General features: G+C 41.3%; 2 protein-coding genes across 3 annotated transcripts; one reads left to right on the top strand and one right to left on the bottom strand.

The window, feature by feature from the left end:
- The first annotated feature begins 463 nt into the window (after nt 1-463).
- On the top strand, nt 464-78682 carry syt6a (synaptotagmin VIa). Of its 2 annotated transcripts, XM_078254049.1 has the most exons (9): nt 464-585; nt 14227-14257; nt 53358-53361; nt 57063-57453; nt 58908-59469; nt 72758-72878; nt 73920-74091; nt 76998-77148; nt 78588-78682. In XM_078254049.1, exons 1-9 carry the CDS (start codon nt 464-466, stop codon nt 78657-78659), a joined length of 1626 nt encoding a protein of 541 aa, XP_078110175.1. In that variant the 3' UTR covers nt 78660-78682. The 2 variants fall into 2 exon arrangements, with proteins under 2 accessions (XP_078110175.1, XP_078110174.1); XM_078254048.1 differs by lacking the exons at nt 14227-14257; nt 53358-53361 and having other exon boundaries at nt 464-620.
- Nucleotides 78683-82127: 3445 nt separating this feature from the next.
- Nucleotides 82128-90944, bottom strand: olfml3a (olfactomedin-like 3a). Its single transcript, XM_078254047.1, has 3 exons — nt 90641-90944; nt 87225-87534; nt 82128-83404 (listed from the first exon to the last, which is right to left on the bottom strand). Exons 1-3 carry the CDS (start codon nt 90749-90751, stop codon nt 82620-82622), a joined length of 1206 nt encoding a protein of 401 aa, XP_078110173.1. The 5' UTR covers nt 90752-90944; the 3' UTR covers nt 82128-82619.
- Nucleotides 90945-118219: the final 27275 nt, after the last annotated feature.

The raw sequence follows: 118219 nt of genomic DNA, 5'->3' as shown, positions 1-118219 counted from the left end.
GGAGGCTTTGTAAGGCTCCGGTTAGTTGCCGTGTTTCTTTGCAACTTGCTTTTTAAGCATATATGTGATGCAATAATTCTGTCATATCACCTGGGCACAAATGTGATTCATTAAGTCCTCACACATTATTGCACACACACACACACACACACACACACACACACACACACTAGTACACATCTAACACGTTCATGCACTTCAGCGATCGTGGCCCAGCATACACAAAAAAACTGACATACACACACACACACACACACACACACACACACACACACACACAGTGTAAAAACACTTGAGAGAGGAGGATAGGAGGAGAAGAATCAGCCGAGGACGGGGACAAGTTGCATTCATCTTCTGCATGCTAGGCTGCTGCTACTGCTGCTGCTGCTGCTGCTGCTGCGTGTATGTGTGTGTTAATCCCCCTTGGATGAGCGCACACACGGCCGAGGATGCAGCTGGGAGCATGAGTTCTGACCGAGAGGAGTATGACATGGTCTGTCAGAAAGCTGTGACCCTAATTGTTGACCTTTGCCTGCACAACAGCTCCCTGTTGGATCAGGACACCTGTCAGGATTACCTCTTCCTGTTGTCCAGCGACAGCTCGGACCGCAAACAACTGAGTAAGGATTACAATTAACTCCTGATCTATACTGGCTGAAAGGCAGCAGCTTTGCTGATGTGCTTCGTGAGTGTCCATGCTTATCTTTTCCTCAGAAGAAAGCCAATTTTAAAGAATTTTGTGCCGCTTTACTTGTGCATGAATGCCAACGCTGCAATTGTTTTGCCATTGAACATATGGTTTTATCTCGGTTTCTTTTTGTTTACCACATGTGCAGTCACAGATGGTTCCTCAGACAGAGCTTCGACTGAGCCATTAAAACGTCCTTAATGAGGTTTAGTGACCCCAGGGCAACAGGGAGCAATAGGTGTACAAAACTAACTCACATTGACTCCACAGTTTGCTCCAGAGAGCAGAGCTCCTATACCGTTAATAGATCAGCCTAAGGCTGACTAATGCCAGCTGATGCTGTCCTGACCACTCAGGCTAACAAAGCAAAGAGATGAGAAACAAACAAAACCTTTTTCCGAACTGTATGCCGATATGCCTGGGTTAACAACATCAAGCTGCAACGTTGTGCGTTTAATCTGCTCTGCAAAATTTTGTTTGAAATATTCATGAGGGATGATTTACACATCTGTTGCAGCCTCGTGCATCTGTTGCTTTGGCGATTGTAAAGGGCTTCACTCTCTTTAAAGGAATAATCCCTCTCTTCAAATGCATTGTTAATGGAGCAACTCTACTACAGGCTTTGTGTGTGAATCCTAGTTGTGAGAATGTGCCGGTAAATCTGGTGAAATATGGTCCGAATTGTCTTGACGCCGAGGGAACTGCTGAATTTAGTGTTACACTGCAGAAAACACGATACAAGATTAGAGCTGCACGATACAATACATATGCGATAACGTTGTTGAATATCACGGTAACAATTTTTCTTGCGATAAATAAACAAATATTAAAGTGTACTCGGTTCTACACTTCTGCTGCTTTCAGTATTCTGCTAAAATACAACATATTGCTGAACATTGAAATGGAAAAAAAAAGAATGACAGCTACATTTTAAAGTGCAGTTTTCTACTGATTTTCTCTTTCAACTAACAAAAAAATGGGTCTTTCACGATGTGTCGCAGCCTTTCGCCGTGTGTTTATAGTGCCAGTTGATATCGCAATGACGATAAAAAAAAAAGATAGTTTGAGCCTATACAAGATATGAACAAATGGTTTGTGAAGAATTGTAGTTTTATAGATTTAGAAAAGCAGAGAAAATGTTTTTGTGTACAGTTTGAAAAACAGCGCTTTATTTTCCTCGGGAAAACTAAAATTTAGAATAACAATGCAGTAAATATATCAGGACATATGATTATTTACTAAGTATGTGATCTGTTGCATATTAGATATCCATAACTGTCATCTATAATCTTTTGCTAATCCATCTAATTTTTTTAAATTACTTCTTCCAACCAATACATTTTTTGTAAGTCAACGAGCATTGGTTTGCGGCTTTCTGTTAAGCCCGAGACACACCAACCCGATAATCGGCCGTCGGACAGTCTGGCGAGCTCAGTGACTCGAGTCTGTTCGGTGTGTTCCGTGCCGTCGTCCATCCGAGGGGCCGTCGTCCATCATTTTGGCCGACCTGACTTGCTGGGTCGGAGGGCGGGCAGTCGGACTCAATGACTAATCTGATTGGTGGAGTGCTAGCCCTTGACTATCGAATCAGTGCACTTGTTAGCGTGACGCACAGCCTCTCAAAATCTGACGAAAATCTTTCAAACTGACCTTTGTTGATCTGAAATGAAGACAGATTCAGCAACTGCACGGCCTATTTCTCGCTTAAAGTGTTTTCAGAAACACGTTTCGGTGAACTATCTTCGTAAAATATGAGATCGTATTCTGAATGAGCCGCCATTATGCCCAGTTGAAAAATCCGGGAGCAGCCAGACCCACGTGACGTGTTCGTCCAGCTGCCGGTTTTAATTTTTTGGGCGACAATACAGATTAGCGCGGCCTGCTGTTATGGAGACGTATTACATCTCGCGCACGCACAGAACGTACACTCAAGTCAGCGTAGCTTCGGTGTGTTCTGCGACACTTTTCTGACCAACTCGGGAAGACTGATCAGTCCGACTGCCTTTCCTCCTGACAGTCGGCTGTCGGGTTGGTGTGTCAGGACCTTAAGACTGAGAAATTGGTCTTTTGCACATGATGACAAACCAATTATGTGATCTGTTGCATGTAATATATCCCTAACTGTAACCTATAACATTTTGATAATCCATACTTTTTTCTGAGTTTCTTGTAAGTCCACGAGCACTGGTTTGCGGCTTTCTGTTTGACTGAGGAATTGGTCTTTAGCTTTGTCAGCAGGTGCACAAGAAAACAGGAAACAGTTGTGGCTGCTTTTTCAAGGATGGGTTTCCTGTTCACAGAGTGCATGCCACACCAATCCTGACCAAATCCGCTGTCAGCTCATATCATTCTCAGCGGAGGAATTGAACTTACATCGCAGTGCCACTGGCGTCCACCACAGAGCTGTGGGGACATTAAATGCCATTGCACGTTACGCAGCCGTTGATGTAAATTGTTTCCGCCACATGGATGCTAAAGACAAGCTGCTTCTCATAATGTTGGAGGATGTATAGGTTGGGAGGGGGGTTGTATGAAATGTCTCCTTGTATATATTTATATTTATCTTTTTCTATAATTCATAGATCCCACACAAAGCAATATGTGATTACAGCAAGCGCTGGTTTCAACTAACTGATTTTCTACGGACCGAGAAGGTGCACCTGCTTCGAATGTTATTAGCCGATTGAATGGCCGTTGTCAGTTGTTTTATCACTACCATAGATATAAGGCTGTATGGCCCTACTCTACCTTCTAGTTGGTTCACTAGGCTGTTTAGCCTGACGTCGTCATACTCAGATTCTAGTCAGAATATGAATCTGATACTGCTCCATTGGACTGTGATTATTGGGCGTGTTTCAACCAAACCAGGAAAGAAAATGCCTCTGCACTCAATTGGATAGACCTACAACCAATCAGAGCAACGGAGTATGTGACGTCCCATCTTCTTAGCGACCATCGGGGCCAGCTGATAAATTAAACTTTTGCCGAATCCCGTAGGAAGGGCGGCAAAAACATCTTTCCGATCGACAAATGCCTCGATCGCGGTCCTCTGTTCCTCTTTTAAAATGAATGCGCTGTCGATATCTTCTATAACAGACGCTATGGCGGAATCTACACATCTCAATTCTCCAGCGGCAGCCATCTTTGTCGTAAACGAATTCAACCCAAGCGCTCTTTGGTGACGTGGTTGATTACGTTACTGTTGATCATCTGTCCATCATCGTATAAAGCCCGCCCTGACAATTTGATTGGTCCGAACAGCTCTGGTTCGAGCATAGTTGTTCCACAACGGATCAAGTCCAGACCCAACTTCCCAACCTCAAATGTTGTGGGCGGGGCTAAGTTCGGCTGGCATCCAGGCTATAGGCTGTTATCATCCAGTGGTAAGCTGGATCATCCATTCACGTCAATATTAGACATTCAGAGCAGAAGCATGCGGTAGATCGTGGCACTGTAAGACAACATAGAATGAAGAGCGACAATAGTAGGCAGTAGTATTAAGAGCGACATTCCGCGTAAGGTTAGGGTGGTGGATGGGTCAAACAAACACAGCACTTCCACCCGCGGAACCCGTGTTGAACTGCAAAGATTCATCGATTAGTTGTCAACTATTACATATATTATTTAACTATTTTGCTAATCGATAAATCAGTTTGAGTCGTTTTTTAAAAAGTCAAAAATTCTCTGATTCCAGCTTCTTAAATGTGTTTTTCAGTTTCTTCACTCCTCTGTGACAGGAAACTGAATATCTTTGAGTTGGGGACAAAACAAGACATCTGAGGATGCCATCTTGGGCTTTGGGAAACACTGGTTGACATTTGTTTATTGAAAGATTATTTTTGGGGGCATTTTATGCCTTTATTAGACAGGACAGCTGAAGACAGCAGAAAGGGGAGAGAGAGAGAGAGGGGGAATGACATGCAGCAAAGGGACACATGTCAGAATCGAACCCGCCGCCGCTGCGCTCACCATTTTCTGACATTTTATAGACCAAACAACTCAGCGCGAGAAAATAATTGACAGATTAATCGACAATGAAATAATTGTTAGTTGCAGCCCTAGTCCCATGTGAAACCAAAAGTCAACATTGACTTTTAAATTCTCTTATGTGCATTCAGTTGCAACCGTTTTCACAGTTTAGGTTTAGTTTATTTGTACTGTTTCAGTTGGTCACTGAAGTGTCAGTGAACCTCTGTTGCTCCGGAATATACAGTATGTGCATTCTTTTAATCTGTTTGTAATTTTCATTTTTCTCTCTACTTCATCTCAGCTTTAAGGGTGATTTGAGAATATGAAAGTTCATGGCTTTAATGTGCCCCATTTTCTCCTCTGTGACAGCGCAAAAGAGCACATTAGGTTTGCAAATCATACAGCTGTGGGAACATATCTGTAGCTAAAAAAGGCTCACAGCAGCAGAGTCAACAAATTTGCCTTCTGAACTCCCCGCTGTCCCCTCGCTATTTTCGAATCGATTATTATAAAATAAGAACGGCTGATTGGAAAGCCTGGGACTTGAATTCCCCTGTCCTGATGCGGCTGGGAGATAATAACCCATTGTCTTTATTGACCAATTTGTTGAATTTCGAGCTGGCTGATTGTATTCCAATCAAGCCCGTGCCGGAGCCACCTGCTGTGCGTGTGAAAGGCAACACAAGACTTTTTTCAGGGAGATAACAGAGCTTGGATCGCCGTCTCACACTCTGCTGAGCGAACATTTCCCACTGATCGACTGCCTGCCTCAGATATTGATATTTACTCCCGAGCGTTGATGCAAGTTACAAAAGGCATCCTTTAAGCCTGTGTAGCTACTGTAGCTGGATGCACTTATGACCCACCTTCCAGCCCCCCCACACACAGACACACACACACACACACACACACACACAAAACACTCACCCTCATTACAAATTCCTTTTCTCATTATCAGCTGCAGCGTCAGGTGTGTGGGCTTTGAATTGACCAGGCTTATTCTTTTTTTTTGATCATGTTATTTCTCGCATCTCATCTAGAGGTTTATTAAACGAGACCCTGGCTGGCAGAGGACATTAACATCAGCAGCTCATGCATTTAGTTCCCACTGGTTTCCACGCTCTCAGTGTTTGAGGTACTGTATTTGCAGGGACGGCTGGTGCATTGCAGGTTGAATCCAAAACAGAAAAACAAGAACATCAAATTAACTGCACTGTGGAGATTAGAACCCCAGCCGAACCACTGTGCCTTTCAATAATTAATACTCACTGTCTCTGCATTTTATCGATACAACATTTCACTGTAGACCACAAAAGAACAACAGAGGAGACACTGTCTGTTCCTGTTGTAAAAGATAACACTCGAAAAAATGTCTGTCATGAAAAGACCAAACGCCACTCCTCAAAGCCTTGTCCTATTATTGCTGTAATCATTAGAATAATAAAGAACATTTTTGCATCTTATGGCATTCAGGGTTTTCCTCACCATTATAAGGCGTAGGTGCAGCACCCAAGGCTTTTTAGGGACCACCTAAGCCGAATGAATGTAAAATCACTGTGAGCATCAAAACTGCATTACAGCTATATCATATTATATACAACTAAATGACTTTTCTCAGATCTAATGGTTGTAGTTGGTGCCCAGTGGACTTCTTTGGCAAGTTTTGTCTTTAAGCTTTTTGAGTGGTATTTATGTATTATCTGCTCTAGCTTTTCCAATGTTTTAGACACAGATGTGGTAAAACTAATGGTCCAAAATGTGAAATTGCATATTTTGTTTTTATTGAAAAATGTTTTCTTGCGGGAGGACTCCTAGCCTTTATCCTTTCATTCCACATTTAACAAAAGTGCAAAGGTTTAAGTTTATCAAATGTGAGTAAGTGTTTCCATGACACCGGGGGTTCAAATCAAACGGAAGCGGTGGAGTAGGGTCTGGAGGAGGAAATAATGACCGGCATAGGGGAACACATTTTTCATTAAAGTTAATGCGCTAAAGACAAAAGTCAAACAGTGGCTTGAATACAAATCAGCTCTTCTGTGAGCAGTCTGTAAACTGCATTCTTAACAGGAACGCCTTCATCTCTCTTATTCTGAGGACTCCTCTGGTGTTTCCTCCCCCCACATTTTCATTTTGAAGCTCAATGACAACTGGGTCATCCCCGAAGGTGCTGAGTCCAAGTGATGTTATCTGCCCCGCTGAACAGCAGTGGAACTATTGTTAAAAAAAATCCTTCTTTATGGACTCAATAGTGCAGACCACACCACGCTGTGTTGTACATTGTGTCAGTGTTTCAGAGGACAGTGCCCTTCTCTCTGAGCGGCCAGCGCACTGGGCAAGGCCTCTGCAGAGCTATTGAGCAGTAACATCGGTTTATTGATTAAAGAATCAGGCACCAAGCGAGAAGAGCAGCGCTCTCGCCTCTCAGGGCGACGAGAGACACAAAGGAGCATGAGAAAAAAATGTTTTCCTGCCTTCTGCCCCACTGGAGCATATAATACTACAATTTGGTACTGAACTACAACAATAAACATTTGTTACGCACCACCCTCCTTAGTTACTTCTGCTACCCATGTCAAGCTTTCTGTTCACGTACAAGTGTTTAAAATGAAAACAGGGTTGGATGTAACACTATGAATTCATGGGCATTTTCTAAACATTGGGTCCTTGATTTCAGACAGAGGGAGTTAAAGCAGGCTTCTCATTTCCAGCCAGTGACTGGCTTATTAGCCGGCTTATTTGACAACTGTTTCTGGCAGGTTTTGTCAACTGTAGCTAGCTAATTAAGCTAATATTAGCTCCAGGAGTCGGTTTAAACACAGAGTCGCTGACTGACTGTTATCGTTTGAGCTCTTCTAAAAAAAAAAAGAAAGAAAGAGAGAAACCAGCAAAAAGGGGTCAGTCCACTTACTGTGCTATGATGTGCCATATTACATTTCTTAGTTAAACGATTTGGTGTGTAATACCTAAAATAAAGGCCAACTATCTTCAGAGCGGCTATAATCAATATTTTTACAATACCAATTTATCAAATGACAATGTGACAGTCACTTGTAATGATAAACCTACAAAAAATAAACACTGAATCTGCAGCCCCCCCTCGGCTTTATAGTGTTTCAGGTTACTGTTTATCTGCCCGTTTCAATACTTTGCTGTTTTTGTCGCAACAGACAGCGAAAAAGTTCTAAAGAACCAACTGTACACTACCTGCACAGCACCAAGCAGCAGACGGACACAGTTAGCAACTAGCCATGAACGGAGCTTTTTAAGAGAACCTGTAAGCGTACAAAGTGTAAAATGCTTTGGAAGTGATGCTGGGTAAGGATAATAGTTTGTAGGTACTAAGCTAGTAAGCCGCGCATGCTAACGTTTGCTGCTTATGTTAGAGCATGCAAACACAGCTAAAAAGTCTTTAATATACCAAGTATTACTCTTAACACAGTCCCATACACACCACAGATTACTGTACTGTAGTTTTGGATGGTCCAATTTTTGAGTAGAAGCTGAGAAAGAGAAAAGAAAGTAGTTCTTATGCTATGTTCACACTACCAGTGACAAAGCTACAAAAGGGCCAAGCGTGGCCAGCTACATAGTTGTCGAGTCGCCGTTGAAGTGTTGCTCAAGCGCTCGTTGACGCATACAATACACAGAAAGCTAGAAAGCTACCATAGCGTCGCCTAACTTAGCTAAACAAATTTCAAATCAACTATGGACTGATATGGCAATAAAGGATTTAATCAGAATCTAAAGAACACAGCACCACAGCTAGCAATTGTACGTTTAAAAATGTACAGTACATACCTGGTACTCCTGTCATAGCGGCCATTCTTTTTGTTAGTGTTGAAGTCAAACAAAAAAAAAAAGGGTAGGGTTAAATAGCACTGGGAACTTGTTAATGGCAGGAATACCTTTCTCTACCATTTTTTAGATGGAACGGAGAAGGAATTGTGGGGAGAGAGAATATTGATATGATTGGTTGATGCTTCACCGTGTCATTGGAGTGCTGAAAAGAGTGGAGACCAGCTCGACTTTGATTTGTAGCGCATCAAGCCCATCATGCAGCTACAAGTGTCGGGTGTCAGTTTGTAACTTCATGTCACCGGCTTCCATTGAAAATGACTTGTAGTCCGTTGCTTTGTCGCTCGTAGTGCGAACATAGCGTTAAGTCTTCTCTTTTGCCTCATTTGATTTCCTCACGTCACTGCTGTCAAGCTCTTGTCGTTCCCCGTTTTTTCTAACGAAGCCTTGTGAACCTTCTCCTGTCTCAGAGTTTTTACTGGCTGTTTTGTCATAATGGCTGTTGAGCTGTCTGTCACGGTTAAAGCTTTAGGGCCTCCGGGGACCGACTCGCCTGTCACACATTTGCAGAGTTGATAGAGTGTAGAACCAGTCAAGGGGGCCCGAACAATTCATAACACAAATTAATGTTGAGTCTTAGAGGGTAATATCACTAAATGGTGGAAAACTAAAGAGTTTCAGCAAAGAACAAATTCAGAACTGAGATCTGTTAAGACATAACTAGTCTCGCATTGCCATGATGGGAAAAAACATGCTCTGGTTTATCGGCATTTCTTTAAACCAATCACAATCGTCTTGGTAGGCGCAATGCGCCGGACCCAATAAAAGTGCCTGTGCAAAATATTCTCGGGAAGGAACTTGTTTTGGTGGAACATGTGTACGTTCAAAAGTTGTTTTTAGTCGTGCAACAGAAAACTCAGATTGGACAGATAGTCTAGCTAGCTGTCTGGATTTACCCTGCAGAGATCTGAGGAGCAGTTAACCATAGTCCTCATGAATCCACTGGAGTTTAAATCACAAAGAAAGCGGAAGGTAACGGACATCTGGCCGAAAATGAGGAACATCCGGCCGAACCTCCAGACAATCCCGTAAATGAATCATTGTCAATACAGACCAAGACATTACTAACACTGAATGGACCTGCAAATTAAACAGACGTTGTCGAGAAATATTTTTTGTGAAACTCAGTATGTTTCTGTTTTGTTTCAGCCAGAGGAGCTCAGTGTTAGCAGTCAGATTCATCAGGTGGCCAGAAACATGACTTTAAATGAATCCTACGGTTACTCCGAAACTGCTGGTGGCGTAATTAGGTAATTGCTTGACACAATGATGATATGTCAGTGTTATGTTCACAGGTTGCTCCACTACCCGCAATGGGCAAAGAAATCAATTAACACCGCTCTAATTAGAGCTTAAATTAGTCAGACAGAGAATGAGATTTGTAATGATAGGTGGGAATTTGTTGCAAGTTATATGTGTATTAACCGTTCAAAATTAAATTTGGCCTTTAATCACTTTGCTTCCAAGAGGGTAAATTTCCGGGTGAGTCCCGACTGCCCTGTCTCCGACTGAGCATGTTGGCTCGGCCAAAATAAAGGCCGACAGCCCCTCCAACAGACGACGGCACGGAACACACCGAACAGACTCGAGTCACCGACCTCGCCAGACTGTCCGACGGCCAATAATCGGCTCCGTGTGTCAGCGCCTTAAGGGTACTGTATTATGTGTGGGAGGTGTTTATTCAACTTTATGGTCATTTTGAAACGCTGTAGTTTGTGGTGTTCTATTATTCTGAAATGTGTTTCTGTATACTGATGTAAAAGAAATCAATTCAAAAGTATATGTTGGTCAGAATAGTTGTAATTGTAAAGTATATGAATGAATGAATGAATGAACGATTGATTGATGATTGATTTAATGGATTCTTTGTTTTCTTGTAATACAACTGAAATGGCCCATCATTGGATTCCATAGCACATACAATAGCACTGCATATTGCTGCAAAGTACAGACTGCACATAGTTCTTGAATAGAATAGAATTCTTTGTCATTGTACAGGATACAATGAAAATGGATAAACCACAGAAATGAAAGTAAAACATGTTTTACACAGAAACACAACGGAAAAGAAACACTCTGTACAATCAATCTGTACAACCCATTTCTTTCTTAATGAACATGCACTGTCCAGATACTCTGACTATTCAAAGGTGTTTAGCTTGACTCAACAACCTCTTTCTGAGATCATGATAGAAAGGAAAATATAAAAATGCATTTTCATTTCATTTAACGGACAAATCCGATTTGGTATTTTTTTAATACCAACATAGCAACACATTCTCACTCCCAGCACGTCAAAAACCGACGCTTGTCAGGATACTTTGGTTGTAGTTACTGACGCAAGAAGAAGTCTCTCTTAGCGTCTCAGTCAGACGCAGGGGGGGAGGCTTTTTAACTAATTCCAATGGAATCCCATCCACAGCGATATTTGACACTCTGGGTATCACTTTGGAATCATTTTTCAACGTGCTTGGTTGGGACCATTGGCGTCACTTTTTGACACCCTTTGCATCACTTTTTGACACCCTTTGCATCATTTTTCAACGTGCAGGTTAAAACCACTTTATGAATATTGCAAAATCGATATTGTAGCATGGTGGTGGGGGTATATATATATATATATATATATGCACAATTAATCGCAATTCTATCGAAATCGCAATATGAACTAGTGCAATATCCAAATTGCAGGGGGGAGCAATATTTGTTCAAGGCAAAATATGTGTCTAACTATTCTAAAATAAAGTATTGTGGTGCTGCAGAGACGTCACGGCCTACAAATCCTATCCTACAGACTAAAGAAAACATCTTTGTTTGGTACAGATTCTCTCAAAAAAAAAAAAAAAAAAGAAAAAAATCACACTTCACATTTTTTAAATATATTTTTCAATTAAAATGAGAATAATGATACAAAATGATCATTCCCTCCAATATCGTGAATCATATCGCAATCGCAATATCAGTCAAAAATAATCGCAGTTAGATATTTTCCTAATATCATGCAGCCCTAATATATAAAAAAATGATGGTGTAATTTTGTTGTATGAATCATGTACCAATAAAACACTTCCCGGTTCCTACTGGTACTAAAATGAAAACATCAAACATGTTTTTTAGATGAATGAGATGAGAGTACTGTATATCCAGTTGTTCTTCGTCCCCGTTTGCTCAGCGCCGTTAAACTGTATGTACGGGATGCAGGAATTTTCTACCCGGAGGTTATTGTAATCAAACATTGTGATTGGGTTTATTAATACAATAAAATGACACTTTAAATGGTGGGCTGTATTATAAAGCGTTATCAAATCTTTTTCTCCTGGGTAGATTACATTTCCTCGAGGGAAGAATACATTTCACGTAATTGTGTGATTAAACCATTTAAACGTGCATGCATCTCCTATAAGTGGAGTGACTTAATGAAAAAGTGTTACCATTCTCATACACACGTGTGTGAGAGTAACACACAAAGAGGTCCAGTCAACAGAAGGGTGTGAGGTGTCTCATCTGTCGCCTCCGGGTGAAGGATGTGAGATATTTTCTTTCTGCTATAACTGTAACTCCCCACGGGCTATGACAACATAATGAGGACCACTATATTAAAACTTTATCCACTAATTAGATTGAGATGGTGCACGCATGAAACGCTAAATTAAATACAAATACCAACGCTTAAAGGGCAAACCAAGGGTGTAATATCTATGCAGCGCTGCATAGTTTCATACGATGATGCCAACAGGGTACAGAATTCTGCCGCCATGTGGTATGACAGTGATTGAAGATGTTTTTCTCCTTTTAAAAAAAAATTAAATAAAAAGGTTCAGGCAAAAGGGGACGAGCATAACTTTGTTTAAAAGACTTAATTTCCTGCATTCTAATACATTAATACACCAATTTATGGTGAAAACGTCTTTATTTATTTCAAGAATAACAAAATCCTGTAACTTTTTCCCAAGGAGAACATTTTGCTCCTGAGTTGAAAAATGTCGGAGTGACTTACATAAGGTAACTGCTAGTACTGTTGTAGCTAATTTGTACAATAATGCAATAGTGTTATGAATACAAAACTTTATGAAGTGTAATGTTTTCCATTTTGAAATACATTCTATTGATCAATAAATTGTCAGTGATGTTGAATGTACAGTAGTGTAACGGACCGGCCCTACGGTTCGGTAGGGATGTGAACCGCGGATTAATTGCACATTTAACCATCACGGTGTTAAATACAGTTTAACTGCCGCTGTCACGTGAACGGGGCCAAAACGTTTCTCTATGCAGGTAAAATCCTGATTATACAAGGGGTAGAATAAGGGTGGGAAAGAAATTTGAATCACGTATGTGTCATGCTTTTTTGGACAATTTTTCAAAATCAAATCTTTCCCCCAGAAATGATTTTTTTCCTCTTTTTTTTTACCAATGATTCACTTAAATATTTTCTGGTTATAACGTAACGCTGACGGCGACCACATCATATCGGTTTCCAGCAAAACAGAGCGAAAGCAGAAAATCCATGTTATGTTCTTCTTTACAAATGAAGTAAAAGTCAGATTGACTGACTGACATGTGATGTGCATTCTTCTTAGAAGTTCTTTTAGAAACGTCTCATGATGTATGGTCCCTAGAAGTGGATTATTCAACTTTTGGTTTTGTAAAAGAAGGGAAACAAAATTGCAATACTCAATGCTATTCGCAATACTTCTAGAATCGCAATCAATGGAAATCACAATACAAATCCAGTCGGCGCCCATGTATCGGGGAAAGAATTAAATCGGGACAAAAGCATATCGTACCTGCCCTATAGTGTAGAATATCTTCTTTTAGGTAGTAGATAGTATTCTTTAGTTTCTGCCTTTAAATGCCGTGTTCCTGAGCTGCCAGGAAATGTGTTAGTCACACTGCACGTAGAACATATGGCGCCTTAGGGCCCTACCGTTATATCAGACTATATCATTCCCATTTCCTGGAATCTCTGCTGCTCCCTATATTTTGTGTTTTCACTTTTGCTGCCATTAACAATCCCCCGAGGACCCACAAGAAGTACAATGAGGGTAGATGGGAGATGGGGGAAGGACAAACTGAATAACAACCACATGAAGTGTGTCCAGCATGTCAATGTGTGTAAATGTGTGTTTTATATGCAGTTAGTAGAACAAGAGGCTTTTTGAACAACGTGGTCATCATGTTTCATTAAAACTAAAAAACTAGATTTTTTTTTTTCTCCTCCTTCAAACACATTGGGGAAAATAGAGGTTTGCAATCTGAGGTTTGTTGTGACATTTCATCCTTTGATTATATTAGCGCCCTCTGCAAAGCAGCCGCTGCCCAGTCTGAAATGATGTTACCTAAGCTGACAAGAATTGATGGAATGACCTTACAGCTCGTCCACCAGCGGGAAATTGCTCCGTGGTTTCACAGTGAAAACAGCCATGTAGTATCTGGGTTGCATTCTTATCACTAATATTACATCAGTTGAATAACACTGAACTCTGGCACAGGAGATCAGAGGAGTAAAGAGTTCTTGGAAAAAAGAACGTGCAGGAAGAAAAAAAAGCTTCCTATATGCAATATATTGTACAGTAAAATATATGATTTCATTTTCGACATACAGCCAGACAACAAGTAGTTAGAATCACCTCAAACACACACACTCTGGGGGCTATGTTCCATTATTCATCAACAGACGCGACCTGAATTTGCATATTTCATTCATCTGTTAGATGCAGTAATAAATATCCAGATATAGATTCCGTTCTGTGAAAAAATAACTTGAAATTCATTCATTCTGAGGCAGATGTGAGAGTTTTGACAAGAAAACAATGTGACAAAAATTGTAGAAACGAACTAGTCGTCAGACGTTAGTCTCGCTTTGCCAGACCCTCCTCCACAGCGCTGCGGAGGAGGGTCTGGCTAGTCCACACAGCATTCCGGGATGGGAGAAAAACATGCTCTGGTTTATTGGCATTTCTTTACACCAATCACAATCGTCTTGGGCGGTGCTAAGCCCCGGACGGAGCAACGGTGCCTCTGCAAAATAGCCTCAGGAAGGAACTTGTTTTTGTGGAACGTGTACGTTCAAAAGTTGTTTTTAGTCGTGCAACAGAAAACTCAGACTGGACAGATAGTCTAGCTAGCTGTCTGGATTTACCCTGCAGAGATCTGAGGAGCAGTTAACCATAGTCCTCAGAAATCCATCGGAGTTTAGATTTCAACACAAAGAAAGAGGAAAGAGACGGACATCTGGCCGAAAAGAGGGACATCCAGCGTAATTTCTGGAAGTGAAACGTAGCATCTGGCTGCCGCGTCTAGTGGGATGAATCCCATCCCTGCTGAACAGTTGGCTTGGATTGTCATGAAAGTCCTCCAGTTAAAAAAGTATCAGTTCAAAAGATGAACAACTGCATTCAAATATTTAGGTCTTAGCCAGTGTTTGTGAACAATTCCGGGGAGAAGTTAACTACGACTCCCAAGGTGCATTTCTGCAAGAATCATCCAATCGTTGCGCTTGAAATTCTGTCATGTGCACTACTAATGGTGGGTGGAAGCTAAAGATTGTGCCGTTGTTTTTAGAATCTGCATCTCAAATCAGTTCACTTGGGATTTCTGGTTCAATTTTGGATGAATTCAGCAGCCATGGCTCCGCGTTTTGGTTACAAACCACGACGACGAAGAGTCTTCTCCATAGCGAGTGGTATTTAGAGACTTCCCTGATGCCAAAATGACAGATTTAAACATGCTTTCTCAGAAACAAAGCTGAAATTATTAAAACTGGTGGTCACAACATGAAGTGATCGTTACATTAGCCAAGACCTGTGTTTCTATGTTAAGTCTGGATTGACGACAGTTCATTTCCAGGATAATCCAGTCATTCTAATGTGTGTTGCCATTGTCTAATTCTGTTCTTTTTAGGAAACAAAAACAAGCTTTGAGCTAGCAAGCAACACGCTAAAATGTTTGCATCATGCAACAAGGCAGGCCTGTTTGGTTCTTTCGGTGAATGATTGTAAAGATTTACAAAGAATATGTTTACAGCATTTCCTCTCCAGCTGGGACGTTTTGGGACTGATTGGTGGGATTGCTGTGGATGAAGTGCACACGGCAATACACTAAGACCTCACGTTATCCAAATCCAAATTTATTTATAGAGCACATTTAAAAACAACAACAGTTGACTAAAGTGCTTTACAATCAGAAAAGCAAAAACATAGAAAGAACACGATGAACACCAGACAACAAAAGGACAGTTTAACAGCAAAATGATGGTAATCTCCAAAGGCAACTATTGTAATGTGTTAAAAGTCTGAGAATAAAAATAGGTTTTTAGATGGGATTCAAAAACAATTGTGTAGGAGCCAGCCTGATATGTAGAGGCAATTGATTCCAGAGTTTAGGGGCTACTACTGCAAAGGCGCGGTCTCCCCTGTTCTTCAACCTTGGTCTCAGGACCACAAGGAGCAACTGGTCAGCTGACCTAGGTGACCTGGGGGGCGCATATGGTTTTAATAGGTCGGAGAGCTAGGTTGGAGCTAGCCCAGTAAGTGATTTGTACGTAGGCCTGTCACGATAACAAATTTAGCTAATCTAATATAATGATAATGGCATAATAATGCAGGTACACCTTTTCAAAGATCAATAAACTTTTTTGTCTAAAGAATATTTAACACTGGAACTGGAGGACATTTTAAATATCCACAATAAATGAACAAAACAACCAAAAACAATAAATAAAATGGACTCTCAGTCTCTGTTAACAAAAAATGCACTGGAATAAAAACCAAACACAATCAAAAACAATAAATAAAATGGAATTTCTTTCCGGCCGCGATAATTTCCATTTAAAAATGATCGAGCTCATTTTTATTTATCATGCGATTAATTGGTTTGTTGCATATTGCGACAGGCTTATTTGTACATAAACAATAGTATCTTGAAATCAATTGTGAAACGTACAGGGAGCCAGTGAAGGAAGGCCAGAACGGGGAAGATGTGATCTCGCCTACGAGTTCCTGTTAAAAGACGAGCTGCAGCGTTCTGGACTAACTGCAAGCGTGAGAGAAAGGCCTGGTTTACGCCAACATAAAGGGCATTACAGTAGCCAAGCCTGGTTGAAATATAAGCATGTATAATCCTTTAAAAATTGCAAAATGATAAAAAGGGCTTGACCTTAAATAAGAGCCTCAAAGGGCGGCCTCTAGCTCACCCAGTAACAGCGTGCGCCCAATGTAGGCTGAGTCCTTGGCAGCGGCCCAGGTTTGAATCCGACCTGCTGCCCTTTTCTGCTTGTCATCCCCTCTCTTCCTCTCCCCCTTTCCTGTCTATCCACTGTCACTATTGAATAAAGGGGAAAGCCCCAAAAAATTATCTTTAAAAAAAAGATAAGAGCATCAATTGAAAAAAAGCTTGATTTTATTACAGAATGTATCTGCTTGTCCAATTTGAAATCACTGTCCATGATTAAGACCTCATATATGGTTCCAGGGAACACAGGTCCATATGAATAGCATTACGTTCACCACCTGGTTCAAATATCTGGACCTCAGTTTTGCTTTCATTAAAGCTTAAAGCGTAACTCTCGCCAAAATGCAACCTAGGGTCTTTTTGTGAATGTACCCGATTCAAACTTTCGCATAATTAGGACGGAAACGCCACTTTTGAGATTTACCGTATTCTCGTTTTTGGTCAAATGGCCTTTTGAATGGGAGTGCTAGGGGCACTACTATGATCGCATCAAAATAGCTATTTTTAAAACACTAAGAAGGCTCGACACAACATGAAACTTTGCTCCAAGTATCACCAGGGGCTCTACACATGAACTCCAGCATTGAGAACATTGTTTGTGTACCCAGAGTTTACTAAAAAGAAAGGTTTTGAACAACTCACTTTAGCAGGTTTTTCCGGTCGCTGCCATCTTGCCAGTCAAAAGAGCCTTCTTAGTGTTTTAAAAACAGCGATTTTGATGCGATCATAGTAGTGCCCCTAGCACTCCCATTCAGTTTGTATCTTTCCTTTCGTTACTGTATTGTGTGAACAGTTAACTTCATTTAATATGGTATGTGGCGTTTTCTTTTGCGGGGTCAAATGTTCCACCTAAACAAGTTCCTTCCCGAGACTATTCTGCAGAGCCGCTGTCGCTGCGTCCGGAGCTTAGCGCCGCCCAAGACGATTGTGATTGGTTTGAAGAAATGCAAACAACCCAGAGCAGTTTTGTCTCCTATACCAGAACGTATGTGTGGTGTAGCCAGACCTTACTCTGCAGCGCTGTGGCGATAGGTCTGGTAATGTAAGACTTATGTTAAGTAACATTAAGGAACAGGGAAGAACACATCCAGAACTGTCAGCCCTTTCCAAATCTCTACACAGTCTTGGTCTGGTATGACCAGTAGCTTATGGTGGCTAATGTTCGCTAATCTTAAATAAATGTAGGTCGATTTTTAATGACATTGAGTGTCTTCACTGACTCAACTACTGTTTCACTATATTTGATGTTTATTATATACCCTTTTTTTTTAGGTTAACAGGTCCATAAAATACTAAAGAAATCCTAGAACATTTCCTGAAAAGCATAATGTAATGTGGTATTAATTATAGGGAAAAATAGATCATGTTCAATGGGTACACTTGTAATTAATTTAAGCTGAAAATGAAAAAACAAACTGTCTACAGGCAAACTGCTAATAAACATATATATGAAGAGTACATTTTTTTAATAATTCTATGAATAATAGCATGTTTATTGGTGTTAAATGGAGAAATACCAACTGTTTTCAAACGCAACACAACTAACTAAAGTACCTTTCCCCTTCCCCATAATTAACACCAAATACATGCATCGTTATTTCCAGGAAACTTTCAAAAATTCATTACGAAATAACGAACCTGTAAAATAAAGTGTTACAGATCACATCATATTGTAGAGTTTTGTGTCCACTCCTTCAAAATCGGATCTGCATACAGTGTATCAGCAGCTTGATCATGTTTTATCAGTGTTGTAAATGTCTGCGGTGAATGGTTCCCTGTGTGGCATTAATATTACAACAGGTGAAACGTGTTGGGAGTGTGACAGGAATAAGTCACCCTCATTTACAAGCTATCAGTAATGACCTGGGGGTCACTTATGGAAATCTCTCTATCTAAATAACTTTTTTCCAGATGGTAATTCACCCCCTCCTAGTATCATAACCCCCCCCCCCCTCCACCCCCCTTTGACAAGCTAATCCCCAGCCAAGCGTGTAATTAAGAACAGAGTCAGGTATGCTGGGAATGCAACACACTCGTGTGACATGAGAGTGAAGCAGCGGTCTTTGCCATCAGTGTACAAACTAATCACCTGTCACTTGCACTGTAACAGCCGCTAATGCATCCCCTGAGCCAGGTTTGGATGAGGATGAAGAAGAGGAGCATTACCAAGTGATGAATGGAGCATCGCATGCATTGAGCATTAAATGCAGGATTTTTCATCTGCATGACACTGCGACAAACGCTGGATCTGTATTTCAAAATGTTGCACTAAAGCCTGGGGGGGAATAGCAGAGGTTTGTAAAACCTACCTTTACATTGGTGGATCCATAGCATATCACTGTCTTACTAGAACGCAATCATCACATTGCAGCATAAACAGCACACATGCACTACAGTACCTGGGGGTTTGTTGCTGAGCGTCGAGTCAGCACTCTACGCTACATGATAATATTATGATGACCTCGCTACCTTTCTACTATGGTTGACAGGGGCAACCCGTTCTCACTCCCTCATCTCGTTTAGCTGTCACAACTTTACTGTTTTGGTTCACTCTCACAGACGCCTGTGTGTACAGTGGGTTTTTAGAGTTTCTATGCCAAAAAAGCAACTGCTTCCTGCTACCAGAAAGGAGGCTGATGAGAGCGGAGACCTGCCAGCAGGTATGAAAGGGGCCCATCCCCCCACCCTGGGCAAGTCAAGACTGAAGAAAAGGTGACCCAATGACACGATACAAGTCACAGGTTTAGAGCAGAGTACCTTGGTAAAAATATTCAGCAACAAAAGTGCCACCTTGCACCTACTCAAAATTTTGAGAAACAGCGCCACCCAATGGCCGATCGGCTCCATATTTTTGCACAAAGCCTTAGCGGACCATGGGGAACTACTAAGTCGAGTTTCGTGTTAATCTGAGTAATTGTTTCCAGGACACACAACGTTTCCCAGTTTTGACTGCAACCTACAGGAAGTTGTTCCACTATAATAATATTACAACGCATTCTTGTGTCCGTATGATATAGTACGAAAATGTATGCACAACAATATTATGATATCTTAGGACACTAGGCGACCGCCGGCTGGTCACGTGACGCCGGCTACAGTGGCCGGTTACAAGCACCAGTTGCTAGTTGTTTAAAGCCGCTACAGAGTATCGTGACGCAGGCTACAGACCTCCATCACAGCTCGGTGGTATCAGCGGCAGTTAGTAGATGTGTTTACAATAAATTGACCCACCGTTACAATATAAAATTGATTAGTGCAGCTTAAAATAATTACCTTTCAGTGCTTTACAGCCACCGACAGCTCTTTGATACGTTCCCCCCCCCCGTTGTTATATGGTTAACAATGATTAAATCCCCTTTAAAGGAATGGGCTCTGCATACCAACAGGTTCCACAAGGTAATGACTCTACAAATCCCTATACAGTGCAAAGATGACACATTTGATAGGAAGGTGTTCTCACAGCCACAGGGGCTCTGTGGCATTTGGCTACGACTGAAGAGAAAATGTGTCAGTGTTGGAGAGAGAGGGAAAATGGAAACACTCTCAGGACTGCTCAAACCACTAGAAGGAGAACTTCTGTAATATCCGGTCTCTGCCTGGATGAACTGATATCTCTCTTTGTGGCTCAGTAGTGCGCTTCTGTGCTTAACCTTTATCAGGATTAGTACTGGACAACAATACCAACTTCTAGTCAGGTTTTAATCCAAATGTAGCACACAGTTTTAGAAAATCTACCAAAAAAAACTCAAATGTATGTGCGTTTCCATCCACTATGTCTAGAAGTTGGCTCCTTGAGTAGTTGGCACTAATTCTCCAGTGCGGTGCCATTATTCCACTGCAGAAGAAGAGGGCGCATTGAGATGAGGTAATTAAAGAGTGCAAGTCAAACCCCAAATGGTGGAAAAAGAATGCCGAAAACATGATGTAAATATTACATTAATGTTTGTTTCATGTATCCATTTGTGGAAGGTTACAGTCTTTTCCTCACTCAACACACACGCCGCCGTTTTTATCTAATTGATTCCCAGTGGAAATTCACAAGCTGCACCCTAGTATATAAAGTAAATAAAATGGGTAGGGATAAAAAGGGATGTATTAATGCTTCACTAATTATAATCCAATAATATAATATACATTATTCTCAAATTAGCCATTCTGCATAATGAGTACTTATACATTTTGTACTTTTAAGCATATTTGGATGCTAATACTTTTGTACTTTTTCTTAAAGTAAAATTTTGACTGCAGGACTTTTTCTTGTAACAGAGTATTTCTACACTGTGGTATTGCTACTTTTACTCTAGTCAAAGATCTGAGTATTTCTTCTTCAACCACTTTTTGATCGCCTCTTTAATAACTCCTCAATCATTACAGGAGACCACCATGATCTAGAGTAGAAATGCTGGGCTGACACGTGCATCTTGTGCAGACTCCTGTGAAAGAGTATTTGGAAAAGTAAAAAATAAAAGTTGATGTGCTACCAAATAGGGTTCATTGCCAAAACCAGGTGCAAAAAAAAAAACAACCGGTATCTTCCAGACCTAATAGCAACGCGGATCGGTGCCTCATTTCAGTGCCACTGAAATGCCTGCGCTACTCTCTGATGCTCCGAAACGGACGTTAAAGGCAACAGAAACATGGCTGCACCTGACGCTAGTTAACACTACACTTGGCAGCAGGTAACGTTAGCTCACCGTTAGCTAGTAACTGGATTAAACACGGTTAAAATGCTGACAGCTAACGTTAAATGGTGTAGAGTGTGACTGTATTTCACTGTAGAGCATTCCAAGTCTGCAGTTGTAGGAACAACAACACAGATGGTGTGTTTACTTGAAACTGGTAAGCCTCGTGGTGCATTCAAAGTTATTGTAACATACCCTTTCCCATCTAGTGGTTGTTGCTGTTGTTTAACAGCAATTTAGTTGTTATAAGTTATTGTTATTACATTATTAATAAATAACTTAATTTTGACCATATGGCCTTAGCAATAAACAAGCCGTTCTTTAATGTCGCCGACTGTCGTTTTGTGCGCTTCCTTTTAGGCACTGTTTAGGCACCGGCACCGTTTTAAAAGTATCGCTTTAGCACCGGTATTGGATAAAACCCAAACGATACCCAACCCTACTACCAGAGAGAAAGAGAATAGAGCATATAGCCATCTCTGTTCCTTCATTAAAGTAGCAGAAGCGGTCCTCTATTCCCTGATGCTCTCATGCCTGCACCTCTTGGGCCGTATCTTGCACCCGCGCAGTGCAGCGCAAAGCCTGACGCACGAGTTTTTGCTAGATTAAGACCGACGCAGTTGTTAATTTCCTGTGCAGCGCCCGCGTGGTTTAAATAGAAAATGAACCTGCGCCCATCTGTGCGCCCATGGGCGTGCTGGTTCACGGGGAGGTGTGTTTAGGTGCATTCTTGGCGTATTGCTATGTTGAGGCAGTGGGAAGTGATCACGCCATTGACCAACAAAAACCTGGTCTAAAGTCAATAACGCAGCATTTTATTGTTATTTTAACAGCACATTAGTAAAATGTGCCATGGCTCGTGCACACTCCGCTTGTTACACACACAGGGACGCGCAGCAGCACACAAACATGCAAAACATAAAAAAATATATATATATTACAATGTGAAATATATATGTATTATGATGTGATCTGCTCGCTCGCTTTCACTTCATGCACGAGCAGAACTTAACGCACACTTCCAGGTCAGCCTTGCTGATGCATGGCAGGATTTCAGCTGGCTGTATTAAATTCTCCTCTGGTAAATACCTGAGTTGATTTAGATTTTTTATTCTCGAGGCGTCAGTCGCCGGGGACCGCAGTCCTCCACCCTGAGCTCAGTTCCCTTTGAACTCTACTTAGATTTTCTCGCTGGGCCACTGGCTATGAGCAGTTCCAAGGGCTTGTTGAGGCTCCTGATGAATGGCTTATTAAAGATGAATTGTGCCAAGTGCATCCCCGGTGAGGATTGACCCTGCTCAAGTTATGTATGTACAGTATATGTATTCAGGTCACTGCTTTCTCCACATTCACTGACAGCAAGGGATCATGTCAAGCATCCTCAAAGAAGGGTTGTTTACCCAGATATGTCATGAACCAATACTTTTGAGACTTTAAGTAAAAAAATTTGACCCCACAATGCAAAATACCTTGCTTTAGTTACAATGTAAACGTGTGGGGGAACACTTACGCTACTAACATAGAGCCGTTGTTTATTCTACAGAAAAGAGCAGTAGGAATTCTACATAAAGTGGATTTAAGAGAACACGCCAATGGACTGTTTATCAAATCAGGATTCATCAAAACTTAAAAGACAGACTTTGATGGGGATCTTTAAGGCAAAAAGCAGAGTATTACCAGAAAAGTTACAAAAAAATTGTTTATTTGTTTAGAAAATGAGGATCATAGAAGGAAATTAACTTTAAAGCAAATGTGTATGTATGAGGTGTCAAACTGTGTCCTTGGATAATGATGTAAAGGGTAATATCAATCTCTTTCAGTTCAAAAAAATGTGTAAGGACAGTTTGAAGTTGCTAGATCAATTTTTTTTTTTTTATTTAGTTTCATGGTCTCTCTCTCTTTTCTCTGTAAAATTGACTGTTAACTGACCGACATTCTATCTATTTCCGTGTTGTTTGTTGTGTTATCTGAGTAAGGGACTTGTCAAATAAGATGTTTGTCTTCATCCAGTTCCTTTCCGATCATGGATATGTAATGTAATATAGCAAATAATGTATGGTTGGATTATAAAATGTGTCTATTTCCATGAGCGGAAGAAAAAAAAATAATACTGCACAAGTTTGACCAAAAGTGGTGCTATATTTATGTCCAAATCAATCAAATCGAGGTTTATTTGCACAGCACCTAATAGTACTTAAAGAGGGACAGACAAGGCTCTACAAGCACAATGAGGTGCTGACTGTTTTTTTGTATTTTTTTTATTTTGTTGTAAAAAGCTAGATCTCGGTTGGATTACGAAGACATTTGAAGTAGGTAAGGTAGGACCAATCAGATCTCTTTTCTTTCTCCTTCCTTTTTAAAGGCACACTGTGACATGGCACTCTGACATCTCCATGATGAAGAGAGCGATAAGGAGCCAATGAGTAACAAAAGCTTCCAGCAAGAGTATATTTAGGCTACTGTGTGTCCTTGTGCAAGAGGTTAAGTGAAAAATCTGAAATCAAACCAGCATTAGAACAGAAAAATGTTCTTCTGCTCCTGGGGAAACCATTGCCTATTGGTTGCACAAGAAATGTAAATTTACGTGAAGTCCGAAAACTAAAAAATAAGAAATAAAATAAAGATCAAAGCTCCGAAAAGAAGAAGAAAAGATTTAAAACCAGATTTAAACCATTCTAAAACGTTTGTTATTTGATGTATTGTTAGTGGCTACAACTGTGTTAAAGGTCCAATGTGTGGGAATTTCTCTCATCTAGCGTTGAGATCATATATCGCAATCAACTCTCTCGCACGACGCAGTTCAAAGTACGTATTACAGCTACGGTAGCCTTCGCGCTTCAAAAAGCCGGTCTCTTGCTCTTTTTTCTTTTTCTGGGCGAAGAAAAAGACTCCTGTTCCTGAAATTTGGATTTTGAATACGTGTGGTCCTCCACGTTTCCTTCTTCAAACTTGCCGGGCCGGGAAGCGACGATACCCATTAGCAGCATTAGCAGCATTAGCAGTGAGTTTATCATGTGACAGCGAAAACGCGAAAGGAGGAGCAGTATGTCCTGTATGTCCCTTACCGGCTAACGTATTTCAATGATGATTCAATGATGGTGGTGGTAAATATTCATGAAAAGTTTGTGAACGGGCAACACAGATTTTGATAACGAACAACTAAACACGTTACACACTGGACCTTTAGTCGTTGTAGTCCAACTCAATTAAACTGAAAATAAATGTTGCAAATAAGACAATAAGACATTACAACATGTTTGTGTCCTAGAAGGAGGATTGGGCATCGAGGACCGGTTCCAACTTGGAATTGTTTCAAAAATTACGATTCCAATGAAATTGATTCTTTATTGGAATTGTCTGGAATCGTTTGAAAAATTTGGTTTTGAATCCGATCATTGGTTCTAAATTTAACGTGCACAAGTATTGGTTTCCTAACCGTACCCGGTAAAAGTACGGGGTTCGGTACCCAACCCTAATATTATATCGATATCGTGATATGAGACTAGATATTGTCTTAGATTTTGGATATCGTAATATGGCATGAGTGTTGTCTTTTCCTGGTTTTAAAGGCTGCATTACAGTAAAGTGATGTCATTTTCTGAACTTACCAGACTGTTGTAACTGTTCTATTATTTGCCTTTACCCACTTAGTCATTATATTCACATTACTGATGATGTGCAGCGGGGCTTCGCTCCCCAAAAAGAGACCCCAGCTCCCCCAGAAAAAAGAGAATTTCGAGTTTTGGAGGGGGGGGGGGGAATCTCGAAAAACTGATAACCATTAGCAATGAATGATATAGGACATTTATACTGTAAAATTTAAATCTAATGTCTTGTCATCTTTAATTCTAAGATGGGTTTTGACTTTATCTAATGCAGTGAAGACTTTACATTACTTTTCCACCACTCACCTTTGCGCAGAAGGTTTCTCCTTTATGTCAGCGACAAAAACAAGAAAAGTGGTGAAAAAGGTAAAATTATTTATTGGTAGTGAAACGCTGCATTACCTTTTTTCTTCCTGATGGCTTGAGGCAGCGTTTAATACTGAATAAGATCGACTCACACATGCACAGGTCAAGAAATGTTAGCAGCACAGTTTACCACTAACAAGGCTCAAAATAGCACCACACTTAGATGGCGGCCGAATGTAAACATTAACGCTACTGTCTTTATAATCTATCTTTTTAATAAACTGTCTGTACACTTACAAAGTTCTCAATGCTTCGGTTTGCATGTAGGGACCCTCATTATGCTACTGTTTAAGTGTGGTGCTATTTTGAGCCTTGTTAGTGGTGTAGAAAACAGTGATTTACCCTGTGCCCTGAAAGCTAGCGTTAGCAGCTAACTACCGGTTTTGCGGTAGCTTGTTAAAAGCTAGAGACCCATTCGATTAGCATGAAAACAGATCCCAGAGAACATTTGACTCGGTACACATATGTTATTAACCCCTAGGTTCATTTTACGCCGGAATTGTCCTTTAATCTGTTATGTTCTCGCAGATAGCTTCACACAGTTTCAGTCAGTTGGGCACGGAGTTAGCGAGAACTCACTCATTTTCTTTTAACACTCTGGGCAGTGGTGGGAGAAGCATTCAGATCCTTTACTTGAGTAAAAGTACCACAGCATTTATGCAAAAACACTCAATTACAAGCATTTAAAATCCCACTTTACGAATGTAAGTAAAAGTACGTTGTGAACACAGATGCATCCGTGTGTGAGCAGCATTTACTGGTGTAGCTGGTCAAGGTGGAGCTAGATTTAACTAATTTACATACAGTTAGGTAGTTTACCCTAGTGGTTCCAAACCTAGGGGTCAGCTCCCTCCAAAGCATCACAATATAAATCTTAGAGGGTGCAAGATGATTAATGGGAGAGGAAAAAAAGAACAACAAAGCTCTTTTATACAAATCTGTGTTCTTATCTTGGACTTCTTTCTGATCCTTGTTGTAGTTGTGGGTTCTTTTGGGTAAAATGTTGATTAATTCTGTCTATTTTGGCCTGGAGCGGTTATTTAAATGAGACCATCTCAGACATTTCAAGGAGATGGTGTCTTTAGTGAAACTGCTTGCAATTTAGACAACAAACTCCTACGAGACACTGCTTTTTATAAATGTCACAGGCTGAAAAAGAGCCGCTAATATTGAATGTATTGCATTTTATAAATGTATATGTGCTCTGTGTAAAATCTTAATCTGTAAAGTAACAACTCAAGCGGTCAGAGAAATGTAGTGGAGTAAAAAGTACACTATTTAAAAAACAAAAATTTAAATACTCAAGTAAAGTACAAGTATCTCAGAATTGTACTTTCGTGCAGTAGTTAAATGTTACTTTCCACCACTGCTTTGTGGCCTGTTCACAGAGGATTGTAATGGCAGCCACGCCGCAGCAAAATCTTTTCTCCTTGCTTCATTCACGACTGTTATGGTGAAGCGTATCTTGTGCTGTGTAGTGTATCTATTTCTCTGTTTGGCCTCGTGGGTAGACATCCACCCTGAGTGCCCCCTAATCAGTCCTAATCCACTTATGTTAGTCAGCTTCAGATGCTCCAGAGGGAGCACCTTGTTCCAGCTACCCAGAGATAAAATCAGTCTGCTGGTTCTGTCATGTTTTGAAGTGAACCTTGCATTCCTTTTTGCCCCTCAGGTAGGTGACTGTGTGCTCGCTTACATCTCGTTTCTGAGTGTTTTTCGTTGGTTGCCCAGTTTCCTCACGCGTGCAAACCACCTGGGTTGCATCGCTCACTTTCAATTGACTTTGTGGTCGCTGCTGTTTTTCAATTATTTTACCTTTCTTTTAGTTTTTTTTTTCACGACACTGTGCTCTATTCTGTAGCAACCAGCAAAATAGCACCATGGTGACCTTTCTTCTAGCCCAAACAAAAGAATCATTTTTTCCTGCTCACTATGGTTGGGGCTTCAGCTGCTCCTGAGACAGCCCTTTATGCCATCTTCAACATCATCAACAACTAAGAAGAAAATTCCCTGCCTGCAGCTTGCTCTTGCAATGTGAGGCGAAAGAAAGGGAGTAGGTGCATACCTCCTCTCATGCTTCCATTAGTTCACCTCACATGCTTTCTCCGGGTGCAGTCGAAAACAAACTGCTGCTGAATCAGAGCCTCGACTAAATGACCATATTGCATACCTGCAAACTCAGAAGGGCTGAAAAGGGTGACACCGTTTAGCTGTCAGCATTTTAACCGTGTTTATTCCAGCTGCTCTCTAACGGTAGGCTAACGTTACCTGCTGTGGAGTGTTGTGTTAACTAGCGTCCCGTGCGGCGATGTTTCAGTTGCCTCTAACGTCCGTTTTCGGAGCATCGGAGAGAAGCGCAGGCATTTAAGTGGCACCTAAAGGCAACGAAATCCGCGTTGCTATTCGGTCCGGTAGATAACGGTCGTTAAGGCGTCAGAAAAGCGACTAGTTTGCAGGTATGATATTGGGGAATCGCAGAGGTTCGGGGGGGGGGAGACGACAAGAATGATGCGAGGAATGTAGCAGCTTTTTTTTGCTTTGCTTCAGGCCCCGGAGCAATGGCATCACCATGATTACTCCCTCTCTCATGAGGCTGGGGCAGACCCCTCACTATTCCTTTGCATTTAATTTATAATAACGAAGCTTGGCGACTTATGTTGATATTGACATGTCCAGCCACGGGTTATATCCACCTCTTAGAGCAGGGGTGTCAAACTCATTTTACTTCATGGGCCACATACCCTAAAAAGACCAGTAAACCACTCCAGAAAATCAGAAACTGTATCTGCCATAGAGTTTCTTGTCAGCTTGATGTTGGCAAACGCAAGTTGCTTCTGCTACGACAGCGTTCTAAGGCCATTGTAGGGGAAAAAAATAATGTACAGGGAGAGGGATAATAATCTGAGAAAAAAACTCAGAATTTCTAAGATTAAAGTCGTACATTTACGGAAAAAAAAAGAACTTGGATATGCTCTAAGATTAAAGTGATGAATGTGGAATTGGAATTAATTACTTCTTTGCAATTTTCACAATGTGCAAAGTCATGCAGTGGGCCTGATTGGACCCTTTGGTAGGCCTGTTCTGGCCCACAGGCCGTATGTTTGACACCCCTGTCTTAGAGCCATAGAAAAACAGATGCTGTGTACTTACAATGGTGGGAGGCAACCCAAACGTACACCTTTTGTGCCACCTAGACACCCCACTCATTAGTGACTGTCTGTAAGGGTGCTGTAGAGGCTAAGCCCAAGCTTTAAGCCCCTGAGGTGCTGTTCCACGGGTAGAGTAATTGACGCACTTTTTACCTTTTTGATCAATGAAAGTCCAAGTCATATTTGCAGTTACAACCTTTACTTCCATTTATTTCCCTGAGATCTTAGTTGGGTTTCCAGACAAATCACTGCTTGTATGTATACCTGTGTAGGGATGTGGTGTTGGTGTGCGTGTGTGCGTGTGTTTGTGCGTGTGGTCAAAAACTGTATGTGCTTCCGGGTTGCACCCGAGGAACCAAAGATTGGTTCCTATTTATACCAAGGACACTAATTGGCTCTTACAGGTGCAATAGAGCCTGTAGAGCAGCCAGGGTTTTACTCACTTTGTTTGTATATTTTCTCAACATATATGTCTGCTAAATACAATTGTCTAGTCTCGCAACCTTGATGCTAAGAGATGTAAAAAGATACGCCCCTTTGACACATAAACTGCAAACCTAAACAGAATACAGATACGCTTCTATTTCATTAAATGTATCAATCCACACTGACTCTTTACACGTCTACATTGATTGATCAAGGCTCCGAGTTTGTCTGTTTAACTACAGGCAGATGGAATGAGATGTTATGTCGATTACTATAGCAACAAGCATTCAGGTGCACAAGCTTTTTTTTTTTTTTTTTAGGTGAACTATAGACCCAATCACAACGTTTGTTTACAATAACTTCTGGGAAGAAAACTCCTGCTTCCCATACGACAATTTTCAATTCTGCACTGAGGAACAACTGGATATTCTCTCATCTCCTTCACAGAAAATGCACGTTTGACGCTTTCACATGTCAGCATTTTCACTAACATGATTTGGTTTATCAAAGATGCTAGCAAAGCCACACAGTACAGAAAATAAGCACAGCAGATAGATCGATAGAACTCCGTGTTTAACTATTTATCTTTAGACTTTACAGTTACGGCTGAAAATGACAACAGATATAAACAAGTTTGCAGATTTCACATATGTACGCAATTCAAATCAACTGCCACCGCTCTTATCAACTCATTCCCAGTCCCAGCAGTATTCAGCTGTTCCCAGTGAAAAAGCTCCGATAAAGCCCTTGTATACGTGAGCAGCTCCACATATAGTGCTGCATTAAGCAGCTAAAGAGACAGAGAATTCCCCCCAGGAGTTGTTGAAGAAAATCACAGAGCTAAAAAAAAGAAAGTGAATATTGGATTAACACCTGTCAAGTGGCCATAAACGTGATTCCAAATGAATGCTAATGAATGCTCTGCGTTTGCTAGACGTGCAAATACGCAACGTACTTGCATACACGGTTTTCTGCTACTCCCAAAGTGGCCATACAAAATCAATTATTAATCCGTTAAGACGTTTGAGATTGAAATGTTGACCTTTAGTTATCCCGCTGTAATAAATGAGAGGTTATTTGCAAGGATATCGTAGGTGGGAATGTATAGTAAGTTTTGTGTAAATCAAATGGACATACCAAATTTGGCCTTCAATTACTGTGCTCCAAACTCAGAGTCAAAATGCATCATGTGTCCACATCCTTTGTCTGAGATGTCATGTCTAAAGTTTGACAATGCTGACTGTTAATAACATCACCCTTTCCATCCCTCAATACACTATAAATCGTGTTTGGGACAGCAGTTTTTCTCCCGCCGGCTAATACGTATTGGGCTTAGTTACATACTGGCATTTGTTTGGCTAACACTCATCAGCAGTCTACCTTTAGCTGAGGCATCACCATCCCTCCGCTTACACCCATCAATGCCCCATCAAGAGCCTGTCCAGCCGCTGTCAGCCGATTGTCATGCTGTTTGCTTCTTATAACCCAATCTGTCATGCATTGTTAATGTTTAAAGGATATTGTTGTGTATGCAGTTTGCAGCAGCTACATCACAGGAAACTGAGCGATGTGATTTGACCACAGGCTTATGGGCAACTGTTTCTCTGATATTAGATTTATTTATTTTTTTTGAAGGGGGAGGGGGTGATCAGCTTTCACATGCTGGAATCGGCGCTGTAAGTCAAAATCACATTAAGCTTCTTAACAGGATGTGCTGTGTTGAAGCGGTTGGTGATGAAATCCATAACTTGATCCAAAATATTGGTATCAGACGGACAAAACTGTTTACTGATGTAGGTTTTACTTTAGTTGATCTCTGACACCAAAGACTTATTTCACTAACACCGGTTATTCTCTCGTTCCACAGCACATGGATCAGCAATGGTACATGAAACCTGCAACAAGTCCTTCAAATTACACAACAAAATACATTGTTAGTTAGACGTTTTTTCTGATCTGTCCATTTGTATGTGAACTCCAAAAACCGCAAATCCGCATTATCATCCGACAACGTTGTGGTCGACTTGCTTGGGTTTAGGGAAAAATCATGGTCTGGATTAAAATAAGTATTAAAGGAACACGCCGACTTATTGGGACTTTAGCTTATTCACCGTATCCCCCAGAGTTAGATAAGTCCATACATACCCTTCTCATCTCCGTGCGTGTTGTAACTCTGTCTGACGCTCCCACCGCTAGCCTAGCTTAGCACAGATCCTGGAGGTAACCGGTTTCATCTAGCCTACTGCTCCCAATAAGTGACAAAATAACGCCAACATTTTCCTATTTACATGTTCACATTACATTCGCAAATACTTGTGGTGTTTCTCATGAGCAATTGATAGCATTGGCAGAATGAGAGAGTTACTCGCCATTGCTACAACGTACTGGACATCTATTGGAACGCGTGGTTAAAAAGCAAGTTTATCTCTGGCCTTAAAGTCCGATATTTTGGTGACCCAGCAATGTACCTCGACCGGCTCCTTGTGCTGACCTTGTTGCTCTAAAACAACGTCACCTGACTTCCTTGTTTCCTCTAGTCATAATTCCTATGTGTACTTGCCACTTGGAACTTAAACCATAGAATAAATGAATGAACGTAACATCTGTCGCCCATTGGTTTGTGGGCTGCCGTTTTGAAGCCTCGAGTCTAGCGATACGGGCGCTCTCTCGGTTTCTTTGCAACCTGATATGGCAATTTTTGACGAGAGGGCGGAGCTGGCGCGGCCAAGCCAGTTTATGGTTGCAATGGCGCTGCGCTAAGCGAAACGCTAAAGGGGGCGAGTCATCCAGTGGAGATTTACCGGCTGGTAAATGCAGACCTCAGGGTACTGCCACCATTCATCTGCATGTAAGGCAGTAAGGCAGCAAACATTCCGTTAAGTTACGAACACTAGTGGTAGCTTTGTTAGCAAAACATTTTGCAACCAGGAGAGTCCCGCCCTGCTGGAAATTAGAGAGAATGCCGGTTTAAGGCACTTCATCATTGGCTTCACTTCTCAGACCTGAAAGCTTTGTCTACTAAATTTATGACATTAACATATGTGGTTTTGGTACTGCTGAAAAGACTGAGGATGTCGTTCTTCTCAGAAAAAAAACAAACATTCTGGTAAGACAGATTACTTGTAACATATAATATGAATCAAGGACAAGCCAACACTAGTTTTCAAACATTCTGCAGGAGTATTTCTGAGTAATACATAATGCATTAGCTACTGTAACAGCAAAGAAACCCTCTCAGCTGATAGATCCGCACTGCTCATGTTATCCAGAACACACTTTCTAGGATCTGAATTTTGAATGCTTGCCAACTGCATGCGTGCGTATGAAATACATGTGTGCAGCACTCCAAATGCAATTATTTTCTATGTATCTTGTCAGTGTTGCATGTCCAATTGATTACAAGGTGCTCCTGCAGTCGGGTAGACTCTGGTCAGAGAAGCATCCTCTGCGGACCACAGCCTGTTGATGAGCTGATGCTAATCTAGATAGAGGGAAGACTTGGGGGGGGGGGATGCACTTTCTTCCCCCACCCCTTCTCTCTCTCTCTCTCTCTCTCTCTCTGTGTGTTGAAGATTGTACTGATTGTGCTGCAATATGTCGCATGAGCACATTCAGGACTGCAGACTGAGGAGCAATTTCACCCATGCTTGTATCAACAGTTTAAGCCGTGTGTGGATGTACGTGTTCATCACAGCAGCTTACCACAAGCTCTTGACACAGAACAAAGCAAAGGCTTGCATGTGTTGCTTATCAAACAAAAAAAAGACTCCCTTTTGATCACTCATGACGCATTTGCCTAATGTCTTTCTATACAGGAATAAAACAACTCTTTGAATGTGCTATCTGGACGTCTATTCAAAGAAAAGCTTTGATATTAATGAGGACACCCTCATGTATATTCATGCCCCCCAAAACTTATGCATGTTTTCTTTCTGCATTTTAGGGAGCAAATACACATGTCCTTGCTATGTTGCTGTTTGGCTTTTCTACGTCACTACATGTTCAGTCTCAACGATGCTTTCTGCAGCAGAAGTTGGAAGTGGCTTGAGGGTGTCTTAGCACAACAAGATTGAAGTGAGAGGCTATTGAGCTGGTTTGACTGTTTGGCTTGGCTGAGTGAGGGATCTGCCCCTAGACATTTGCACTACAGTATCCTGCTGACTTGCTCGCTTGCTCACACTGCCATAGAAACCGAGTGCAGTGGAGGCTCATTCTGTTCAGGAGCGAGCAAGGGAGAGGATCGGGAGGAGAGAGTGACAGAGGTGGGGGGAGAAAAAGCAGAGACACAGAGAGAGAGAGAGAGAAAAAAAAGAGAAGCAGAGGGAGAGAGAAGTGAGAGAGAAGTGAGCGGGATCAAGAGAGGAAAAGTGAGAGACACTGTCACTGGTGAGTACAGAGCTGTCACAGTAGATTTAATCAGTGGTCCAAATCTCAAGCTTTGAGCGTCTTTTTTTTCCTTCTTTTTTTCGATTTTGACGATTGATTTCCCAGGCTTGATTTCAGTGCTGTGAAGCAGGTCGCTGGTTGTCAGTTTTTTATTATGTTTTATTTTTTTTGGCGGTGGGGGGTGGGAAGGTGGGGGGGGTGAGACGCACGGTGCTTCGCTCTCAGACGCAGAAGACAGATGCAGAGCAGCTTTGGCTTGTTATTTGTTAATCAGTCGTTAATACTGTTGTAACCTCTCGACTGCTAATCTTTGACTAATATTTACTTTTGAATAATACATGCTGAGATAAAAACTACTTCAGGGCAGCCTCCCTGTCTATATCATACTCTTCTCTATCATTTATGAAGCACCGTGTTAATACTGGATAAGACTGGATGTCTGCAGCTGCACTTTCCGTCTCTATTTAACACACCTCTGGCCGTTGTACTGCTGTCTGAACCCGTGGTAAAGAATTGGCGAGATGTTGACTTGTCCTTTCCGCAACAGCTTTTTTGTATCAATTATTGAACGACTGATCTAGTTTGGTTTCAAACTCCGCCTGTGTGGCAGAGGTAAAGAGACTTACTCAGCTGCAAAATCTGAAATCGGGTCACTGCTGTGTGCATGTGTTCCGTTTGTGTATCTGTCTGCTTCTGTTTGCACATGCTTTTGTCACTTTTGTTGTTTTCTTCCACGCTCTTGCTGGGTTTGATCAACGTGCATCCTGACACTTTGATGAAGCGCCAGAGCCACGGAGCTAATAGAGTAGGGGAGATACAACAGGATTAGCCTGTGCCTCATCATGTCAGCCTGAGTATGAGGAGACTCTGATTCTTATCATAGTCTGCCACGTTGTCACTTAGGATTTTAAAGTACTTTGGATGTGTTTAGGAGCAAAGATTCCTGCCTTGAATTCGTCAGGAACAATTGTTGGAAACGTGCGACACGAGCGTTAATCCTGTCAGTGTTTATGTTTATCTCTGCGGTTCACTTGGATACCCTGCCTCCCTTCACCTGTTCCTACAGTGCAGTTATACATTTCCCTCCCCCTCCAGAAGCAGCAGCAGCAGCCTTGGGAGAAGGAAGAATTAAACAAATCCAGCCAGCCTTATCAGTTTTCTGCTGGCTCCCGCCATGACTGGACCCCAGTGGCCCTTCCTGGCAGGCTGTGTACATATGTGTGTGTGTGTGTGTGTGTGTGTGTGTGTGTGTGTGTGTGTGTGTGTGTGTGTGTGTGTGTGTGTGTGTGGTGGTTCTGCTCTGGATGTGTTACAAAGCGCATGTGACTGAGTGCATGCATGCATGCATGCGTGTGTGTGTGTGTGTGTGTGAGTGTGTGTGAGTGAGAGTGTGTGTGTGTGTGCCACTGACATGATTGTGTGTGATCAGGATAGCTGCAGGGGGCGTTTTTGCTTTTCCTTTGTGAGAGGATTCAGGGACTATGGCATTTGTTTTCTTCCCTCTCTCCTGTGACATGTTTTATGACTTCTTGTTAAAATGTCACTCACCAAGGCTGGACTGTAAAATGTCCCTGCGTGGGAGCTTAGCGTGTGAACAATAAGTGCACAGCGGTGGGATGAAACTACAAAGCACAGAGCTGGGAAAGGGTGAGTTGAGATAATGCTGAGCTCTCTGACGGATCCCTCAAGGCACAATTTGTTTTCAATACAATACAAAATTGGGCTGAATTTTGACAGCCCTGTGCCCTGGATCAATACCCCGCTCGTCCCTGAGAGGAAACAATATCGCTCTGGTAAACAAGACCACGTACAGTATACTGACAATAAACACACCTGTAGCTATTGTTAGATGAAGCACCTGGGAGGAGAATCCTGTTCATGAGTTGGCCAAATGCTCCATCTCTACATTTTTAGAGAGAGAAAAAGCTCTGCAGGGCATAGCTGCTACTCAAATGCAAATAGCTGTTTCGCAAGTAGGGTTCGCATAGCCGGTTCCATTTTGGTAAAATACCAGATTTAAATCAACTTTTTTTTATTCACACCCTCTTCTTAGGTATATACTAAGACGCGCTAACAAGGGATCGGCCGACACAGGTTTTTAAAGGCCGAAACCGATTATTAGTAGTTAACGTAACCGATAACCGATTTTTGGAACCGATATGCATTTACACAGTTTAAATGCTTCAAGCTATCATTTTAAAATGAGAAACTTTTAACATAATACCCAGTAAAAGATGGTCACATAGTGTTGTGGGCGGGACATTTAAAAGGAACACGCCGACTTATTGGGACTTTAGCTTATTCACCGTAACCCCCAGAGTTAGATAATTCCATACATACCCTTCTCATCTATGTGTGTGCTGTAACTCTGTCTGACGCCCCCAGCGCTAGCTTAGCCTAGCACAGATCCTGGAGGTAACCGGTTCCAACTAGCCTACTGCTCCCAATAAGTGACAAAATAACGCCAACATGTTCCTGTTTACATGTGATTTGTATAGTCACAGGGTGTACAAATAACAAGGTCACTATGCTTTTACTATCTAGTAACTGTTGACTCTATTATTCCAACTCTGAGTGAACTCCAGGCGAACTCTCTGCTCATCACCACAGGGCTTCAGGCGCTGCTAGCAAATCACTCCGCCCAAGTAGCAGAGAGTAGCAGTGCTTCGCCTTTCTGAGAATATAGTTCTCAGTTTGTATACGGTTAGAAGATGGCTGTATCTCATATGACCTTGTTATTTGTACACGCTGTGACTATACAAATCACAACATGTAAACAGGAACATGTTGGCGTTATTTTGTCACTTATTACCTGGCCTCCAGGATCTGTGCTAACCAGGCTAGCGGTGGGGGCGTCAGGAGATGAGAAGGGTATGTATCGACTTGTCTAACTCTGGAGGGTTACGGTGAATAAGCTAAAGTCCCAATAAGTCGGCGTGTTCCTTTAAGTCAGACTCAGTGGTGAGTGAAACCGAAGCAGAGGGACAGACCCAGAGCTGGAGCGGAGCCAAAGAGGCCCACTTAATTCATTAACTTTATCGGTTATCAGGCAAATTAAATCGCGATACAGATAATCTGCAAACTGACAAAAAAACGGCCCGATAATAGGCCCCTATCACTAGTGCTAACTCAGCGACACAGTTGACTGAATGAACGTGACCGACTGCCTTAAAGCGTAACTCTCACCAAAATGCAACCTAGGGTCTTTTTGTGAATGTACCCGAGTCAAACTTTAGTTTAATAGCATATTTAGAACGGAAGCGTCACTTTTAAGATGTACCGTATTTTCATTTTTTTGGTCAAATGGCCTTTTGAATGGGAGTAATAGGGGCACTTTTATGCTAGCCTCAAAATAGCTATTTTTAAAACACTAAGAAGGCTCGACACAACATGAAACCTTGCTCCAAGTATGACCAGGGGCTCTACACCTTAACTCCAGCATTGAGAACATTGTTTGTGTACCCAGAGTTTACTAAAAAGAGAGGTTTTGAACAACTCACCGTAGCTCTTGTTGTTTCCGGCCACTACCACCTCGGCAGTCAAAACGAGTCAATATCAAAACAAGTAGCCACAGATTTAGTATATCCCTTGTGCACCGGTGTAGTTAAGGTGTAGAGCCCCTGGTCATACTTGGAGCAAAGTCTCATGTTGTGTCGAGCCTTTTTAGTGTTTTAAAAATAGCTATTTTGAGGCTAGCATAAAAGTGCCCCTATTACTCCCATTCAAAAGGCCATTTGACCAAAAAACTAAAATACGGTACATCTTAAAAGATTTAAATATGCTTTTAAACGAAAGTTTGACTCGGGTACATTCACAAAAAGACCCTAGGTTGCATTTTGGCGAGAGTTACGCTTTAACTTAGACCAAGCTCCAAAGTGTGAATACACTTCACCAAAGTGCACTAACAACAGGCAGGGAAATAACTCATGTTGTTCTGTGTGCTATTGTGTAGTTTAATAATTTGCCTTTCCAAATTAAATGTCTGTTCTTGGTCTTGGATTTTGTGAAATAAATTTCTAAATGAATGCGACTTATAGTCCAGTGCGACTTATATATGTTTTTTTCCTCTTCATGACGCATTTTTTGACTGATGAGACTTATAGTCCGGAGCGACTTATAGTCCGGAAAATACGGTATGCCATCAAATTGCTAGTTTTTTCCGACACACTCAGTAACCTGATGATTTTCAGTTTACTATCATATAAGATAGTGTTTCACACAACGTTAAGGTCTGATACCTCTAAAGAAAAATAAAAAAAATAAAGCAGTGACTACAACAGAGAATATTTGGCATTTTTGCTTGGATAATTACAGAAACAATTAATTGATTATTAAAATAGCTGCAGATTATTGTTCTGTTTTTCCTGACTTATCTTTCAGCTCTAAATATGTCATTGTTTCCCTCCAAACAAACTACCTAAAAGGATTTGATAAGGGATTCAGTTTCTATAAAATGCTTTCAGACCCCATCCCTATTAGCCACATTTTCATACATCTTCTCAACTAATTATTGATGAAAGTGCTCCATAATTACTTATAACTAATACTACTTAACACTAACTAATTGCTTCTATCTAAACCTGCAAGTCAAATAAAAAATAAAATGCATACAAAATATCATGAAATCCAAGTCATGAGTGGCAGAGAGCTTAGGTGGCTTTCACACCTGAGCTGCTTGGTGCGTTTTAACCGAACCGTGGTGTGTTCCGATGGATAGTCCGGTTCGTTTGGGGGAGGGGGGGGGGTAATAGCTCATTCGAACTCTGGTGTGGGCCAAACAACCAAACTCTGGTCCGCTTGAAAATGGGGGTCTCTCCGTTCACTTCCAAGTGCTCTAGAGATTGGTTTACTTTAGGTGAGAACGCAATCCCACCCAACTACAGGAAGTGAACCAAAAATTATGCATTTACCAGCATGCAGTTTTAACCGTAACCCTATTTTCCACCGCACGCGTCAGCGCTGCGTTTTAAGAGGCTCCGTGGCCCCCGCGAACAATCGCGGCCATTCAAGTCAATGCTTGATATTCCACCACCCGGCGTGTCCCGGAAGCGTGCACAAAACGACTCTCTACATAATAGACATCACAGATCTTTTTTATAAGGACAACACCAGAAAAGAGAAGGCATGGAGTTCAATTACAGGAGTGCTTAGAGTGGAAGGTAGATACTAGCTTAATAAACACGCGACTGTTCTGTAAAGTACTTGTAGAGACAACAAAAACTGTGAATCGGGCAGGCAAGACGCTTCGCTTCTGAGACGCCCCCGGTGTGGTATGGTCGCATGGCGGAGGCCGGGAAAAAACCAACACGCACCACAGACGTGCCAGGTGGAAAATCCGGGTAACACCATATTTACGGACTTATTTAAGGGATAATCACCTTCAAGTCCATAACCTAATATGACCATACATCACTGGTCGTCTGTGTAACAACACATCATCATCATCTCTCTCTCATCTCTCCTTCACTCGCTGTCTGTCAGCTGCTCACATGGCTCGCCTTTTATTAGAATATTAAAAACACTGAAGCAAAACCAGAAAACCCAAGACGTTACAAATGTTGTGCTGCTCCATTATTTCTGAGACCAGATGGCGAGTTTCACTCGGATATTCTGGCCAACAGACCAGCGACCGTTTCGACAGCGGGACATTTGTTTACAGTGTTTGGTGCGTTTGACAAAGTGCAGTGTGAACGCTATCCAAACCAAATGAAAAATGCAACTTCATCACCCGAATCATACAGAGTCTACCGAACTGTAGGTGTGAAGGCGCCCTTGAACGCCTTCATTTCATTAAGCTTCAGGCATTGCTTCTTACTGTAAGTCACGTTGCAGCTATAAACCAAAGCTCTCATCACAACCTGACGTTACTGTTGAACACTGTGAACTCTTCCCCCCAAAACACCACCAGTAGTATCTAATACCAAAACACCCTAAAGGCACTCTTTCACCTTTTGTCCGGTATACGGAAGAGTATAAATTTAGGTTTCTTCAACGCAAAAAGTCGATAAGGACATTCAGCGTTGGAGGTTGCATCCCAGAATGTCTAACAGCAGAGACAATTGCTTTAATGGGTGTTTGTTTGGGAGCTGGACTAAACATATATATAAAAAAAGAGGCCTCACAGAAAATATGGCGAACAAGATGAATCAATGATTAATTCATTGCTTCCCTTTAAATGTAGAGTAGTTCTCGTTTCAGGTTAAAACAATATACGCAACACCACTACCATGTACAATGCAGAGAGCTTCCGAGCTACATCTGGACGATCGATAATCATTTATCCAGATCTGATGGTTCAAGTCAACGTAAGTATAGAGAGGAGACATGAGTGGATTCAGCTGCTAAAGCCCTGCTGGTTGTTGAGCAGTGCTGGAGTTCCTTTTATAACTCTCCCTCATGATAAAACGCTTTCTGCTTGCCATTTTTCATGTTATCAGTGGAGCTATAATGCGTCATGAGGCAACCGGCTTCTGAACACGTGGGTCCCAAATGTCAGGCCTCGGTTAATTCAACGGAGTCAACAGAGTGATGCATGCATCATTTCCTCATGCTGACTTGTTGTTTGCTGCCATCATTCGGAGCCCCAAGGCCAAAGGCCAAAGGTCAGGCCAAACCAAGGTCCTGCCCCCACAAAGAAATCTGATGTGGTGGCAGTTTTATTACAGTATTACAGTTTGAGTGTGTCATTGAAAAATTTAACTTGGGATGGATGGGTGAAATTAGATATGAAGACAAATATCACAGAGATTATAGTTTGACATGTTGGCAAATAAGTGTATTCGCTTTCTAGCTGAGAGTTGGATGAGAAATCACTTGTGTCTGTAAGGAAAATATATGAAGCTACAGCTGGCAGCAGGGGGAAAATGTATCCTGGCTCTCTCCGAAAAGAAAAAAAAAAAGAAGCTCCCAGCCCCTCTAAAGCTCACTAAATAACATGTCCTAATTTGTTTGTTTATTGTGTACAAAATCCAAAATGGAAAAATGACATTTGCAGTTTTAAACACCAAATTATTGTGTCTACACTTTGATTTATCTACAGATTAAACAAAAAAAAAAAAACATATTGGAGGTGCTGGAAGGCAGATACCAGTTACCTTTGGGCAGAGCCAGGCTAGCTGTTTCCCTCTGCCTACAGTATTTATGCTAAGTTAGCTTCAAATGTATTTTCTACTACCAATAACAGCAATAATAATTCATATTAGTATTATGTAATGCAAATATGTATTGCTTCACTCTGTCTTCTAAACAAACTCTATTAAATATCCATTGCCCTCACAGCCTCTGGTAAACAATTAAACATTAAATAGGCTCTGAAGTGCCAAACATATTACCATTTCAATTATGTTTCTTCCACATATATTTTTCCCTAAACCTAATCAGAGACATTAAGAAGCTATAGTGTCTTCCCACTACCTCCACATCACTCCCACCCTCTCTACGCACGGGACATGGTGGCTGCTGCTAGTCATAATTTATTTGACATGATTAACAGTGCCATATTTCAGGGCAATGAAGCATTTTGACTGGAGCAAAGGCTTTCATCGAGCAATACCGGGCGGCTGTAACTTCTGTCTGTAATGGATGTAGCACATCCATTTCAAATCCCTGGTGGTGAAAATTACTGAGACTGAAAATGAGCTTAAGCTATTTTTACAAGGGGCCAGATTGAAGCCTGTTAGTTTTATTGTGATACCTCTGCAAATTAAAACATCCTTATAGTGGCATGCAGAAAGCATGGGCCAAGTTAATAAAACCAATCAATCAATCAGACATTATTTATATAGCACTTTTCATACACTTTCATACACTTTGTGCTTCATACAATACACCCCCCCCACCCACACACACACACACACACACACACACACACACACACACACACATAACCCCCCGGCCCCATTATTCCATCCACCCCTAAATCGACAAAAATGAATTCATTAAAAACAGGAACCGAGCTGAACCGAACTGAGGAAAAAGGTTCTCCACCCTTGTAAAGTCGTACATTTCCAGCCTTTATTATTTGATAGCATCATGCAGTCCACCTGCTCCACTGGTCTCAGGAGTTTCTTGTATTATAGAGATTCAAACTCTGGCTGGTTTATGATATTCTTTTCCCTCACATCTCATACAAAACAAATCATACGACCTTATATTGGATATTATATTTTGAACTCTCTGTACAGTAAAAATTCATTAGCTACAGGATGACGGAGCGACTCTGTGAGGATGAGGCTGTGGAGGATGATGGATCAGGCAGGATGCAGACGTACCACTTGTCTGTGGGCTGTGCGAATGGCATGTTACCTAATGGACTCGGGCTGCTGTGGAGAGCGAGAGCAATGACGAGGTGTCTCAAGATCAGGAGTTCATAACTATAGAGAAAGACCTTTTTCTGTCAGCGCACTGTCCGAACCCAACTTAATGCCCAAGGGAGGGATGAAGCTCAACAGGTGTGTTTGTCTCAGCCCAGTATCCCTACAGGCAGTAAGTCCGTATCGGACAATTCTGCATCTCGTGATTTACGTCCAATGCCAATGTTCAGTTCCAGGATTGTAAGGGTGTAGAGGACAGGATGGTGGATGGGCGTTTAGTACGCAAGCCTGGATAACCAACTGGAATAAGCTAGCAAAGCCCCAGACTCACTGTACCAGACTGACAGTACCATATCAAATAAAGCCAACCCTATAGCGTTAGCTCAGTTTGTGGCAAGCGGCAGCTTCCAAGGCTAAAAAGTGAAGCCAATGAGGAAGTGCCTTTAACCTGCATTCTATCTAATTTCCAGCAGGGGCGACTCCACTGGCTTCATAATGAAGTCTGTTTCCATAGAAATCTATGGGGAAATGACCCTATTTCTGCCTCAATTTATTACCTCAAACATTTTCACAATGAGTTTAAGTCTTCTTCAATACAGCATGTATGTGTATGCACGTTCATTTTGTTAATTATGGTCCCATTTATTTTAAAATAGATGATAAAGCAGGGGATACTTTAGTGGCTAGAAGCTAACCTGTCAAGCATAGCTGAGGCTTAGCAATGCTAACCATGGCACTGAGTACATTAAAATAGCCATGAACTTGTTTTTGGCTGTTGTCCATGTTTTCATCTTAAACTTTGACCCTCTCACTGTGTTTTCACATCACCAAAGTTAATTAGAACATTCTGGTCGCCAAAAAAATGTCTTGTTAGCGTTAGCTAACCAAGCTAGCTAGCCAGCACCAGCGTTAGCTGGTAACTTAAAGGGAAAGTCTGTTGATTTTCATCCAGCTCTGTGTACTGCCATACATGCAGATGAACGGCACCAGTACCCGGGCGTCAGCGTTTACCCGTCTGCAAAATTCGCGTTAGAAGGGTTGAAAATCTGCGACTCTCCCTCTTTAGCGTTTAGCGATTGAAACCGTACACAACACTGGCTTTGACGCGTCATCCTCCCCAGCTCCACCCTTTTGTCCAAATATGGTCTTTCTTCTGGCTCCAATATACCAAGATGGCAACAGCCAAAATGCAAACTCACGGCTTCAAAACAGGCAGTCCACAAACCAATAGATGATACTACGTACATTATTTTTTACTTTCAATGGGTGTGTGGCCAAGTCAGTAAGTAAAGCTTTACTTATATAGCACTTTTTAAAACACAGTTACAAAGTGTTTCACACACAGACTATTAAAATATATATATAACTATACAACAATATATAGCACAATATGAGACCGATCAAACTAAAACAAACCAAAACATGAGAAAGGGATGAAGATCGATAAAAAGCATTGCATAGAAAGATGGGTTTTTAAAAGCCACTTAAAGATAAAGCAAATCTGATAGTTTGGGAAGATGATTTCGGAGGGTTGGGGGCTAAAACAGCAAAGGCGCGATCACCTTTGGTTTTGCAGTTGGAGAAGGGGATGGATAAGAGGCCACGATTTACAGATCAATGTTGTCGAGAAGTAAAATGAGGAACGGGGAGATCACAGTAATGCCGAGATCGTGGTACAGCGACATAAGCCGATTCCCTGGCAGCAACGGTGCTCATGCTCATTGTGATGCAGGAAGACGTCACGCAGTGTAACAGTGTGGCTCATTGATGTGTTAATAATAGTTTTTAGTTAACAATGGAGGAAAAAGATACATCAGGCTTTAGCTACACGGACATACTGGGTAATAGAACTCATTGCTGGTTTTGGTCTTTTCATGGGATTTGTTGACAAAAAGAAAAATGTAGAATATCACCAGACTTATCCTGGGCAGAAGTTCTCTTAATGCTGTTGAGGAGACAGTTTTTAAATATGCATTTATTTTTGTACTTCATGAGGATGGAGAAGATGATTTCCCACCAGTCACATAGCAGCTTTATTATTTGGGTAAACAAGACAAGTGTAGCGTCTCATGGGCAACCGAACTGAGACCTGATGGTGTTTCTTTGCTCATAAAAATCTGACTCGGCACTGCTTGAAATACTAATTTATACTTCAAATAAATAAAATAGAGTTGAACTTAACATCTTTCTGAATTAATCACAATTCTAAATATAGTTACCTGTTTTACTCCTTTATTTACATAGATTACTGATGCAAAATAGTATTTAACGGAGTAGAGAAAGCCTAAGGAACTTAGTTGTAGTTTGAATTTTAAGTTGTAGTTAGTTTTAGTGTGTAGTTTGCTGCTTTTGACATGTTGTCGATGAAATAACATTTGTTTGGTGTCCAATGATACAAAAGGATCAAGTGTTAATTTGACTATATAAACACACACTTACCATTAAAATGTTTAAAAGTTCGGTATATGCATTATTTTTCATAATAATTCACATTATTCATCTATCAAAAAGGTGCTGCAAATGATTGATTTTTAAGGTGCTATTAAATGTCATCAGTGATTACGTTTTAAAAGATACAAGTTAAAAGAGGGGCAGTTTAATAGCGCTAGAATGCAGTAAATCAATGTTAAGTTTGAGGTTTTCCGCAGGAACGTCACAGTGTCATTTAGTGCTAATGAGTAATGGATTTATTTTGCAGTATATCTGTCATAGGTAAGGTTAACTGCAACAGAAATTTTCTCTTGAACACACCTTTGCAATCTATTCCAGCATGTACTCTCTGCAAACAGCCCCCATGGCAACCTGGCAGCTCAAAGCTGTGCGACAGAGATAGGAGCTCCTGGTCAACATGCAGGTTAATTATGTGATATGACCAGATGCTAATGCCGGACCCAACTCAGCAACCACAGCTCCGCGAGAGGTTCCCCCCGTGGCTTCTGATTGGCCGCAGAACACAGCAATCAAACCACATTTGACACTACGATAAATGTGCTCAGGCCAAAATATATTGAATTTTGTAGTGAGTTTAATATTCCAACTTTTAATATTTTTTTTTTATTAGATAACAGTGATTACGTTCACATTATACATTATTATACTATTCCGGTTTTTGCTCTTATTCTGAAAAAGACAATACTCTGAATAAGCTGTTTACGTGGCTATTGAAAAGGAAAATTCCAGTTGTATTCCTGTTTACATGCAGCCGTGGAAAATAGGATTTATTTGAAAGTTTTCCACCTGTGGCAGACTTGTCTGACCATGCGAAAACCACCTCCCTCCCTCTGTCATTACTTCAAACACCTTCTTAAAAAAGGCCGGAGTTGCGATGTTTGCGCATATCCAAAAACCTGTTGATATCCAAGTCTTTTTGTTTGAAAGTAGGTCTGTTTCTCCTTCTTTTCTTTTGGCTATGCATCTCTGCTGCAGCCCTGCAAACTGTAGGCTGCTTGGTTTGTGTACAACAACCATCAACGCACAGAGAGCCAAAACAGACGCATATTCCGAATGCACTTATAAACATTAGGGGCGGGGAATCAGAAAGCGTATGTATCGTGATTTTTTTTTTCGCGACGATTTTTTTAATCGATTATTTTCCCCATTACCAATTTTTTTTTTTACCAATGATTCACCTAAATATTTCCTGTTTATACGGTACCGCTGATGGCGACTACATCATATCAGTTTCCAGCAAAACGGAGCGAAAGCAGAACATGCAGAAAATGAACTCCTTCTTCTACAAATGAATAGAAATGTCAGACACCGACTGACATGTGTTTTTAGAAATGTCTCATGATATTTTGTCTCTAGAAGTGCATTATTCAACTTTTGTTTTTGTTGTTTTTGTTAAAGAAGGAAAAGAAAATCGCAATACAAATTGAATCGGCACCCATGTATTGTGAAGGAATCGAATTGGGACAAAAGCATATCGTCCCAGCCCTAGTATACATGTCCAAAGAATGCTCCTAAAAGCTGAATAATACCAGCATATCCCACGTCTTAATCGGAAAACGCTATATTCAAAACAAAAAAAAAGGCCTTATTCGGAATATCCAACCAGAATATGCTGTTTAAATGACAAGTATCCCATTCGGAATAATGTCATAGTCGCAGTGATACTGGAATGCTACGTACGTACTCAGTGTAGGAGGAGGAGGAGGAGGAGGATTTGACGACATGCAGGGAAAGAGGGAGTGCACTTTGATTAACTTCACACTTGTGGAGGAGTCTCTGAGAGTCTCTCCTGGGTGGATTATTGAATGTGAGCACCGGCACATTGTATGAACAATACACAGTATATCTTGGCCTTGCGGGTTAGAGCCGTCAACCAGAACGACATCCCCCAAATCTTTTGTCTGCACTGTTGCATGTGACGTAATACCCTATATTCTGTTTTTCTGCTTAAGGCTGCTGAGTTCACAAAATGGAAAAACAAATTGTGTCTTTAAAAGGTTCTTGCGCTTTTATCTTTACTGCCAGCTGAGTACTCTGGATGGAGGTTTACTCTGTAAGGGTATATTTACAACTTTAAGTAACCTCGTTTTTCATTCCTGCTACTTTCAGTGTTTACTCACTATATTAATCAATAAAACTTGTACTTCTACACACAGATGAACTTTAAATTAAAGCGATCAACAATGGGCAATGACATTCTAAATATTTTAGGTAAGCATAATTACTAAAACGTGCATTTTTGGAGCCTAATTTAGAGGATTTCTCCTTGGCGTGGTGTGAAAGTATAATGTTTTTCTCCACACAGCCTCAAATTCCTCTTCACACCTCTGGCTGATCTGCTGCAGTCTACACTCCTCTTCGCGTGGTAGGGCTTTAGGATTTGGGGATCTTGGGGGGATTATGGGATTTTCTGATTGCTCTGAAAAAGACACCATGGGATACAGAAATCCAAAAACGGCTGAGGTACCCACATCAAGATTAAAGCGCATTATTTCCCCCCTTAGGGACAGAAGACAGGAAAGCCACTACTCACAGCTTAGAAACAAGTGTGTTCCGGAAACATATACAATTTTATTAGATTGTAGTAAACTACAAAGCCTCCTCTGTGCTGAAAGCAGTTGTGCAAAGTTTACGCACTTTTACAATTTCATGAAATGTCATTCCCCGGCGTCTGAAGTGTGTACTTTTCCTGAAGCGGTTTTATTTTCTCTGGAAATTGGAACCATTTCTAAGTCAACTGCACATGATCCTCTTAGGTCCGGTCTACAGGTATATGGATTCTTTTGAAAATGGATATTTTTCCCCTAGCCTGGCTCTGCCCTCCTACGTACTTACTCCTACGGCTCAATTTTCTTTTCCCCTCAGTACTACGTCTGTGTTTGCGGTATATTCTTGGGTTTTCTCCGGTCAAATCTTTACCGGTCCAATCAGCGAACAGAGGGAGTGGCTGAGAACGATGACGTTGAGGTCATGCCCTAGTTTGAGTTGCAGCTCCGTAATGGCGGCGGAGAAAGATGCAAGCGAAGCCATTCGGTCCGTTGTGGCAACGCTGCCGAATATCCAGAAGTTAAAGCCCGAGCAATCTTTGCTGAGTTTTGTTGGTGGCCACGGAGTTCGGGAAACGTTTGATTTTCCAGCTCGCTCCGTTAGTGGTGAAGGAGTTAGCTAAGGCGAACGCTAGCCGACGTCACGACCAAACGTTAGCGAATGGTTATGGCAGATCCAGAGTGGCTCTGGGCAGATCCAGTAGTTTTTAACTTCAACAGAGTACCCGCCTTCAAGGAAGTTAACACTTGTCAACGGAGAGTGGTCTGACTCTCTGTACAAATGAAATGTACCAGAGTCTGGTAGGACCAGGCTAATTTTTCCCATCGGTTTACAAAAGAAACTGAATCCACACAAGCTTTGTTTTACAAATCTCCATCCACACTAGAACGCAAAAACGACTCCAAAAGCTCGCCGGGCCACTACGTGGTGAAAAAGGCTACGTCAACGATATGTCAGAAAGAATATTCTGAGCATGCCTAGTGATCTTATTTTCCTTTGGCGGTATTAGCAAATCAAACAATAGTAAAACAATAGTAGCTACAAATTATTATTAAAAAAAATATATTTTTTGGGCATTTTAGGCCTTTATTTGTATAGGACAGCTGAAGACATGAAAGGGGAGCGAGAGGGGGGGAATGACATGCAACAAAAGACCGCCGCACGCTCTACCAGGTGAGCTACCCAGGCTACGCCCAGTAGCTGAATATTTTAACTATTTATTTAACATCTTTCTGGTACACGGCCCAAGGTGTGAAACCGAAATGTGGCACCTTAAACCTAAAATTCAGTTTGTGTTTGGACGAAAGGCCACAATATCTCTTTTTATAAATATCCGCATATGTGCGGAAAAAGTGTTAGACCCTTTTTTTCCACCAAAATGTGTGTGTGTGTATATGCAGGGTTTTTAAACACGGGTAAACCCGCTAAAAAAAGCCTATAGATAAACTCCTTTACCATTGCCAGTATGCCTGTCCAGTTTTTTTTCCCTGTTGTGCCAACTTCTGATGTCACCAACGTGCCGGAATGTGTCAACTTTACCTGCTACAGCTTTCCGAAAACTGCAAACTCTGCTGTACATTTACTTGATGTCTTCTTCCAGTGTTTTCCCTGGGTTTGTGGAAGACTTAGGTGTGCATATTTGGCTGAGGGGTTTAGGGGTCCTCCCTCAAGAAAATGTAAAAAAGATATAGACCATATCTGTGTCTGAGACGTTGGAAAAGCTAGAGCAGATACTAAATAAATAACACTCAAAAAGCATAAAGACAAAACTTGCTAAAGAAGTCCAAGAGGGACCAACTACAATTATTTCATCTGAGTATCATTTAGTTTGTTTTGATTCTCACAGTGATTTTACATTAATTCGGCTTAGATGCTGCCGAAAACAGCTTGGGTGCTACACCTTAGTCTTACGGTAGGGAAAACCCAGTCTTCTTCTAACTTTAAACTCTCCTCCATTTGCTCTGCGTTCACCTCTCTCTCTCTCTCTGTTAGTGGGTGTAAGTGGGTGTTTTGGCCAGTGGGAAAGGGGCATCACATTTAAATGTTTGGGCTGAAGTTACTTTTACCTTACAATTTACCATTACCACTGTTGCACAAAAAAGTATGTCCTCGGAAACAATCTTTTTTTTTTTTTTTTTGGAAGAAAGATATTAATTTGTCATAAGATTTAAATGTCATAAGGAAATAAAATCACAGAAAGTTAACTTCTAAACTATCTTTCTTGTCAGAAATTGTTGCTCGCAGACATTTTGCATGTTTTTTGCTGTGCTTTTCTTTTCCCTGCGGAAATATCAGATGTCATGTTTGATAGGCAGAGAGCATGAGTAATTGTGGGCTACAGGGAACAGACAGCACCAGCACTCACCTCCATCTTTAGACATTGGCCTTTAGGTAACTCAAGCCAACAGTGCCACAGACACAGTAGTCTATATATCCTTGACGTTCCACTTCCCGGGATTGCTCCGGTGCCGCAGGAAATTCTGCCGGATGCATGTATTCAGTTTCCTACCACTTTCTTTGTGTTGGAATTTTAAATTTGGTGGATTTCTGAGGACTATGGTTAACTGTTCCTCAGATCTCTGCAGGGTAAATCCAGACGGCTAGCTAGACTATCTGTCCAATCGGAGTTTTCTCTCGCACGACTATTTTGCAGCTGCTCTGTGCGGAGCTTAGCACCGCCCACGACAATTCTGATTGGTTCAAAGAAACGCCATTAAACCAGAGCATGTTTTACTCCCGTCCCCGAATGCTATGTGGAGTAGCCAGACACTACTTAAGCGTGCTTTGGAGGAGGGTCTGGCAAAGTGAGACTAACGACACAGCAGTCGTTTCATTGCTATTGATCGCTGAGAGCTAGTTAGGGACTGTATGGAAATGATTGGGGTGCTGGATCTTATGTTTCATTCTTTAAATAAGCAAAGCCCTCCGAAGAGTTAATTATTTCTTTGGATCGAAAAAAACAAAAAACAATATTCAATTGATCAATTGAAGTCATTTCATCATTATAACTAAAAAGGTACAAATAATTCTCACACAGCCACCAACTGATCGTTAAGCTAGTTGACCAAAGTATTATAGTACATTATTATATTATTACATTATAAGTAAAAAAAAAAAAATGCAATTTGTATCTCTTCTAACATAAGTATTTTCTAACGAAACGTGTAAACCCTCAAAATAATTTAGTTTTAGTTATTTAGTTAACGTGCCACTTAGAAAAAAATGCTAGGTTACGACTGTAGGCAATAAGCTAGTTAACAGGGCATGCTAATGCTGGCAGCTTACGTTAAATCCGATAAACAAAAATTAATCTCTTACTAAGACTTTTGTTCGCGTTTTTGGTTTTGTAAAAGGGAATTTAAAAAAAGCACTGCTCCAGGGGATTTGATCAGTCAATTGTAATACATTAAAAATGTAATTAGCATGCTAACCCAAATTCAAGGAAAACATAAACCAACATGGTTTTTTTATTTGAGAGCTGCTAAATAAACTGCCACTGAATGAGTGAACTGAGCCCAACGTGACATGCTGAACTTACTGGATTATATTATTTTATACTTTGTTTTTTTTCTCACTTTAATTTTTCCTCACTGTGGAAGGTGGTTGTCCTCGTTATCCATGAGTAATCAATTATACCCATAAAGATCCACTGTATTCAGTTTTTCTCAAAACTAACTATTTGATCCTTGATTTTTATAACAAATCTTAAAAAAAAAGACAAATTACATAACCTTTTCCACTTGTAATTTGTGTACAGTCCCTTATATGACAATAAAACCACTGGCTTCACCTTAGTGTATCAAAGCCTATATAGTGTCTCCCCATCACACTGCAGACTGCAGCTTGTGTAAAGGAACGTACAGACAGCATTTTGCTGTCTCTATGATGTGTGTGTACCATTTGCGGTGGAATGGACTTTTCCTTCCGAAGAATGAAGAGTGTCAATTCATGGCCGCAAACAGAGAGAGCACATATCCTCTCTAATGGCCTGGTTACTATGGAAACCAGGTTAGCGCTTGACAAAAATAAATACATAAATAAAAGCCCCTCGGGCTTCACTTTGCTCTTCGACTCGACTTCAAAATAAACCTTGATTGCATTTTGTGCACTCTGAGAAACACCCTGATAATGTCGAGCCAAGCTCCGTTTTGGTGAGACTAGGCAGCATGAGCAAGAAACTTCAGGACATGAATCAAACAGAGATTGTATACCGGAACACGCAAAGTGGCAGCGGGGAGCGTAGAGCCACCGGTTGCTTGCTGCAGAGTTGGATGTGGTTCAGCTTGTGGGAAAGGGTAAGCATGCCACAACGTTTTTGGAGCGCCGGAGCTGTCACTGCATCCACGCAAGTCCCCCTGCTCACCTAAGCGGTTTTATTATTTCATTTTTTTAAATGTAATACCCGTCTTTCACACAGCGGTGCCTCACTTCCTTGCCCTTTGCACCTGGCCCCAAATCCTGCTGGAGGAGCGTTACAGTGAGATTGATTTAGCCTCTGAAATAGGGCTGCACGGTATGAGGAAAACGTGCGATATGCGATAATGTTGCCGAATATCGCGATAACGATATTGCGATAAATAAACAAATATAAGAGTGAACTCAGTTCTGCATTTTTGCTGCTTTCAGTATTCTGCGCTAGTACAGCAAACTGCTTGTTGAATTTTATAAAAATGAAAGGAAATCATTTCCAACGTTCTTTAATTCAACAAATGGAACACTGATTTGAATCTAAAAGGCGCCACTAAAAAGGACATTTACATTTTAAAAGAGAAGTTTTCTGATATTTTCCTTCAACTTACACAAAAAAAATGTCTTTGCGATATGCCACAGCCTTTTGCGATGTGTATATTGCGACAGTTGATATCACAATGCCGATAAAAAAAACCAATATATTCTATATAATCTATACTCTGAAGTATAGATTGTGAAAGAAAGAGTTTTCAGCATTAAAAAAAAGGAATCGAAAATACCCTTTGATTGATTGATTGATTGATTGACTGCAGGATAATGATAGTCCACTGTTTCATAGCGTGGGTGTGATCATTAATTGTGTGATAAACCCCGCGGTCAGTCTAGTAGTCTCACGCTGTCAGGTCCTGAGGGAGTGAATATGTTCACACAGCTCTGCCCCATTACCTATCTGTCTGGAGAGGAAGAACAATAGCTTTTCAATCAATCACTCTCTTACGTTTCACGAGTCTCTCTTTCCGTCCCACTATCTCTGCATCATTAGTTCTCTGCATACAGTTGGTCTCGCCTACTCAACACTAGAAGGTAAGAGAAGGAAATTAACACTTCTATTTTTGCAGTCATTATAAATGAAATGACTATGGCATGGCTTGGGTTCGCTCATTAACCTTATCAAACCGAACTAGACTGATGCCAGCTGCTGTGATTGTCATTAAAACCATCATAAGGTCAAAATATATATATATATATTTTTTAAATCACAATTTTTATTCTTTTTCTACCTTTATCAATTATTGCATCTGCCATACACACAAAGGTTACAAAAGTAATGTTGCAGCTGTGATGTGACTCATGTCTGCAAGAGGATTTTAAGGCAGGTTCACTTTATCAGGGTATATACAGAAATCCTGGAGGTAAATTCAATACCTTTTAATACCATTTTTAATGCCTTCTCAATATTTATTTAAAACCAACACGCCACTGAGTTGCAGGTTTATACGGCAACATGTTTGATTTATAAAACTACACCTTCTTGCCAATAGAACAATGCAGCTAGGGAAAGTCAACAGAATAGATTGCTTGCTTGCTTTAAAAAGCTCACAAATCCCTTCATTGGCGTTCAAAGAGTGGCGTTTGACCGCAGTGTACAGACACCACAGAACCTCCGCGTGCAGTGTTTGTGTGGCGCCCATCGTCACCCGGAGGTCTGCCGTAGGCGATGCTGTGGCCGTAACGTTGGTTTGGACGGTGGCACTGGTTTGCAGTGGTGTAGGCCTAACGGTAGCAGCAGCACAGAAACTGGAGATTGATAACTGTTCTCCGCGTATTCCAGATTTATGGCTGGTACATTGCATATGCGACCGAAGAGCGTTAACCCCCATCCAAGTTATACTGATTGGTTTTTTTTACAAACCGAACAGTAAGCCTGCCGGTCAGGCCCTCTAGCCATTTATAGGAAAATTTGCATTTGCCCATGTTTGTCTAGGTAGACTAGCTATTAGAGCTGTTAAGGAGCTTGACGTTCAGCAGCCACTAGTCATCCAGTTCAGCACACAAAATGTTTCATCCGCAGTTTTGCCGACCGGATACGGCAAAAGTTTAATCTACCTTCTTCATTATTCTGGTTGGTTGTAGCGCTATCCTATTGCGTGCAGAGGGAATTTGATTGATCAGGATTGAGCCTTGCCAATGGTGTGTTCCCAGACCCAACATCTTGATGTGGGTCTGGCTTGTCAGGCTAAGATAGGCTATCAGCCGATGCGGGATAAGATATAATATCACACAAACAAGATCAACTTAAATAGACATAATAAAACAAATGGACAACTCATAGTTTGCAAAAAAATTATTCAAAAAATAAATACCTCGTAAAATGGCGATTAATACCTTTTCATACCCTTTAATGGCCTTATTTTTTACTAATTTGATTTACTGCCTTTTAATACTTTTTAAAACCCTGCGGACACCCTGCTTTATGCAAAGATACAGATGTGAAAGAGACAGGTGCATGCAGATGTTCTACAGTAAAAACAACAGGAAGTTGTTTACTATGGTTTGGCCCACTCATTTGGCCCGTTTACCAACATGGTCAGCAGTTAGCGCTGCAGCAGAGGCTGTGACGCACATCTCATGGAGGCTGTTAAGGTGCTTTAAAAACCCTTATCACCCGATAGTAATTTATGTCAGAAATCACACTCCTTCTCTGAGTCATAACTCCTCAATTGGGACCTCATTATCCCTGATTTATTGTGAATAAACATCCATAAATCTGCTTAGGAATATAAAAAAAATATGTATCTTACAAACCTAGAACTTGCCTGAGAATCATCACGTTTTCAAGATTCCTTCAGTTTTAAATGAATCCAGCGGTAATTATCCATACATTCATACAAACATTGCAAACAGGAACAGCTAATACCTAATTCGGCATACTTTTAATGGTGCCAATTTGCCAAAATGTAAAGGAATATACATGCTAAAACAACGTGGCCCACAGCATAATTAGCTGCATTTATAGCAACATATACTTCCTGCTTCCATCCCCAAAGCTTTATGGTTCCAAAAGGTTTAGCATGATTATCTACCAAATAGAAGTAAGACAAAGAATTATCTTGATTTTGTCTGGGCGGGCACAGTGTCAAAGCTAAAAATAAATAAATAAATTATATATATATATATATATATAGCTTGTCAATACCTTGAAGGGTGCTGTTGCAGTGAAAAAAAATAAAACAAGCCAAAGTTACACACTCCAATACACATTTCCAACCTGTCAAGGCATTTTGTTTTGAAAGATTGTCACCATGGGCGTTTGTATTTTGGTTCCACAGAGCAGGATCTGCTTCAATTTGCCATGACAGCGGATGAAGACTCTGCGAGCGACAGTCCAGTCAAGATGAAGCTTTGTGGGGAGCTGTGTGAAATGTCAGATGACATAGAGAGGCCAGGGCTGTGGACAGCTGAGAAATCCTCCTCAGGCGGAAATCCTCCAGACTTGAAATCCTGTCCACCGCTTGGCTAAGCTATAATTTCTTCTTAGTGGACGCTCCATTTAGTTTGAATCTTTAACAAGAAAGCTCTTAATTTGTTGGGGGGAAAGGTGGTAAATGTTCTTCTTTTTATACCCCTTTTGCTCAACTACGAATAGTTTAGACATAAAAGCAGTAAAAGTTTGTCATACGACTATTAATGTGAGTTATTTAAGACCATTTGACATCAAAAAACGGAGGTGGAATTATACTTATACTTCACTATATTTTAGAGGCAAATATTGTACTTTTTAACTACTGCAAGGAGCCATTCTGCTGCAAAATAAGTACTTCTACTTACTACGTGGTGGAAGACAAAATCATATCCTTTACTTAACCTCGCAGTTTTCCTTGGATTAGGGTGCCACCTAAATCATGGTTGCAGCTGCCTTCGTGGTCCTGCCCCGCCCGCACCCTACTACGCCCTGCTATGCCCTACTACGCCCTGCTACGCCCTGAACTGCTACAACTATTATTTCTAGTCATAGTTCCATTATCTTTATTGTTACTATAATTGCCACTGTTTAGCATACCCCCAACCGGCACCGGCAGATGCCCCCCCCACCAAGAGCCTGGGTCTGTCCGAAGTTTCTGCCTAAAACTCGCCACTGTTGCACTAAATGCTTGCTCTTGGGGGAATTGTTGGGTCTTTGTAAATTATATATATCTGTAAAGTGTCTTGAGATAACTCGTTATGATTTGATACTATTGAACTATTGAATACAATTGAACTTAAGTAAAAAAAATACCCCATACAACAATGTTACATTTATTAAAAATGCATAAGTAAAGTACTAATAGCGAAATGTACTGTAAAGTATCAAAAGTATAAGGAAGAAAAAGGTCTCTTGTAAACAACACATTATTATATATGACATTATTTGATTGATGATACTGATGCATCAATTCATACTGTAAGTAGCATTTTACCGTTTTAGCTGGTTGAGCTAGTTTTAACTACATGCTTTATAATACAGTTAGGTAGTTCAGTGGTTTCCAAACCTAGGGGTCGGGCCCTTCCAAAGGGTCACAAGATAAATCTGAGGGGTCGTGAGATAATCAATGTGGCAGAAAGAGGAAAAAACTTCCGATAGTTCTGATACACAAATGTCTATACATTTTTTGGGATATTCTCAAATATTGGATAATTTTACCTATTTGGGTCACAAACAGTAATTTAAATGAAACCACCTGAGAGATTTAGAGGGGGAATGCAAACAACTCATAGACCATATCTGAAACATGACCAGGGACCTCGACTAGACCGTGCTATTTTGTATGACGTCATAAGCGAGAAATGTGGGGAACTACTGGTTTAAACTTTACAATGTGTTGTATTTTTTAAGCTTATTATGTGTTTATCTATCTTTTTATGAACATGTTTATCATATCTTCAAACTAACTAGTTACTAATGCTGTCAGTTAAATGTAGTGAAGTAAAAAAGTACAATAGTTGTATACTTTTTAATTTGCGTAAGATTTTGAACGCAGGACTTTGACTTGTCAAGTCAAAGTAATAATAATCCAGTGATTGTTATTCCACCGTGTACTTTTTCTTAACTAAAGCATCTGAATACTTATTCACGTTATCTGATACATTCCATCTAAATAATCAATCACGTGTATTCTCTACAAACCTAACCCCATCTGCAGGTTTCAGCGCTTGTATATGCTCATAGTTTGCTGAGGTGAGAAAAGGTTGAGCTGGGTAAATATTAGAAAAGAGCTAATTCAATGAGGCTTGAAGCAGCGTCCTGCTACCTCTGAAGTGTTATCTGGAAATGGGAAATCAGGGATCCTCTGAAAGGCCACAGAGACGCTCCTCAGCGTGAGTTATTGTAGATAAATCAGAGCAATCAGGGCGTGTGGGAAAGAAAACTCTCAGCAAAATTGAGAGCAATTGAATTCCATCCTGGCCGGAAAGCGTGGGAAAATATTCCAAATATCAGGTGGAGGCATGTAATTACTTCAAATCAAGAAAGGAGCGAAAAGGCACAAAAGGCAAAAAAAAAGCAAGAGCTACAGCACTGCATGTTTTCTGTGATTGTTCTTTTTCACATGGGTCCCTGTGAATCCCTGCAGAGTGCTTGTCAGCATTTGTGGTCATCTCCAAGTCTTTGTACGCTGCTTGTTCCCCAGGAAGCATATTTAAAATGCTGGAAAATAAATGAGTTTGACTGTGCCAGGCTCTCCTTTTATCCGTTTCATAGTTAAAATCCATCAGGAAGGCGTCTGACACCTTGGTTCTATTCCCATTAGTATCTTTTTCAAAGATTATATTGTTTTGTTTTGATCATTTGTCAGACTATAATTGCTTTTACCTCCAATTTCATAGGAAATTATCTTTGTATATGTACTGTATATGTGCGTGAGTGCAAACCATACCCAATTTGAATTCTGTTTACATTAATATGCTTTCCTTATCCCTTGGCTGAACTGAAGATTAATGGAGGTTACTTTAATATTTATGACGCACATCTCCCGGTGAACTTGGCTCGCTGTCCTTAGTCGTCTATAAAAACCACAGATATAGCACCAGAGGTATCATGTCCTAATAGACCTTCTCTCTCTCTCTATTTCTCTCTCTCTCTCCCCCCCCCTCTCACCCTTGTAATCACCATCTGTTTGTCCATATTGTGTGACCCTCTGTTTCTGGTCCCCGCGGCTCACCACCAGACGCTTCTTTTGGCCTCTTGCTCGGTGTGTTTGTGGTCTGCGGCCTGGCTCTACTGGGCCTTCTTACATTCGTCTCCTGGAAGCTGTGCTGTGTGCCTTGGCGAACTAAGGCCCATTTCCCCGGTCCATCCCCCACCCCGGCCTGCGACCCAGAGGACTGCCTGCTCCAGCCGCCTCTCCTTCTGCCCAGCCCCCAGCAGCCAGCGGTCACCATGGCGACAGAGAAGGTGAAGGACCCCATGGGTTCTATGGGTTTCCTGGAGACGGCAGTGAAGATAAGCCATACATCTCCTGACATCCCCGCCGATGTGCAGCTCTCCATGAGGGAGCACTTCCTGCGCCGCACGCAACGCATGCAGAGGCAAGCCACTGAGCCGGCTTCCTCCACTCGGTTAGTCATCTACTGTACACCATGTGTGTCTCACATGGTTACTCGTGTAAATATGCTTTGGGATACACACAGGCATGCATGCATGCATGCGCACACACACACACACACAGGCAGAGTTTAAGCGCAAAGGCATGCAGTATTAAAGTTCCATTTATCAAACGTGAAAAAGGGTGCGCACCATATTTATTTGATTGCCTACATCACTAATGAGGGTGGAAATGTTCTATGTAAGCAATTTGGTATCTACAAAGTTAATTATAATGAAAACCGTACTGTAGATTGTGTTGCCTCAGAGGCATCTCTTTCTAAGTCATAAGGCTAATTATATATGATGGCTTCTTCAGGAGAATTAATGGAATAGAGGGAAGAAGAAGAAAAGGTTTTGCTCTAGTAATACCAGCAGGACAGCATGTTTTCACCATGTTAATAAGTGGCCATTAGGACTCTATTCTGCTTATTATGCAGCTGGACTTTAAAAAGCACATCTTTTGGTCCTTGGTCTAAAGCAGCAAACATTTCCATTCCGGCTCCTGACACAGCAAACCACTGGTTACCGGGGGGCTTCCAACGTTACAGCTACATGATTGCTGGATATAAGCCAGACACTAGGTATTAAGTTGTAGCCTACATTCACCACTTATAAACGGAGGCAGAACATCCTTTTTTTAGAGATTATTCCTTCACAGCGCTGTGCAATGCGAGAAAATCTCAGAGCTGAACTGGGCAGACACAGCAGTTTTCATCAGACTTACCCACCCGTCTACTGCTAACTTACAACACATTACCGTCACCAAAATGTGAGAAGGGCCCAAAAAGATGCTAGAATGAATAGCTGTGGATGCGGGCCCATAGAGAATGCCTTTCTACAGGGCCCAGAATGTAGTGCTACGCCCCTGCCGTTAACTGTCAAGCCACTAAACCTGTATGGAAATTAACACCTCTGCTGGTTAATGATCATACGACACCTCTCTCTGCAGCGTTCTCTGTCAGGTAAATACAGTACTAAAATGTCTTCCTCTGATGTAGCCTACACTGTAAGTCAGTAGTAGGCTATACAATGGAGTTGCATCCAAACAAGGCACATTTTCAACGGGCACTATACTAGTGCATTTTAAAAAACAAAAAAACAATAGAAATACAGGCCACAGGCCACTAGTTATTTCCTTTCACACAGGAAATAACTCAACAAGCCGCTGACTGTTGCTTTCGATCAATTGCAACCCTAACAGAAGACATCAGGTGACATGAGGTCATACAATCCGTCACCCTTTGTCAGCACTACTTGTTTGAGGTAAGCTTGGTGTGTCAAGGCCCTTGCATTCAAAACCTCCCTGTTTTGAGTTTCCTTGCTCGTCTTCACTACAGCTCTTCAACACAAACCAGAAGCCATTCCCTGTCAGTCACTTTCTCTCTCTCTCTCTCTCTCTCTCTCTCTCTCTTTCCTGACCCTGCAGGCACAATTCATTCAAAAGACACCTGCCCAGGCAGATGCAATCAACCAGTCTAGACCTGGGAAATGACTATGTAGTGGACAATGACGAAAAGCCCACTAGCATCGGCCGCATCCAGCCAGAGCTCTACCAACAGAAGACCCTGGAATCGGATGATTCGTCCAAGAATGGCAGCAGCAAAAACTGCGGCAGGATTAACTTCTCTCTCAAGTACGACTACGAAAACGAGGCCCTCATGGTCAACATCCTCAAGGCAGCAGACCTACCTGCCAAGGACTTATGCGGCACATCTGACCCTTACGTGAAGGTCTACCTGCTGCCCGACCGCAAGAAGTTCCAGACTCGCGTCCACCGGAAGACGCTCAACCCCACGTTCGATGAGAGCTTCCAGTTTCCTGTGCCTTATGACGAGCTGGCGATCAGGAAGCTCCATATGAGCGTCTTTGACTTTGACCGGTTTTCAAGGCATGATATGATCGGGGAGGTGGTGCTGGACAACTTGTTTGAGACATCAGACCTCTCCAGGGAGACGAACATATGGAGGGACATCCAATATGCCACCAGTGTAAGAATCTATTGAATTTTTCTGTTTCTTCTAGATTTAGTATCAAATGACATACATGGCGTATAGAGACGCTTATATTGAATATGTCGCTCAGATACTGGTGAGTTCAAGTATACATTACAATCTATGTGAGTGTTTTCAACCAGGGTTATAGCTACTAATCAACACACAAAAGTCACTGGGAATTTTCTGAGGGGGGTGGGTAGAAAATAAAAAAATCCTTGATTATGCGGCACGTTTTCTTAAAAAATGCGATGGAATATGCGGGATATTTATGCAATTTTATGCAATGAAATTGCGGGAACTTGCAAAAACTGCGGTTTCATCATGGCTTCATCGCGGGGTTTGCAGCTTTTCGATGATGTTCACGTCGCGTAATTATGTCACTTCATAACGTTCCCATGGCAACAGGGGAAAATGGCTGCTCTTGTGTGAAGTAAACGCAACATTTTTCAACTTTCTGCTAAGATATATGTGACTTTTTTGCAACGAAAATGCGGGGATTATGAAATCATGCAAGCCCTGCATATTTTGCACGGAAATTGGCAATTTATGCGGCGAAAGTGTGGCGCATTTGAAAAAATATATAAATATATTATAACTATGCCGACTTTGGCTGAATTATGCAATCGCATAATCGCGTTTTTCTGGAGGGACTGATTATCAGAGATGTCACTGGACAAAACCGTTCAGAGGTTCCATGCTTACGTTCTGCGTGAGCTCCATGTCGTGGCCGGTCAATTCATCTACGTACAAGATTAATAAAAAAGAGCAGCGTCTGCCTGTGTGGAGGCTTACATTCCACAATTAAAACGTGTCGTTTTTTAAAGGAGGATTCCAGTACTTTTAGACTAAAATTGTTTATAAATTTGTGGCAGCGCAACAACCATTGCAAGCAGCGGTCTGATAGTTTGGTATTTTTTTTACACTGAAATTCAATTTGCCCCTCTGTGTGGTATTTTGATGCTTGGCGCACACTCTGTACATGTGAGAGGTTTATTGAAATATGGCAGCAACGCTGGCTTTTCGTGGAAAGTGGTCTTACACATTATGCTGAGAAAAGACATCACAGAACCAGCTCTGTTTCTGGCGCAATGTCGCTCTGTTATGTTACGTGTGGCAAGCGGCTCCTTATAAGTGTCTCGGCTACGGTCACTTTCAAACATAAAATGTTTGTGAAAGAAAAGCAGTAATGACTAAAGGAAAGATGTTAAAAGGCTAGCTGTGGGTGGGTTGTTTAGGGCTTACCTTGAGTTGGCATCAGTGGCTAGCTTAAGCTCAGGCGTGGAACGGCTAGCCCAAGCAGTGGTCTTCAGAGACTCCTTGTTCAGGTTTTGTCATATGTGGTTTGTCCAAACAGCAAAAGACAGACTGGTGCAGGCACTCAGTCCAAGAGTAGCTCAACGTAGCTTCCAGCTAGCCAAAAGAACAGAGGAAATTGACAACGTGAGTTTGTCGTCATTTGTTAAAGTGCTCATATTATGCTCATTTTCAGGTTCATAATTGTATTTAGAGGTTGAACCAGAATAGTTTATGTGGTTTAATTTTCAGAAAACACCATATATTTGATGTACTGCACATTGCTGTAGCTCTTCTTTTCACCCTGTGTGTTGAGCTCTCTGTTTTAGCTACAGAGTGAGACATCGCGCTTCTGTTCCATCTTTGATGGGAGTCGCACATGCTCAGTAGCTAGGTAAGGACTGCTAGCTAGACAGTTGCAGAGTATGAGGGCGTGCCATGCTAGCAGGTAGGCGAGCATTATAACGTGCATTACAAAGTGACGCACGTTTGTCACAGAAATAAAGGCTGGACTACAATAGAGCTGTTTGGAGCAAAGTCCCTTTGGGGTGGACTTTGGACTTTTTCATTAAAAGCTATAACGTGCACAAAAAGATATATAACAAAATAAAGGAAAGGGATGAAGCCAAAAAGGATCATATTAGCACTTTAAGCAGTTGTTGTCATGCTTTATTGTGATTGGCCCAGCCGTTTCAGAGAAATGAGACCATAAAGACAGAGCGCACCGCTTCATACTCAGAAAGCTATGCCCAGAGGGGGGAAAAAAAGCTTTCCGCTCTCCATTGACTTTTTATTGCGTGAAGGTGCCTCGTCGCCAATTCCGTCTGCTAGCAGACAACAGAAAAATGCCTGTAAGCTGATGTGTGGTATATGAACTACCAACAATGTATAAAACTATAAGTTTTTTAGTTTTTGTACTCTGTCAAACCAAAAAACTGAGCTTTTATGAAGACAAAAGTGGATACGGAAGTGAGGAATCCGCAGGGACAATGGGGAGACTGTGGGATCCTGACACTAACCTAACGTTATGCCATTCATAAAAGCTAGTGTTTTTGGGCGGGCAGCTTACAAAAACTTAATTTATGGATTCTTTACATTGTTGGTAGTGTATATCACCACACAGCAGCTTTGAGGCATTTTTCTGTTGTTTGCTAGCAGACTGAATTGACAATGAGGAACCTTCACGCAATACAAAGTCAATGGAGAGTGGCGAGCCGTTTCCCCCTCCGGTGGGGGCGGGTCTTTAATATGCTCTCTCTCTATAGATGTGACTGGCTGAGAGTGTATTTATTAATCATCACACTCTCCGATCTATATTTAACTTGCTCACATGCTGGGTGTTGCCCTTGTGCTGATATAACAGGGCCCAAAATGTAAATTTTTTTTTACTACTTTTAGGCCAGTAACTAAATGTTCAACTCTTCATGGAGGGAATTAAAATTGCAAAAACTGTAAACTTAATTAAAATTGTAGAATGCAATACCAATCAACCTTTTAAGTGTCTGGCCAACATTTTCTGAAGGGGGTAAAGGGTGCGTTGAGGAAATTCAAATCCTGGCTACAGCCCTGTAATATGAATAAAATGACTAGACATGCATTGAAACAGCAAACGAATTGTCAAAAATGGATACATGATTCCTCATTTTATTCTACAAAACATAATTGTCACTTATTAAAATACATAAAAGGGACTGGCTGCAGTCACAAAAGGATATGTCTGACTCACAGCTCACTCATGCAATTATTTTTCTGTTGGCTTTGTTACTTGGGGACGATGTCCAGGGGCCATTTTCAGAAACAAAGTGTTCCTCGTCTCTGGCACCTTAGAGCCCTCATCACTTTATCACCTCCACAGAAACCTTATGTCTGAGTTTCCTCTCCTCTCCGGTTGTTGAACTTGAGCATCTTCCAAGGGTTGTTCAATAATCTCAATGTTATTGCTTAGGAGGCAGAAAAGCAGACAGCCTTCTTGGCACACAAACTTTATCGAACCGCCAAATGATTTTATGTGTGAATATCCCTTGCTCACATTAAGTTCAAGATTGGCATCATAAAGAATGTATAGATGGTGGGGTTCAGTAGCAACAAAAAAACTAAGTGTAGTGGGATGTGGTGTCTTGTGTACGATAAAGACGCTACTTTAAAATCATTGATAACCTCTTAATGAGTGGAAGAGACACCAATATTTAGCAGAGGGAGGAAGAGTGAGCAGCTTTTCTCAGTTCATAGATCAAGGCGGGATAAACATCAATAACACCAACTTTAGCAGCATTACTAAGATAAACAGTCTGGGGAAAAGAGCAGAAGGCTACATTATTGACTATTTCTCATGTGTGTTTGATCAGAGAAAACTATTTCGGGAAGGTTTTTACTTACTAATCAGTGGCATTGATGAAGAAGTCTCTTTTTTACCAAGTGGAAGGGATTAAAATCCAGGCGTAATGATTCTTTGTAATGAGGCACTTGTACTATATAATAAATAAAGCAATTAAGATGTAAAAGTCAATGAGTAATAAGTCATTGACGACAGCCATGCTCGCAGCTCTGTGAGCAAGGTGAGAGCTAAATGATGTTTAACAAACTAATGTTTACAATCTTAGTTTAGCATGTTAGCATCGTGTCAACATCTGTTGCAAAGTTGCATCATACCCGCGTTGTTATGGATCCCATGTAGCTTCTAGGCAAGTCCCGCCCTATGATGCAGCTCGATTGGTTGGGGTTAGGCATTGACCTTGAGTGGTTAAGGTTAGGATAGCCGATTGGTCAGGGGATAGGACCTGAACAGATCCGGTTACGTTACCTTGCGTAAGCATGGACGCCTGGCCAATAGTAGTGTGTGAATGCTATTGAAGGGCGGGTCTTGCCTAGAAGTTGCGTGGCTTCCATGATAACGCATTATGCCCAGAGTTGAGACAAAGTGAAATTTGGACTTGATGGTGGCACTAGATCAAAAGCCAGGAGATCGCCAAAGTTATTACAATTCATCCAGAGGGGGTACATGAATGTTTGTACAAGATTTTGTGACAATACATCTAATAGTTGTCGAGACATTTCACTAAAAACTACAAAAGATCACCGTCTCACTGTAGTTCAGTGTGTTAGCATGCTAACATATAGGCTAATTATCACTAAACTCAAAGAATAGCTCAGGCTGATGGCGATGAACTTTTGCCAGCAATCAAGTCATCATCAAGCCAAAGTATCGGATTTAATTCATTTCAAACAAACACAGGATTTTCACCCAGGAGACCAGGGTTCCAGTCCTGTTTAGAAAAAAAAATAACTTTTACTTCACGGAACAAATGGAACTAATGTACATCACGTACTGCATCACATGCGTAACCGGAAGTGAAGTAATGTAACACATTGCCATAATTTTAACCCAAACTCCATCGTTTTCTGAACTTAACTATGTAGTTTTGGTGCCTAAACATAGCCAAGTAGTTTTTGTGCCTAAACCTAACCAAACGGTGACCGTTTCACAACGTTAACGACGTGTTTAAAACTGCGACCATTACATTCTGTGGTTTAGATATGAGGACAGAAATTGCTCCTGCGGGTCGTATTTCCTGCCACCTCTAGGGGCACTCATTTATGAAACGCTCCTATGGGTTGTTTTACAGGGTTGGGAATAAACAACCTACAGTATATCGTCATATGGTTTGGAGGACTTGTTGAATAATGGCGCTAGATTGAGATATAAGAGATCACCAAAACTTATTAGAATTCATCCTGAGAGGGACGTGATCGTCCCACGTACCAAATGTCAAGGCAATCCATCCAATAGCTGTTGAGATATTTCACTAAAAGCCAAATATTACAACATCATGGTGCCACCAGAGGAAGTCAGAGGATCACCAAAATTATTAGTATACATTGTCTTGGGACCACAAATGTTTTTGTACAAAATTTGGTGCCCATCCACCTGGCAACGTGACATCATGACTTCGCGTAAACATACACGGCACTTTCTAAAGCCAAATGGCGTGTTATCTGTACGCATTTTGAGCTATCCGCGTGTATGTCTATGCCGTATACAGTGGACGGGTTGGGTTTAAGACAAGAAGAGCAGCTTGGGTTTAGGGAAAGAAGAATGGGACGTTTGGGTTTACTAAAAGAAGAAAGCGATGGTTGGGTTTAGGAAACGTGACCGCGGGACACGATCCCCCGGTCTCCTGGGTGAAAGTCCTGTGTTGTTTGACCCATCCACCACCCCAACCAACTTCCCTATGCAGATTTTCGGGCTTTCATACTACTCGCTACGGCGTAAATTGACACGCAATCGCAAGGTAATGTAGGTCAACAGAGGCCAAACGGTGTTGATAAACATGCTACAAAGCGATTATGCGTCTTGATAACACGCCAAAATGGCATACGAATTGGCGTGTCATACATACGCCACTTATTGAGATCAGTCAGCATCTGGTAAATATTAAAACTATAGGAAATGTGAGGGGGTCACCAAAGTCTGTATGCTTTTTCTTCTAGGGATGGATCAATGTCTGTACAAAATGTCATTATACTATATATAATTATCTATGTTTCAGTCTGGACCAAAGTGGTGTATTGCTCTGACGACCAAACGACAGACTGCAACTTTGCCACTAGCGTGGCTAAATCATGATTAATGCAGTACAGATGATACTGACTGGCACCGAAAACAGCCGGTGTTTTTACAAGGACAAAGTGTCACTTCATGCTTTTACAACACTTGACAATTCTGCTGCGCACTCACATTGTGGCTGAACCTTTACACCCGTCAAAAGAAAATCCCTCACTTCCTCAGCAGAGAAAGCCAAATCACAGCAGTATGTGTAAAGAGACGTTAAGACTGCAGCACTTAGTCAGACGTGTTGGGATTTGCCAATCAGTGAGGTTCTCACCAAGCTCATTCAGTGATTAGGGGTCCGTGTGACCTTAATACTGTCTATAAGATGGGGCTTAGAACTCACATATAGGCAGATAACAGGACTTGTATTAGCTCATTAGGGACCACCATATTTTAGTAGGCAGGTTGTGCTTGTGTTAAAAGTAATTTGGAGTACAGAACACATTTTTACAAGAGGGATCTTGCTGATAGAAGTCTCTAAAATAAACTTTTTCTAAGACTCGATTATGTGGGTAATTTGGGTTACATTATGTTGAAGTACTGAGCTGTAAATTTGATTTCCTCTGGTTTTGTTTTAATTATCTGTCTTGAGTGATGATGATCATCTCGAAACATCAGATCAGAACCTATGTTTTTTTTTTTTGGATAATGTGATAAAAACTGCAATGATAATAATGAAATGTGCCTGTTTGACAAAAGAGTTGATCGGGAGGTCGGCCATCATTTTAGAATGAAAGCAAATTGTTTCAAGGAGATACTGACAGCTGAATAACCTCAAGGACTGGAAGTGAAGGCCAGCTGTTCAGCTTCCTTTTCTCACTTTAACAGCTCTATAACGTTGCTGGTGGTGAAAACAGATGGCACTTTTAACTTTATTTAACTATATGTTTTTGCCCACAGGTGCATCAAGGTGCATGTTTCTAGCTCCACCTTTTAGTATGGGATCAGTGTGCTAGGTACCTCAACAGACTCCAAAGAATAGGGTTGGGCATCGTTTGGATTTTAACAATTCTGATTCCAATTCCTTCCACTTGCTTCCTTTCGATTCCGGTTCTTATCAATTTTCGATTCCAATTCTTTGAGGGGTGGAGTTGAAACGGGTCACATGCCTATTTTCACAAATAAGAGGAACGTTTTATTTTAATTCAATGGTGGGTTGCAGTTTTACGGGGCTTTTTCAATGTAAAATAAAGTCACACTAGAGCGCTGCTTACTGTGCTCCAAGGCTGCAACACAACAAGCGCCTGGCCGCTACGGAAACCAAAACTTGCGCGTATTAAATTAGGAAGCAATGATCGGATTTGAAACCAAATCCTCTAAACGATTCCAAACAATTCTACTGGAATCGTAATTTTTGAAACGATTCCAAGTAGGAATCGGTTCTCGATGCCCAAGCCTAACAACGATATGGTTTGTGTGTTCCTAACCTTCTAATACGACCCACAGCAGAGTCCATGAAATAGAGCTCAACAGTGACCGCCCACTGTTTTTTCAGCTCTGTCTCCAGAAGTGTTTTTCCCCCTTCAATTGTTTCATTGACGTTTCTAAAATTGCTTATACATAGAGTTTTAAGTCTGGAACCAAGCCAACTAGCTACGAGATGAATAATGATTATAACACATTTGATTCGACCCAAAAAAACATTTTGAAAACGGCAAAAAAGGCAAAGGTACAAGACCGGTGTACAGAAACTATCATAGACTTCAATGGTAGAAGCTCGCTCTAGCCGTTCGCGGGTACGGTAAACGTTTCTATGGTAACAACGAGTTGGACCAATCAGAGATGTTGCCGTTACGCTTAGGATTGTGGGTAGTGTAGTTTTTCTCCATTAAATCGCAGATGAAACATGTTTTTCTTAAAACAAGGTTGATTTCATAGCTTCTACAGGAGCAGAAACCTTCGTTTCACAACCACGTAGCTCGGGGGTCAGTCTACCTCGGATGGTTTAGACATTATGGCTGATATTCTAAATCCTTATGCAGAAAATCAATGGGATTTTTACTTCCGGAGTCGGCTGTGGGCGCGACCTCACATTTAAACCAAAGTAAAGGTTGCAATTTTAAACACGTCTTTTAACGTTGTGAAACGGCCACAGTTTGATTATGTTTAGACACCAAGTTTAGAAAAAGGACGGGGCTTTGGTTAAAATCAGACGTCACTTCACTTCTGTTTACGCACGTGACGCTGAACTTGCCATTCGTAAATTAAAAAACAAACAAACAAAGAAATATCACGGTTGCATTTTGGTTATGTTTAGGTAGCAAAACTACTTAGTTAAGTTTAGAAAAAGATCGTGGTTTGGGTTTAAATCAGTTGTTACTTAATTTCCTAAAGGTTAAGACCGTAACGCTGAACGTGACGTCCGTTAAATAAAAATAAAAAAAACTCACTGTTTAATTTTAATTTCAAACGGGCGCTCCCGGGTGTTTGTTTGACCCATCCACCACCCCAACCTATCTCATTGCACAGAAATTTGGCACTCTTATATTTCATCACCGTTCTTCCTGCTTTGCTCCCGTCATAATTACTACAGCCACTAGAGGACGTCGCCACAATAAAACGTAAATATGGGTCCTAACTGCTGCTTGTACAAATGCCTTCTGGGAGCGTTTTCCAGGGTGAGGACAGTCTCCTAACAGAGGGTTAATAAAAAAAAAAAATTTAAAAACAGGATGTAATGGAGCGGTTCTATTAATACCATTTCCAACTTTGGACAATGGAAACGCCAAAATAACCATTCTTATGTATAACAAACGAAGTGAACCGGACAGCTTGTGGTAAAAAGGCTCAGGTTCCCTGTGGTGTAACGTTGGCTCTCTGGCAGCCTGCTAGCTGCTGTCAATCAACTCCACACACTGACAAAACCCTCCAGCCGGCTGAGACAAAATAGAACATTTCTGATATTTTCTAGGGCTGCAACTAACGATTATTTTAATAATCGATTAATCTGTTGATTATTTTTTCGATTAATCAATGAATCGGATAAAAAAACAAAAAAGCATTAATTTTAGGGCTGTCAATCGATTAAAAAATGTAATCTAATTAATTACATACTCTGTGATTAATTAATCGAAATTAATCGCATACATAATTAACGGTGCCTGAACCGATACTTTTTAAGAAAGTAAAAAAAGAAAAGAAAAGAACGGCTTGTTTAGTGCTAAGGCCATATGGTCAAAATTAAATGATTTAATAATAATGTATAACAATAACTTATTTCACTAGTAAATTGCTGTTGAACGACAAAAACAACAACCAGATAGGAAAAGGACATTTACAATAACTTCAAATGCACCACGAGGCTGTAGTTTACCAGTTTAAATGAACGCACCGTCTGTGTTGTTTTTCCGACGGCAGCTGCAGATTGTTACATCCCGGTGTTGAATCCTCTACAGTAAAACACAGTCAAACTTTACACCGTTTAGCGTTAGCTGTCAGCATTTTAACCGTGTTTAATCCAGCTACTAGCTAGCGGTAGGCTAACGTTAGCTGCTGTTGAGTATAGTGTTAACTAGCTAGCGGTAGGCTAACATTAGCTGCTGTCGAGTATAGTGTTAACTAGCTAGCGGTAGGCTAACGTTAGCTGCTGTTGAGTATTATGTTAACTAGCGTCACATGCAGCGGGGTTTGTGTTTCCTGTAACGTCTGTTGTCTCAGCAGAGAGAAGCGCAGACATATCAGTGGCACCAGATTTTCGTCTGTATGCAAACGTCAATATGGAATGGATTAATCTGCGTTAATTTTTTTAACGCGTTATTTTTTCTCAGATTAATTAATCGGAATTAACGCGTTATTTTGACAGCCCTAATTAATTTACATCAACTCAATACATACTTAGATACATACTTGTTGTTTTAGTTAATAGTTGTGTAAAGGGCAGATACAGACAACACACACACACACACACACAGACACACACGTTCACTTGAAGCTTATTCATTAAATTATTACCATCATTGTAGTAAGTGCAAGTTAAGTTCATTTGTACACCACATTTAAACACAGCTTAAGATGACCAAGTGCTATAAAAGAACTTTAAAATGAAATTAAAAAGTACAACACACACAAATATATTTGTCAACAATAACTGATACGGGACAAAGCACAGAATATATACATGACAATAGATTGAAAGATTTATGGGCCACAAAAGGCGAGTGAATAAAAACGTGTCTTTAGTCTTGCCTGCTTTACTACTGTTATTAAAGAGCTAACGTTAGCTTGTCATGCTTGTCAAGTTGGATAACGAGTAAATACTACACCAGCACCAGAAGAGCTACTGGAGGGACGTTATGTTCCTCACTTCAAAACGGAACAAAAGTAGGATTCTGTAGTGACTTCACCCTGCTGTTGAACTCCCTTCCTCCTCATCAAGGACTCCAACATGTTTACGTTTAAGGTGCTGAATCATCACCGTGGTGCGCCTGTGCCATGCCATGTCGCTTGTGCTTATCTTGCAATCAACACGTTTTCGATTTATTTTGTGTGAAATGCTCCCACACCTTGAAAGACTTAGGTCGTACTGATTTCTCTGCCTCCGCCATGTGTTTCAGAACAACGTTAAGGGTCTCTCTCCGTATTTCAACCCGGTCTCACGGCAGTTTGTGTAAATGTCACGTTATTTTTAATCTATTGATGCGTGTTCATGGGGACGTTTTTCTCGTGGTGGCCAGCACGAAATACCCTATGGGGAAAGGACGCCTCACACGCCGGGAGACGGCCGAAAAGGACGCCTCATATGCGGGGAGCTGGGCTGCATATTTCCTCTACTCCCGCTCTGCTCTTTTTTCTTTTCTTTCGCTCTGCACTGCTCCGCTCTGCTAAATTTATTTTTTTTATCTCCGTGACTGAGTGGCATATTGATACAACAAATCGATAATGAAATTCGTTGCCAACTTTTTTAATAATCGAATTTGATCGATTTCATCGATTTGTTGTTGCAGCCCTAATATTTTCCCAATAAAAAAATATGTTGACACTACTTTTGACTACAAAAAGTACATTAGGCTACTAAATGTGATTTCAACACCTCCAAAACTCTCTCTAAAATGAATGTTCCATCACGTTGAATCTCATGCGTTTAATCCGTACATAAACAGAAATGTAGAAACAGTTTGACTATTAGCCATGTTGCAACATCCACTTTCATTAACAGCTTCACAAAAGGTGGAATTGTTTGCAGAGAGTTACGAGACACAAATTAATGGCACAAACACTTGTGAATGAACTGTGAACTTATTGTCTCGTTATGACAGAGCTAACGACAGCAATAAAACCCTTCACAAAATCAAATGATGTCCAATCCTCTGCTACTTGCAGGTGTGACCAGGCTTTGAGATGTGCTGGTGTATTAAACTCTGGACAGAACCAGGCTAGCCATTTCACTCTTTATGCTAAGCTAAACTAAGCTGAGTCCATCGTCTCCATACTGTAGTCAACGCACAGAAATGAGAGTGGTGTCAGTCTCCGTGTCCCGATCACTGCAACAAAGCGTATTTTACCCAAAATGTCAAACTATTTCTTTGGACCTTATAATTTGTATTGTCCCGTGTTACAATACGACGACAAAAGCAACCTATTCTCTAAGCTGCACTGTGCTTTACAACAAATAGTATCCATTTGTTTTTCAACACAACGCACAATGCTCCTGCAGCCCTCCTGTGCCTGATCTAAAAAACAAAAGCTGCAGTTACCAAACAACAAACTCATAATGCAGTTCTTTTTCAAGCCAAAAATGCAAAATAGAGAAGTTGCATTATTTTGCATCATATTACCTCTTTTATACACCCCTGTGTAGTCTGTGCTCCAATTAGCTACTTTTCTAGTCCCAACCGTGAGAATCTGCTTTAATTACTTGTGGCAACAAGAGAGAGGTCACCATAATATCAAAATGACCATGTTTTCACAATTTCATGATAGAGGTATTAACAGATATAACACAGTAGAACACGTTAAAGTACACGGCTTTAGCTGTTACAAAAAGCAGACTGTAAACTAAATATAGTATTGATCCCAGAAACAGAGGTTTGAAAGGGGGAACTGTGTTTTGAGGGCTACACCCTGAAGAAGGCCGCTTTGTGCCAATGGGTGGGTTAGTGGGTTCTATTTTTAATGTAAGATTTCGAAATGAAATAGTCATTTAAATAAAGGCTTTTTGTAATTTTTCCACAAGAAGAGTGACTTGGACCTTTTTTCTCTTTTGAGGCTTGAGGTACTTGAGTTATTTTGCACATTACGTATTGCAAAGTAAACTCTTATTTGGTCTTGTGTTCTGAATGACACGAGTACTTACGCCCCTCCTGAAACCTAAACTTGCTTAGCTGACCTTTGAATATATATTATTATATATTATATATATTTATTTTAAGGGGAATTCAAAAAGTTCAAACAGGAAAAGTATTAAGGGAAATTCTTACAGTTCAAGGTGTTTTCACTGTTGTAAATGCAACATCTTTCCAAAAGTCAATGAGAAATCGTGTTAAACAATCGGGATTTCTGTATTGACTGAAATAACTGCGATTAGGATTTTTTTTTACATAAATCGAGCAGCCCTAGTTTGAATGCAGTACTTTCACTGAGAGTATTTCTACACTGTAGCATTGCTACTTTCTCTTAAGTAAAAGATCCGAGTACTTCTTCCACCACTGCCTCGCTTCACTGACTGCGTGCTACAGCGGTTACAAAGAGCAGACCATAAACCAAATATAGTTGTATCACCGTAAACAGACTGTGAGGACGAGACACTTAATGCACATGACTCTGGATCCAAGCATCTGCGTTAAATGTAAGTGTGAACAACATGACATCATGACTTCGCGTAAACATACACGCCACTTTCTAAAGCCAAGTGCTGTGTTATCTGTACGCATTTTGAGCGCCGTATACAGCGGACGGGTTGGGTTTAGGAAAAGAAGAACGGGGTTGGATTTAGTAAAAGAAGAAAGCGACGGTTGAGTTTAGGAAACGTGACACGCGAGACACGATCCCCGCTCTCCTGGGTGAAAGTCCTGTGTTGTTTGACCAACCTCCATGCACGGATTTTCGCCCTTTCATACTACTCGCTACGGCGTAAATTCACACGCAATCGCAAGGTAATGTAAGTCAACGTAAATTCACACGCAATCGCAAGGTAATGTAAGTCAACGTAAATTCACACGCAATCGCAAGGTAATGTAAGTCAACGGAGGCCAAACGGCGTTGATAAACACGCTAAAAAGCGAGTATGCGCCTTGATAACACGCCAATAATGGCATACGAATTGGCGTGGCATACATACGCCACTTCATGAGATCAGTCTGGTGTGAAACTGAAAGAGATTTTTTTTTTGCTTGTGTGTGTGTGTGTGTGTGTGTGTGTGTGTGTGTGTGTTTTTCTCCACAGGAAAGTGTTGACCTGGGGGAGATCATGTTCTCACTCTGCTACCTGCCCACCGCAGGCAGACTCACACTTACTGTCATCAAGTGCAGGAACCTCAAGGCCATGGACATCACTGGGTACTCAGGTGTGTATGCGGCCGGGGCCCGTTTGTGTGATTCACTTACAGCTGCAGTGGCTCGACATGAATGATCCCCTCTTTGACTATCCAATTGTAAGCGTGTCAGATAAATTGAACAAACAGCAGAGAGCTGCCTCCACAGCTGCGTTCTGTTTATTTCAGCAGTTATTAATATTCAACACTTGCAATATTAAGATATTGTCAGCAAATAGTTGCAGGTGGTCGGTTCATTGTAACGGACTGCCGTTCCACTTTAACATTCCACTTTTCCCTACAATACTGTTATGACTTGCAAAATGTGACATTTATTGTGCATGAAATGCCAGGGTTCAGGTGTAATTTTGGGGTGAATGTGGCTTTTTTTTTTTTTCTCCTCCCATGTTTTATGACATTTCACGATTTCAATGCGAATCCCAATTGCAATCCCTTGAGTTTTTACTGTAGGGCGGTTTAGCTGTCTGCCATTGTTTCAATCTGTGCATCGGAAACCCGTAGCTATCACATTCTGCCTTCGGGCAAATCAGGCCGCAAAGCAAGCACTCTCGTTTGCTGTTTATAGATTTAGGGCAGCTCACTTCTGACTAAAAACGTGGCATAATGGATCACACGAGGCGATTCGCTACTGACAAATGAAGATTGAAATCAGCATTCATCGGGAAGCGTTCTCAGTCATGCTTTTTAAGCTATCTATAGCCTTTCATGCTTGAAGTTTACACAAGCCACTGACTCATCTACTTCTATGCACGTTACCGATGCCAGGGCCTCCAGGGTTGCTTTCATGCTTAAGTAGAAAAAACACACGCACTGATGGCCCTGTCTTCACGGACGTCTTTGAAGATGTTTCGGCAGTCAAGGAAAACATTTGTGAAAGCTCTGTTCTTTCATAATCCCAGAAGCTGGATCTTCATCCTAATTATTGCTCTGGCAGTTTCCTACGAGAAATGGATAACTTGAAACATGATGAGGTTTTTTAATTATCAGCACTTTGAGTTTTAGACAAAGTCACATCTCCGTCTCCTTGTTCTTCCTCTCTCTCTCACCAATTAGATCCCTACGTCAAAGTGTCGCTCATATGTGGCGGGAGACGTTTGAAAAAGAAGAAGACGAGCATAAAGAAGAACACCCTGAATCCCAGCTACAATGAGGCCATCATCTTTGACATCCCGCCAGACAGCATGGACCACGTCAGCCTGCACATCTCCGTCATGGACTACGACTTGTACGTACAAACCAAACATCTCATTAGAAACCAACAGATCAGGACAATAAATAAAATGTGAAAATATAAGAAGTTACTCGACTCAAAAATGTGTTTTGCTTATCGTTACCTAACTTGGATGTTTTACCTTCACTGTGCAGAATGATGTTTGTGCAGAGAAGTCTGCTTTCAAGTCATCTGCTCAAGATGGAAATTTTCTCTTTGCTCACCGTTGAAGATGTGTCGATAAAAAAGCACGTCCTCGGGGCATCAAAACTAGTTTGGAGCCAATCATGGTCCAATATGCAATTTACAGTACACAAGACACATGAAACGTTGTTTAGCCCGGTAGCAAGTGTCTTTTTTTTTTTTTTGTAAGAGAGCCCGGCTGGAGCCAGTCCCATACTGACGGCAGCATTCATGTAGAGCCCAATAGTTTCCGTGGTAACAGAATCATGGACGGAACCGCGAAATTGAGAATTTAAAAAAGCTATAAAGACAGATTTCAGAGGGCTCTTCGTTAAGTCAGTACTAAAATCTAACTGGAGATTCAAAAATATGACACAGGTCTACCTCGTTTGGTCTGGACCTTTGGACTTTTCAGTTTGATCCGAACCAAAACCCCCCGGACCATGGTCCGGTTCGTTTATAGTGTGAAAGCATTGTTTGGATGGTTCAGACTGTCAGACCGAATACAGGAAGCTGTGGCAGGCTATCATTGTGTTATAAGACCGGGGAAGCTCCTTTAAGGAATAGCTCGGTGCTTAGTGTGTAGTCTACATGAGTGAGTGAGTGACGGTGAATGTGCTCAGAGCAGACAGCTGTCGACTGTCAGAGCTGAGAATACATCAGCAGTTTACTTGTTAAGTGGTTACTAAATGTACAGTGTAGGTTTCCGTTTGTCTCTGAATAAATGCTGCAGAAAGAAAGTTCCCGTGTCTTTGCTTGTCAACATCACAACAAAACAAAAAGAGCCGCGGCAGCTCGGGGAGACAGAGAAAGGATACGAGAGGACGGGGAAGCCCGTCTACAAACCAATCAATTACAGGTATCAGGAGACGCAGCTCACGTATGTGATGACAGCAGGACGTAGTTTTGTCACGTATAGATCTTTAGTGTGCTTGCATAACTGCAGTGTGAAAAAAACTTACCGGATTAAATGCAGAAACATTAAAGTGTCTTAGTCCAGTGTGTAACGTTTTTAATTGTTCATTATCAAAAATCTGTGTTGCCCGTTCACAAGCTTGTCCTTTTTTCAGGAATATTTACCACCACCATCAATTCCAAGTATTCCTTTTTGGCTTGAAATTTACATTTGCATTCGCATGAACTGGGGTAGACCCTCCATATTCATGCGCCATCTTGAAATACGTTAGCCGGTAAGGGACATACAGGACGTACTGCTCCTCCTTTCGCGTTTTCGCTGTCACATGATAAACTCACAGGTGCTGCTAATGCTGCTCAAGATCAAGAGACCGGCTTTTTGAAGCGTGAAGGCTACCGTAGCTGTAATACGTACTTTAAACTGCGTGGTGCGAGCGATGCGAGTTGATTGCGATATGTGATCTCAACGCTAGATGGGAGAAATTCCTACACATTGGACCTTTAACCTTGGTTCGGACTTTAAGGTGTGAAAGCCCCCTAGGTCTAAGTTTCCAACCCGAGCCGCCCCACTGTAACAGTAGTTTAAAAGAGTCCTAAAATGTTGTTACAAAATAATTCTCCCTTTGGCTTAGGCCTGGTGGGGGGGCAACTTAGGCCTGGTGGGCCACCAGGCTTGCAATATACTGGGGGAAACCCTGCAAGGGTAAAAACTTGAAATATCCAGCGTACACACACACTGAGAAAGGGCTTTTCAGTGACGTAGGAGACATCCACTGTTTTCCCTAGGTTTGTGGAAGACTTAGGTGCACGTATTGGGCGGGGGGGTTTATGGGTCCTCCCTCAAAAAAATGCAATGCTTTTTAATAATAAAAAAAAAAATAATAAAATGCCATTGGACATCATTTTTGGGCCATTGTTATTACCATATCTGTGTCTGAAACATTGGAAAAGCTAGAACAGGTAATAAATAAATAACACTCAAAAAGTTTAAAGACAAAACCTGCTAAAAGAAGTTCACTGGGGACCAACTACAACCATTAGATCAGAGAAAGCTGTTTTAGTTATATTCATTCGTCTAAGGTGGTGCCAGAAACGGCAAGGGTGCTGCGTCTAAGTATAACTAATATACTAATAACGGCAGGGAAAACCCTGACATCTTATATCTAATAGTTAAGCTTTTAAAATGAACAATATTAGGATTTTCATAGATTTGGGATTTTTTTCAGTGAGAAGGAATAGATGCAAGTTATTTTTGGGGTATAGGTTTAATTTAAATATGAATCTTTTTTTTTAATTACACTACAGTACCTTTACAGTATGTGAAGCTAGAATAGGGAAGGGAATAAGTGGATGCAGTGCAGACAGCTGACAGAATGAGAACATGCACGTTAAAGGTCATACTGGTTTTTACTGTGTGGTATAAAAGGAGCAGGCACTATTTAGAAAGCTAGCCTCTTGTGTTTTCATTACCGTGTGCTCTTAATGCTATGATTATATCCGGTTGTGCTAATAATAGGGGCTTTCATTTACACTTCAGACATCGTTAATGGAGCAAATATTTCCTTCCTGAGATGAGTCAATTCAAGTGTCACAGAAGACTATTGGCTGCAGATTCACTGTATCAATCGACAGGACATCCAGAGGCAGATTTGTGTCTCCTTTTATTACCAAATGCTCTTCTTGCAATTAGAAAAAATAATGATGTATGATATGTCTTGTCAGGTTAAGTCACATGTATTTAAATACAGACTGTGTGTGTGTGTGTGTGTGTGTGTGTGTGTGTGTGTGTGTGTGTGTGTGTGTGTGTATGTGTGTGTCCACAGGGTAGGTCATAATGAGATCATTGGTGTGATGAGGGTTGGATGCCATGCCGAGGGACTTGGCAGGGACCACTGGAACGAAATGTTGGCTTATCCACGCAAGCCCATTGCACACTGGCACCCCCTGCTGGAGTCCAAGAAGTCTGACAAAGAGGTAGGTTTGGGACTGGAGTCATTTTTAAAAAAGGAGTATTATGTCCGTGGTCATCATGTAAGGTGAACTACTATCAGAGTCTTAGGTGGTCATTTTTTAGAAAGTTGAATCAAACTGGGTTGTTTGTTTGTTTGTTTGTTTTTTGGGGGGGGGGCGCAAACGGGAAGAGACATAAGGCAACAAAGATATTGCATGTGATGAAAAGGGACAGGTGCATGGTGGTAACGTTAGTTAGTTTTGTTAGTTTGGGCGCTTACCGACAACGTTAACAGTTGCAGCAGCAATGGCCGACAACAGCTCAAGGAGGAAATTAGCTAGGATAACGTTAGCCTGCAATTGCGTCAAAAACCGGACCCTTTCGACTCGTAACAAAATCAAATAAAAAAATAAAAAAGTAACTAAGTCAATTCAGAACACACAGACATGATATAGCCTACATATTTATGATATAGCCTACATATTTTTTAAGTTAGTGTGACTTACTGTTTCTGAAGATATCTCTCCGATGTCCATGGCCCGTTAACGTCCATAAATCCGCGTAGAACTCAAATAAAAGACGCTCATAAATCCAGAACTTCATCCCGTTTTTAAGTTTTCCTCAATATCAAACTATCTAGTGATAGTTGCCGTCCATGAGTAAATTGCAGACAAGAATTGCTAATAGCTAATTCGGCATACTTTTAATGGTGCAAATTGTCCATAATGTAAACACAGACTATAGCTATATGTTATAAAAAAAAAACGTGGCTCAATTTATGAATCCATGGGATGGCAAACTTTGTACTTCCTGTTTACCTCTCCCGAAGGATTATGGGGATTCAATGAAGTTCCAACCAAATAACAGCAAGGCAAAACAAAAATAAGAATGACAAAATACATTAATATTAACTTATTTGGTGCTGTAGTTCAATAGCCTGTTTTGTTAAGGCTCAGAATGTCTCATCAACAGTGTTCTTATATTTTATTGTATTTTGTTTATTATATATTTTTGAAACACATGATCATTTGATATATAAATATTGAAATAAAAACCAATATATATATATATATATATGTGTATATATATATGTGTGTGTATATATATATATATATATATATATATATATATATAGACAGGTTTTGTTGTTTTTGTTATTTCAATATTGTAAAGACCCAAGACTGAGATGCTAAAAACATTGTGTCTGTGTTTTTAATGAGATTGTAAAGCAGGTCTGATAAATAATTAGTAAGTCTGCGTTCTTTGAATGAGAGCTTTCAGTCTCTTTTATTATCATGTATATTCTTGTTTTCCTGGCACCCAACCTAAAACCCACATTATTCTTATAGTCCTGGAACACCTTTTCACAGATATTTGCCCTGTGTTGAAAGTGACCCGAGAGTGACAGTGCTACAGCATTATGTGTCCCATAATCATTTCCCTGTGTCTGTGTGTCCTGCAGTGGAAGGCGAGGACAGCCAGCTTTGACAGCCAAGGTTCCTGCCCCTCGCCCAGGCCCCCTGCTAGTCCCTGAGCAGAGCCACCTGTGACCCAGCAGCCCAGAAGGGGGTTTCCTCCCTCTTGCTGATCCACTTCCTGTCTGTCTGATCGGGGAGAAACACAACCCCTCTCTCTCTCTCTCTCTCTCTCTCTCTCTCTCTCTCTCTCTCTCTCTCTCTCTCACTGTTCCTCCCTTCCTCAAGTCTAGTCCCAGACCACTCCCAAGAACTGATCTAGGACCACCGTCAAGTCAGTTAGTTGTGTGAAGCGTCAGTCTGTTCAGGTGTTAGGGTTTGAAATGTGGGTGTTGGTGGTGACCCAGAGCTGCCCTCGGTGTCCTAAGAAGAGATTGGCTGGACACCCATGCTGCAGAAATGTAATATTGAGCGTTCCGAGCTGAGGTGAATGGGTGTCCTCACATGGAGACTTTCCAGACGCTGAAGATTTAGCTTTGTGCTGCAGAAACTCTAATAAAAAAAATAAAAAAAAAAATAAAAAACTCTGATGTTGGATATTTCTCCAGGAGAGCAGCGGACGTTTAACAGTGGAGGACACGTCCGGGGTTAGAAAAAGAGACTTCAACTGGATCTGAAGCAATTTCCAAACTCTCCAGCTCTCTCTCGCTCTCTCATTGAATTTTACAGTGCTGTATTAGCATAAAACCATATTAAACTGTAGCATTTTGGAACTATTAGATGTAAAACTGCTCCATCCACCATTATTGTTTGTGAATAGCAGAAACTGAAATTAGTTTCAAAGCTCCAGCTGAGTTCACTGTACTTTCAGTTTCATCAACAACATAAGCAATTATCAGATCTGCAGCTTGTTGAGGAGAGGTTGGATCAGGCTCAAACTAAAATATTCTCAGCATGGCAATTTGCAGCTTTAGTGTGTTTTCCCTGAGCAGCCAAGACGAGAAGTGTCATGTAATGAAGGAGATTACTGGTATTCACACGGGAGTGTTGTTCTTTTTTAAATTATTGTTGCAAAAAGTAGAAGGTGAAATTACCAGACAAAGGCACAACTAGCTTATATAACTTCAAGAAAAGATACACAGATGTTGACAGAAACCGTCTTTGTGTAAAATGGAGCTCTGGAGGTTTCAGAGTACTTACGAGCACACTTTACATAACCTTACCTCCTTCTCTGTTTGGTGTTTGCTTTTGAGAAATCACCCTTTTCTTCCGAATGAAAACTCAAACAAACGCAAAACATGTTTTCCTTCAGACAGACACTGTTCAAAAGCTCTTCTTTGTCTCCTCTTGTCTCTTTTTTTTTTCCTGAACAGGTTTTTGGTGGATGTGTATAGTTTCATGTACAGCCGTCTGCCGGTTACCGTATATACGTTTAGTTTTTCTAAGCAAAAAAAAAAAAAAGAAAAGCAGAAAAGATATAATTATAGGTAAAGATTGAAAGAAAATACTGACATTTTGAATATATGTAGCTTTGTTGGTGGTGATGATTGAGAAACATCTAAACTCTTAAAAAAAAAAACATATTTTAAATAAAGGTGAACATATTCGTCTTCTGAATTTAGAAACACGCAACTTTCTTGTTGTTTATCCTGTCATTAGTCATACTGTTGTACAGGGAGACTGTGTATTTGAATTTGCCATCCAGATGCTTGGTAATGGAAGATATTCGATGTGATTAAGCAAAAGACTGCTGCAGCACCACTGTTGTATCAGGTGGTTTCTTTGCACCAGTTCCATTCCTTTAATGGATCCCTGCATATTATTAGCTCTTTTTTTCCCCCTTCAAGTTTTTTCATATAAGATGCACAAAATTTCAGTTAAAGCCTGGGTTGCTGTGCTCCAAAGAATAACAGTAATGCACCAATTGCTTTTAATTAAACCTATTACATAATGGAGGTTCCATATATCTTTATGATGAGAAATAAAACATAACAATTTGGTTGCTATTTACGTGATCTTCCTCCAGTTTACCCTCCAGTAGTAGTAGTTTCTTTTTGCTGTTAATTGGCATTCGGAGTCAGTGTGATATCAGGCAGGAAAACTGAGAGGAAACATTTACAGATTCTAGTTAGTGCGGCTTGTACACATCATGTCTTTTATCGATATGGGGAACATTTACTGAATAGCATCCGTATTATCTCAACAGCAGCCCACAGCAACTCAAATCTGATATGTGACAAAAGGTTCCTGGCCATGACTCAGACCGATCTAGACTTCTGGTGCCTCATTCAGCGACAGAGGACGAGTGATACTACGGCTCAAACTACTGTACGACAAACATTTTATACATCACAGAGTGTGTGAAATTGGCGGCCAGACATGGACTGATGTATTCAGCAGACCCAGCCCGATCTGTTTTAGCCATTTCCTTCATGGGTATACGTTCTCCCAGAGCGAGCGAGTTAGTACCTCAGTGTGTGTGTGTGTGTGTGTGTGTGTGTGTGTGTGTGTGTGTGTGTGTGTGTGTGTGTGTGTGCGTGTGTGTGTGTAAGGTTGAGATGGGGGAGGGGTTGCGGGAGCAGCTGTTGGGCGGACAGGTCAACGTCTAGAGAGCAGTGGCAGTTCTCGAATTGGCACTTGTTACAGCGAGAATGAGTCAGTGCATTATCGTTCATGCTTGATGTAATCCTTCACAGTGTCGACACCCCCTCCTCCACGGATGTGACAGTTTGAAATTTGCTCTCATTCATGGTTTGTTTTAATGGTGAAATTCCTCTCTAATGGCATTATTCATAAACTTCTAATGTCTTATTTTGTTTGTGTGTGTGTGTGTGTGTGTGTCTGTGTGTGTGTGTAAGGTTGAGACGGGGGAGGGGCTGCGGGGGCAGCTGATGGGCGGACAGGTCAACGTCTAGAGAGCAGTGGCAGTTCTCGAATTGGCACTTGTTACAGCGAGAATGAGTCAGTGCATTATCGTTCATGCTTGATGTAATCCTTCACAGCGTTGACACCCCCCCCCCCCCACGGATATGACAGTTTGAAGTTTGCTCTCATTCACGGTTTGTTTTAATGGTGAAATTCCTCTCTAATGGCATTATTCATAAACTTTTAATGTCTTATTTTAGTGTTGAAACAAGTGGTTGAATAATGATGTCCTTTTTTTTTGTTTGAAACGTGCTTTAGAACGGTCATATATTTCTCTGAGAATGTGGTGTTTTCATAGTAGAAGAAACCTGTTAAATCAACTGTTTCAAGACCTTCTAGCTTTGCCTAATATTGTAATGTTTCTTGATATGATCTTGTATCCCTTCCAACTGTTAATGATAACTCTGAATTTCCAATTTTCTATTGAACATTTTGTATTTGTTATAATAGAAATGTTTGACAAAATGTTCTGGTGATTGACATCAACAGTTGTTAGTTGGGACAAAAAAAAAAGTCTATTATGAGTTCCTAGATCATTTTCAAGACTCAAGAGATATGAGTGACCTAGTGTGTAATAAAGTAAAACTGAAATATCAGACATTATTTCAGCCACAGAGTGTCATTCTTTTGTTTCAACAAGTCTGAAAATCCTCCCATGGGGTGTGACGTGGTTCTGTGATGAGATTTAGTTTTCTTTGATTAAAAGACTCGTGCAAAAAATGGCTGTGAGTTTTGTGGTAATAAAAGACAGCATATAATGAGAACACAGCCAGTGGCTTAACAAGCAGCTATGGCACAAAAAAGGCAATTATATTTTGTCATCTCAAATCAAATGGTCAAATAAAATGAGGGGAGGACGCAAAACACCACATAGCAAGTAAAGACTTGACAGCCTCTAATAAACTGAGTGGCATTTTCATGTTTGTTTTGGTATATAAACACACAAAAGAAAAAAAAGGATCAAATGAATAAATAATAGTTCAAAGGCGGATTCATTTGCTTAAAAATGTGTAATGTTATGGGTGATCTGTAATCAATCTAAAGTGAATGAAGAGTCTGCAGGCTACTGGAAGACTTTTGGTATAGCATGTGTAAATGTACTGCTTCCGTTCTTTAGCATTGCCTTTTGACAACATGACACAACGTCCCTGCTGTCACACCAGCAGTTTCCTCTTCATGGTCAGTCTGTAAATTATTTGGTAGCCGTCATCCCAGCCGTAGAGCTGTTTTTCCTCGGGGTTGTATTTCAGACTGGCGTGGGCTCCGTACCTCCTGGGAAAGTAGATCAGGGGAGCCTCCTGGCTGATCACCATGTCGTTGACGTCAAACAGGCACTGGACACGGGATCGGCTGGCCAGGCGGGTGTTGTACACGACATAGACCGTCCCACAGACTACGAAAGCCGCCTCGGCGTTCTCCCGTGGGCACCGGGTATCCCAGATTTGTTCTATATCGAGCGTGGCGGGGTCCATCTTTGCGAGGTTGATGTTGGGCTCACTGTCGCTGTTGGCGTACAGGAGCCAGAGGCCTTCGTCGTCTGCTGCCAGGTCCGCAACGGTTTCCGGATTGAGGCTGTAAACTGTAGCCTGGCTCTCCACGGGGAACATGGCGACGTCTGTCACCAAGCCACTCAGCAGGTCATATTTAACCACCTGCATGTCCATATCGGCCGTCTGCTGTATATAGTACAAATAGCTGTTATAGACAGCGCTGCCGGGGCCGCTCCACTCAGACGGAAGCCTGATCTGTCGGCTGCTGGCGACGCCAGGAGAACGGGAAAAGTCTCGTACAGAGTTGAACTGGTAGATGCTGTCTCCGGATGTCTTGTTAAAGACGTAAACCTTGGACGACCTGGGGTCTCTGGTCCACATGCCCTTGGGACTGCCCACTCTCTTCAGGATCTTGACTGATCTGATGCCAGAGATGATTTCCACACAGTCTGCAGAGAGAGAGAGAGAGAGATGTAGTTAAAACTATGGTAGCTCATTCTGTCAGATAAAATATATCAGAATGGACTACTAACTCTATAAATGTAGTTAAAGTAGGGTAGCTCATTCTGTCTGGTAGGAAATCATTAGAATGGACTACTTAAGGTGCTGACACACCAACCTGATTATCGGCCGTCGGACAGTCTGGCGAGGCCAGTGACTCAAGTCTTTTTGGTGTGTTCCGTGCCGTCGTCAGTCGGAGGAGCCGTCGGCCTTCATTTGGGCCGATTTGACATGTTGAATCGGAAGGCGGGCAGTTGGACTCAATTACCAATCTGATTGGTGGAGCGCTAACCTGGAAATGACGAGCGGGACTAACGCCTCTCAAAATCTAACCAAAATCTTTCAAACTGACCTTTGTCGATCTGAAATGAGCAACTGCATGGCCTATTTCTCGCTTAAAATGTTTTCAGAAACACGTTTCGGTGAACTATCTTCGTAAAATACGAGATCGTATTCCGAACGAGCCGCCACTATGGTCTGGCTTTGAAATTCGGGAAAAACCAGACCCACGTGACGTGTTCATCCAATCAGCTGCTGGTGTTGGGCGACAATACAGATTAGCGCCGCCTGCTGTTATGGAGACGTATTATGCTCACGCACGCGCAGAACGTACGCTCAAGTCAGCGTCGCTTCGGTGTGTTCCGAGGCCCTTTCTTGACCAACTCGGGGAGGCAGTCAGTCCGACTGCCTTTTCTGCCGAAGGTCGGCGGTCGGGTTGGTGTGTCAGAGCCTTTACACTAAATGTAAAGTTAAAAGTAAGGTAGCTCATTCTATCAGGTAGGAAATATCTATCAGAATGGACTACTTACTCTATAGAGTACACGATATTGTGCTAAATGAAAACTGTTCTAAACTACGATTAGAAAATGGCTGTGTGGAGGATGGTTTGATGCACATGAGGAGACACATTTCTTTAACTTGGTTTCAAAAACACGGTCAAGACAAGCAGTCAAGACATGAACAGAAATCTCTCAAATAACCATGAAGAGAACAGGTCTTAAACCCCCTCTGACCAGCTGATAGGCCAGTTGGTACAAACTCATGCTGTGCAGCCAGAAGTTGTTCAAACCTCACACAATTAGCTCTATTAGCAAGTTTTTAAAGATTTATAAAAGGGCTGAATTTTTAGGTAATGTCAAATATTTGCAATGGCTCTGCACTAAGCTAAACGCTAAAGAGGTAAACTTATTATGAAAGTGTTTATTAAGGTAATAAATCAAGTGAGAAGTAGGGCCATTTTCTCATAGACTTCTATAGAATCTGACTTCTTTTTGGAACCAGTGGAGTCGCCCCCCTGCTGGAAATTAGAGAGAACTCAGCTTCGAGACACTTCCTCATTGGCTTCACTTAACGGCCCGGAAGCTTCCTCGTTAGTTTTTACAGTCTATGGCTGCACCTCAGATTACATGTCTACATAATGTGAAAAAATTACACAATTATTATACAAAATATTTATTTTATTTTATTATAAAATATATTAGGTGTGAAGTTAACATAATTCTAAGAATTTTATTTAGATTTCTATCTCCCAGCTGGCACAATTAGTTCCATTGGCATGTTTCAGTAAACTGCCATTCCTCAGTTGAAATGTCTATTTGCAACCTGACATTTAGAAAACATCAAGCAGCCTGCAGCGGTCAATATCTGGCTCTCCAAATTAGGCAAATTCAGACCAGTCAGGGGGAAATTGGACACACAGACTCATAATGTGAGGAAGTAGGAGTACAGCACACAGGCAGCATGAAGATGAGCTCTGTAAAACAAGATGAATACACAAACAAAGAGGATGTCCCCCCCTGTTGTGTCCTGGAGCAAAATTAACATCATGCTCAGAAATCTGAAATGGCTCGCTACAATGCGGTAAAGTTCGTTTTGGGTCACTTGACAATGATGCTCTGTGTGCAGAGCGAACATGAGCTCGGAGAGTAACGGCGCTGACCTCAGGGCAGCTTCCTGTCCCTCCTCTCTGCAGAGACACAACCCCAGATTGCACAGGGGATTTTACACACAGAAACTAATACAGAGAAGTCTCTGCTCTGCAGTATACCACCATCCACTTTGTGTTTAAACATCTGAATGAAAGAAAATCTCCCTTGATTATTTAGAGCGTGACCAGCATTATGATTTTGAGCGGAGCGTTTTTGATATTACCACATAATTCTTGAATTCATGAGTTATTGATTGTCTTGTTAAGTCAGTGTAAATAATAAAGAAATCAATATTTGTTTCATTTGGTTTTGTAAGCAGAGTCTGGATAAATGGTACCAAAGGAATTTAATGATCCATCATCAGAGATTTAGCTTTTGGTGCCAATTAAGAATATAGATCGTTTGCTTAATGTGCACGTTTAGTGAAATCTGCCGATATAAAGGCAGATGTGTTTCATGGAATTCAAAATCACGGCTTCACCCATCACGCTTTAAAAAGGGTTATAAGTCCCTGTATTATACAATGACTCAGTGCAGCAGAAATATCTCAGCATTGTTCATAGCAGCACGCCTTGGGATCTGAAGATTATAAAGACAAATGCTGTGATCAAACAGCGCAAGCAGGGGAGTAGCTCTGCTGAAAGAAATGAGTTGCATCAAGTCACGTTTCTCCTGGAAAACATGCCTGCCCACTGACTCAAAGCACTCCGTTAAATGACTTGTAACAGCCCCGTGTTTGTTTCCCATTTTCCAGAGGCATGGCTTTTCTGCAGAAGGGGTGGTTTAGAGCCGGGGTGTGATGTGTAATGCTAAAATTAACTATAGAAAATACAATGTATACTGTGTACAGGGTTCCACAGGTTATGGGAAACCTGGAAAAAATCATGGAATTTCAAAATCTAATTTTCCAGGCCTGGAAAAGTCATGGAATTAGTAAAGTCTTTGAAAGTTTGGGAAAAGTCATGGGATTTTTGTTGTTTAATGACATGAATTGTTACAATGACATGAATTGTTACATGTTCTTCCATTGATAACCTTCCACATATTGTCGTCTGTAGCTGTTGACGTAACATAGCTCTAATATGCGTTGATGCGTGACGTTTTGTTGACTATCACGTACGCTTCTTTATTTTCTCCCCGCATTCTGCCTCTCCCTCCATGTATGCCAGCTATAGCTAAAATTATAATTTGAGTCTGACATGTTTGAATGATACCGGGCAAGTGTACATGTAATATTTCATGGCTCTCTAATGACCGATTACAATTTGTATATGTCATTAGAAAGCATGACATGATAACATATGTACTCATTGTTTTTCAGACTTACAGCACATTCAGAAATTAGTTTATAATGAAATACACTAAGAATACACTGAGTACAATTGGTTCTGTTTCCCCTCATGCTTGAAAAGCCAGTGCCAGACTGATAAAAGTGTTTGTAAAGCAATTTCTTTTTATATGTATAAAAGGACAATGTAATGACAGTGCCATCAGTTTTGAAGTACTTAAAGTACACATGAACATTTAGAGACTGAAAAAGGTTGCCGTTTATTTTCATACAATAATTAACATCGGAGTAAAGTATACTATACTATTATGTTTGTGTTATACGTTGTGAACGATCATGGAAATAAAATTTTGGGTCCTGCAGAAGTCATGAAAAAGTTTTGAAATGTTATCCAAGAAAATGTGTGGGAACCCTGTATATCTATCCATATATATATATATTCCACAGCTTCTGACTCTGCCAGGGTTCTGTCATAAATGAAAAAGAAAGATCAAACGCAGCCATCCCGCAGGACGTTTGGCTGAAGTGTGTATGTACTTCCCTGCAGCTCACCAGAGACTCTGGAGTGCAGCTCCTCCCAGTCTTCTTCCTGCTCTTCCTCTCCTCTGCTCTCCAGCCCCCAGCCTCCCTGCTCCACCACCTTGTCTGCCTTATTCGCACAGGCCCGAGGGGAAGTCTGAGCTTCCACGTAGTCCATCTCTCGCTCCATCCGGTCCACACGGACTGCAGCTCCTTCCAGGTCTTTGAACAGCACGCTGTGCTCATTCCTTAGCCCATTCATGGCCTCAGCAGTTAGCTTTTTGAAATCCAGCATCTCTGTGTGGTAGCGATGGGATTGTTCATGCCACAACTGCATGCGGTCCTACCGGACATGAGCACAGCAACACAAGTGTTAGAATAAACTGTAGGGTGATTTTTTTCCGCTGTTTTTTACTCAAGTAACCGAACCAGCAACAAGACTAAGACATTGGAGCTCTATGACGTTGTTGTGTTTGAGATAAATGCTAACATCAGCATGCTAACATAGTCACAATAACAATGCTAACATGCTGATGTTAGGCATGTTTTGTGTTTCGTGTAAGCATGCTAACATTTGCTAATTAGCACTAAACACAAAGTATTTGCAGTATTAGTTTTGCAGGTATTTGGTTATAAGTATTGGACAACATATTATTTCAACCTGCTGGTGGTGCTTTATGAAAAGTCAGGGAATCACCAGAGTTATTCCAAGTTATCCTGAGAGGACCATGAATGTTTGTACCACATTTTATAAAAATACATCCAGTAGTTGTTGAGACATTTCACTAAAAGCCAAAAATGTCAACCACATGGTGGCGCTACAGAAACAGGAGGATCAACAAAGTCAGTAGGATCCATCCTCTGGGTAACGTGAATGGCTGTTAAAAAAAAAATCTAATGTAATCATGACAATCCATCTTGTAGTTGGGATATTTCAGTCTGGACCAAAGTGGTGGACCAGCATTGACATCCCTAGGCTCTATATCTCAACAACTAATGAATTGTCATGAAATCTTGTTCAGACATTCACGATCTCCAAAGGATGAATCTTGCTGAACTTAGCAATCCTTTGACCATTCTAACATCACCAGCAGTTCAAAGCTTTTACTTTTCCAGGGACATATCTCAACATGAAGAAGGATTGGCACAACATTTTGTACGGGCATTCATGGTTCCCAGAAGATGTATCATAAAAACCTACTGTACACTACCTGCCGGAAACAACAACAAACTTCGAGCTAGCAAGCTACATGCTAAGAATGGCAAGTTTTGAAGAAAATTTGGATCGTGCAACAAGGCAGGCCTGCTTGGTTCTTTCAGGGAAGATTTACTAAGATTATGTTCACGGCATTTCCTCTCTAACTGGGACGTTTAGGGACCGATTGGTGGGATTGCTGTGGACAAAGTACACACGGCGATACACTGGTAAGAGCAAATGAGGTTTAACCATGTATCCATTTAAATAGCTCATGTTACTATATTGTGTGAACAGTTAACTCCATTTAATATTGTATGTGGCGTTTTCTTTTGCGGGGTGCAAATGTTCCACCTAAACAAGTTCCTTTCCGAGGCTATTTAGCAGAGCCACCGTCGCTGCGTCCGGAGCTTAGCGCCGCCCAAGACCGTTTTGATTGGTTTAAAGAAATGCAAACAGCCCAGAGCGTTTTTTCTTCTATCCAGAGTGTATGTGTGGAGGGGCCAGAAATACTCCGCAGCACTGTGGAGGGTGGATAGGTCTGGCAATGCGAGACTAAAGATTAAGCCAGTAGTAGCCCAACATTTTTAGATTGTGAACACTTACATCTAATTAGAGCCTCTTGTCATGCTTTCAGATGTCTATGAGTTATAAGCCGTTTTTTCACATATCCCAGGATGTATGTGTGGTGTAGCCAGACCTTACTCCACAGAGCTCTGGAGATAGGTCTGGCTATGCGAGACTAAGTACTAATTACCAAATGTTAGCTTGTTAATATGCTAAACCAAGATGGTGTGTGTGTGTGTGTGTGTGTGTGTGTGTGTGTGTGTGTGTGTGTGTATGTATGTGTATATATATATATATATATATATATATATATATATATATATATATATATATATATATAATATGTCAGCCTCCCAGAGCCGCTAGCGTGGCTGTAGACTCATCTTGTTGCCTAATAATACAAATCTCAGGAAGTAAGATGTTCCTGTTTTAGTCAAAGCCTCAGCACCATCACCAAACACAATACAGTTTCTCAGTGATGTGATGGACACAGCCCGAGTGACATCTAAATTATTCAGAGCGAGATGTAATAACTGACAACCTTCTCCACTGTCTCCTCCACCACAGATTAATTTTCCCTCTCTGCTTGCTGTGGGCCTGTGGTCAAATGGAAATGAAAGTTCAATGAAAACTTGCTTGATGAATTGTTGTGTTCATATCAATGCAGAAGTTGAACCAGCATATTGCAATTGAGACTGCATGGAGGGAAACCACAGGGGGGTGAAGAGAGCAGGATTTAGCTGTAAATAGACATTTTCATTCATTTCATGCGGATAACAGCTTTAAGATTGCCATTTTCGCATTGCAGCCACATGGAGGATGAAAGGAAACATTCAGAATCAATTAAATATACTCCTAAAGAATACATTAAAATAATTATTGAAATGAGAGAAATTACTCACCGAGGCAACCAGAGATGTAATCCTCTTGCATTTCATATCAGAAGCAAAGCAAAGCAAAAGCCTTCCCTTTACACAACCTCAGTTTAAAACACAATACTGAACTCTCAGTAATTTGATACCTTCCCTGAGGCACTTTGTTGCAACACAGCTTCATCCCTTTGCAGAACACATCTTTCTATTAGGATGTTGGGACGCTTTACACAAAAGCAGCAAAGGTTAAGCTTGTACTCATTACTGATGTGTCATTGTCTTAAAATGCTGAAGAAATTGTAATATTGTTGGACAGAAACGGCATGTTGCATGCACTGGCGACTGATATTCCCTCAGAGGCCCCTGCACAGTTGATGAGCTGGGCAGAGATTGCATTAATTGGATTGCATTGGTTAAGACATTAAATTCACATAAAAGAAGGTAATCAGGAACTCAAAAATATCTTGTATTTCTATTATCTGTGCACATTGCCCATTCTTATATTCATGCTATGAACTTTTGCATATTCCTTAGTCAATATTTTGACATATTTCTTTGTCTAGATTTCCTTGTAAGTTTTTTGTATTTTATAATTAAAATTCTTGACTTTTGCAGCACCTTTCTTTTGTCTCACTATATGTTTATTGTTATGCACCAAAGGCACCAGGGCAAGTTCCATGTACTGCATGTGAAAACCCACTTGGCAGTAAAACCTGATTCTGATCCAGGGCGACCTGTGCTGTCACTTAACTCATGGAATACTACAGTGTATTGATCAATTATTATCAATCATTTAAAGGGGTGCTGCTTCTTACCTCAATAGCTGACAACCTGTTCTCCAGATAATCCATCAGCCCCTGATAGTAATACTGGGCTCCAGTGAAAGTCCAGGCGGTGGTAACAAGGAGGACAAACACCGGCTTCATTGTGAGCAGCTCAATGAGGGCAGCTCAGATTCTTTGTTTGTCCAGAGTTTAGATGCTTCTTCAGGTTTTCCCCTCCCAGAATGGTCCTCAGAGCTTCACGCAACCTACTGTATAAACACTTTGTATACAGGGTAACTACCTATGCAAAGAGGTGAGAGGGATAGAGAGAAAGTAAGAGGCTGCTCTGAGACTTTCCAATTCTTTGACCACTCTCACTTTGCTGGAATGTTTTCACAAACTCTCAGGGAGGAGCCTTGTGCCTCTTACCCCTCTCTGTCCTCGGAAAGTGAATGTGCTCCACTCAACTTTGTGCATGTGTGCATGTTGGTGTTTGTTGCAGTGGTGTAGTCTACTTGATACGCAGGTATAAGCAGTATACCCACTAAGAAAGTTCCAGGATTTCCATATACCCACTTAAAAATGCCCAATGACACGCAACAACATACTTTCCATTATATTTTTGATATATTTTGAATTGTTATCTGTGTTTTTCTTCTTTACATAGGCTAAATAAAAGGTATGTCCACCATAAATTGGTGCATAAAAGTGTATCCGCATACAGGAAATGAAGTCGTTGATGCTCAAAACTTTCCTGGGGGAGGACACCCTGTCCCCCCCACTATGATATGCCCCCCCCCAAATGCAGATTCTGGCCAATATACAGTACAGTTTACCCACTACAATACATTAGACTACACCACTGGTTTGTTGCACATGTTGAACACACTGTCTCAGGTGTGTAAGCAGGGATTATATCGCAGACAGACCACAACTAAACACCTCTGCCAACTGTTACTTCTTAAAATAAGGGTCCTCTTAATAACTGCAGGGTACAGTAATATTGTTCATGGGGAAAAAATGGGGAAAACAGGCCAGGTACTGCAATGAAATTAGTTATGGTGCCTGTCACGGCCGGAAAGAACAGGCAACAGAGGGAGGAGGACTCAAACGCAGACAGTCAAGAAGACAGGAACAGTTCAGGGATTTACTGAAGGGATATAGGATACGTCCTAGGTCATTAAATTGCATCAACGTTTCCTTCACTTGCCTACCTTCCTCACGTCTTAGTCCGTCCCACCGAAGAAAGCACAGGCGAGATGGAGGAAATGATGCGAGGAGAAAGGAAACGTGTTTTAGTGGGCTTAGACGTCCTTTCCTCTGAAGCGTCACATGAATTTGTCAGCTGTATGGACGGAATTAGTAACGGCTTTCAGCTGGACGGCTTCCGGGAAGGCTGCTCTCGTGTATCCTTGCTCATAGCTCCTCAGAGATCCCATCTCCATCCTCGCTCCTCGGGGTAGAAATAAGAGCTCTGAGACAGCCTTCAGGAAGGAGGGCCAGAAAAACTTCTGGTTCAAGCGAGGAGCGAGGAGGTATCAAATAAGAGACTTGGGAAGCAGCCATAAGGTATGAAGCTCACTGGCAAGTCCAAACAGAGTAATACTGAGTCCACAGGATAGCAGTGAAGGCGCAGAGGGAAAGCTCTGGCAAACAGGCAGATCCATCCAGACACAAGATGCATGGTTCATGCAGGTGAGCAGGTGGGCAGGGGAGTTGGGGAAAAGTCTGAGGGCATCTAGTGGACAGGTAGAGAACAGCAATGAATAGGTCTGGGGAACTGGGAATGCAGCTTCTCGCTCCTGATCGAGGATACACAAATGTAGCTGAAAGCCGTTGCTAACTCCACCCACACAGCTGACGAATTCACGTGACGCTTCAGAGTAAAGGACGTCTCATTCCTGTAAAAACACATTTCCTCGCTTCCTCGGTGGGACGGACTAAGACGCGAGGAAGGGAGGCAAGTGGAGGAACCGGGGATGCAATTTAAGGTTTGTGTGTATTATGTGCTCTAACCCTGTCTGCTTCTCTCAAGTGAGCCTCTCTCATTGAAAGTCTTATTTTCCTCCAGAGCTTCCAGCCCTTCACACTGTATGTTAGGAAGTAAGTAAGTAAGTAAATACACTTTATTTATATAGCACCTTTCACAGACAAAATGGGTCACAAAGTGCTTTACAGTGAAAACAAATAAAAAATAAAAAAAACAACAACACATACAATACAATACAAAACCATATGGCTAATTAAATGCTTGTCTAAAAAGATGTCTTTAGGTGTTTTCTAAAAAGTTTCCACAGAATCCAAGGCTCTCAAGGCTAAAGGGAGAGAGATCCAGAGCCTTGGAGCCACCACAGAAAAGGCACGATCACCTCGAGTTCTGGGAACAGTTAAAAGGTCTTGGCTTGAAGACCTCAGAGAGCGACCAGAAGTGTGTGCGTGCAATAGATCCAGGATGTAAGAGGGAGCTTGGCCATGCAAGGCTCTATAAGTAGTGATTAAAATTTTAAAATGCACTCTAAAACCAATCGGTAGCCAATGAACAGCCTTAAGCACAGGAGTAATGTGCAATCTCCTGCTGGTCTTAGATGAAAGTCCATGGATGATTTGTTTAAACAAGTGTACAGTACATTGCAATAATCCAAACATGAAGAAATAAAAGCATGAACAAGCATCTCCATCTCTTTTTTAGAAACCACAGATCTAATCTTAGCAATGTTCCTGAGATGGAAAAAACAGGAACGAACCACAGATTTCACATGACTGTTAAAATACATAGATTTGTCAAAAATGGCAGCTGGATTTCGCATAACAGTACAGTCAGAGAATGATAGAGCCCCAATGGCCTGCCTAATCTTAGGGGTAATGTTGTCTGGGGGCAAAGATCATCACCTCAGTTTTGTCTGAATTTAGCTGCAAAAAATTGTCTGCCTTCCATTTGTTAATGGAGGCTAAACAATTGTGCAACAAGGAGAGTTTGTCTAGCCTATCAGGGCAAAATGATAAATATAATTGGATGTCATCAGCATAACAATCGTAAGATATTTCTTCAAAACTACCAATAATCTTTCCAAGAGGAAGCATATACAGAGTGAATAGCAGGGGGCCGAGCACAGAACCTTGGGGCACACCACAAGACAGAGGAGCAGAGTCTGACATGTATGTTCCTATAGACACAGAAAAACTCCTGTGAAGAAAACCAATCCAGAGCTGATCCAGTAATGCCCACAGTTTTCAATCTATCAATCAGAGTGCAATGATCAACAGTATCAAATGCTGCACTGAGATCTAGTAGGACCAGTACAGAACATTTACCCCCATCAGCAGCCATCCAAATATCATTAGAGACCTTAAGGAGAGTAGTCTCAGTTGAATGGTTTTTACAAAAGCCAGACTGAAACTTATCAAAGATATTATGAGAATCCAAAACATTATTTAGCTGGTTCGCTACAACCTTTTCTAAAAATGTTTAGATAAAAGGCAATTTAGAAATACAAGTCCAGGACTCTGATGAAGATGTAACTCTACATCGAAACATTAGTCACTGTTTTGCACCTTAAGTAATAAAACTATCAAGTAAGAAGACATCTGTGTTGCACCGGCTATGTTACTTTATACCGTTTTTGTCCTGCCTTGGTTGCACCGGATTGTTGTCGTCTGCAGAAGCGCAGAGAACTTTCTCTTTTTTACATGAAATAACATGCATTTGTGATCACTAACGAATACATCTTTGATGCAAACATTATTAATATTTAAACCATGAGAAAATACAAGATCAAGTTATTATTATTATTATTATGTCCCTTGCTGTGCGTAGGACCAAGAGACATGCTTAGTAAAATTAAAAGATTCAATGATATTTACAAATTCAACAGCATTTTTGCAAGTATCATTATCCACATGAATATTAAAATCGCCAACAATGATCACTCTGTCCAGCTTAACGATGGATGATAAGAAATCAGAAAAATCAGTAAGAAAAGAGGTGGCCAGGCCAGGTGGCCGGTAAACTAAAATACAATAAAATGTATTTGAACGATCAACTTTAGTAATCTGTAGTTCGAAAGAAGAGGACATGCCAGCACTCATTGACTGGCAGATAAAATGTTTTTTAAAAACCACAGCAAGACCTCCACCACGGCCCGTGAGTCTTGGCGTGCTGATAAAAGTACAATCCACAGGACAGAGCTCATTCAAGTGATAGTATTCCAAATCCCGTTGCCATGTCTCCGTGAGCAACATGAAGTCCAGGTTTTTGGAAGTAAATAAATCACTGAGCAAAAGAGACTTGTTTGCAATTGAACAGGCATGTATTAAACCCATCCTGAGCGGTGCGGGACCACCTGAAGCAGAGAAAGAGGCTCAGATGCATGGAATACACACCGGGACCAGAGCCCTGGGGACGTCAGGCAAGACAGAACGAAGACATGAAGGTCTGGAGTCGCAGTCAAAGACCCCCATCTTCAGGAGTTTTTTCAGATGAACCTGCCTCCCTGCCCTTTTTCCTCACTTTCTCCACCACACACACACACACACACACACACACACACACACACACACACACACACACACACACACACTAGATGTCAGAATTCTCTAGAGGAAAAAGTAAAAAAAAAAAAGCATTTTTATGATAACATCAAGATGGGAAAAGAAAACTGTTGAATTTGAACCAAACAGCACTTTTTTTTAAAAGTTAAAGGGAAAAGCCTTTGCAGTGGCGTATTTTCTCCATTAAACAAATGTCAGACATTAATGGCTTCACTGCAACCACAGACTGCATGCTCACAGTTGATCTGCCTTATTGGTTCGAACATATAGCTCCCCTCTCACATTGACAGCTAGAATTAGTCAATACCACTTCGTTGCTGCTTGGAAGGAGATTGCTTTGCACTGGTGTGAGCGGACAGCGTGTGCTGTAGATCATGCTTAGTGCAGGGGCAGCAGTGCATGAGCGTTTGATTACACAGGCAATCACACTCTGACCACGCCTGACCTTTCACCCCAGGGCCATAGAAACTTTTCTCCATATAGCCTACAGACATGGGAGGGATTGCAATACACCCAAACTAAAAGACACACAAAACCACCACATATTATGCAGTCACGTTTAGCCTCTCTTTATTAGTGGTCATTCTGTGTCTCTTTTAGTAGTTTTGCATCTCTTTGTGGACGTTTTGCGTCTCTTTGTGGTTGTTTTGTGTGTCTTTGTGTCTCTTTGCGGGCGTTTTGCATCTCTTTGTGGGCCTATTGTGTCCCTTTGCGGTTGCTGGAAGTATTATGTCACTTTGTGTTCATTTTACATCTCGTTGTAGTTGTTTTGCTGAAGACTAAAAGACACACCAAATAACTACAAATGATGCAAACACGTTTTGCGTCTCTTTTTGGTCGTTTTGAAATTCTTTGTGGTAATTTTCCGTCTCTTTCTATCTGTTTTTTAATTGTTTTGCATCTCTTAGAGGTTTGCGCTACAAATGATGCAAATGCTCTTTGAATTATTTTTGGTAGTTTTTGACTTTTCACGGTCACAGTTGTTTTGCGTGTCTTTGTGGATGTTCTGTGTCTCTTTGAAATCATGTTGCGTTTCTTTCTATTTGTTTTTTGTCCCTTGTGGTCGTTTTGCACCTTTTTCTTTCGTTTTGTGTCTCTTTATGGTCGTTTTGCGAATCTTTGTGGTTATTTTTTTCGTGTGTTTGTGGTCCTTTTGCATCTCTTTCTATTTGTTTTGCATCTCTCTGTGTTCATTTTGTGTCTCTTCGTGACTACAGTCACGTCATGCAAAGGCTCTGGTCCAGGAGCTGCCTGGCTCTTTACCTGGCAGGCCTGTTCACCTTCTGATAGTAAGGTATGTGGGGGGGTCGGGTTGCCATCCCTGGCCACCTCTCTGGCCCCACCCTTGTTTCACCGGTGTCACAACAGACGATATGAACGGTGAAGGCTGTTTACACTCCAGGAAACAGGAAACAAACCAAGCCAGAGAGGTGGTGGCAGATACTCCAGCAGCTAATGGTCGGGCTCTAACCATGCTCTTCTTTGATTGTCTGCTGCCCACTATCATCTCTGCAAGTCCTGAACTGAGAAAACAACCCCCTGTCTATTTTCATGACCACAGACAGCAGACCAGACTTTGAGTGTCGTCATGGTAACAAAGTGCTGTGTACAGCTGCTTTTAGAAATCGAAATGGGCAACCTGGAGTTTGATCTAATCTGGAACACATTGCCTGTCTGGAGCTGGCAGGCGAGAGCATTGACAGACCAATGTGTGTGTGTGTGTGTGTGTGTGTGTGTGTGTGTGTGTGTGTGTGTGTGTGTGTGTGTGTGTGTGTGTGTGTGTGTGTGTATTTTATGCCCCAGCTCTTTCTTTTTCAATCATAGTTCTTGATTGATTGAGTAATTACAGTTTCATCCTTTTTTTCCCCTCCATTTTGCTAGATTGATTTGAAGCATGCATCTCATGCTGTCTGCCACTCAGTGTAGATTTTTAATCTATTATTAACTACCGGCTTAATTGCACCATTGAGTAGTGTGATGTGATCAAAGGGCAAAGCATCAATCAGGATTTATTATGTTCCACTAAACATCAGCATATTGCAGCCTCATAACCGTTTAGCTCGAGGCTGGTGCACAATGAAAGGGAGTAACTGTAGCTCAGACATTTGTTCAAGGGTGGGACTCATTGATTCCATTTATTTAGGGGGAAAGAAGACAGACATGTCCTCCTGCGGAAAGCTTCACTAACACACTATTGTGCATGGTGCCTTTGCAAAGTTATCCACAAGATGGCAGCATCTCTCTTTTTGTGAAAAAGTCAAAAGGGGAACAGTGATGTAAGACGTGATCAGATACTTTACTGAAGTAAACAACACCACAAGGTACACATACTCTATTGCAAGTCTTGCATTTAAAAATCCTACTTCAGTAAAAGCACAAAAGTATCATTAACAAAATGAACTTAAAGTATCAAAAGAAAAAGTGCTGTTTCTACAGAAAAATGGCACTTATTATTGTATTTCGTTAGCAGCTAGTTTGAATTACTTAAGATGCAGTTGGGTAGTTTAGTCTTGTGGTTCCCAACATAGAGGTCGAGTCCCTCCAAATTTCTTATGGTTATATATATATATATATATATATATATAGATATATCTGTATTGCGATGCTCATTCATATAACATTCAGTCTATGGAACAGTCTGGATCAATCGCCAAATCGATGTGTGTTGCCATTCTCAAACTCTGTTCGCTTCGGGAAACAACAACAAACTTCGAGCTAGCACGCTACACGCTGAAAACGGCAAGTTTTGAAGAAAACTTGGATCGTTATAAGGCAGGCCTGCTTGGTTCTTTCGGGGAATGATTGTTAAGATTTACAAGGAATATGTTTACAGCATTTACTCTCTAACTGGGACGTTTTGGGACCGGTTGGTGGGATTGCTGTGTTTATCGGTGTTTTAAGCCCCAAACGTCTCCTTCCAGGCAGCACTGCCTGGAAGGCACTAAGATTAGGCAATGGTTATGGTTAGGTGCCTTGAAGACAACGGTTGCAGCGCGGCCACCGTGCCGCTGCAAAATATGTAAAATGTTATATTCAGAGGTGTGTTTACGTAGGCACTAGGCAGGCTTTTGAACCTTACATCTGTATCTATTATGCTGAATATCTCGCCTTGTGTTTACAACAGAATGACATTGTAACTGTCCCGGAGTGGGTACTGTGTATGTGTGCATGTGTGTACGTGTTGCAGTAGGAATTAAGCTGTGGCAACCAGCACATGCATGGGAAACCTTAAATTTCAGTGCACCCTCATTGAAAAGTTGAGCAATCACCATAGCACCAGCAAAAGAAAATCTCTGGCGCCCGCCACTGGGCCTCAAACATTTAAATGAAACCAACTGAGAGGTCTAGAGGGGAAATGTTTTTTTTAGTGGAACTGCTAACAACTCATAGACATCTGACACATGACAAGAGGCTCTGATTAGACTGTTTTTTTGTAAGTGGTCACAATCCATAAAATGTTGGGAACTGCTGGCCTGATCTTTAACAATGTGTTGTATTTTGTAAGCTTATCGTGTGTGTTGTGGAAGTAAAATATCAATCTGAAAAGTAGCTATAGTAACTACAGCTGTAAAATCAAAGTAGTAAAGTAAAAAGTACAACATTTCCCTCTAAAGCAGGAAATGGAAATACTTTAGCAAACCACAAGTACCTCAAAATGATACGGTACTTGAATAAATGTTCTTAGTTACCTTCCACAACTTGTGTCTTGGATCAGAAAGAATAACTTTTCATTTCCTTTCACTACTTTGTTCCTGCTATGCGAGAAGGCATTGAAGTGATAACCTTTCTCTTTGCCACAAGCTGAGCTTGTAAACCTCAGCTGGATAGGTGCCAGATAGAAACTAGATCTATAAAGTTCCAATACGAGGAGTACCAGCACACTGGAATTACCGCTCCCTTTAATTTCATTATTCATATTTGACCAACTGCAGGTCTTTCTCAGGTTAGTCTGGTATTGCCAGACCATCCTCCATAATGCTGTGGAGGAAGGTCTGGCTAGTCCCCATAGCATTCTGGGATGGGAGAAAAACGTGCTCTGGTTTATTGGCATTTCTTTAAACCAATCACAATCGTCCTGGACGGCGCTACCACCGGACAGAGCCACGGTGCCTCTGCAAAATAGCCTCCGGAAAGAACTTGTTTTGGTGGAACGTGTACGTTCAACAGTTGTTTTAGTCGTGTAACAGAAAACTCAGATTGGACAGATAGTCTAGCTAGCTGTCTGGATTTACCCTGCAGAGATCTGAGGAGCAGTTAACCATAGTCCTCAGAAATCCCTCAGAGTTTAGAATTCCAACACAAAGAAAGCGGAAGGTGACGGACATCCGGCCGAAATTAGTGACATCCGGCGGAATTTCCGGCAGCACCTGAACAATCCAGGAAATTAAATGTCATCGATATAGACTATTCTCAGGTGAAAACCAATAGGAAGGAAATAAGGGACATATACAGTATAAATATGTATAAACTAAATACATTTTTAAATATGATTAGACATGCAAGTATAATTCAAATGAGTATTGCACAAACTTCTAATCAATACATCACAATAAATACTCAACTTCATTTAGTTGATAAGGTGGGTGCCACAGGTTGGCGAGACACTAGGGGGCAACAAGAGTCATTAAAAGCCAATGATAGAGAGTGTGTCAAATAGTCATAACCATCCAAAACTGTGCATTTGAAATGATTGAGTGGAATATCACAAATATATATATATATATATATATATATATATATATATATATATATATATATATATATATATATATATATATATATATACAGAGAGGTTAAACTCCCAGCTACACCTTTTATGCTCAGACCGTTATAAAACTCCAAAAACTCCAAATTTCCAGAGATTTAGGAGAGGTAATTCTCGTAAAACTAGGAAAAGTCATGAAGTCCTGAGCTGATAAAACAATGTTAAGTATGTTTTTGGAGCTCTAAAAAAAAGGGCCTGGGATCTCCTAACAACATTCCGGGTAAAATAGCTCAATAAAAATAATATATCAATAAAAAGTAATTAATGAAGAATAATTTTCCTTGAAAAACCCTGAAAAAAATAGCCTAATACATTCAGAGATGGAACTGTGAAATAAACTGGGATTCTGAATGTGTGTGCATCTACATGCATGTGTGTGTGTGTGTGTGTGTGTGTGTGTGTGTTTTTGTGTGTGTGTGTGTGTGTGTATCTCATGTTATCTCATGTGTTTGCCTTAGCACCAGGCGTCAGACACCAAACACCCGTTAAAGGTAACGTTTTTTTATTACCCTTTCGTACTGATTGAGAGAAAACTTAGCAGCCCAGTGCCAGGTCGTATAAAAGCACAGACCGAATGGGTGAAGCAACATAAAACCTTTAGTCCCTTGTAAAAAGCTTTAATACACCCGAGGCGCCAAATCACTTGACCTGCGTTAGCCCTGCCGTTTGGGGGCTTTCTGGCTGACTGAGCAGTGTGGAGCCAGCCCTTCTCCTCCCATTCTCTGGCTGTCAGTCCAGGTAAAAGTCAAGGCCTTATTAGTGACACATTTGCTCTGCCTGGCTTCATGGCATCTTCTGTGTTTAATCAGCCACTGAGAGCCATGTTTTTCTGCATCCAACGTTTTGTTAACCTATGTAGCCTTTAACCAAAATCCTTCCTTTTTATTTTTGTTTTTTTATGCCAAGAATTTGCAGTGAAAAAAAAAAAATGTTCCAATGGTGGATCTCTGTGTTTGTGTTGTTGGCCACATAATCTTGGAAAGTTAACGGCTTACTGTGAATACAAACCAACTTTTGGGAACATCCACGGAGCATCGGTGAGTCATGTAACTACCAGGAATTGTGAAATGTTTTGAGGTGTGAGGTGTATCCAAGCTGGATTTCAATGAGGTATGCATTATGTACACACATCAAGTACTCACAGTACACAGGTGTGTCTTAGTTTTAATTTGTTGCATACAGGGGCTTCTTGAGAGAAATATTTTTTCATCATGATATCTAAAATTGCCCCGTGCGCTATAATGAAAACTGTCTCTCAACTTGAATGTTCATTTCTGGCTCTGCCCTGACAGCCGATATGCACTTGCCTGGGTTTCTGAGCAGAGGAGTGCCTGAGGGGCTGTGGACAGCTGCTCAGAGGGGTAAAAAACTCTCGACAAAAGCAGCATTTATCCATGGTGGGCGCTTCAATGGGAGCTTGACCGCTAGAAATAAAGACACAGTATGTGAGAGAATATCCAAGGAAATGCCGTCACACAGCCAGTTGTCCCTTCAGGAGCACACAGCTGTTAGCCATACTGCTTCTCGGTCTAGACGCTGCTCTCTCTACACACACACACACACACACACACACACACACACACACACACACACACACACACACACACACACACACACACACACACACACACACACACACACACACACACACACTATTATATTGAGTAGTTTAAAGGATGGGTGCACAGTTTTTGAAGTCTATTGTAAAACAGGACACATGCCCATATGAAGCATGGGCATGTTATTGCTTGCTCTAATAATGTTGATAATGAATGCAAAATAAACTTCATTTTTGCACAGAATGTGGACTGTGGATGGCCAGTATGAACAGGAGGAATTATTATTATTAGCAAGCACAGACTTTCAATGTACATATGGGCATACATGAGTTTTGGTTCAAAGTTGTGAACCTATTCTTTAACATGTATGGGAGATAATGTCTATTTTTGATCAGGTGTCTTGTCAGGAGTACTTGGAGTGTTAATGAATGCAACATAGCTGCACACAGTCATGTGCCATGTAAAAATTTAGATTACATTGCCAGCCACTCCCCAAGTGCCACATGCGTCTCGAGCTTGTCCACATGACATGTTTCAGCATTGTTCTTGTTGCTGTTTCTGCCTCTGGAGCTGAGTGAGGAAACATAGCAGGGGGCAGGCTCGTGCATACCATTATCTCACAAAGCACTCATTACAGGAGTATCTCCCATATCCTCTATACCAGCAAAACATGTCACCTCACGCTCTCCGCCTCATTCTGAACACCGCAAGCACTCAAACCCAACACCTCTCTGGCACAAGGCTCCACTCTGACTCACTTGAATGAAATGCCTCAAACATTACGGTTGCCAAATTATGAAGTTAACAGAAATGTATGCATGGGGCTCGGCCTCCTCTTCCTGTAAGCATGGGGAGGGGGGGACTTGTCGCAGCCACTTGCAACCCACCTGTAAGCACCCTTTTCATCAAAAATAAAAACTGCAGTGTTTTGCCACCATACATCATGGGCACATACGTTTTTCTCACTGTCAACACCAGAGCAATAAAAAGGAGGTAATAGTCTGCAGACGAGCACATTCATTTACAGTTTCTAATTGCTCAAGTTCATCATGTGGGCTCTGCGCAACATGCTTCAACACTGATTAGAGTAGCTTTCTTTGTGAAAATCACCACATTATCCGTCTTTACTTTTTGCTGAATGATCCGAGTGCATGTAAACGGGGCATACTTCTTCTATAAAAGGTAATTACATGTTAAGTGGCTCCATGTCTGGATTAGTGAAAGTATGAATGCATCCTACCCTGATTTATCCATAGTTGTAATTACCGCACGGCTCTTATAAAGCAAAAAATAAAAAACTTCACTCCATCAACAATGACATCGATTGCTTCATGTTAGGGTTAAAAGCCGTGATCGCACTGATAAGCAGCTACAATTAGCTACAGTATGGCGCGGCAGGATGGAAACAATTTATCAGTTCCCGGGCCTCGGTTAAATGAAATCAAATGTCGTAGGAAGCCCATTAGGTATTTGTTTATCAGGCAGTCATCTTGACGTATGTCCTGAGAGTACCTTATGTGAAAACCAGTGTCCCCATCAGAGCATCCAGGCAGACTGGAGCAAGGCTCGGGAGAGATTGGCTTGTCAGCAGCTGTTTCAGTCCGTTGCACGGTGTGGAAAAGCTCTGTCATGGCCTACCTAATGGTGATTGTTTGGAGTGGGGAGAGCCCAGCGTCTTGTCTGCATGCTAGCATCTGAAGGGGTTCGGAGTGGAGAAAAAAGGGGGGGGGCTGTTATAGAAGAGATATTTCTCTTGAATTTCAAATTTTTTAAAGATTTCTTTAGCTTAAAAAAAAACATTTATTCTTTGTTACAAGACATAAGGGTTTAATATTTGAAACAGGGGCAAGGATGGGACTGTATGAACATTATCCTGACTGTCCTCACCCAGAAAATCACTGTATAGGATTATTGTGCAAGCAGCTTATAACTACCCATATTTTTACGTTTGCTGTAAGGCAGTGATGCGTTATTATGGAACCCACGCAACTTCTAGGCAAGACCCTCCCTTCAATAGCATTCACACACTACTATTGGCCAGGCGTCCATGCTTACGCAAGGTAACGTAACACGATTTGTTCAGGTGCTATCCCCTAACCAATCAGCTACCCTAACCATAACCACTCGAGGTCAATGACTAACCCCAACCAATCGAGCTGCTTCGTAGGGCGGGACTTGTAATGTGGGATCCATAATAACGCGGCAGTGACCTCTTCAAATGAGGAAGTGAGGTGACAAAGTAAAACCGACTTTTACGAACCATAGTCCGTGATGCAGTTACGTCCTCATTTTAGTAGTTTTACGTGACTCATTTTAAGCCAGTCCACGATGATTTCCTAACCCTAACTAAGTATTTTTGTTGCCCAAGTTTAAGTAGTTCTTTTTCACAATGTTAAAAGACAAATCCGGCGCAAAATGAACCTAGGGGTTAATAACACGTGTACCGAGTTTTGTTTTCATGCTAATCGAATGTGACCAGTTTTAGCGCAAACCGCTAATTAGCTTATAAAGCTAGTCGTCGGGGCACGGGTAAAGTAAAAAGAAATCGCTATTTTTCTACCACTAACAAGGCTCAAAATAGCACCACACTTCCACGGTAGCATAATGAGGGTCCCTAAACCCATGCTTGAGCTATGTTACTGGTTACTGGTTGCACGGCGTTCGTCATTCGACTGGTTCAACCCTAACCCTGGTATAGAAATAGCGATTTATTTTTACTTTACCAGTGGCCCGACGACTAGCGTTATAAGCTAATTAGCGGTTTGCGCTAAAACTGGTCACATTCGATTAGCATGAAAACAAATCCTGGAGAACGGTCGACTTGGTACCCATGTGTTATTAACCCATATATTCATTTAGCGCCGGATTTGTCCTTTAACTACATAAAACTGTGGTCGTTACATCAAGTGTTACGGCCACACGTTTAAAACAGCCACCGTGCGGCAGTAAATAGAACAGTCATAGATGTCGTTTTAGGAGTCATTAGAAATCCACCTACTCTGTCGTTTAGGTGTGAAGACGTGTTGGCATTATCAGGCTGGAGGTAAGGTGGGGGTTGGATATCTGTAATTTCTTGTTTTTGCTTTGTTAAACTGTATTTTACTCTGCTTTTATTGCTGCCAATGTGTGTGTTCTGCTTATGTTGTTCTGCTTATGTTGCTTAATGGTGTTTTAAGCCGTCTCCTTTCAGGCAGCGCTGCGACCGTTGACTTCAAGGCACCTAACCCTAACCCTAACCATAACCATTGCCTAATCCTAGTTCCTTCCAGGCAGCGCTGCGTGGGCCAGGGACTACGGATGAAAACTAGCCCCCTTGTCTTATTCTGGCATATTTACAGTAATGTTTCTTGTAATATGCGCTGTCCCTGAGAAAAATAACAGAATAATAACAAAAGAAAAGGGAAAGGGTTGTGAACATTTTCTTCTTCTTCTTTTTTGTTGAAGAGAGGGTGTGCTAATTGTTTCTGCGGAGATGACAGCTATTGAGATGGACAAATGACTTCAGAAGAGAGTATTGGTGATGCATGTATTTAATGCATATTGATGTTGGAAAGATTGGATGGTTCATGACATTTAGGTTTGTTAAATTCTTTGTTGTGAAACGAAATGAGTTACCGTTGCATTATTTTTGATGTATGTTGGGGGAGGGTATTGCAGGTTGTTTTTTTTTGGGGGGGGGGAAGACAAGGGCAGGGTCCAAAGAAAATATTAATAACAACTCTGTGGAGTTTCAGCATCACCTCCACACCCGGACAAGTTTCATACAGTCCCTAAGATAGCAGGAAAGGTGAGGAAAGAGGAAAGAGTGGGAGACGGGGAGAAAGAGAGGGAGAACAAAGTGTTGGGAAGAGAGAGAGAGAGAGAGAGAGAGAGAGAGAGAGAGAGAGAGAGAGAGAGAGAGAGAGAGAGCGAGAGAGAGATGGCGTCTCAGACAGACTGTCTGGCTGCACCGGGATCTCCAGCACTCAGCGTCATATGATTCTGGGGTCAAAGGTTATCCCCACTGATGAATATCGGGCTGAGCCTCGTCTCCTTCACAAAAGAAAGGGAGTTGTTTCACTCCCTGGGTCTGGAAAGTTTATTTCAGGAATCCATCCTGCCAGCACGAGACTGTAAACCTGTCTCAAGGCAGAAGAGTTACGTCCACAAATATTACTTTTTTTTTTTTTTTTTTTTTTACGGTTTTTATTGGCCTGCCAAAACATCTAGAGATGCTCTTTCTCATCGCACCTAATCACACAGCAGTGGGAGACAGAAGTTACATACACTGAGTGTGTATATTTACAAGTTAAACATACATCCCTGGGATTTGGACAGGATTTGGAAGATTACAGTTTGCAGACTGTGAACTGTGTGAAAGTACACTGTTGTTTTGTGTTTATCCTTTTCATACTGAGCGCCTCATCCCACAAGCCATCTAATTATTTCCCTGCGTCTTAAGGTTGGTGTTACACCAGCTTTTTACAGTCCCAGCAAAGGCGAAAAAAAGTGAAAAACTCAGTTAAAATACATATCTGATTATTTCCCTGTTAGAATTTACGAGTTATTTTTGTCCTTACGGCATTTCTGTGTATCTTCAACTTTCACCACAAATGTGTAAACTTTATAATGAATAATCGCAAGGCATTTCAAATAACACTGTCAGCGGGATTTCTACTAAAAGCTTCTGGGAGATTATAGCTGCCCAGGAGTGACAAGTGTGATATATGAGATCACACATGTGAACAAATAGATGGCAGACGCCTGGGCATTTATGAGCCTACTGGATCAGTCCTCGCCAGGATATACACAAGCGTTTGACAGTCTTGATTTGAGTAATCCTCCCCCTGCAGAGTGAGAAAGGGCCTGGTCTGACACTGACGGAGGTGTTTTAGAGAGGGAAGAGTGCATGGGTAGAGGTTTGAAGCCTCTTCCTTCAAGCCTGCAAGGGCAGAAACGCCATCATCACCCAAGAGTGGATTCACCAAAACTGAAGGCGAATGGATGGCACTGTGGTGGATGTAAGCGAGGCACGGTGTGGCCACGTTTAAGGTTTATACAGTTAACAGAGGTTATATCAGAATAGGTATACATGGTTTAATTTTCAAAAAACACCATATTTTTGTTGTACTGCACATTGCTGCAGCTCCTCTTTTCACTCTTGTGTTGAGCTCTCTGTTTTAGCTACAGAGTGAGGCATCTCACTTCTGTTCCATCTTTGTTGGGAGTCGCACATGTTCAGTAGCTAGGTAAGGACTACTAGCCAGTCAGAAGCAGTGTATGAGGGCATACCACGCTAGCAGCTAGGCGAGCATTATAACGTGTGTTACAAAGTGACACACGGAAGTAAAGGCTGGACTACAACAGAGCTGTTTGGAGCAGTTTGTGAACAGTGTTTTCTGTTGGAGACGGTAAGTCCTTTTGGGGTGGAAAAGATATATAACAAAATAAGGAAAGGGTAAAAGCCAAAAATTATAATATGAGCATTTTAACACTGTGGTTCCCAAAGGGGGATCGTTGAGGGGGGTTCCAGGTAGAGATGTTCCGATACCGCCTAAAATGCTGGTAATCGGTATCGGAAAGTACTGGAGTTTATGCACCGATCCGATAACACCTAATTTATCCCTGAAGAAAATCTACTTTAAAAGTAGTTTATTTATGTTCTTTTTCTGTTATGAGTGACAGTCAAACTGGATAATAAAAGAAAGTTCTACGGCATTCATTGTTTGTGTTTGTTCAAAAAGTTTGACCCTTGTGTTGTCCTTGGGTCAAATTTGACCCATTTACAAAGTTTTTCATATCAGAAATATGGGTTTCTTTTAACCAAATTGTCCAAAAATAACATGGATGCACGTTGTATGGTATGGAACCCATACAACATTCTTTGCCGGTAACATTTATGATTACTTCTATTGAATTTTGGGTGTTTTATTCAATTTTATAGGATTTGGTTTCAAAACAGTATCCTGACTAAACTTTGACATATACCAGTCTGTAATTCACTCAACATCCTCTGATCTAAACTATTAGTAGGGTTGGGTATTGTTTGGGTTTTTTCCCGATACCGGTGCTAAAACAATACTTTTAAAACGGTGCCGGTGCCTAAACGGTGCCTGAACCGGTGCCTGAACCGAAATATATATATTTATAATGTATATAATATAAAATATAAAAAAGGAGCACAAAACGACAGTTGGCAACATTAAAGAACGGCTTGTTTATTGCTAATGGTAGGGTTCCACACAGCAAAATTTCACTTTGCTCTCATTGAGGTTAAATGGAGACGATATTCGCCCTGATTTGGGATGAGATTTGATGAGAGCGACTCGCTGAGGCAAGCGAAACAAAGTTGATAAAAGTTTAACTTTTTAACTTTTTAACTAACACAAGAAGGGTCAGGTCCGCGTGTTTGTGTTTGGAGGCGGGAGTTACAAAAAAAGTCTGACCAAGATGACGGAGGTTATCAGAGCTGTATCATGAAAATTAGTATGTGATTAAAATGTTTCAACACAAACATTGGTACTTCAAATTCTGATTTATATAACACACAAACTTAGTCAGGGCACATACACCACTAAATAGACCACTGTATATGTTTATTGAGTTTAAACACTCAAACTTTTCAGCTAGCCGACAGGTCAACTGCTAGCATGTTTGGACATTGCATTTCATTGTAAGCATAGCAAGGCAGCTAGGCTACACAGCCAGGTTACTGCAAACTACCTGATAGCTACCTATGCTACCTAGCTTCAACCCTCTCTGCTAGCTGCCTAGCAGCCGGTGTTCTGTTGCGGTCTTGCGTGTTGTTTTCGCGACCACGCCCCTGAGGCAAAATTTCGCTGGCCGAAAATTTGCAAGGTGTTTCACTGTGTGGAACCCTACCGTAAGGCCTTATGGTCAAAATTAAATGATTGATTAATAATGTAATAACATTAACTTATAACAATGACTTATTTCACCAGTAAATTGCTGGTAAACGACAAAAACAAGCACCAGATGGGAAAAGGGTATTTTACAATAACTTAAAATGCAACACAAGGCTGGCGTGTAAGTACTGAATACATTTTAATATTTATTTTTGTTATCACCATATTCAACAACGTAACCGCATATCGCATATTTTCCTCAAATTGTGCAGCCCTAGTTCCAGGGGGTTCCCAGCAAAAAGAGGAATCATTTTTTCACTATAATTGTCACTATAATTCCATCCATAAGTAACACAATGACAGAATGTATAACTATTTTGGTCATGGGTTCCATACATGTTCTGTAATAAAACATCTAGTCTATAACCACGACGTTCCACTTCCGGGATTGCTCTCGTTCTGCAGGAAAATAAAAATGTGGGATGTCCGTCACCTTCTGCTTTCTTTGTGTTGGCATTCTAAACTCCGGTGGATTTCTGAGGACTATGGTTAACTGCTCCTCAGATCTCTGCAGGGTAAATCCAGACAGCTAGCTAGACTATCTGTCCAATCTGAGTTTTCTGTTGCACGACTAAAACTAATTTTGAACGTACACGTGTTCCACCAAAACAAGTTCCTTCCCGAGGCTATTTAGCAGCGGCACCGTGGCTCCTCTCGGCGCTCAGCGCCGCCCAAGACGATTGTGATTGGTTTAAAGAAATGGCAATAAACGAGAGCACGTTTGTCTCCCATCTCAGAATGCTGTGTGGACTAGCCAGACCCTCCTCCGAAGCGCTGTGGAGGAAGGTCTGGCAATGCCAGACTATAAAACATCTAAAAGCTAAACTCCTATCAGATGAGGGAACCTAGGACAAAGTATTGTCAAATGGGGGTCCGCAGTCTGATTGGTTTCAATTTAGCGGTCCTTCATATTAAAAAGTTTTGGAACCACTGCATTAAAGTGCCCATATTATGAAAAAAACACTTTTTCTGGGATTTGGGGTGTTCTTCTGTGTCTCTGTTGCTTCCACACGCATACAAACTTTGTAAAAAATCCATCCATGCTGTTTTGAGGGAGATACGGTTTCTGAATGTGTCCTGCCTTCAGTCTCCGAGTGTGATGTTACAAGCCGAAACAAGCTGGCTAACCACAACTGTTAGCTCCTAGCATTAGCGTTAGCATGCTAACGCTAATGCTAACGCTAGCATGCTACCTCTTTCTCAATAGCAAAGCACTGCTACAACACACACAAGTTCACCATAATCTACAAAAGAACTACTTACATGTGCGCCCTCATTTAGAAGTCTCCCAGCTAATCCTTGTAACTGACCGAAGTTGTAGAAACAGCCTTTCTTTTACTGTCTATGGAGCTAGCTAGCTGACATGATCTACATCTGAGCTACTGCGCATGTGCCAGTGCAATCAAAGATAGTACAGAAGAAGAAGAAGAAGAAGAAAAGAGGTCTCACTCTGTAGCTAAAACAGAGACCAGGTGAAAAGAAGATCTGCAGCAGTGAGAGAGAGCTGTGCAGTACAACAAAAATATGGTGTTTTTTGAAAATTAAACCATGTAAACCTATTCTGGTACAACCTTAAAATACAGTTATGAACCTGAAAATGAGCATAATATGGGCACTTTAACACACTAAAAAAACGATAGGAGCCAATCTCTCGTTTTGTTCACACGCTGCTTCCCGACAATCACAGAAATGAGACATGTTTGCTGCTTTCATACCTTTTTTATATGTTATAATTTCCTCTCTTTACGAAGCTTGTGCCTCTGTTTATATTTAATTTTTTTTTTTTAACTAGTTACCTACGTAGAATGAGTGTCAGGCTCGATTAAAGAGCTGTTACACCCTGTATAGTGGAATGTAACAAAGCACATTTACTCAAGTATTTGAGGTACTTGTACTTTACTTGAGTGTTTTCTTGCTGTGCCACTTTCTACTTCGACTCCACTACATTTCAGAGGGAATATTGTAATTTCTACTCGACTACAATTATTTGACAGCTTTCGTTATTAGTTACTTTAAAAATTATGATTTTTGCATATAAAACATAGAAAAAAAATCAATTTACTTAAGTAATGCTGAATTACAGGTGATTAAAATAAAGTTTATCGTTAAGAAGATAATGTCGATTGGATCAAGTGCTTTAGTTAGAGCAAGAAATATAGCACCTGTCAATTTTGTAGTTATGGAGTAATTGGTCTAGACCTTTTTTACTTAAGTAGTGACGCCGATGATACTGCCTGCATCATTACTCTGGGGCCCCTCAACCTACCATACTGGACCTTTATCACTGCTGGGCCTTATCTCATCCACACCATCAACTCTCAGACATGAGCTACTGGCCCAGGACATGACCAGATCTGCCCCCACGCCTGAGTCGCCTCACCTGCACCGGCCCGCTCTATCCTCTGCTATCACTCGGGGGAAAGATAAAGAGGGATATTTGCCCTTATTAGTGTCAATAGTGCTATTTAAGGCCTAATTATCTGTCATATGGAGAGCCATGTATTACGCTGGATGTCTGACATGTTCTTCACCAGACAACCTGGAACAGAGAGGGAGGAGGCGCGCACGCACACGCACACACACACACACACACACACACACACACACACACACACACACACACACGCACACACAAAAATACAAACCTATACATAAGAATAACAACTGAGCTTAATACTGCTGTAGCATAAGGAAGAATATACAAGTTTAAACTGATACATGAGGCAAGAAAGATACTACATGGTTAAAGGTATAGGTGCATGCAGGTGTTCTGGAAACACCTGGTAGTAGTCCGTTGCTGCAGCAGCACTGGCTGCAGCTCATGGATGAAGGCAATTAAGGTTGCAAAAATCTGACTTCTTCTTGGACTCACAACTCAGTCAAATCTGAACACACATACACAACACACATATCTTTAGTTAATCTAAGTTAAGTGTGACTTACTCTTTCTGATGATATCATTGTCTAGGATGTCTGTCTGTGAACTCTCCCTCCATGCTCCAGAACTTCCGTATCACAGTAATCCAGTGGTAGTTGACTGTAAACCCATGGGTATACTGCAAACAGTAACTGCTAATAGCTAATTCGGCATACTTTCAATGGTGCCAATTTGCCAAAATGTAAACAAATACATGGGGCTCAAGTTGTAGCCCACATTATCTCACTGAGTACATAGCGGCAATTAACCTTCCCGATTGCATCCCCTAAAGAATTATGGGAACTGTAGTTCCAAAGCTCAGAGCATGATTTTACCCCAAATAGAAGTTAGGTGACAGGTGGTGTCTAAATTGTTTCTCTTTTTTTTGTCGCAGTGTCAGACTTTGAAAATCCCTGGTTCAATCAGAGCCAAAATCCAAGAGTAAAAGCAGGAGTGAGTGGGACAGAGCTAGGCTAGATGTTAGTCTTCATGCTAGGTTAAACTAAGCTGTAGTCTCATATCAAACACACAGGTTAGAGTGGTATGAATCTTCTCATCTGACTGTCGGCAAAAAAAAAATCACATTTCAACATCAGATTTCCCAACATGTCAAACTATTACATTAACACACACAGATACAAGCAGTGTAAAGAGGCATGCAAGAAGTCAGACAATAGGTCTCGGGTCTGCGTGTGCAATTGTCCCTAATTATGACAATGATTCAAGGGAGCTCCACATTCCAGTGCCTCTTATGGTTTTGCTGCTATGTATCTTGGAGCCTGTGGAGCCATTAACACGATACCAATCTCACCAATGGCTCCAGTTTGGGCCTCCCATGGGCTCCTGAATGCAACCTGTCCAGCTCTAGGGGATCCAAACATCCACCCTAACCCTCCCTCCCCTCTACACTCACACACTTTTCTCCTCAAGGAGGTGGGCATCAGGACAAACAATCAATGCCAATGACAGATCCACGTCAGACAGAGCGTAATTATGGGAACAGCGTTCTGGGAGATACTGTGTCATTAAAACCCACCGTCTCCACTCCAACTGCACCAGACTCTTTCCTGCTGCCTGTCAATGCTGTGAGGTGTATGTGTGTGTGTGTGTGTGTGTGTGTGTGTGTGTGTGTGTGTGTGTGTGTGTGTGTGTGTGTGTGTGTGTGCGCGCGTGAATGTCAAGCTGAACCAGTGTTTCTAATGTGTCCCTTGCCCTCATATAACTTTTTGTGTAATTGCGCCAGAGGTTGCTGAGTGAACCTGTAAAGGTGCAGAGATGTAGACATGACAGAGACATGAGACAAAAAGCTTTTTAGGGGCCATGCATGACTGAGGGAAGCCTCAATTGCGCTTGACAGCCGCAATTTGAGAACTAAATTGCTGAAAATACTTACATAGCTGCTGTCTGATTTTGAAACCGCCCAGACACCATTAATGCAAGATTATTCAGAGGAAGATATGACACATTCAGTTTGCACAGGGCTACAGAAAAGTGGCCATGGCACCCAATTCGCCTAGGTAGCCTATTTGATGACATGATCTGTGTTTGTTTCTCTTCTTCTTCTTCTTCTGGTCAATAATTAAGCTGCTGAGCCCAACAACAAATCATGAGATGCCAAAACAAAACCCAGGGACAAATAAATGTGAATTAAAATCTATCTCCTCCAATTTAAAGCCAAGTGGCACATCAATGAAATGACAGCTGAGCAAGGAAATACAGCGTGAATCATTCATCATTCATCAGTGCTGGAAAAAGTAAAAAATAGCAATACCACGGTGTAGAAATATTCTGTTACTAGTAAAAGTCCTGCATTCAAAATACTACTTAAATGGCTATTGTAGCCTTCAAATTTCAAACTCTTTTTCAAAGGCTGTGTTCATGATAAACGTTTCTTTGTGAAGCTAACCTGAGCTGCAAAAAAACAACCGAAACAATAGTGACCTTAAAAACCCATAGAGCTCATTCAAACTGAAGGTGATAGGTCCGTCACTATGAGCGACGCCTTTCACATAGGCCTACTTGTGTGATCCATTATCCAATATATAAAACTAAATGGCAATCCAAGAGCGCAGACCTCCACCAAGGCCATGTGCCCTATCTCTCAAAAGGTAGCGAAAGTAAAAAATAATTTCTGTTTTCCGCCCCGTGATTCACATGCTACACCCTTCCACCAATAGCAACACCAAAGCACTTTTCCTCTTCAGTCCCCCTACAGGTTGGAAGCGGAATTGTCCATTACCGCTATCGTAGTAGTTTCTTATGTCTCATTCGGACGACAGATCCGCTACCCGATCTGGCAAACTTGCATAGTGCGGTTATAGCCGATAGAGGGCCGCAAAGAAGTGCCAGTAACCCTGTTACGAGTTGATGAACCACTGAAACGATTTTGGAAACATTATTTTAAGGTACAAATAATCTTTGGTGTTGCTTTAAAGGTCCAATGTCTAAGAATTTCTCTCATCTAGCGTTGAGATCATAAATCGCAATCAACTCTCTCGCACCACGCAGTTCAACATACGTATTACAGCTACGGTAGCCTTTTGCTTTTTTCAATATCCTTTTGCTTTTTATGGGTGAAGAAGAAGACTCCTATTCCGGAAATTTGGATTTTGAATATGTACATGAGGCGGATTGGCAATCGGGAGAGTCGGGAATTTTCCCGGTGGGCCGGTAGTGTTTCGAGGCCGGTCTGATCGCCCGCTCCGGCCAACGCTGTCAGCTCCGGTCAGTCTGATCGGCCGGTCCGGCTGCCGCTGCCCGCTGGTCTAACTAACCTGTACGGCGGGCCGCAGCAGCCTATTATTTCCGAACATTCATCTCTCCCCCGCCCCCGGAGGGCTGGTGGTCTACGAAATTTCCCGGTAGATTTTTTTGTCCCACTCTGCCGCAGTGTATTAAGATATCGTGTGGTCCTCCATGTTTCCTTCTCCAAAGTTGCCGGGGCCGGGAAGCGACAATACCCATTAGCAGCATTAGCAGCATTAGCAGCACCTGTGAGTTTATCATGTGACAGCGAAAACACGAAAGGCGGAGCAGTACGTCCTGTATGTCCCTTACCGCTAACGTATTTCAAGATGGCGCATGAATATGGAGCGTCTACCCCCAGTTCATGGTAGTGAAAATGTAAAAATTCAAGCCAATAGGAATACTTGGAATTGATGGTGGTGGTACATATTTATGAAAAAGTTTGTGAATGGGCAACACAGATATCTATAATGAACAAGTATAAACGTTACACACTGGACCTTTAATGAAAATCGGGCCAGTCGGTTTTCCGTAATCCTGCTGACATACAAACAGACAAGCAAATGGAAACCATGACCTCCTCTTGCAGGGGGTAAATGTTGATTAAAGTGGCTTTAAAGAGCTAGCTATAAAAGTCAAAGCAAGTGTCATGCTGGAGGAGGATTTCCCACAACCTGGAAACTCAAAAGCTGTTTTTTAATAATGGCTTATAACAGATCTATAAAACACTAGCAAATGATTTATTTCACATTAATAAGGTCATTAATTGCATAACCCAAATACACAAATACATAATACTCTTAATGTGAGAACAGCAATGAATCCAACTGCATGGCATTCATCTTTAATCTTCTTCTCCACTTGGGACGGTATCACGGCAACAGGTTTGTTTCGGGCCGCCTCAGTATCAGCAGGACTCGGACTGCTCGGCTCTGTTTGGAGTAACTTAGGCTGCTGTTAAAAAATCCAAGGCATGCTAAAAACATAATATACAGGAGCCTGGCATCCCTAAGAGAGAGTCTCGCTGTCTGTTCCTCTCTGCAGGTAGCCATGTTTGGAAGTGCTGACAAACAGAGAAGAAAGACAGCATGCATGGAGTTCTGGGCCGGTGGCTGGCTCCCTGCCAAAATGTCACGTCCTCCCTTACGTTTGGGCTCCAACTATGGTCATATCTCGTAACCACGCTTGATTGTGTGTTTGGAGTAAACTGCAGCCCTTTTAATAATAAAGAGCTGTGCTTTGGATCAACTTCCCTGCTACATATTCATTTTGAGTTAGTAAAAAAAAAGCATAAGATATTAAAAAAGTGTCACGTTTGGCTCTAGTCTCCCTTTTGTATCAGGGAGGCCTGTACACAGGGGGATTTGCTTAAAGCCGTCACCCAATGAGTAAGTCTCTAAGGTAGAGGAATCTCATAATTAAGGCCTCATTAAAGCTACACAGCACAACTATGTTGGTTTACTGGGCAGACAGAAAGCTCACAGATTCACAATGGGGCCATTCATGATAGCTCACTTCTCTGAAGGAAAAGAGAAAAGGCAGTTGCTCTTAGCATTTGGGCAGATGTAATTGCAATCACTCAGCTTGTCTGATGCTGATAATGGGGCGATGGGAAATTCCTGTCAGAGTCGTGGCGCAGGGTGGTTTCGCAACCACTTTGGCAGGCTCCGTGTTCCACTGCAGGGCAGCGAATGCGTTACGGCATGCTCACATAGCTGTCATTAAACACATTTTGGAAAGAAAAGAAGAAAAAAAAAAAACTTAAGACAATCAAAACTCACAAGTGTGTGCCATTCTCCTGCTTGTCGAGCAATGAAAAGGCCAATGTTATGTAAACCTATATTGTCTGTCATCCCCGCACTGTTAAACATGTTGAAAGACTACAGCTTGTGAAAAAACAAAAATAAAAGGAAAAGTGAATATGCTTTAGCAATCCCACTCCCCTAAAACACACTATACTGTACATTCTGGCTGAGCTATTTTCAACATCTTTATTTTCATTTGTCATTTCCGAACATTTCTCTTGACTGGTAGTTTATGTGAAAGCGAAGCTGCGGGGAAATAAGAACACATTACGTTTTTTTTTTGGTTTTTTTATAAAACTAAAGTAATGTTTGTTTTCCAAATTCTGACTTTTCAGGAAGCAGCCCATTCCTGTCTGAAATGTGTGCTACAGTAGGTGGCTGAAATAGCACATGGGTGCAACGTTCTTGTGGTTGGTTCTTGGGTACAGTATGTGACACTTGGCATCCCAGCAATGCTTCCATGAGAAGCCTCTATTATAAGGCATTCATGCAATGACGCTAACAAGCTCCTTTTACTGGCTGGACAAGCATTCGTGCAATAAAGTCCTTATTATTGCTTTGTGAGACCACCCAAGAAACAATATAGTGATATTAAAGATGTTCTAATCATCTCCAAAGAGTAGCAATAAAGTCTCATTTACTGGACTGCAGTATGTTGTGATGGACAACAGCTATTCAGTTTTAATTAAACTGGAAACTTGAGAAATATAAAAAAAATCATGAAAAAAAACGCCAGGACCAAAGGTAAAAGCCGTTAGATTTAGTTTCCTGAATGACGTGCAGAGGGTCTCATTTCAAACACTGAGGTGTTTTAGTAATATTTTACATGCAGTCATGAATTCACCTGGCAGTCTGCAAGTGTTTCCAAAGGTATTTGAGGTATTTTGGGTATTTTACAATTCAAATGATGCCACGGAGAACATTTTGTAAGAATTCAGAGGGCGTTGTCATAAATAAATCTGAGATACTAAAATAGAAAGAAATTCTGATAGCAAGTTAATGAAATTTAGATATGAAGTTACAGTTATTGCCTCCCCTGAATATGCATCGATATTACCATCATTATTATGCGCAGAGACCAGATGGCAACATTTTCAAAAGTTTAATTTCAAATTACAGCATGGTATGGGTAATAAAAAAAAAATAGCAAAAAGATATAATTTTATTTTTGCAATAATCTGTGGTTTCAAGAGTCCACGAGAGTGTCAATCAACAAGTGATTCATACGTTTCCACAAACATAAATACCATATCAAAGTTCAAGGCTTTTCAATGTTACTGGTGTATTAGTTATTATAAATTACATTACATGTACTGTATATGTCAAGAAAAGAATAAAATACAGTTAAAAATAAACAGATGATAAATGATAACACAAAATAGACTGTAAAAATAATCTTAGGGTTAAAAAAAAAAGTTATCTTACAGCTGTCTTGGTCAAAAGGTGAATCTCGATTTGTCTGACACATAAAAAAAAAAAAAAGAGACTAAAGGCGTATTCACATTATCACGGTAAAACAGCTTTTTTCTTATTCTGCCTCTGATTGGCTCACCCTGGTATTCTTACCCTAACACTAGTCTCGCATGGCCAGACCTTCCTCCACAGCACTGCGGAGGAGGGTCTGGCTAGTCCACACTACATTCCTGGATGGAATCAAAACGTGCTTTGGTTTATTGGCATTTCTTTAAACCAATCACAATTGTCATGGGCGGTGCTTAGCGCCGGACAGAGCCACGGTGCCGCTGCAAAGTAGCCTCGGGAAGGAACTTGTTTTGGTGGAACGTGTACGTTCAAAGGTTGTTTAAGTCGTTCAACAGAAAAGTCAGATTGGCCAGATAGTCTAGCTAGCTGTCTGGATTTACCCTGCAGAGATCTGAGGAGCAGTTAACCATAGTCCTCAGAAATCCACCGGAGTTTAGAACGCCAGCACAAAGAAAGCGGAAGGTAACGGACATCTGGCCGAAAAAGAGTGACATCCGGTGGAATTTTCGGCAAAACGAGAGCAATCCCGGAAGTGGAACGTCGTGGATATAGACTACCCTAACCAATCCCCACTCCCATAGCCTAAACCCAAATACGTCGACCATTCTAGCAGATCCTGATTTAGGATCTACCTGCGCAGTGCTGAGCAGGAAGTTCAAATTTTTTTAACTTTGACCACTGACCTTTGTGAGCACAACCAATCGCTGTTGACCATGCTTAAACTGAGAGACGGAATTACTTGGGTCTGAATTTCCACAAGTGTAAACAACATAATTGGCTTCATATCTAGCAATAAAATATCAGCTGCAGCTAGCAGGTTTGTTATAAAACAGGCTGTTCTCATGAACCATTCGTCCATATAGCTACGAAAAAGAATGCACTGTAATCTGTATGCATTGCATAT

Source organism: Sander vitreus, chromosome 7 (genome assembly GCF_031162955.1).
Source record: "Sander vitreus isolate 19-12246 chromosome 7, sanVit1, whole genome shotgun sequence".
In the NCBI taxonomy this organism is placed as follows: domain Eukaryota; kingdom Metazoa; phylum Chordata; class Actinopteri; order Perciformes; family Percidae; genus Sander; species Sander vitreus.
The sequence above is the reverse complement of the archived record's forward strand: the minus strand, read 5'-3'. Positions and strand labels throughout refer to the sequence as shown.

What these genes read in the sequence shown, in the direction of transcription:
- syt6a (XM_078254049.1), top strand. Translation starts at nt 464, where the DNA reads ATGAGTTCTGACCGAGAGGAGTATGACATGGTCTGTCAGAAAGCTGTG. An exon ending in GAGCCGGCTTCCTCCACTCG is followed by an intron (nt 57,454 to 58,907) that starts GTTAGTCATCTA and finishes CTGACCCTGCAG; the next exon opens with GCACAATTCATTCAAAAGAC. An exon ending in ACATCCAATATGCCACCAGT is followed by an intron (nt 59,470 to 72,757) that starts GTAAGAATCTAT and finishes TTTTCTCCACAG; the next exon opens with GAAAGTGTTGACCTGGGGGA.
- olfml3a (XM_078254047.1), bottom strand. Translation starts at nt 90,751, where the DNA reads ATGAAGCCGGTGTTTGTCCTCCTTGTTACCACCGCCTGGACTTTCACT. An exon ending in ACAGGTTGTCAGCTATTGAG is followed by an intron (nt 87,535 to 90,640) that starts GTAAGAAGCAGC and finishes CATGTCCGGTAG; the next exon opens with GACCGCATGCAGTTGTGGCA. An exon ending in GCTGCACTCCAGAGTCTCTG is followed by an intron (nt 83,405 to 87,224) that starts GTGAGCTGCAGG and finishes CTCTCTCTGCAG; the next exon opens with ACTGTGTGGAAATCATCTCT.